The 135216-nt window shown below is 50.9% G+C and overlaps 11 protein-coding genes, 1 long non-coding RNA gene and 4 other non-coding genes across 37 annotated transcripts in view; 5 read left to right on the forward strand and 11 right to left on the reverse strand.

The window, feature by feature from the left end:
• The first annotated feature begins 359 nt into the window (after window positions 1-359).
• Window positions 360-21260, forward strand: SEZ6L2 (seizure related 6 homolog like 2). 4 transcript variants are annotated; one of them, XM_005224854.5, is made up of 18 exons: window positions 360-988; window positions 1907-2038; window positions 2711-3010; window positions 3353-3492; window positions 3751-3952; window positions 9999-10184; window positions 11175-11343; window positions 11971-12134; window positions 14012-14212; window positions 14671-14809; window positions 15668-15864; window positions 15984-16178; window positions 18190-18381; window positions 18465-18656; window positions 19121-19159; window positions 19342-19459; window positions 19561-19682; window positions 20699-20787. In XM_005224854.5, the coding sequence occupies exons 1-17, from the start codon at window positions 910-912 to the stop codon at window positions 19673-19675; spliced, it is 2760 nt and encodes a 919-aa protein (XP_005224911.1). In that variant the 5' UTR covers window positions 360-909; the 3' UTR covers window positions 19676-19682; window positions 20699-20787. The 4 variants fall into 4 exon arrangements, with proteins under 4 accessions (XP_005224911.1, XP_005224910.1, XP_005224913.1 ...); XM_005224853.5 differs by having other exon boundaries at window positions 362-988; window positions 19586-19682; window positions 20699-21260; XM_005224856.5 differs by lacking the exon at window positions 1907-2038 and having other exon boundaries at window positions 362-988; window positions 19586-19682; window positions 20699-21260.
• A 1485-nt stretch (window positions 21261-22745) lies between these two features.
• On the reverse strand, window positions 22746-26780 carry LOC112444288 (putative protein T-ENOL). 8 transcript variants are annotated; one of them, XM_059881588.1, is made up of 7 exons: window positions 26385-26780; window positions 26241-26290; window positions 25696-25789; window positions 25357-25501; window positions 25051-25084; window positions 24793-24850; window positions 22746-23040 (listed from the first exon to the last, which is right to left on the reverse strand). In XM_059881588.1, exons 3-7 carry the CDS (start codon window positions 25783-25785, stop codon window positions 23005-23007), a joined length of 363 nt encoding a protein of 120 aa, XP_059737571.1. In that variant the 5' UTR covers window positions 25786-25789; window positions 26241-26290; window positions 26385-26780; the 3' UTR covers window positions 22746-23004. The 8 variants fall into 8 exon arrangements, 4 of the variants coding, with proteins under 4 accessions (XP_059737571.1, XP_024840945.1, XP_024840944.1 ...); XR_003032570.2 differs by lacking the exon at window positions 26241-26290 and having other exon boundaries at window positions 24957-25084; XR_003032569.2 differs by lacking the exon at window positions 26385-26780 and having other exon boundaries at window positions 24957-25084; window positions 26241-26374.
• Window positions 26781-26870: 90 nt separating this feature from the next.
• CDIPT (CDP-diacylglycerol--inositol 3-phosphatidyltransferase) lies at window positions 26871-30297 on the forward strand. The gene is given in 6 exon segments (NM_001034482.1): window positions 26871-27263; window positions 27359-27493; window positions 28205-28358; window positions 28794-28875; window positions 29405-29486; window positions 29605-30297. Coding segments are annotated over 6 exon segments (642 nt in total). The 5' UTR covers window positions 26871-27220; the 3' UTR covers window positions 29751-30297.
• A 12023-nt stretch (window positions 30298-42320) lies between these two features.
• Window positions 42321-61901, reverse strand: MVP (major vault protein). Its single transcript, NM_001035317.2, is given in 15 exon segments — window positions 42321-42587; window positions 43315-43503; window positions 44141-44267; window positions 44456-44572; window positions 45348-45734; window positions 46679-46876; window positions 46963-47207; window positions 48248-48529; window positions 50221-50457; window positions 50704-50798; window positions 52078-52209; window positions 52322-52445; window positions 53502-53697; window positions 53906-54038; window positions 61869-61901. Coding segments are annotated over 14 exon segments (2673 nt in total). The 5' UTR covers window positions 54031-54038; window positions 61869-61901; the 3' UTR covers window positions 42321-42368.
• On the reverse strand, window positions 61673-61738 carry MIR2325C (microRNA mir-2325c). Its single transcript, NR_031240.1, has one exon. It is a non-coding gene; the product is annotated as a microRNA mir-2325c (primary transcript).
• Window positions 61902-62501: 600 nt separating the features above from the next.
• On the reverse strand, window positions 62502-70030 carry PAGR1 (PAXIP1 associated glutamate rich protein 1). 3 transcript variants are annotated; one of them, NM_001075632.1, is made up of 6 exons: window positions 69954-70030; window positions 68306-69270; window positions 67793-67914; window positions 65270-65771; window positions 64979-65061; window positions 62506-62906 (listed from the first exon to the last, which is right to left on the reverse strand). In NM_001075632.1, the coding sequence occupies exons 4-6, from the start codon at window positions 65749-65751 to the stop codon at window positions 62710-62712; spliced, it is 762 nt and encodes a 253-aa protein (NP_001069100.1). In that variant the 5' UTR covers window positions 65752-65771; window positions 67793-67914; window positions 68306-69270; window positions 69954-70030; the 3' UTR covers window positions 62506-62709. The 3 variants fall into 3 exon arrangements, with proteins under 3 accessions (XP_005224957.1, XP_015315856.1, NP_001069100.1); XM_005224900.5 differs by lacking the exons at window positions 67793-67914; window positions 68306-69270; window positions 69954-70030 and adding an exon at window positions 66127-66170 and having other exon boundaries at window positions 62502-62906; XM_015460370.2 differs by lacking the exons at window positions 67793-67914; window positions 68306-69270; window positions 69954-70030 and having other exon boundaries at window positions 62502-62906; window positions 65270-66170.
• On the reverse strand, window positions 65685-70047 carry PRRT2 (proline rich transmembrane protein 2). Of its 4 annotated transcripts, XM_059881582.1 has the most exons (4): window positions 69954-70047; window positions 68306-69270; window positions 67793-67925; window positions 66412-67618 (listed from the first exon to the last, which is right to left on the reverse strand). In XM_059881582.1, exons 2-4 carry the CDS (start codon window positions 69200-69202, stop codon window positions 67608-67610), a joined length of 1041 nt encoding a protein of 346 aa, XP_059737565.1. In that variant the 5' UTR covers window positions 69203-69270; window positions 69954-70047; the 3' UTR covers window positions 66412-67607. The 4 variants fall into 4 exon arrangements, with proteins under 4 accessions (XP_059737564.1, XP_059737565.1, XP_024841084.1 ...); XM_059881581.1 differs by lacking the exons at window positions 66412-67618; window positions 69954-70047 and adding an exon at window positions 65685-65771 and having other exon boundaries at window positions 68306-69633; XM_024985316.2 differs by lacking the exon at window positions 69954-70047 and having other exon boundaries at window positions 66412-66947; window positions 68306-69633.
• A 170-nt stretch (window positions 70048-70217) lies between these two features.
• LOC132343859 (uncharacterized) lies at window positions 70218-73720 on the forward strand. Its single transcript, XR_009492859.1, has 3 exons — window positions 70218-70551; window positions 72190-72800; window positions 73282-73720. It is a non-coding gene; the product is annotated as an uncharacterized lncRNA (long non-coding RNA).
• On the reverse strand, window positions 71196-76725 carry MAZ (MYC associated zinc finger protein). 5 transcript variants are annotated; one of them, XM_024985313.2, is made up of 6 exons: window positions 76188-76725; window positions 75479-75565; window positions 74539-75395; window positions 74071-74134; window positions 73623-73794; window positions 71196-72306 (listed from the first exon to the last, which is right to left on the reverse strand). In XM_024985313.2, the coding sequence occupies exons 1-6, from the start codon at window positions 76221-76223 to the stop codon at window positions 72134-72136; spliced, it is 1389 nt and encodes a 462-aa protein (XP_024841081.1). In that variant the 5' UTR covers window positions 76224-76725; the 3' UTR covers window positions 71196-72133. The 5 variants fall into 5 exon arrangements, with proteins under 5 accessions (XP_024841081.1, XP_024841079.1, XP_024841080.1 ...); XM_024985312.2 differs by lacking the exon at window positions 71196-72306 and adding an exon at window positions 72618-72820; XM_024985311.2 differs by lacking the exon at window positions 76188-76725 and having other exon boundaries at window positions 75479-76056.
• Window positions 73217-73291, reverse strand: MIR2385 (microRNA mir-2385). The gene has a single exon (NR_031248.1). It is a non-coding gene; the product is annotated as a microRNA mir-2385 (primary transcript).
• A 267-nt stretch (window positions 76726-76992) lies between the features above and the next one.
• KIF22 (kinesin family member 22) lies at window positions 76993-91816 on the reverse strand. Of its 2 annotated transcripts, none has more exons than XM_059881207.1 (14): window positions 90989-91816; window positions 85355-85550; window positions 83923-84050; window positions 83678-83832; window positions 83076-83285; window positions 82755-82985; window positions 82465-82618; window positions 82204-82339; window positions 80085-80253; window positions 78774-78942; window positions 78327-78394; window positions 77366-77575; window positions 77219-77278; window positions 76993-77131 (listed from the first exon to the last, which is right to left on the reverse strand). In XM_059881207.1, exons 4-14 carry the CDS (start codon window positions 83816-83818, stop codon window positions 77084-77086), a joined length of 1596 nt encoding a protein of 531 aa, XP_059737190.1. In that variant the 5' UTR covers window positions 83819-83832; window positions 83923-84050; window positions 85355-85550; window positions 90989-91816; the 3' UTR covers window positions 76993-77083.
• A 6561-nt stretch (window positions 91817-98377) lies between these two features.
• On the reverse strand, window positions 98378-100693 carry ZG16 (zymogen granule protein 16). The gene is made up of 3 exons (XM_024985332.2): window positions 100188-100693; window positions 99873-100005; window positions 98378-99178 (listed from the first exon to the last, which is right to left on the reverse strand). Exons 1-3 carry the CDS (start codon window positions 100300-100302, stop codon window positions 98863-98865), a joined length of 564 nt encoding a protein of 187 aa, XP_024841100.1. The 5' UTR covers window positions 100303-100693; the 3' UTR covers window positions 98378-98862.
• Window positions 100694-108122: 7429 nt separating this feature from the next.
• LOC112444372 (U6 spliceosomal RNA) lies at window positions 108123-108229 on the reverse strand. The gene has a single exon (XR_003032702.1). It is a non-coding gene; the product is annotated as a U6 spliceosomal RNA (small nuclear RNA).
• Window positions 108230-109373: 1144 nt separating this feature from the next.
• TRNAG-UCC (transfer RNA glycine (anticodon UCC)) lies at window positions 109374-109446 on the forward strand. The gene has a single exon. It is a non-coding gene; the product is annotated as a tRNA-Gly (tRNA).
• A 7285-nt stretch (window positions 109447-116731) lies between these two features.
• On the forward strand, window positions 116732-119423 carry C25H16orf54 (chromosome 25 C16orf54 homolog). Of its 2 annotated transcripts, none has more exons than NM_001105033.1 (2): window positions 116732-116839; window positions 117505-119423. In NM_001105033.1, exon 2 carries the CDS (start codon window positions 117505-117507, stop codon window positions 118159-118161), a length of 657 nt encoding a protein of 218 aa, NP_001098503.1. In that variant the 5' UTR covers window positions 116732-116839; the 3' UTR covers window positions 118162-119423. The 2 variants fall into 2 exon arrangements, with proteins under 2 accessions (NP_001098503.1, XP_024840392.1); XM_024984624.2 differs by having other exon boundaries at window positions 116784-116892.
• A 10583-nt stretch (window positions 119424-130006) lies between these two features.
• QPRT (quinolinate phosphoribosyltransferase) overlaps window positions 130007-135216 on the reverse strand; it is a 14705-nt gene continuing 9495 nt past the window's right edge. The window contains 3 exon segments of the mRNA NM_001035446.2: window positions 130007-130493; window positions 130566-130697; window positions 131428-131963. Coding sequence (NP_001030523.1) covers window positions 130275-130493; window positions 130566-130697; window positions 131428-131963 — 887 coding nt within the window. The 3' untranslated portion in view covers window positions 130007-130274.

A 135216-nucleotide genomic window follows, 5' to 3' on the forward strand; every position in this document is an offset into this window, starting at 1 on the left:
CTCACAAACGTAGGAACCTATCATTCTCCTGGAGGAAGGGAAAGCCCATTCCACATGAGCTCCTCTGAAAGGGTCTGGAAGTAAGCCGGGGGCATACTGGGAGGCTGAGCAAGCGCGAATCCAGCTACGCTGCCCCCCTGGGCACACCAGGAAGAGAAGATTCAGCTTTCAAATATGCTGGAATGGTTGGGGGAGGGGTATAATTACTGCTGGGACCAGAGTTTCCTTCGCTTCCCCTAGGGGCCGCGGGAGTGAGGATTACGACCCTGGCTCGTGTGGTCCCTCCTTCCTCCATCTGCACTTCCTCCTCCTCCCTCCCCCCACCGCCCCCAAATAAATCCCAGGCCCCTCCCTTCGCCCGTCCCCAGGATCTGACGTGGGCTCGACACCTTTCTCAGCTTCTCTCTCCCGCAGCTCCAGTGCCCGAGCCTCAGCTCTCCAGGTTCTGCAACCCCCTCTCCACCCCTCCCCACCAAGCCCCACTAGAGCACAGTAGGGACCCTCCCTATTTTCGACCCCACCCTAGGTCCCCGGGACCTGTTTTGCCTCGACCCTCTCCCCCAGCTTAGAATCCAGCCAACCCGGGGGACCCAGGCGCCTGAGCCAGAGGGTAACCCAGGCGACCCGGCTCCTTCGCCCTTCTCGGCCCCACCCCCTGCAGCCGGAGCCGCGCCCCCTCTCCCACACACTCGGCAGCAGAGGACAGAAGAGATTGGGCAAAGAAGGGTGGGCTCCAGGCGACCCCCTACCTAGTTCTACCTCTCCGTCCCAAAGGGCAGAAAATTTGTCTCCCTTACTAACTGCTAGTAAGGGGTAAAAATTAACAAGAAAGATAAAAGGAGACGGAGGAAAGGTGACAGCTAGATTATTTAGGAGAGTCGCAGAGGAGAGAAATTGGTGTGAGTCGCCATGGGGACTCCCAGGGCCCAGCATCCGCCGCCTCCCCAGCTGCTGTTCCTATTTCTGCTGAGCTGTCCCTGGATTCAGGGTAAGGACATGGGTGCATGGCGGTGGGCCCCCGGGAAGGTCCCCCTGAGGGGGTTCTATATCTTTCTTTCCCAGAACATCCTGCGTCTTCTGAGCTCCTGGGGGAGGGGAGGGGCACAGCTGACGGACGTAGTAGGGGGGCAAGCCAGGGCTTTCTGGCTTGCACCTGGATACCCTAACCCCATATATTGAGTTGGGAAACGAATGAGGGGAGCTTTTAGCAGCGTCTCAGGGGTTAAATCCAGGGAGAAGGGCTGGGGAAGTTGCGGGTGGGGGGCTATCTGCGGAGGCGGCAGAAGCAGGCAGGGTACCTGGGTGGGAGATGGAGGTGATGGGAGAGATGCCAGGCACTGCACACACAAATATTCTTGGACGTATGGACAAAGACAGATGAACAGAGGCAGTGCTCAGAGACCAGATATTTACTCCCCCACTCTGACCCTCTAGCCAGACTCCAGTGAAGGGGGCAGAGACTGCAGAGAATGAGGGGGGGGGGGGGAAGGTGGGTAGCGCCGAGAGAGAGAACCACACTGCAGACAGAAACCCAGAGAGAAAGCTAAGCACTGCAGAAGCAAGGGCTGGGAGGTGCTGCCAGACCCTCCGCAGAGCCCCGGGGTTGCGGGGAGCACCTCTAAGGGGAAAATGAAGGTAGCAACCCGCCGCTTCTCTGCCCTGCTGGCGCTGTCCAAGGTGCTTACTGAGGGCCCACACGGCCTAGGGGAAAAGGGAGAAAGAAAGGGCTAGGGGGTGTGATGGGCAGCGGGGAGCCCCTCCTCCATTCTTGGCTCTCAGCCCAGTCTGGGACCCTTCGAGCTCCTGCTGGCCCAGCTGACTGGGGAGGAAGAGCTCTGGAAAAGATCTTTCTGGAGAAGGAAGGCGTGTGGGGCAGTGGAAGAGCTCAGATGATTTCATCTCCTAGGTCTGCCCCTGAAGGAGGAGGAGGCATTGCCGGAGCCTGGAAGTGAGACTCCCACAGTAGCCTCTGAAGCCTTGGCAGAGCTGCTCCATGGGGCCCTGCTGAGGAAGGGCCCAGAGATGGGCTACCTGCCGGGTGAGGCCCCCAGAGTGGCAGAAGCTGAGAGGCAGAGGGAGGGACATTAACTCAGGGAGATGGGCAACCAGGCCAGTAAAATACAGAGAGAGACAGAGAGATGGTTCGAGAGAATCAAAACTGGACGTATACAGAGAGCCAGAATGATCAAGAAACAGAGCCAGACGGAAAAGCAGACGATCAAAGAGAAAGACAGATGGAAACTCAGACCAGAATCAGAGATAGAGTGGGACAAAAAAAAAAAAAAAAACAAAACACAGAAAGAGAGAGAAAAGCAAGGATTAGTAGATTTAGAATCATAAAATCAGAGAGGGGTAAGAATATTAAACAGAGATCAAGAGTTCTAGAGAGAGCAAAAGAAAAAGACAGACGAACAAGAAAGGGGTAACCAGGAGAGGGAGCCAGATCTGAATGGAGAGACAGAGATGCTCGATGAGACTGTCAGAGTGGAAGGGCCTGGACACAGAGAAGAAAAAGGGTGGAGGGCAGGATGTGGAAGGCTTGAGAGGCGGTGGGAAGCTGGGGTGGGGAAGGGAGAGGTGGGGGATCTGTGCCTTGTGGGGGAAGTCTTTTGGTCTCAATGGGAACTCTCAGTTTCCCTGAGCCCTACTCCCCAACCAAAGCCCACCAATTTGCTCCTCCTGTTCCCTGACTTCCCTTGCCCTATCCCAGGATCTGATCCAGACCCCACACTAGCAACCCCTCCAGTCGGCCAGACTATTGCAGCACCCTTTCTGCCTCGGGCCACTGAGCCGGGCACAGGGCCTCTGACAACCGCCGTAACCCCTAAAGGGGGTAGGGGGGCAGGCCCCACCGCGCCAGAGCTGCTGACCCCGCCCCCAGGAACCACAGCCCCGCCCCTTCCCGGTCCCGCCTCCCCAGGCCCACCCCTGGGGCCCGAGGGAGGAGAAGAGGAGACAACGACCACCATTATCACCACGACAACTGTCACCACAACAGTGACCAGCCCAGGTGAGACGATTGATGGGGGATGTGGGAGAGGAGCAGGGCGTGGATAGGGGAGAGGCTGCTGCATATGTGTGGAAGAAGGGATCCAGATAGGAGAGGGTCTTCTGCTTAAGAGTAATCATAAAGGCTAGCATTGATCTATGCTTACTATGTACCAGCGCCGTTCTAGGTTTTTATCTATTATGAGAGTTGGGGAAGGGAGTTCTGGGCACCCGTGGAAGAGTAAGCATTGGATTAAGTTATGAAGGGTGCTGGGGAGATGATGGATGGGGACCCCCGGAGTTGCTTGGCTGGGAGGGCACGAATGCAGAGAATCTCTCAGTCCCGGCGCTTCTGTCTCTTTAGTTCTGTGTAATAACAACATCTCCGAAGGCGAAGGGCACGTTGAATCCCCAGATTTAGGGAGCTCAACCAGCCGCACCTTGGGGCTCCTGGACTGCACGTACAGTATCCATGTCTACCCTGGCTACGGCATTGAGATCCAGGTAACTGCATTAGGCATCCTATTGTGAAACCTCCTAACCCTTTCCTCTGTGCCCAGGGGTGTGCGCAGGTTTGGCCTAAGAACCAGAGAACTTGTTTTCTCCGATGAGCCTGGTTTCTGAGGCTCTCACAAACTCTCCTAGAGTTCTACAACTTGGCCAGTGTCACTGTGATGTTACATACAGTGAAAAGGGTGGGGGGCTTAGGGGGTTACCACCTTGGCTGACTTGCCCTGGCGGGTCTGGATCTGGCTTCTTTAGGTGCAGATGCTGAACCTGTCTCGGGAGGAGGAACTTCTGGTGCTGGCTGGTGGGGGGTCTCCAGGTCTGGCCCCCCGACTCCTGGCTAACTCCTCCATGCTGGGTGAAGGACAGGTCCTTCGGAGTCCCACCAACCGGCTGCTCCTGCACTTTCAGAGCCCACGGGTCCCCAGGGGTGCTGGCTTCAGGATCCACTATCAGGGTGAGGAGTTTGGGGTCCTGGTGGAAAGGCAGGGGCCACACTGGGCTCAGGGGATATCTCAAAGGCCTGCTAAGCTCACAGTGATGTCAAAGCCTTTTCCTCTTGCCTAGGATGGTGAGGGGCAGAATCCTCAGAGGAGACCTTCTTATTGTTTAGTTGCTAAATCATGTCTGACTCTTTTGTGATTCCATAGACTATAGCCTGGCAGGCTCTTCTGTCCATGGGACTTTCCAGGCAAGAATACTGAAGTGGGTTGCCATTTCCTCCTCCAGAGGATCTTCCCAAAGCTGAGATCAAACCCCCATCTCCTGCCTTGACAGGAGCTTTCTTTACCAGGAGCCACCAGGGAAGCCCCAGAGGAGACCTATACACACTTATCTCACACAGAGATCTGTGTCTGGGTGTGCACCCACCCAAGGGACAGTTCATCCATTCCCTCAATAAATCTTTATCCAGAGCCCACTTCATACCAGCCCTGGGTTATCCTTGAGGAGAAGACTAAACAAGCCAAATGTAAAGGTAACTCAGAATCTAGGTAGGGAGATGGGCAAATAATCAAGATGATTATAATCCAGTGAGATAACGACTCCAATCCCTATGATGGAAGGACAATGGGCAAAATGTCAAAGGGACCTAAATTTCCTCTGTAAGGAATATAGGAACACCTCCTTGGAGGAGGTGATGTCTAAGTTGACACCTGAAATGAGTTAACTAGGGAAAGGGTGGGAGGGACAGAAAGAGAAAGGCAGATGCCTAGATGGATCAAAAAACATATCCCAAGACCCAAAGGGGAGAAAAAAAAATTGTGACACCCACCCAGAGGAGTTGAGGTCACTCAGCATGGAATATAGAATTGTCCTGTGTGACCTGGGGTGAGTTACTTAACCTTTCTGGACTGCATTATCTTAACTGAAAAATGAGGATGATGTTACTTACCTCATCACATTATTAGGAAGGTCAGATGAATCCATACAAGTGCTTAAAACTGTCTGGTGCCTAGCGAGGGCTCAAAAATGTTGATCGTTGCTATTACAGGAAAAGCCCAGAAAGTGGTAGGGAGACTAGACTGGGAGGTAGGTCAGATTTGGATCACAAAGGGCCTTACTAGCTTCAGTGAGGAGTTCTCAGACTACATTATCCTTACAGGGGAGGAGGAGCCACTTCAAAATGTTTTAAGCAAGATAGTGACAGCCTCAGATTTGTGACCTAAAAAGATCCTGCTGACTTCCGGGGGAGCAGGCAAGAAAGAGGGGACGTGTTTGCGCATGCTTGCATTCTCCAGCACCCGCCCACAGACAGCCTACACACACGTGTTCATCCATATTTGCCTGTGTGTATGGAAACCTTCCCACGATGCAAGTGCATGTTCTAGCATACATGCGTGCATGAGGCCAGGGGCCCAGCCCATGATCCTTTTCTGGACATTGCTGCCATCTCCAAAGTCCCTTCCTCGGCTCAGAAACAGAGAGGGAATTGTGTCCCTTCATGTCATTTCATGGCTTTGCTGCCCCCTTGTGAGCTCTGCAGACCCTGGATCCCTTGTGACTTTATCCAGGACACAGGCAACCATTATCCCTTCCTCACACCCTCTCCTGCAATCTTTCTTCTGGACCTGCCCATGGGGTCAGGTGTGCAAGGTGGAGTCAGCAAACCTACCTGTAGAGAGACCAGTGAGTAGGGGTACATGTAGTTGGTGGTTAGGGCCTGGTTGTTGGGGAGCAAGGGCAGGCCTTGAGGGCCCAGGGCTGAGGGCTAAGCCTCAGATATTGTAAAATGGCTCCCCACTGGCTCCTTTAAGCAGCCACATCCCTAGTGCATTGAAAATAGGACTCGTTAGGCTAAATGGAACATCTGGGGAAGCAGTGCTACTGTGTAAATGGGCCTTCATGACCTGCCTCAGTCTTCCTTGTTCTGCAGCTTCTCCTGGCCCCTTTGGGACTGAGGCCCTGTTTAAGCCCTTGCCAGTCTCCACTAACTGGGCCTTCTGATCCACAGGGTCCCCATTAGCTTCTCTGGATGGTCAAAGGCTCCATCACCCCTCACCCCAGGGCCAACAAACGTTTCCATTTACGAAACCCTTTCACCAACTCTCCTTGCCTCCCCTTCTCACAGCAGCCCTGGGGGTGGCCATTGTCAACTCTGTCTCTGAGAGGAAGACAAAGCCTCAAAGCTTACAAGGATGGTTTGGCCACTAGCAAATGCATTGCAGAGTCAGAAGTCAGATCCCCAAGTCCCTGACCCCCAGTCGTTTACTAATTGAGGCTGAGGGGCAAGTGATTAACATTTTCTGAGGACTTTCTAGTTCCAGGTGCTTGGTGAGTTTTTCTTTAAGGCCAATCCTCAATGATAGGAATTGTTATTGTCATCTACAGATGAAAGGCCCAAGAGGCAAAGTCACGTGTTCGAGGCCATACAACAAATAAGTTGTGCAGCTGGAATTGGAGCTTAGGTCTGCCCATCTCTAAATTCACTGCTCTTTGCACTGCTCCACATTGACTCTTGGTGGCATCAATTGATCAGCAAGGCTAGGTTTTTAGGAGACAAAATAAAAACTGTTTGGTTCAGTCTCACAGTGGCAATAGGCAGGCATTAATGTGATGATAAACTTATGCATGTGGATTCTGTATGGACCAAAAAAAAAAAAAACACCTAACTTTATTGAAAAGGGGAGTGGGGGGTCAGGAAAACTTCCTGGAGGAGGTGGTACTTCAGTTATTCCTTGAAAGATGAGGAAAAGTAAGACGAGAGCCTTGCAGGTAGAGGAAATTATGTGAAAAATACATGGAATTGGGACCATAAGGAGTCACAAAACTATACCTTGGGCTAGACCCAGTTGTGGAAGGGGCTTTCAAGCCCCTTCAATCTAAAGTATTCAGGCTTGAGTCTGTCAGTCATAGGCAGCCATCACAGAAGCTAAAGTTTATTGAAATTACAGTGTTTGGGGTTTTTTTTTGTTTTTTTTTTCTTTTTGCGGGAGGTGGGGGATGTGTCTTGTTTTGGCCACTGTGTGACTTGCAGGATCCCCTACCAAGTATTGAACCCTGGCCCAGCAGTGAAATTGCCAAGCCCTAAGGCTGCAGTCCATGGGGTCGCAAAGAGTCAGACATGACTGAGTGACTTCATTTTCACTTTCATGCATTGGAGAAGGAAATGGCAACCCACTCCAGTGTTCTTGTCTGGAGAATCCCAGGGACAGGGGAACCTGGTGGGCTGCCGTCTATGGGGTCGCACAGAGTCGGACACGACTGAAGCGACTTAGCAGCAGCAGCAAGGATGCTGAAAGCTTGGCTTCTCTATACACCAGTCCTGAATCGAATCTCAGAGACAGAGTTTGGGGTGATGTAGAAAAGAAGAGCTTTGTTACTTTGCCAGGCAAAGGGGCCCAGAGCTTGCTAATGACGTCAAAATAATGTGTCCCAACTTAGAGAAAATGAGAAGTCTTATAGTAATTGTTCAAAGGGGGACTGATCAGCTCGTGGATATTCTCCTGATGGGTTGGTGGTGAGATCAGTAGAAGTCAGCATCATCAACCTTCATGTCCAACTGGTCTGGGGTCTATAAACTTGTGGGCAGCACGCCATCGTTAATTTTTGTTAGCTTCTCCCACCTGGCAGGGGTTTCAGCATCTACAAAATAGCTCAAAGATATTGTTGTGTGTATCCATTGATGGGGAAATAGGACTGTGTCCTCGGGGTGCACTATTATTTCTCTTTTTAAAACCAAATATTTATGTGGCTGCTCTGGGTTTAATTGATAGTTCTAGCACTGGGGATCTTTGTTGCCACATATGGGATCTAGTTCCCTGACTAGGGATTGAAGCCCAGCCCCCTGCATTGGAAGATCAGAGTCTTGGCCACTGGACCACCAGGGAAGTCCCACTATTGTTTCTCTTGACTCTCCCTGGTCTCAGCATCCCCTCCCTTCCCTAATTAATAGCTGCTAGAAGCTGCCCATTAGAACTGAGGGAAAGTCATAGAGGCTGAATGAAGGCTGTTTCCCATAACCAAAGAAATGGGGGACACAGAAAGGCTTTGTGCTTAGAAGCCCCACAGGGCCCTGCTCAGTGTCACTAACCACTGGACCACCAGGAAATGCCCAGATCCTGTGCTCTACAAGAAGAAGGCAATGGCACCCCACTCCAGTACTCTTGCCCGGAAAATCCCATGGATGGAGGAGCCTGGTAGGCTGCAGTCCATGGGGTCGCTATGAGTCGGACGTGACTGAGCGACTTCACTTTCACTTTTCACTTTCACACAATGCAGAAGGAAATGGCAACCCACTCCAGTGTTCTTGCCTGGAGAATCCCAGGGATGGCAGAGCCTGGTGGGCTGCCGTCTCTGGGGTCGCACAGAGTCAGACACGACTGAAACGACTTAGCAGTAGCAGCAGCATGATCTACAAGGTCGTATTTGTGTCGATCTTAGTAGACCATGAACTCCTGAAGGCAAGGCTTTAGTCTGTTTCACCTCTGGCCCTCGGACCCAGCCAAGGAAATGCTTGTTGAATTTTGAAACACGGAGAGACTAGAGTCTCTAACAGAATCGCTCAGGACTGGAGAGTCAGAAAAAGCAAATGCCTAGACAAGCTGGACCCTCTGCTAACCACAGCCTGCCCCTCCTACAAGATCCAGCTTTGAGGTATTTCCTCCAGGAAGCACCCCTGTCAGCTTTTAAAAATTACTACATTTTATTTTATTTTATTTATTTGGCTGTGTCAGGTGTTAATTGCTGCAGCACACGTGATTTTCACTGACTCATCCAGGATATTCTGTTGCAGTACACAGTCTCTCTAGTTGCAGTGGCGTGTAGGATCTTAGTTCCCTGACCAGGGATGGAACCAGCGTCCCCTGCGTTGCAAGATGGATTCTTAGCCACTGGACCACCAGGGAAGTCCCCAGGAAGGCCTTCTTGATGAGCTCTGCTTAACCAGACATACAGAGCTCTGTCAGGATCAAGTTCAGAGTCCATCATTGACTACCAATGCACTTTCTATTTATTTGTTTTATCTCATATGACTGCAAGAATTTCAGGAGGCTTTCAAAAAAAGACCACAAGCAATAAAATTAAATAGAATAAGTAAGAAAAAAATTGGCATCAGGTAATGCTTATTAAATTTGGGGAAAAAAAAGAATGTGGATGGAAATTCCCTGGTTGTCCAGTGGTTAGGACTCTGTGCTGTGTCTGCTGAGGGCTTGGGTTCAATCCCTAGTTGGGGAACTAAGATCCCAGAGGCTGAGAAGCATGACTGGAAAAAAAGAATGTGGATGGACAAGCCACTGTTACTGGGAGCAAGTCTCACTCCATCTGATTCTGAGCTTCCCAGCAGCCAGTGCAAAAAGAGAGAGATTCCAGAGCTCTCACGACAGGAAAGAAGACAAACCAGTTGCTTAGGGAAAGCAGAGCTTTCCCTAGCACTTTACTTTCTGTGGAAGACTTACTCAGAGGGTACTGAGTATTAGAGTCTTTAATGGCAAAATACTTTCTAAAGGAGCTCATTGTGACTCCTTTGGATGAGAGCTGAGGATATAATACCACAGTGCACCTCAGTGGAAGGAAGTCTGTGGGTGTGGAGGGGAGAAAATGATATGAGCCACTTAATAACTCGGAGCCTCAATTTCTACATCTAGAAAGTGGGTCACAGCCTTCCTCCTCAAAAGTGCTGCGTGAACTCATTTTGGAAGCTGAGTGGGCTCTGCAAATACCATGTGTTATTATTAGAGCTGGATGGGGTTCAGAGTGGTCAATTGATTTGCCTGAGGTCACACAGCCAATGAGTGCTAGCTAGGGTCCAGAATTTCTTTGAGTCTCAGGTTATCATCTCATCTGTAAAATGGAGGCCCAAAGGGGGTAGATTACAAAGATTAGGGGACATCAGGGGTGTGGAAATTACCTCCTCGAGAGAAAATGTGTCCACGTAAGGACTCCAGTATGAAGCCAGTGTGTGCCTCTGGGGGTGGGGCGGTGGAAAGAGGGGAGGAAGTGCTGGGGGGTCAGTGAGAGAGGGTGGCATGGGAAAGTGAGGTCTTCTCCTTCTCTGCCTGATCCAGCCTACCTCTTGAGCTGCGGCTTCCCTCCCCAGCCAGCACATGGGGACGTGAGTGTGACAGACCTTCACCCTGGAGGCACTGCCACTTTTCACTGTGATTCGGGCTACCAGCTGCAGGGAGAGGAGACCCTCGTCTGCCTCAATGGCACCCGGCCAGCCTGGAGCAGTGAGCCCCCCAGCTGCATGGGTGAGTCTCCTGCTCCTCTCCATCCCAGGAGCCCCGCTGGAGGGGCCTGTCTTTGGGGATCTCTATCTTTGGGGAGCACCCATCTTGAAGGGTTTTTTTTATCCTGAAGAGTTCCTATCCTAGGGTCTCCCTCTGGAGCTCTTCACCCTAAGGGTCTCCATCCTTGGTGTCTCCATTCTTGGAAGGTCTCCATCTGGAGAAATCCCATCTGGAGGGTTTCCAGATCTTAGTTCCCTGACTAGGGATTGAACCCATGCCCCTAGCAGTGGAAGCATGGAGTCCTAACCACTGGACTGCCAGGGAATTCCTGGAGGGCCCCCACGTGGGGAGTCATCATTCTAGAGGTCCCTGTTTTGGATAATGCTCATCCTAGAGGAAATCACTTTTGGGGTCTGTATCTGGAGGGTCTCTGTACTGGAGAGCCTTCATCCTGGGAGCCTATCCTGAGTATTCGCCATCCGAGAGCTTCAGTTTGGGGGCACGTGCATATGCGTGTGTACTAAGTTGCTTCAGTCATGTCCAACTCTCTGCTTCCCTATGGACTGTAGCCTGCCTGGCTCCTCTGTCCATGGGATTCTCCAGGCAAGGATACTGGAGTGGGTTGCCGTGCCCCTCCTCCTTGGTGGGGACGATCCCCACCAAGGGATTGAACCTGCATCTCTTACGTCTCCTGCATTGGCAGGCAGGTGTTTTTTTTTTTTTTTTTTTCCTTTTTTACCACTAGTGCCACCTGGGGGGAATCCCTCATAACTCCCCACCCCAGGGTGTCCACATCTGGGGAATGTCCATCCTGGGGGCGGGGTGTCCAGCCTGGGGTCTTTGTATTCCAGAGCTGGTTCCTTACCTGGGTAGTGGCATGGAAAAGTCCTGGGGTGAGCCTGTAGGGCAGAGGTCATCCCAAGGCCAGGGCCCAGGCAGAGCTGTGGGCGCAACAGCTCTGAGGATGGGACAAGGACAAGTCGCCTTAACCTGCTGCCCCTCTGCCCACAGCATCCTGTGGGGGCACCATCCACAATGCTACTCTTGGCCGCATCGTGTCCCCTGAGCCCGGGGGAGCTGCAGGGCCCAACCTTACCTGCCGCTGGGTCATTGAAGCAGCCGAGGGACGCCGGCTGCACCTGCACTTCGAGAGAGTCTCGCTGGATGAGGACAATGACCGGTGAGGGTCTGAGCCTTGGGTCAGAGGTTCCCCCTTCAAGGAAATAGGAAGGCTACTGCAGGGAGGCAGCAGACTAGGGGCATCCCAGTCGGGATCTATGTTAAATGGAGATCAGTCCTTCCCCTTTCTTAGGCAGTGTAGCTGTGAAAACTGAGACGATCACTTAACCTCTCTGTGCCTCATTTTCTTCATCTGTAGAATGGAGATAATAGTAGCTCCCTCTTAATGTTTCTGTGAGGACAAATGAATTAAAAATAAGTGAAATTCTTGGAGTGACCAGCACACTGTAAGCACTCTAAATGTGTTTACCATCATCATCATTATCCTCAGTCTTTATCTAATAAACTGGTACCCCAGGTCTGTCACTAGCTGCTCTGTGATGCTGGACAGGTTACTTACCCTTTCTGTGCCTCAATTTTCTCATCTATAAAATGAGGGATAATAATAGTATCTGACTTGAGGGTTCTTGTGAGAATTCAATGAGATAAAATGTGTACAGGCTTAGAAGAGTCCATGGCATATAGTTAATATTTGAAAGCAATAGCTATGAAATTAAGTTAGAGCAGGCAAGAGGTGAAGCAGCTTCCTAGGGGAAGCCAAGCTCCTGACCACCTCTGTTCATCCCAGGCTGATGGTACGCTCAGGGGGCAGTCCCCTCTCACCAGTGATCTATGACTCGGACATGGATGATGTCCCAGAGCGGGGTCTCATCAGTGATGCCCAGTCTCTCTATGTGGAGCTGCTTTCAGAGACACCTGCCAATCCCCTGCTGCTAAGCCTCCGATTTGAAGGTAACAGCCTTCCCCCTGGGGCCCCAACTCCCCCACTTTCCCTTCTTCCTGATGCCGGGGCATGGTCACAAGCACATATTCCATCTCTGCTCATCTCCATGTTTGGATTCCTCTAAACTGACTTGCCTCCCGATCCCCAAGTGACAAAGATTCTGTCTAATTTCCTGAGGTGGCCTTTCTACTTAAGCTTCAGGTATGGCTGGATCCAGGTACAGCTGGTCTCAGGTACACAGCCAAGAGGCCAGTTGCTTTCATCTCTCCTTTCTTCCCTCTTGGCTGGCTTCATTCTTAGGCAGACTCTCAGCCTGTGTACCTAGCAGTTCCAGATTTACATACCACCAGCTTTAGTAACTCCATTAAAAAGAGAGGAAGCATACCACTTTTCTAAGAGCTTCAGCAAAGATGCCAGGAAAGGCTTTCAATGTCCTGGCTTAGGTCAGATGTCTATGCCTGAGCCAGTCACTGTCAGGTGGTATAATGTTTGGCAGATCCACGTCACACGTCCATTCCTAGTTGGCCCCAGCTGAACCTCATGGACTGGAAGTGGGGAGGGCATGAGACCCAAAATGAAAATAGGAGTGCTCTTAACAGAGGAAGGAAGACTGGATGCCAGATAGGTAGAAGCAAGGAAGTCAGTGATCATAGGAGGAGTCATTTGAACTAGGACTTACAGGATAGAGAGAACTTTAAAAGACAAAGATTGGAAATGAGCATCAGATAAAAGAACAGTGTGAGCAACAGTAGAGAGGTAGAGAAAAGCCTGATATGTCTGGGATACAGAGAGTTTCCCTGTGTCTCAAGTCGAGGATTTATGCAAACAGTAGCAGGAAAGAGACAAAGAAAGTGAAATGTACAGCGATGAAAGGGGCTGGTTTCTGATATGTATCAAGGGAGAAAGGGAATTTGCACTGTGCCCTGATGGGTGCATAGGATTTGGACATCACACCTTACCAGGTTAAGTAACAGTGAAATAGAACAGTGGATCTGATAAATAAATTGCATATTAGATTCTGAGACTGCAAAGAGAATTTCTAGGTCTGAGGCCTGCCTCCATAATTGTGGGTCACTATTGCTCCATGGGCTTCAGACTCTTTCTGTATCTTTCTGAATCTTACCTGAGTCTTTGCAGCTAAGATATGATCAGATGGGTAAAAACTAAAATGCTCTACAAATGTTCATTTCCACTGCCTTAGCCCAAAGTTAAATAAGTAGCTTTTTGTATTTGCCTCACTTTTGGATTCCAGCCACAGTATGGATTATCAGGGATGATCAGAAGTCAACTGTTATTTTTGAGGAGTGAGCACACCTACATGAGCCAAGTCTCCAAAGGCACCCTTTCCCCCTCAGTCCATTGCAGCTTCCAGAGCCAAGCGTTTCTGGCTGGGAATCAAAGAGTCTGGGCTTAAGAACGTCTGGTTCTGCCACTGCCCCACCCTGTGACATGGGGCAAATGGCTTTTTGTCTACGGACCTGGTGTCCTCATCTATAGAATAGTGGCTGGGACTTAACTGGTCTCAGCCTCTGTCTAGAGGCCAAGGAGCTAACATAAATGTGCCAGTGAGGAATGTTAAGGTTTGGGGGAAACTGGAGAATGAAAGCTAAACCCAAGGGCATTCAATTTTAAATAACCCACTGCGGGGCCAAACCACACTGGAATTCAGCCCAGTTCCCCAGTCTGAGATCCCTAGAGGCCTGTCTTATTGTGTGTGTGTATTTAAAAAGTATTTATTTATTGGCTACATGGCATGTGGGATCTTAGTTCCCTGACCAGGGATTGAACTTGCAGCCCTTGCATTGGAAGCACAGAGTTTTAACCACCAGACTGCCAGGGAAGTCCCTGTCCTAATGTTTACTTCCTGTGACTGACTCCTCTCTAGCCTTTGAGGAAGATCGCTGCTTTGCCCCCTTCCTGGCACATGGCAACGTCACCACCACGGACCCTGAGTACCGCCCAGGGGCACTGGCCACCTTCTCGTGCCTCCCAGGATATGCCCTGGAGCCCCCTGGTCCCCCCAATGTCATCGAATGTGTGGATCCTACAGAACCCCACTGGAATGACACGGAGCCAGCCTGCAAGGGTGAGCCCTCCACCGCCCTAGACTTCCTTCGGTCCACAGGCTACCTCCTGATCTGGGGAACCTAGGAAGGCCATCAGAAAAGAGAACCTAGTAAACTCAGGCCTTGGATCAATCCCTGTCCTTTTCAGAGGCTCAGCTCAGTTTTCTTAGCTAAGTAGTTGGTGGGCTTGTTACAGAATTTAGGGATCATAACACAAATATCTTCAAGAACTAGGGCTGGAGTTGGGCTAAGTCAAAGATTGGGTGGTGATGCATCGGCTGGTGAGTGGGCGGGGTGAGTTAAGAGTGAGGCTGGGGATTGGACACAACAGGACTAAGCATAGCAAGAATCAGGTGGATAATAGATAATAGAAGTCCGGGAGGAGGTATGGTGCGCAGAGTTGGGAGTGGTGAGAATGGTGGTGAAATGTAGACTGCATGCCCACCTGATCCTGAATCTGACACCGTTTCTCCCCTAGCCATGTGTGGAGGGGAGCTGTCAGAGCCAGCTGGTGTGGTCCTCTCTCCGGATTGGCCCCAGAGCTATAGCCCTGGCCAAGACTGTGTGTGGGGTCTGCATGTCCAGGAAGAAAAACGCATCTTGCTCCAAGTTGAGATGTACGTTTGGGTACCACAGAGGGTGCGATGGGTGTGGGCTCAGCCATGTGATATGACAATGCACTGCCCTGCTTTCTCAGGGCATGTGAAAGCTGTCTTGAGCTTTTTCACATGATTCGGTGGATATATGTTCAGATTAAAAGGGTGTATAAGGATTCAGGATGGGGGTGTGGGACATCAAGTGGACCTAGGGACAAATCATGTATTGGGTGGAAAACCTTGGAGAAGCAAATGGGGTAATGCAGCCTTCCTCAGGGGCTATTGTGAAAAGGGGGCTCTGGCCTGGAGTCTCACTGTTTGACTGTTTCCAAGGCCACCTGTGGAGTGATTTCCGGGGACCCAGGCCCAAGTGTTGCATCAGCAGCAGCACACAAGATGAGTATAGGTGTGGGGGAAATCCAGTGAGCTCATTTGATGTGAGGTGGTCATGTGCCTGGACAAAACTAGAGTGGGCATAGCTCAAAAAGCAGGTACTCAGGCGGGGCCTAGAATTGGGCGGGGTGGTAATGAGCATGGCCTGTGGTTGGTCAGAGCTGGAGTTGAGCATGGCCTGTGGTTGGTCAGAGCTGGAGTTGAGCCTGACCAATCACAGGCTTTTGGAGTTAAGCATCACCCGGTGATAGAGAAGGGACTGGGGAGTAGAAGGCGTTAGCAGTGAGCAGGGTTGGGTACTGGGAAGCAGAAATCGGGAGAAACCAATGGAACCTGGAGCGGCTAGCATGGAGAAGCCCATAATTGATCCAAACCTGAGGCATGGGATAGGCAACTGGAGAGTAGGTAAGGTTAGTAATGAACCGAGTTAGGATTGAGCAGAACTGGACGGGAGGAGCTGATCATAACCCATGCCCCACTCTGCAGCTTGAATGTGCGCGAAGGGGATATGCTGACGCTGTTCGATGGGGACGGTCCAAGTGCACGAGTCCTGGCCCAGCTGCGAGGGCCTCAACCGCGCCGCCGCCTCCTCTCCTCTGGGTCCGACCTCACGCTGCAGTTCCAGGCACCGCCCGGACCCCCCAACCCGGGCCTGGGCCAGGGTTTCGTGTTGCACTTCAAAGGTACGAAGGCCTAGGGTCCCGAGATGGGCAGGGGTCCCGCAAGTCAGAGAGGCCTCCAAAGCTGGAAGGGCGCCCTGGGTCTCAGGACAGCCTCCAAACTCGCTGTCTGTCCCCTGCAGAAGTCCCGAGGAACGACACGTGCCCCGAGCTGCCGCCTCCGGAGTGGGGCTGGAGGACGGCCTCCCACGGGGACCTGATCCGGGGCACGGTGCTTACTTATCAGTGCGAGCCTGGTTATGAGCTGCTCGGCTCCGACATTCTCACCTGCCAATGGGACCTGTCCTGGAGCGCAGCGCCGCCCGCCTGCCAAAAGAGTGAGCCCGGACCCCGCCCCTGCCACTCATGGCCCCGCCCCTGCCCACCTGTTTCACTGCTCTGCTTGGGCCCCGCCCATCCCCTCTGCGCCCCGCTTCGTCCCATCTTGTCCCCGCCCCTGTTTTGTCTGGGCTCCACCCCTTCGCTCTAGGTCTTGCCCAGATCTTCTTTAGGCCCTGACCATATGTCCCCTGGGTATACCACTCCTCTGCTCCTCGGTGTCCCGAAACTGTCCTCTTTGCTCCCCAGTCTCAACTTCCCACGGCTACATCCCTTCGTCTCGCGCTGTCCTGGGTCACGACCCTGGTCCTCTGGGACCCGCCTCATCTTTTCGTGGCCGCGCCCCCACAGTCTCTTAACCCCGCCTCTGCTCCGTCTGAGTTCCACCCCTTACCTGGCCCTTCTCCAATCTCTCAGTCCCCAACGCTTGACATTACGGGGAGCCACTTTGCTGGGGCCTAAGCTCGTCAGAGAACTTGGTTAATTTTAATGCAGTCAATAAAGTGCCATGCTGGGTTGGGGCTGGGGTTGTACAGAGAGGTTGGGAACCGTACCTACAGAGACAGAGCTCACAGCTCACAGTCTCGGAGAGGGACAGATACTTAACTCAAGATATTACAGTGCTAAGTGCTGGGTAACTTCAGGCAAGGTACTTAACATCTCTGAGTTTTTTCATCCGTGAAGTAGGAATAGGGTGTTGTGAAAAGCAAATGAAAAGTTTTTCACATTAGTACCTGGTGATAGTAAACAGTAAGTACTAGCTGCTGTAAGTATGAAGAAGGGCTGTGGGAAAAGGGAGGGTGCATTACCCCACAGATAGGGCTGAAGATTTCACAGAGGAGGCGGCATTTAAAGGAGCTGGGAGTGTTTATCTTTTAGAATTGAAAAGAGGGGTGGCATCTTGTCACTTTCACCAAATTTTGGGAAGCCTGTCATGAGGATATGGGGCTGTAGGTCTTTCATCTGGAACGCAGGAGGAACAGTGGGACCAATGAGGATAAGTTTCAGGAAGCCAGATTTCGACTGGACACCAGGAAAACTTTGTAGTTGACACAGGTCCCCTTTCCTTGAAGGATTCACAGGATGTCTAACCCAGAAACCAGATAGGATGGAGTAGGGACAGGAAGAGATGAGAGCAGGGCCCAGAGGGGATAGGGTCTGACCCAGCTGCCCAAGTCTAAGGAGAGGACCCGCCCCAGGCCTCACACTGAGCCTTCAGCAGAGCTGAGACCCAGGTCTCTGAAACTCAGCTCAATGCTCCATGGCTGTGACCCTGAACAGTTCCAGCTCTGCCACTTTCTGATTGAGTGACCATAGGCCAGTCATTTGACTGCCTTGAACTCTGAGCCCCAAGGGAGATGACAGTGACCTTGATCCCTCATCAGGGTATATGATATTGTGTTTGTAAAACATTTAGCAGGGTGCCTTGCACAGGTCTATATATAGGAAACGGCTTTGCCTGGGACTCTTTCGTAGCATGTCTGTGAACAGATACCCACAGGGGCCAGGCAGGCAACATAAGTGAGCAGACTGGGCTAAGAATGAGGGAAGCAGGAGGGCTGGACCCCTCTTCTGCTGATGATTTGCCAGGCAGGGCTGACACAGCGGGCATTTAGCTGGTTTGCTCTGGCTAAGTGGTTCACTATTTCAAATTTCACCCTGGGATGGGGGCCCAGGTTGCCCCACACAGTCGGTCTTCTGGAAGAAAAGTGTCAGCTCCGCTCAGTCATGTCTGACTGTTTGCGATCCCATGGACAGTAACCCACCAGGCTCCTCTGTCCATGGAATTCTCCAGGCAACAATACTGGGAAATCTGATATGTAAAATGCATTGAATTTTTAAAGTTTTCCCAATTCCTGCTCTCTTCATTCTGAGGAAGGAGAGGGAGGTGGTGGAGGGTGGGGGTCTGCCCCAAGGAGATGGCCTATGGCTCAGGGCTTTCCCAGCTCTCAGCTTCTAGGAGATCTTTTAAGGCCCCGGCTCCCCATGACTTTGCTCTCTTGTCAACAGTCATGACTTGTGCCGACCCAGGTGAGATCACCAATGGGCACCGTACCACCTCCGATGCTGGCTTCCCGGTTGGCTCCCATGTCCAGTACCGCTGTCTGCCCGGGTACAGCCTGGAGGGGGCGGCCGTGCTCACCTGCTACAGCCGGGACACGGGCACGCCCAAGTGGAGCGACCGGGTCCCCAAGTGCGCCTGTGAGTCTGGGGACACCCTGGGACAGGTGGCTGGGTGGCCTGCTCACAGTGCAGCTGGTCCATGGCTGACCTCTTCCCCGCAGTGAAGTACGAGCCGTGCCTGAACCCTGGGGTGCCAGAGAATGGCTACCAGACACTATACAAGCATCACTACCAGGCTGGCGAGTCTCTGCGCTTCTTCTGCTATGAGGGCTTTGAGCTCATCGGCGAGGTCACCATCACCTGTGTGCCCGGCCACCCCTCCCAGTGGACCAGCCAGCCTCCACTCTGCAAAGGTGCCTGGGCATGCAGGGCAGGAAGGGGCATAGCAGTGTCTGGGATGTGACAGAGCAGGGAAAGTTAGGTAGCACATTCGAGACTGCTGAGTTTTCCTGTTCACCTCCCATGGGCTGTCATCCTCAGAGGTAGATCCACAAGCCCTGGGGAAGTTCAAGGTCATGGACTCATCCTAAGGGAAGTAGGACAGGGGGCTTTGGTTTGGCAGTCCCTTGCCCTCTGGACTGGTCTCAGTTTCCTTATTTTTGACAAATTCTACAGCCCTGGTGGGTTTAGACTCCCCAGGGGTCTGGAGAAGGACGACCAAGGCCCTGCCCCCTCCGAGGGAAGGATCAAGCTAAGGTTGAGCAGAGGGCAGAGAAACCAGGCTGTCCGACCCAGCCCCACCGGGCTCCCGGCCCTCTCTGCAGCCTCCTTCCCTCCCTGGCTCAGACCCCGTCCCCTCCCCCTCCTCTCCCTGCAGTGGCCTTTGAGGAGCTCCTGGACAACCGAAAACTGGAAGGTCAGTGAGGGCACAGTGGAGACCCAGGCCTGGCCGAGCTGGGAGGGCAAGGCAGAGGCCGGGGGCAGGAGGCCAGATCCCTGGCGGGGTGAGGGCCCAGGGGTTCAGGGCCCAGGGCAGGAGGCTGGGAGAGCCCAGGGTGGGCCCAGCGCCAGCTCACTGGCCTCTCCTCCTCTCTCCAGTGACCCAGACCACTGACCCGTCACGGCAGCTGGAGGGTGGAAACCTCGCCTTGGCCATTCTGCTGCCCCTGGGCTTGGTCATCATCCTTGGGAGTGGTGTTTACATATACTACACCAAGTAAGTACCTGACTCGGGGAGCTGCTGGCCAGGGCAGACGTCTTGCCTGCCTGGCACAGAAGCCCGGGTGAGGGGGGGTTGGGGGCTCACTTCTCGATAAGCCCCTCTATCTCCTTCCTTTCCCAGGCTACAGGGAAAATCCCTCTTCGGCTTCTCGGGCTCCCATTCCTACAGCCCCATCACGGTGGAGTCAGACTTCAGCAATCCACTGTATGAAGCTGGGGTGAGCCTTTCCCGTACCCTAGAGTGCCCCACCCCTCTGCTCCCCTGGGACCCTATACGCTTCTCTCAAGGTCTCTGTAATATCAGTCTTGGGAACTGCAAACTCAGCTGCCTACAAAGGCCACATCAGTGAACAAAGCAAGTCAGTGGGTCAATAGGGAGTGGTGGGGACTGTGGCTAATTGGAAAACGTGTACTCCATCCACTTTGTGGTGGAATTGTTGTTCAGTTGCCAAGTCATGTCTGACTCGGTGACCCCACAGACTGCAGCTCACCAGGCTTCCCTGTCCTTCACCATCTCCTGGAGTTTGCCCAAGTTCATGTCCATTGAATCAGTGATGGCACCCAACCATCTCATCCTCTGGCAGAAACCTAGGCTCAATTGCCAGATCTTCCAATTGTCCGAGAAGATCCAGAAATTTCAATTTTTATGTGATTTTAAGATACTGTAGAGTGAACCAAACATATCCATTGGCCAGATTCAGCCCAATTCATATCCCATGGCTGCCAAACTCCCAGTGATCAATGTTATTTGAAAAATACAGTCTTGGATGTCCTTGGAAGCCCAGTAGTAAAAACTCTATCATTTGATAGACAATGTATTTTGCTATTTAAAGGCAAAGTTTTCTTATACAAGGGGTATTTAAATCAGTTAATTTATTTGGTATTCGACAAAAGATAAGCCATTTGCTCCTGTGCTGAAAGAAAACAGGCTGTGTTGAACTACATCTGAGACCACACCATTCTATATTTAACGGGCAATTTAAGGGAACTTCAAGGGTAAATTTAGTACCAAGGGACTGGGAATTTGGCTCCAGCGTGAACTGGAACTCCACACTTTTAATGCAGGGGCCATGGTTCAATCCCTGGTCGGGAACTAAGATCCTGCACTCTGTGGCCAAAAAACAACAAACAAACAAACAAACGCAGAGTCTTTCCCCTTCCTTGTGGATACCTATTTTGCTGTCTCATCCACCTCCATCCCACTCCAGCAGCTGATACATCTCTCTGTTTCCAGGATACACGCGAGTATGAAGTATCCATCTGAACACCAAGACAAAGGCTGCAGGACGCCCTTCCTCTCCTCATTCTGGGCAGGAAGGAGCACAGGACCCGGTCTCTGGCTTCCTTCCTCCCTGCTGTGTAAATAGTCTCCTGGTCCCACAAGGGGGCTTTGATGGCCCTGGGGACCCTACAGTAAATAAACCAGCATCCTGTGCCCAAAGCCTCCTCTTCTCAGTTGCCAAACAAGGGGCCTGCCCCACCGACTCTATCTGCTTTTGGACCCTGGGAGGGGAACTCAGTCCCAGCTGCAACTCCTGGGGCGCCTCCAGCCCAGGGCACCCCACAGGGACTATACCCAAGAGCTCTGCTGTTCCCTTGGCCAGGAAGGCTCTGTCCTTCCCAGTTGCTCTGGCCCTGGCCTAACCTCTAACCCTAGAGGGTCAGAAGAAGAGGGATGAAGCGGAGAGCTGGGACAAGACCCCTACCCCTTTCCTGCCATGCCCCCTTCCGAACATGGTGTCCCCGTCTTTGCTTCTGGATTTTTGGTTTTGAGCAATAAACAGAAAATCACCATTTGTAACTGGGCTGGTGGGGTGTGGGAAGGTGGGTCACAGAGCACTGGAGATGGCGAAAGTGGTCTCTCTGGAGAGAGGGCTGGGGAGAGAGGAACAATTTGGGGAAAAGATGGCAGTTTACTTTTGCAAACAGGGCAGTGTTGAAGAGGCTGGCCTGGGATCAAAAAGCCTGGCTTTAGGCTCAGCCTCTGGAGGACCAGCTGGGTCCCCTCCTGGCCTCAGCTCTCTCTCTACTGGGCTTGGCATTTCCAGGCTCTTCAGGGTGGGCCATAGCTGGCAGTAGGTGCCGCTCATCTCTCACTGTTTGCGTCCATGCATGCTTGCTAAGTTGTTTCAGTTGCGTCCGATTCTTTGTGACCCTATGGACGGTAGTCCCCCAGGCTCCTCTGTCCATGGGATTCTCCAGGTAAGAATACTGGAGTGGGTTGCCATGCCCTCCTCCAGAAGATCTTCCCTACCCAGGGACTGAACCTGTCTCCTGCATGGGCAGGTGGGTTCTTTACCACTAGCACCACCGGGGAAGCCCACCTCTTAGTGTCTAACAGGTGGAAAACAGCGCTCAATTTGTTTCACGACCAGTTGCCCTAAAAGTTGGCCCCTTCTTGAAAATTCTTGTAATAAACCCAAGTGCACCGTTCTTTTTCCCCCCAATCTTCTTGGCATTTCAAGCATATCTGCTATTACATGTATACCAAGTATTAGATTTGCAGCCTTTCCTAAACAATGAGCTTGTTTTGTATCCTATGGGTGTCCTTTTCTTTACTCTTGGGCATTATAGGGAATTTATAACCAGTTTGTCTTAAAGTCTCTCTCCAAATCAACTGAATTTTCCTTAATTAAAATTTTATAACTAAATATAATGAAATATTTTTAGAACACTCAAAAGAGGACTGAATTTTAGGAGAACAAGAAGCAAACTGACCTTGATAAATGCTTAAGTTTGGGACATTGATTCTGGGCCAGGCATTGTGATGAGCTCTATGCATACAATTATGTTTTTAACTCTCACAAGGTCCTTGTGAGGCAGGGACAATTATTTCCATTTTTCAGATAAGGAAACAGGGGCTTGGACATGTGAACTGACAGGAAATTCCTCAGGAGGCTCCAAAAAGTGGCCAGACTGAGATTTAAATGCAAATTTCACAAAGCCTCCAGCACTGCCTTCCACCATGATGTGTTCCAGAGCCAGGAGGCTCCAAAGCGCAGAGACCTCAACAGTGACGCTGGTGGCAGGGACGGAGTCTCTCAGATGTCACAGGCCTAGACCTTACGATGCAGGAGTCTGGCTGGGAGGATGGATCTGAACCTTTGAACTCATCTCTGCCAACAGGCTGATGGATAATAGGTGGATAACTGCCTGAATTAAAGCCATTCCCATAATATGGAATATGCCATTCCAATAATATGCCCACACATCTGGCAAAAGGGGGCAGGGGTGCTCCTTTCACATCACCCCAGAGAAATCACACAAGAGCACTGCCCAGGTTGAGAGGAGGGGAGGATCTCTGTCTCTTTATTAAAGCTTTTCATTGCTGGTGGTGTCCTTGCCAGTTGAGGGTGGCAAGGTGTGTGATGGTTTCGGAACACTTTGGAGGCTTCAGGGGTGATGTTGCTCACAACCAGGAACGCCCCCAGAACCGATCTGTTGAATGAGCATGAGCGGTGAAAGAGGAGCTTTGACATGTTGCAGAGAGACAGAGTCGGGGGAGGGCACGAGAGGCCAAGAGCAGCACCAAAATTGGGATCATCCTCCAGACGTCAAGTTGGTAGGGAGAGGTCCCTAGAAAAGAATACGAGTCTTGATTTTAGATCCAAGGCTCATGTCTCTTTATTCTTCCATCCTTCACCTATCCATCCAATCCCTACCCTCAATCATTTATCCACTCACCATTTCCCACCTACCCATTTATCATCCACCCACCATTCTCTTTCCATCCATCCATCCATCCATCCATCCATCGATCCACCCATTCCATCCATCTATCCACCCACAAATCTATCCATCATTCCCCATTCATAATAGACATTCAATAAACATTTGCTTAGTTCCTTCTCTGCCTTCTTCATTAACCCCTCTCTTCTCTGCCAACCTCTTGAAGAGATTCTTCAGGGCTCCATCCTCAGTGCCCTTGTCTTTATCACTCTGCACAAACCCTTCCACCCCCATTGCAGGGCAACTGCACACTCTTTAACTGCCAACCCTCTCCTACATCAGATCTCTAGCACCAGCCCAGACCTCACGAGTGAGCTTTGAAGCTGCATTTCCAACTGTATACAGGGTATTTGCACCTGGAGTTCCCAGGGGCCCCTCAAACACAATCTGTCCAAAGGTGGCGTCATGCCTGTGATGCCCCAGGAAGATGAGAAGGCTGGCGAGACGGGAAAGGGGAGCAGTCAGGGACAATGAGGTCAGACAGACAATAGGGTTGGGGAGGAGAGAGATCACATAGGACTTTGTAAGCCATTGAAGGCCTTTGGCTTTGACTCTGAAATGGAGACCTACTGTAGACTTTTGGGCAGAAGCATGGCATCATCAGACTTAGGTTTCCCAAGTCAGAAAACTAGGAGCCCTCTGATTCCTTCTTTTTTCCCCTACCATTTCTAATCAATTACCAAACTCATTCTTCCTGGTCTTTATTACTCATATCTACCCTTTCTCTCATCTCTATTATTACTGTGAATATTCAGGACCTACTCATCTCTAGTTTGGTCTCCAATTCCTAACTGGCCTTCCAGCCTCTCATCTTTCCCTTTTCAGTTCACTCTCTCCACTGACCACCAGTGTGATGGATCTAAAATCCCAACTTCCCCTGCTCAAAACTCTTCAATGACTCCTCACCTGCAGGAAAACATCTCTGGGTCTTAATAAAACACACATAAAGTCCCTTGATGAGTCGCTGGGTGCCAGGCCTGCACAGTCCAGCAGTAAAACTGCTTCTGGCCCTACTGCCTCCCCTGCCCTAAAGGACCCACACAGAGGGACTTCCCTGGTGGTCCAGTGGCTAAGACTCTGTGCTCCCAATTCAGGGGGCCCTGACCAGGTTCAATACCTGGTCAGCAAACTAGATCTCACATGCCTCAACTAAGACCTGGTGCAGCCAAAAAATAAATTAATTTCAACAAAAAAGAATACACACTTATACCCATGGTCGTCCTCCTGAGACTCACCTCCTTGTTCATACAAGTCCTACCACTTGGAATACCCTGACCACCTCATTTTTCCCTAGAAATTTCTTTCTTTCAGTGTCACCTCCTCCAGGAAGCTCCATGATTCCTTTCCTTCCTGTCCCAACTGCGGCTGCGAGTAAGTGCTCTTCTCGCTGTTTCCATTTCTGTCGTGGGCACTTAACCATATTTGTTGTAATTAACCATTTACTTGACTGGCCCCACACTAAACTGTGACCTTTTCAAGGGCAGAGACTGTGTCATTCATTTGTGTCCCAAGTTCCTAAAACAGGGACTGGTATATCATGTGAACTCTAACCGTAAGGTTATTCGGAATGGCCTTGTCATCCCTGGACCCAGCGCATACCTTCTCATGAGGGGATGGCAGGAGATGTACCTTCGTGCGGGTACGGTTTCTGTCGGAGCTAGAGATGGCGGAAGGGAAAGGAGAGAGGTGAGAACTCAAGCCAAGGATTGGAGCAATCCTTGGAGCAGAACAGAACAGGACTATGTGGTGTAAAATCCCCCTACCCTGCTGGGATGTTGTCAAACCCTGGCTCTCTCCTCTACAGGCTCTTCATCTTTCTCCCAAGACAAAGGGCATCTCCTGTGAAGCCTCACTCACCGGGTATCAGTGCCTCGGGTCTTGGTGAAGAACACTGGAAATAGAGGCCCCAGTCAGAAAAAGTACTATCCCCATAGCCAGAAAGAGATGAGGAAGGGGCTAAGGAGATTCCTGGTCAGGGGTGGGGGATGGGGACTGGGTTAGTGGGTGGGGAGGCGCTGTGTGGTCCCAGGGCTGCTGTGAGCCGGGGGGAGCTGGGGACAGACTCCTGGAGAGGTCAGTTGCGGGTGGGTTGCGGGGCTCAGGGACTGGAACTGGGGCTATGAGTGGGTCTCTGGACACAGGGGTCCTCAGGTGGGGAGTCACCGTGTTTGGATATCTGAGTCCCTCGGTCTTGTGTCTGTTTTTCCTTGATGGGCACAGGATTCATGTGGTAGGCAGCAACAAACAAGGCCTCGTCAGTGAGTTCCGTGCTGATCTGTGTCAGGAATTCCTCAGAGCGAGAAACCTTCTGGAAAACGGAAAGTTGGGGGGTTCAGCCTTAGAGTTCCCACATGGAAGTGCAGGGTTTGGAGGTTTCCAGGCTGGAGGCTCTGGGCTCAGGGTTGAGGCCGGAGTCTGAAGGCTGGCAGTCTCAGTGTCCTCAGCCTGAGCACACTCCACCTCACTTCACCCCCACCCCAAGAACCCCTCCCCAGGGCTCACCAGATCGCAGCCCAGTGAGGTTGCAGGGGTTGTGGGTTGGGATGGCCGGCTGCCCTTTTTCTCCTCATTCCTGGCAAGAGTGGATGACATTCCCCTGGGGACAGTGGGAGCCCGAGTTAGGCTGCAAAACCAGCTCACTTCTCCCAACCCCAACCCACCACCATTCCCCGGGGCCTTGGAGAACTGTGTCAGTTCTCTCTCTGAAGAAAAAAGAAAAAAGGGGAGGGGGGAGAGAAATAGTTGCTTTAAATCTTCCTAGGGGAGGGAGGAGGTAGGAGGCCCACAACACCCACCTCTCCTACCCCTTACTTCGCCCAGCAGGGGCCCTCTCTTTCCTTCTTCCCACCCAAGGCCCTTCCCAAGACAAGGCAGCCCACTTGCCGCCCCCAACCTGGCAGACGTGTCGAAATCTTGGGCTACTCAGCAGGAGAGGAGACGGAGAGGTCTAACGAGCCCTTTTACGGGCCGTGGGGACGGGGGATTTGGGAGTTGGGGAGGAAGGCTGGAAAGAGGGGAACCCGGGAAGGCGCCGTTGCTATAAAAACCTTGGCGTCTGAGGACGTTCCGCAGCCCCGTTGCCAGGAAATTAAGGATTCTAGAACCAAATGGGGGAGGGCATTTTCCCAGCTGCTCGCATTCGCTTCCCCGGCTTCTCCACCCTCTCTGGGTCCCTCCTTGCGGGCACTGACCCCAGCGTCAGTGGCTTGAGAAACTTGGGAAGATCACGGACGGTGGACCTTGGCACCTAATCCTCCAACCACTAGGGGCAGGAGAGAAACAACCCCTCCCCAGGCCGCCTTCCAGCCTCTTTGGACGTCATCTCTTCGCTTGGAGCCTGCGACAGCAAATGAGAGCCGAGAGAGGGGGCGGGGAAGGGAAAATGTGGGCTGTACCAAATAACTTTGCCTTTTGGGGGTGCAAAGACTCTGGATGGCGGGATCTTTTTGCCATTAAGTCCAGGAGTAATATCCTCCGCAGAAAAGAAAGCAGAGACATTTACCTAGACCTCTTTCTCTTTTGATCTGTCCTTTTAAGCCCCTTCCTTTGCTCAGCGTCGATGATTCTTTGCCCCCTCTCCTCCCTCTGTACTTTGGTACGAATCGATGGAAAGGGGCGGAGGGAAGAAAAGGAAAAGGAAGCGGGCAGATCTTAAAGGGGACGCATCCATTTCTTAAGTCTCGTTCCTTTCTCTAATTTTGCAAGGACAAACGCAGAAAAGTAGGTTCCGGAAGCCGAGCGCAGCTGGAGCAGCAGGGGCCGCAGCTGTAGGCGGGAGCTCCCGCGAGGCAGGCGGAGGCCAGCGTCTGCCCATAGGAAGGGCGGGGTGTGCGCGCCCCCTGCTCCCGGCGCACAGCTGGGTCGGCCCATGCTCCGGCCGGCAGCGAGCTTGAACATCTGGGACCCGGCAGGGACCTGCACGCAGTGGGCGTGGCTGATGCGCCGGGCTGGAGAGTGAATCTGCACCGGGGCTGGGACAGAGTTGGCACCTCCAGTTAAGGCCCAGAGCGGCCAGGGGACCTCCGCGATGGCAAGCGAAAATATCTTCCTGTTTGTGCCTAACCTCATCGGTGAGTGCTACCCGCGGCTCCGGGCGGAACGGGAGGGCCAGGGGCCTTGGGCAGGCTCCCAGATCTGCCCTGTCTCACCCTGTCTCAATTCCAAGGTTATGCTCGGATTGTCTTCGCCATCATTTCTTTCTACTTCATGCCCTGCTGCCCCCTCACGGCCTCCTCCTTTTACCTGCTCAGCGGACTTCTGGACGCTTTCGATGGACATGCTGCTCGAGTCCTTAATCAAGGTGACAGACATCTCTAACAGCCTGTCCCACAACCCTCTGCCTCCTTTTTCTTGCTTCCTCAGGACCTCGGGGTGGGCGGGTACTCGGGAATCCGAGGGCTGTTATTCCCATCTCTGTAGAAGACAATCTAGAATGACCTGGGTTTGAAGCAGAAGGGATTGAAGCTCCCTGTTGAGAACGAGCGCGACTGGGCATGGCAGTGGCAGTGCTAGAGGCTTTTCTGAATAAAAAGCCTTTCAACAGGTTATTGGGCATCTGCTGTGTGCCAGACACAAGCAATCAGCATTCCAGAAGGCATGTTTAGAGGGAGGATGGAGAAGGAAGGGAGATAGTTTCTGGAGGGTTGACCTCATTTTTTATAATCTGTTCTTCAGACCGGAAGAACAGACTTCCCTAAGACTTCCTAAGACTTCAAATCTTCTTGTCTTGAGACCTGGACCTTTGGTTATGGATTGATGAGTTGTAGAGCTAGCTAGCTTTCTCACGCCCTTTTACAATGTTGTCTCCACTCTACTAGGCTTCCCCCTTTTATGGTATGGTGACCTTTGCCCTTTGACCTTTACACTCCAGCCAGAGCAGTCTGCTTTCCTCTCCCCTAAGTGGATGGTGGGCATTTTCACTCTTAGACTCTGCATCAGAGTGATACACCAAATACGGCCCCTGTCACAGCTCCATTGTCCCCTGACAGCCCCTTTCCACCATTTTTCTCAGGGACCCGGTTTGGGGCCATGCTGGACATGCTGACAGACCGGTGCTCCACGATGTGTCTGCTGGTCAACCTGGCCCTGCTGTACCCTCGCGCCACCCTTCTCTTCCAGCTCAGCATGAGCCTGGATGTGGCCAGCCACTGGCTGCACCTCCACAGGTCTGCAGTTCTGGGGATATGGACCGGTGGAAGAAGAGGCTACATGGGGAGGGATGAGACCTTCTCAGGGGGTATCTTCAGGCTTCTGGGGAGGTCTCCTTTTTAGCTGTGCTTTGTTAAGGGAGTCCGGCGAATCTTCTCTGACTCAGCATCCTATTTTACAGTTAGCTCAGTAATCTTTAAAACTCTTTTGAGGATTCCAAAGAGATAACATCCCTTCGGAAAGGGGATGGGGCTTTTGAATCCTGATTTTGCTTCCTCCAGCTACCCAGCTAGACTGTGACTTCTGGCCCAATGGTCCTCAGCTGTGCCCCAGTCCCCACTCTGTTCAGCAGAGGCAATCCCAGTACTTATGTAATGGGGGTTGCATTGAGGATTTGGTGGGCATTCCTGGTGATGCACGCTCATGGATTCCCCCTCTACTTTCTCCCTAAGTTCTGTGGTCCGAGGCAGTGAAAGTCACAAGATGATCGACCTGTCTGGAAACCCCGTGCTTCGCATCTACTACACCTCCAGAGTGAGCCTTTGCTGCCCCTTCCTATTTGCTTAGGGCAAGTCCTGGCCCCAGCACTGGGCCCAGGGCAGGATTGGTAGGGAGGGTGTGTGTGAATTGCTCAGGCAGCAGGTGTGCGCAGGAGGGAGGAACTGAGTGGCTTGAGGGGTGAGGGAAGGAGGAAGAAGCCAGAGAGGTCTGCAGAACCAGCTCTCTAAAGGCCTTAGGCCATAATCAGGAGTGTGGTCTTCCTCCTGGGTGGGCTGGACGGTGTTAGTACCTCCAGGTAGGACAAGGAGGGTGAGAATTGCAGCATTGCCAGGTAAGAATATCTTCCTCTTTTTGCGTGTCCTTATGGTGAGTGCTGCCCATGGCTCCAGGCTGAAGGGGAGGGTGAGGAGCCTTGGGTAGACTGATCTGCCCTGTTCCCGACATCTTCTCCACACCACCCTGCACCCCTCTCTCCCAGTTCCTGGTCCCCTGGCCCTTAGTTGGAGGATGGGAGCCACTGCCCTGCCATCTTGCTCAAGCAGCCTTTTTGCCGTTTGTTTAGCCTGCTCTGTTCACCCTGTGTGCTGGAAATGAGCTCTTCTACTGCCTCCTCTACCTGTTTAATTTCTCCGAGGGACCTTTAGGTAGGAGATGAGGGACTGGGCAGGAGGATGGGAGGGGGTCTGGCCTGCCCGGGGAGACAAGACCCCTGCCTCACCTGCATCCTGTTTTCTCTGGCTCACCCTTGATCCCCTCTCACAGTTGGCTCGGTGGGTCTTTTCCGAATGGGCCTCTGGATCACCGCCCCTATCGCCCTGCTCAAGTCTCTCATCAGCGTCATCCACCTGATCACAGCTGCCCGCAACATGGCTGCCCTGGACGCGGCAGATCGGGCCAAGAGGAAGTGACCGTGGAACCTCCAGCCCCTGGTTGCCCACCTGCCCTGGGAGTCTCACAGTGCCACGTGGCTCCCCAGTCTCTCCCTAGGGGGAGGGCCCAGGCTCACATCTTTCCAATTGTGTCATCCAAACTGCTGGGAAGGAGGGGTGGGCATCCTCTTTGGTGATATGATGTTCTCCGTAATCCTGGGGACCAGTTCTCCCACCCCCGTAATTGCCAAGGACCTGGACTTCAGGAAGGATGCTCAGGAGGCCCCACCCACAGGGGCAGTGCTTTGGGGGCCCCAAGAGAGCTGGCTGAAGACTGGGCATTGTCACACCTGCTGGATCAGCCCTGGGATCTGGCCTGGCCTGAGATCTTAGGGATTTGAGTAAGGGAGGTGGGATAGGGGCCAGGGTTCCCAAGAGGCAGGGATTCAGACCTCTGCCCTTGGCTGGAGGAAGCCTGTGGGTACCGTGGCTGGGCGAGAAGGGGCTGTCAAGATCCCCATTGCAATCTCCTCTGTCCTGGCTCTGAAGGCCTTGATAATAAAGGAGGGGATGTCACTGTTCTGGAGTTGGTTGCCTTGGAGATACTCTTGGAGCAGGGCCTGGGTTGAGGGGAGAGGTTGGGGGAAAAATGATGATCCATCTGGATACTAGCTTACTGGCTGGCTCCTTCCTGTCACTCCTCGGTGACCTCAGCCCCTCCCTGCCACCCAAGCTCATTCTGTGTCCTCTGCCTACTTTATTTTCTTTACAACACCTGTCACTGGCTGTCTACAGTTACTTGTGTACCTGATATTTTCTACTTACTAAAAATTAAACTCCGCAAGGGCACAGACTTTTCTTATTCTTTCTCTGTCCCTACAAAGAAGATTATTCTTGACCTGGCATATCATAGCCACTTAGTAAAGACCCATGAATAGATGGGTTGGTTTCTGAGAGTGTGGTTCTTTGAGCACGTATGGGGTATTTCTGGAAAATTCAGCTTCTTGGACCCTGCACCAGACCTCCAGAGTTGGGAATTAAGGCATAGGCCAAGAAGTCTGGGATTGTAATAAACCCCAGCTGATTGATTCTTTTCCCCAATTACATTGAGAATCACTGACCCTTCTTAAACATTTTGTGGGTACCTACGAAAGAGTCAGACACAACTGAGCGACTGAACTGAACTGAACTGAACCAATAGGAGATATTGTTCTGGGCATCTGTCCCTAACAGCTTACCCCTGTCATCTGAACAGAAAGCTGCCTGGCATCAGCTTTGACAAGAAAGACTATATTGAGCCAGATACCGTATGCCAGATCCTGTACTGGGGATTCTTTGCAGATATAACTTATTTTACCCTTATGAGAGCTTAACCAAGAGGGGCTCATGTCTGTTATTGTTGCTTAGTCGTGTCCGGCTCTGTGACCCCATGGACTGCAGTACACCAGGCTTCCCTGTCCATTAGCAACTCCCGGAGATTGCTCAAACTCATGTCCATTGAGTTGCTGATGCCATCCAACCATTCTCATCCTTTGTTGCCCCCTTCTCCTGCCTTCGATCTTTCCTAGCATCAGGGTCTTTTCCAATGAATCAGCTCTTCACATCAGGTGGCCAAAGGATTGGAGCTTCAGCATCCGTCCTTCCAGTTGAATATTCAGGGTTGGTTTCCTTTAGGATTGACTGGTTGGATCTCCTTGCTCTTCAAGGGATTCTCAAAAGTCTTCTCCAGCACCACAGTTCAAAAGCATCAATTCTCTGGCATCCAGCCTTTGTGATCCAACACTCACATCCATACGTGACTGCTGGAAAAACGATACCTTTGACTGTATGGACCTTTGTCAGCAAAGAGGCCCTCATGTCTGAGGGCTGACATTTATCAGATGTGTACTGAGCCTCAACTCCTGCTCTAGGTTCAGGGGATTCAGTGAGAAGGAGGCCACTGGCTAGCCAGGGAAGAGATGATGCCATTAGGAGGGTGCTTATTGAAGGGTGGGGGTAGAATGTGCTGTAGCGCTTTGGGTGTCTTAAGAAGAAAGCTGGTAGTAGTAATTGGGGAGGGAAGGGTTAATGCAGAGGTAGATTGATTCTCAACTGACTGAGTGGGAAGGTGGCCTGAGAGCACCCTGGGCAGTTGCCAAAGGGAAATGGAAGCAGGTCGATGTGGCTGGAACTCTGAACGCTGGGGGCTGGGAGCTGGAGAGCTGGTAAAAGGTAGGGCAGAAGCCAGCAGCAGCCTGATGAACCCAAGAGAACTTTTGGACTTCACCCTGAGGGCCATGTGGAGGTGCTGTAGGAGTCTTTTAAAATAATAGGTACATTATTCATAGGCAAAAATAGTAAGTTGCACACATTACCAAAGGATGACGAAGTCTTCCTGCCACTTGAAGCTCCCAGTTTTCCCCTGAGGCAACCACTGGTATTCACTGCTTATGTATCTAAATGAATTCTTCACATGTACCCATATTCTGTATTTTAAAATTCAGTTTGTATATTTGCTGGTCTGCTAATGAAACCCAGCGGGACCTTGTGGGGCTCCTGGGTAAAAATCCTCTCTGTGTGCCCCATTTCTTGTTCATAGGAATAGGCTTCCTTCAGCCTCCTTGACCTTCCCTGAATTCCAAAGGGCAGGTTCAAACAGTTGCTAATCAGAGAAAAGGAGGGGTTGGAGAAATAAGGGAGGAGCAGTTAAACAGGGCAGCCTCTATACAGTAAGAAGGACAAGTCTTGGAGCTGACTGTGACTCAGATCATGAGCTCCTTACTGCAAAATTCAGGCTTAAATTGAAGAAGGTACGGAAAACCACTAGGCCATTCAGGTATGACCTAAATCAAATCTCATGATTATACAGTGGGGGTGGCAAATAGATCCAAGGGATTAGATCTGGTAGACAAGAGTACCTAAAGAACTATGGGCAGGGTACATAACACTGTACAGGAAGTGGTGGTCAAAACCATCCCCAAGAAAAAGAAATGTTAGAAGGCAAAATAGTTGTCTGAGGAGGCCTGACAAATAGCTGAGAAAAGAAGGGAAGCTAAAGGCAAAGGAGAAAGGGAAAGATATACCTAACTGAATGCAGAGTTCCAGAGAATAGCAAGGAGAAATGAGAAAGCCTTCTTAAGTGAACAATGCAAAGAAACAGAGGAAAACAATAGAATGGGAAAGACTAGAGATCTCTTCAAGAAAATTAGAAAAATAAAGAAAATTAGAGATACCAAGGGAACATTTCATGCAAAGATGGGCACAATAAAGGACAGAAAAGGCAAGGACCTAACAGAAGCAGAAGAGATTAAGAAGAGGTGGCAAGAATACACAAAAGAACTATACAAGAAAGGTCTTAATGACCTGGATAATCACAATGGTGTGATCACTCATCTAAAGCCAGACATTCTAGAGTGCGAAGTCAAGTGGGCCTTAGGAAGCATTACTACGAACAAAGCTAGTGGAGGTGATGAAATTCCAGTTAAGCTACCTCAAATCTTAAAAGATGATTCTGTCAAAGTGCTGCACTCAGTATGCCAGCAAATTTGGAAAACTCAGCAGTGGCCACTGGACTGGAAAATTTCAGTTTTCATATCAATCCTAAAGAAGGGCAATGCCAAAAAATGTTCAAACTATGGCACAATTGCACTCATCTCACACTCTAGCAAATGAATGCTCAAAATTCTCTAAGCTAGGCTTCAACAGTACATGAATTGAGAAATTCCAGATGTACAAGCTGGATTTAGAAAAGGCAGAGGAACCAGAGATCAAATTACCAATATCCATTGGATCATAGAAAAAACAAGGGAATTCCAGAAAAACATCTGCTTCATTGACTACGCTAAAGTCTTTGTGTAGATCACAACAAACTGTGGAAAATTCTTAAAGAGATGGGAATACCAGACGACCTTACCTGCCTCCTGAGACACCTGTATGCTGGAGAAGAAGCAACAGTTAGAACCAGACATGGAACAATGGACTGGTTCTAAATTGAGAAAGGATTACGTCAATGCTGTATATTGTCAGCCTCCTTATTTAATTTATATGCAGAGTACATCATGTGAAATGCTGGGCTGGATGAATCAAGAGGGAATCAGGATTGCCGGGAGAAATATCAGCAACCTCAGACATGCAGATGATACCACTGTAATGGCAGAAAGCAAAGAGGACCTAAAGAGCCTTTTGAGGGTGAAAGAAGAGAGTAAAAAAGCTGGCTTAAAACTCAGCATTCAAAAAATCAAGATCATGACATCCAGTCCTATCAGGGCAAATAGATTGGGAAAAAGTGGAAACAGTGACAGATTTCATTTTCTTGGGCTCCAAAATCAATCCAAAACTAAAAGATGCTTGCTCCTTGGAAGAAAAGCTATGACAAACCTAGACAGAGTATTAAAAGCAGAGACATCACTTTGCCAACAAAGGTCCATATAGTCAAAGCTGTGGTTTTTCCAGTAGTCATGTACAGATGTTAGAGTTGGACTGTAAAGAAGGCTGAGAGCCAAAGAATTGATACTTTCAAACTTTGGTGCTGGAGAAGACTCTTAAGAGTCCCTTGGACAGCAAGGATATCCAACTAGTCAATCCTAAAGGGAATCAACCCTGAATATTCACTGGAAGGACTGATGCTGAAGCTGAAGCTCCAGTACTTTGGCCACCTGATGTGAAGAGCTGATTTATTGGAAAAGATCCTGAAGCTGGGAAAGATTGAGGGCAGGAGGAAAAGGGAGTGACAAAGGATGAGATGGTTGGATTGCATCATTGACTCAATGGACATGCGTTTGCGCAAACTCCAGGAGATAGTGAAGGATAGGGAAGCCTGGTGTGCTGCAGTCCATGGGGTTGCAGAGTCGGTCATGACTAAGCAACTGAACAACAAGTACAGCTTTTGCAACTGAACAACAAGTACAGCTTTGGGGCTGGGTCCTGGTTCCTCCTCAAGGAATATACAATAACAATATCTTTGAGGTCTTCTGTAGAACCAAGGCCCCCACTCAGGTGGAGGATGGTGACTTCTGGCTGGAGCACAGCCCTGTACCTCACTACCAACCAATCAGAAGGAAGTCACACACCTTGCAATCGTCACCCCACATTCTAACTGTTAAAACCTCCCCTCAAACTGTTGGGGAGTTTTAAGCAGGAGCCACCAAACGTTCTCCTCCCATGGCCTTTTCATAACCTTTTCGTGCTCCAAACTACAACGTTTCAGTTTATTTGACCTCACTATGCTTCGGGTACACACATGTGTGTTCTGTAAAACTAACACAAGCTGTTCCACAAGCTTTTTGCGTGCATTACCATTTCACCTCACATCTGCGCTCTTCTGTGTACTAAATACAATAAGCCCATTTTCCAGAGAGGAAATCTAGGACCTAGATGGCTTGGTTCCAGAGCTGGCGCCATTAACCTTTACCACACTGCAGTCCATGTCAGCAGTCTTCTTTTTTTTTTTTCAGGAGTCTTCTCAACGGTGGCATGGAATTCCATGGTTTATTTGTTTAAGCAGTTCCTGCCACCTCAAACAGTGTTTGACTCACCTGAGCCCTCTAATTGGGGTCACCTGTAGGATGAACATTGAAGGGCTTTAAGCAGGTTGATGGCAGGGACCGACTTGTACTTGAGGAAGAGAGTGGTTCACGAGCTGAGCAGCCCCTCCAACTGCAGGCATTCCCCTGTCAGCCTGCTCCCAGGCAGGTGGGAGGCTGAGCAGTGGTCCTTCATCCTTCATGAGTCAGCTTGATGCCGAAAGCTCAGCTTCTCTGTACACCTGTCCAGAATTGAATCTCAGAGACAGGGTTTGGGGTGAAGTAGAAAAGGAGAGCATTATTGCTTTGCCAGGCAAAGGGGGCCAGAGCAGGCTGATGCCCTCAAAACCGTGTGTCTCCCCTTGGGGAAGAAAGAAGTGTTATAGTAATTGTTCAAAGGGGGCGTGATCAGCTCCTGGACATTCTTGGGATGGGTTGGTGGTGAGGTTAGCAGGAGTCAGCATCATCACCCTTCAGGTGCAACTGGTCTGGGGTCTACACACTTGTGGGCCGCATACCATTGTTAATTGCTCTTTACTTCTTCCTCCTGGAGGGGGTTTCAGTATCTGCAAAATAGCTTAAAGATATTGTTTGTATCTGTCGATGGGGCAACAGGAGCCTACCCCAAGGCTGCTCTCTCTTTTTTAATGCAATTTTATGTATCTGTTTTTGGCTGTGCTGGGTCTTTGTTGCTGCACTGGCATTTCTCCAGTTGCAGCGAGCAGGGGCTACTCTCTAGCTGCGTGCGTGGGCTTCTCATTGCCTTGGCTCCTCCTGTGGGCCATGGGCTCTAGAGCACAGGCTCAGTAGTTGTGGCGCACGGGATTAGTTGCTCCGAGGCATGTGGCATCCTCCCGGATCAGGGATCAAACCTGTGTCTTCTGCATTGGCAGGCAGATTCTTTACCACTGAGCCACCAGGGAAGTCCCCCAAGTCTGCTCTTGACTTTTTCTTTCTGATCTCACATCCTCTCTTGAACCTGCCCGTTGGAACTCAGGAAGGTTATGGAGGCTGTTTCCCATAGTCAAAGAAATGGGGGCTATGAAAAGGCTTTGTGTCCAGGAGCCCCACAGAGCCCTGCATGGCATTAAGATCTCCCTTCTGACCAGATGAGTCTTCCAAGCACTCACTCCAGCCCCACAGCTCTGACTGGTTCCTTGGCTCTTTGGCCCTAACCATTTATACAGACATCAGATATGTCTATTCATGTAAACTAAGCAAGTGTACTACGGTGTTAGTACTCAGTATGTCTGACTCTTTGCCACGCCATGGACTGTAGTCCACCGGACTCCTCTGTCCATGGAATTCTCCAGGCAAGAATACTGGAGTGGGTTGCCATTTCCTCCTCCAGGGGATCTTCCCAATCCAGGTACCAAACCCAGAAATCTTGCATTGCAGGCAGATTCTTTTCCATCTGAGCCACCAGGAAATTCAGCCAAGTGGGAACTAAAAAAGAAAGGTGGGCACAAGTGTGGGTATCTTTCTCTCCAGTAGAATGTGTCCATGAGGAACCAGCACAGAAGATTCTGAATGCCCTCCCCTGTTGGGGCTGGGAGCAGCGTGGGAGGCGGGGAGCCTGCTGCCTTTGGTCCCATATCCAGTGACTGGACAGGGCCCAGGAGGAACCTTCAGGATGGTTCTGTGTCCTGGAGGATGAGGGTGGGGAACGTCAAGGCTGAAGTTGACCAGTGGAGTCACATCATATGTTGTTATGGTCAATGTCTGTGTGTCTGAAGACTTTATGACTGATGTGATGGTGTTTGAAGGTGGGGCCTTCAGGAAGAGATAAGGTTATGAGCCCTCACATGCTGGCTCTGAAGCAAGAAGAGGTGTTTTTGTTTTTTACCAGGTCGGTGCTGGTGCCTTGATCTTGGACTTCCAACCTCTGGAACTCGGAGACAGAAATTTCTATTGTTTCTAAGCCACCTAGTCTGTGATATTTTGTTATAGCAATATGAATGGGCTAAGAAGTATGTGCAGTAGTAACTTTCCAGAATTCAACTCTGTGTTCTCAGATTAAATAAATAATCACCATGTAGGACATGCCATGTGTTCTGCAGAGATGGGCACAATAAATACAGTTCCCTCAGGTGGTCCTGAGTCTGCTGTCACCCCTAATACTGTGATTTAGTGAGTGAGTGAGTGAGTGAGTGAGTGAAGTCGCTCAGTCGTGTCCGACTCTTTGCGACCCCTTGGACTGTAGCCTACCAGGCTTCTCCGTCCATGGAATTCTCCAGGCAAGAGTATTGGTGTGGGGTGCCACTGCCTTCTCCAGGGGATCTTCCTGACCCAGGGATTGAACCCGTGTCTCCTGCCCTGGCAGGTGGATTCTTTAACACTGAACTATACCAGGTTAAATCCTAATTCCAGAGATTAGGGACTCAGGTGCCTACCGATTTTCAACACAGATCTTCCAAGCGGACCTTGCTTGCTTGCATCTCACGTAGGCAGAGGTGCAGTGGGAGGACTGCTCAAGGCTGGTTTATTGGATGGCAGGGAACTGGCACCAGCTACATCCACTCCCATCAATTGGCTGCCAGTCAGTCATGTGGCCACTTCTACATGCAGAGGAGGTTGGGAAAGAGATTAGTTGTGGGCCTAGGAGGAAGAGAAAATAGATTTGGTACACAAAGTCTTTTGCTGTTTAAAGACCATTTTTTCTTCTACAAGGGATACATCAGTCAATTTATTTGGTATTTAACCAAAGAAAAGCTATTTGCTCCAGAGCTAGAGGAAAACAGGCTGTGTTGATCTACATCTGAGATCACACCATTCTGTATTTAACGGGCAATTTAAGGGACCTTCAAGGGTAAATTTAGTACCAAAGGACTGAGAATTTGGCTCCAGCGTGAACTGGAACTCCACTATATTTCCAGCAAGGCCTGCTTTCCTATCATAGAGATGTATCTTGTCTTCCCACTATATAATCAGTGCTTGGGAGACAGTGAAAACCCATCTTCACGTGTACAGTTTAAAGAGCAACTTCGATTACCTTATTGGATTTCACGACCTTATGAGGTGTATGTAGTCAGGAGAGGCTAGATTATACTGTGGTAAAAAGCTCCCCCACAAACCGCAGTGAGTTCACACAGGAAACGGTGCTCACTTCTGTTGTATGTCTGCTGTGGGTTGGGTGTGGCTCTGCTTCCCACCATTTTTCTCTGGGACCCAGGTCGATTTTTGAATATTGCTGGTTAACACGGAAAAGGAAAAAGTGTGGTGATGTCATTCCCTCCTGCATTTCACTGGCCAGAAGAAGTCATAGGCCGAGCCCAGTGGCCATTGGAGATCTGTGTGGTAGAGGCATCAAGTCATCAACTGGAAATGAGCTTAGAGCTCAGGGGTGAGGTCAGTGGTGGAGAAATGGATTTTTGAATCTAAAGCCAGGAGACTGGCCAAGAATGTAGCCTTGTAAAGGAACAAGGTTCTGGGAATTCCCTGGTAGTCTGGTGGTCAGGACTCCAAGCTTTTGCTGCAGAGGACACTGGCCAGGGAACTAAGGAAGATCCAGTAAATCACATTGAGTGGCCAAAAAAAAAAAAAGAGCGAGAAAGAGAACAAGGCTCAGGGTGACTCACGACTTAGCAGCTGAGCAGAGAAAGTGGGATTGGCCAAGTAAACTGAGGCACAACCAGGGAGGTGGAAGGAAAAGCGGAGCAGGCTAGGCGATGGGAGCCTGTGGTAGGAGGCGGGCGGCCACTGAGCTGAAGGATGGGAGGGGCTGAAGGAGAGGACCTAACTTCTGGGTTTAGCAAAGGTATTGTGATGCTGAATAGAGCTGTTTCCATTAAGCAAGGGGTGGAGACAGAAGTTAATTGGTGTGGTTTGAGGAGATAATGAGAGATAAGGAGTGGAAACTGAGAACTTTGGCTAGGAAGGAGGAGATAGGGGAGCTGGAGGGAACCAAGGGCAGAGAGAGTTGGTTCTCCATGGGAAGGAGCAAAGCACATTTCTAGAAACAGATGGTGCAGGAGATAAAGGCGGTGGGATGGGGGAGTGGACTCCCAGGAGGACTTGGGGGGAAGGGGGCAAGCCGGGCTCAGTGGGAAGAGGAGGAAGGACACGGTCCAGATGGGGTCGTTTGTTAGATTTGATGCTGGAAAGGGCCTTCCTGCCCAATGAGTTTCTATTTTCTCAAAGAGGTGAGAGAAAGTGGGCCGGGGTGTGGGAGGTGGAGAGGAGAAGGGGTGTGAAGAGCTGCTCTGAAGGGGCCCTCACACAAGCGAGCGAAAGGAGCAGAGTCAGGCCGTAAGGTCTCTCGAGATTCGTTGCCATGAGTTTCAAATGAGATCAGTCTGTAGGTGGGTGTTCCTCCTCCAGGAACAAGCAGCTGGTCAGGGCGGGTAGAGGGGGCGGTATCTGGTTTAAGTCAGGATGGAGCTTTTTCCACTGAGTATTATGGGAGAAGAGGAGAGGCGAGGAAGGAGGGTTTTTTGTTTTTTGTTTTTGTTTGTTTTTTTCATTGAAGTATAACTGAATTACAATGTTAAGTTTCTGCTGTACAGCAAAGTGATTCAGTTACACATTTATATACGTTCTTAAAAATTCTTTTCCATTATGATTTATCATGGGATAGTGAATGCAGTTCTCTGTGCTATACAGTAGGAGCTTATTTGTCCATCTTACATTTAATAGCTTACATCTGCTAATCTCAGCCTCCCATACTGTCCCTCCCCCAACCCCTCCCCCTTGGTAACTACAAGAACATTCTATGTCCATGAGTCTCTTTCTGATTCATAGATGGGTTCATCTGCGTCATATTTTAGATTCCACATATGCGATATTGTATGGTATTTTGTCTTTCTCTGACTTCACTTAGTATGACAATCTCTAGCTCCATCCATGGTGTTGCAAATGGCATTATTTCATTCTTTTTTTACGACTCAGTAGTATTCCGTTGTGTAATATATACCACATCTTCTTCACCCATTTATCTGTCAGTGGACATTTAGGTTGCTTCCAGGTCTTGGATATTGTGAATAATGCTGCTATAGACATAGGGGGGTATGTATCTTTTCAAATTAAGAGTTTTGTCCAGATACATGCCCAGGCATGGGATTCCTGGGTCATATGTTAATTCTGTTTTTTAATTTCCTGAGGAACTTCCACACTGTTTTCCATCTGTCTGCACCAACTTACATTCTCACCAGCAGTGTAGGAAGGTTCCCTTTTCTGAAGGAAGTTTTGAGTGAGAATGAGTGAATTACAGAATAGACAACAAAATCTAGGCTGGGCAAGATTGAAATGAAAAGGGTGAGGGGTTCACCATTGAGAAAGTGGTTGAGATCAAGGTCACTGAACCCTGGAGTAGAGGAATGGTTGGCGGAAGGTGAGGAGGAGTTGATTTCAGAGGTGGTGTGGTTATTAGTAATGACAATGTCAAGGGATGGCCATGGGAGCCATGGCCAAGACAGGAAGGAACTTACTCTTCTTGGGTAACCTTATCTGCTGTTACTTCTCCCCAGAGGCCCTTGGCTATAAACAGTGTTAACACAGCATGTACCAGGTACTGGATGAAGAGCTTTGAGTTAGTTGCCTCTCCTCAGGGAAGATGCGGAGAAGGCAATGGCAACCCACTCTAGTACCCTTGCCTGGAAAATCCCATGGACGGAGGAGCCTGGTAGGCTGCAGTCCATGGGGTCGAGAAGAGTCGGACACGACTGAGCGACTTCACTTTCATGCATTGGAGAAGGAAATGGCAACCCACTCCAGTGTTCTTGCCTGGAGAATCCCAGGGACAGGGGAGCCTGGTGGGCTGCCATCTATGGGGTCGCACAGAGTTGGACATGACTGAAGTGACTTAGCAGCAGCAGCAGCAGCAGGGAAGATGTAGGGGGTTTGTAGGAAGGAGGGGTGGATGAGCTGACTCGCTTGCCTGTTCTACCAAGACCGAGACAGCACCACCAAGTGCTATGGGCTAAACAGACAGCCCCACCCCCAACCAGCGGAGACCTGAGTGGGGCCATTGGTTACCAATGCAACTCAAGGCAGGAGACAAGAGCACATGGGACAGGGCCCAGTGAGGGGAGAGGAATAAGACTCTAAAAAAAAAAAAAGCATCATAAAGAATCTCCCTGCAATGCAGGGGACTCCAGTTTGATCCCTGGGTTGAGAAGATTCCCTGGAGAAGCGAATGGCAACCCACTCCAGTATTCTTGCCTGGAGAATTCCACGGACGGAGGAGTCTGGTGGGCTACAGTTCATGGGGTCTCAAAGAGTCAATCGTGTCTGAGTGACTAACTGCTCAGTAGAGGAAATGCTGGCTCATTTCACAAATGAGGAAAAGATCAGGGAGGTTGGGTTCTCTTGGAGCACAGCTAGACACCCAAGCTTCTCTACCTAGGCATCTTTTTGCTTCCTCAGCAGAGACCAGGCAGGCCTGGCACCTACAGATCTACCTGTGCAGGAGGGCTGGTATACCTTGCAGCCTGTACCTGTGTGCCCAGATTAATTGTATCTGGATCCTTCCCCCAAATAAGGGCTCATTAACGGTCGTTGGGGAGGGTGAGAAGGGGGCACCCCTTCCTTGATGCTCCAAAGAACCCAAATCAGAAGCCCAGGGAGGTGGCTCCAGTTCCTAAGGCCCACTGCACCATCTTCCTCTCAGATCTGACGCCCCCATCTGACAAGGGATGGGTGCACAGCGCCATGCGCAGGTGCATAGTTTGACCAGCAGGTGGCGCCGGATAAAGCCTCCCAAGTGCAGGAGGTGGGGAAGCTGGGATGGATACACCCACAGACGGAGGGTTAAGACTCCAGAACGCCCTGGCCAAACTGGGCTCCTGGAGGAAATGGTAGTGAGAAGAGATGGCGCAGAAGCCACCCAGCCACCCCAAGAGGTACAGGCTTCATCCTCTCGCCTGTGGCATCATCTCCCCCCACGGGCACCTAGGTGAGCTGACTGTTGAAGGGATAGTCTGGCTGCTGAGAGGGACTTTAGGTCCACCTTCCCATCAGCCTGACTTTGGGTTAGTCTTCTCCCTGTCTTAAGTTTCCTCTCCATTTCAAGATGAGGGTGGCCTGTAGTAACCATCAAGATTTCAGAGGATCTCTTCCCCACCACCATTAAGCTCCCTTGTGATAACAGACTGAAGGTAACAGAAGAGGGTTTTAAATGCCCAGAAGTGTCGGTTTTATTTGTCAGTGCAGTACAGAGCTAAGGCACAACCTGGTTGTTTCCAAGAGTTAGGGGGGCAGCAGTGGAGATGGGAAGCAAGCCCTCTTGGACGCTGGGTCCCCCGGTGGGCTTCTTGGCTGGGGGCTGGGCCTCAGCCCCGAGCCCCAGCAAACCCAAGGCTGTGTTGAAGAGGTTGATGGGCGTGGAACCATCGGTGATGAGGGTGGATTTTAGGCCCAGGCTCTGCAGCAATTTTACCTAGAAGGAGCAAGAGGCGGGTGAAAATGCAGTCAGAACCTAGTCCCTTCTCTCGTCCCTTCGGCCGCCTGTCTGGGAGGGGGGCTACCCTGTTCTCGGCCCTCACACGGCAGCTGCTGCCCAAGCCATCCTCAGGACTATTCAGTGACAAGTGAAGACCATTAAGAGGAGCCTGAAGGTTTCATCCTCTCCCAGGCCTCAAGAACCTTGAAGCTCTGGCTGCTGCCTCCGGGAGCTCTGCACTCCCCGCCCTTCACCTGCCAGGTGGCAGCCATCCAGACCTTTCTGTTCCTTAAACACACCTTGGAGCCTCTACTGGAAGCCCTCATCGACTGTGCAGAACTTGAGTATCCCCTCTTCAGAGGGGCGCCCCCTTACCCAGCTAACCTGCAGCCTCTCCTCCCCCTTCTCCGTATTGCCCTGTTTGACTTCTTTTGAAGCAACTTGTCATGGATTGACATCCCATCAGTTTACCGCCCTCCCAGGAGCTCACTGAATCCAGTGCAGTGCCTGATATGACCCCATGCTGGAATGACATGGATCAGAACACGGGATACATGGAGAGTCCAAGCCACCACCTCCTCTTGTCTCTCTGTCCCCGACATCTCTCTAGAAGTATTTGCCTCCCTGGCTCTGTCTTCCTGGTTCCAACATGGTCCCAGGACACACATCCACACGCACAGACATCCACACACGCCCACACCTGAACTCTCTCCCCCACTCTCACCTGCATCTCCGGCCCTGCCACAGCCATGTCTCTGATGGTGCTGGGCCCCAGGGCCTCTGTCATCTGCTTGAACTTCTTCACCTCCACCTCAGCCAGCTGCTGGGCCTTGCTCACTTCCAGCTCCAGCTGGGCCCGGGCATAGAGCAGCTCCAGCTCTCGTACTTTCTTTACTCGCTCAAGTTCGGCTTCCTGGAAAGGGAAAACCCAGCATTCTTTTGATTGGGTGGCCCCTAGATGTATCTAGCAAGTCACCTAGCCAGATATCCTGAGAGACCTCGGATGGAAAGGATGGAATAGGAAACTTATCAGTTAGGGGTGAACCCTGGCTATGCCAATTTTAACTAGTGACCCCTGTGTATGTTCAGTCGCAAAGTGGTGTCTGACTCTTTGTGATGCCATGGACTGCAGCATGCCAGGCTTCCCTGTCCTTCACTATCTCCCGGAGCTTGCTCCAATTCATGTCCACTCAGCCTCTGCTGCCCTCTTCTTTTGACCCCTGGGAACTCCTTAATCCAAGACTCAGTTCCCTCTGTAAAATGGAGAGAATTCCTACCCATAATGGAATTTCAAGATCTTGCCTGTAAAAACAACATACCTAGCACAAAGCTGGCCAGTATGGGAATGCCTGTCTGTAGGATGGGTAATTATTATCCTTACCTTCAAAGCAGGTATTAGGTGAATGGAAACAGGGCAAAGGACTCCACAAACCCCAACACACTTGAATGGGGCTTTCTGTTAGGGTGCTTGGTGTCCCTCGTGGCTTCAGAGACCGGGCCTCTTCCAGACCCCAAGGCCACACCCTTTCACAGGCATCTCCCCCACGCACCGTCTCAATGGCCAAAGCCTCTGCCTTGAGCTTGGCCTGGAGCACAGCGCCTTCTCCCTCGATGCGCGCTGCCTCAGCTCGGGACTCGGCCTCCGCCTTGGCGGTCCCGGTGCTCTCCACCGCGGTGCTGAGGGTGGCGCAGAGAAGTCAGGGAGGCCCCTGAGGAAGCCCAGCCCCGCCCTCCTCTACCCTTGACTTGTGCTATTGCAGCATGAGTGAACACACACGCACACATACACACACACACACACACTCCCCCCATCAGCTGCTCTTCCAAGACCCTCTGCCATCTTTTCTGCCAGTTCTCCACCCCACCTCAGAGCCTCCAGCTCCAGGAGTTCTCTGCGAGCTTTCTCAGCTTCCGATTGGTCTAAGATCTTCTGCCTCTCAAGCCTGCCGCGGGCTTCTTGTTCTAGTCTCTGAGCCTCGTGCCTGGGTGGGAGACGGGACAGGTAAGACGCTGGGAGTGGGGCCAGAATAGGAACTCCAAGGGCCGGGAGCACTGGCCGAGGAGAGGCCCTCGACATGCAAATGAAAACGCAGCATGGATATTACGTAAACCAGGGGTGGTTCTAGGTGCAGTGCACATGGCCATGACCCTGCATTCACACGACTCACCTTCCAGTGGGGGAAAAAACAAGTGAACCAAGATTTCAGACAGTGACAAGCTCTTTGAGAAATGGTTGCTACAATAACATGACTGGGCAAAGAGGGCGCTGCTTCAGCTGGGGTAGAGAGGTAGAAAAGGGCTCTCCAAGGAGGTGAACTCTGGAGGCCAGAGGAGGAACCTGCCCTCAAGTGCAGAAGAACAACTCCGGGCAGAGGGAGCAGCCAGTGCAGAAGGCCTTCAATGCACAGCCGAGTTCCCACCTTGAGGAGCAGAAAGGAGCTATGGGCCTGGAGCACATGAGCCCTGGGAGAAGGCAGGAAGGCGAGGTGGGGGAAGCAGGGCTGGACCCCAGAGTGCCTGGAAGGCTGCGGAAATGAATCTGGGTTCCAGCGCCAGCAAGGTGAGAAGCCACAGAAGCAGAGGTAGCATCTATTCCACTTTCAGTGGCCCAGGCTCTCTGCTGGTAAGGGGACAGCAGGCTGACCACCGGGGGTGCTGTGTCACTGGGGTCCTGGCAGTGGGCAAGAGGCGGGGACCTGTGAGAGGCGGGGCCCACAGTGGGCATCGTGGTCAGCCAGGCCCCTAGGCCTCACTCACTTGGCAGCTGCCTCCTGGGAGTTGGTGGTGATCTCAATGGCCAGCTGGACGCTGCGCTGCAGGGCGTCCCGGGTCCTTTGGTCCACGGGCTCCACCGACTGCACATCCACACTGCTGACCACCAGCCCGTTCTGGGGAAAGACGGCCCGGTCCCGGGGCTGGGGCAGGGCCATGGTGTCAGGCCCCTTGGTTTCCTGGGTCTCAAAGCCAAAGACAGCAGTGCGAATGATGCGGGCCGAGTTCTTATGGAAGTCATCAAAGGTGACGGAGGCCACGGCCCCCCGCACCCGAGATGCGATGGCCTTGCAGGCGTCACCCACGAAGTCGGGCACTGAGAAAAGCTTGGCCGTCTCTTGGGGGTCCTTCCGGTCACTCAGCTCGAAGTGCCTGTGAGCAAAGACAACTTTCTCGTCTTCAAAAATGGACATTGACACCCACCTTCTGTGGTTTAGGCAGGGTCTCATGACAGAGAATGCTAATTAGCATCTGCTATGTATCAGGTCAAGTCCTAAGAAACTTACACATTCCCATTTCATTCACTCAAACCACCCTATTTGGTGAGAATTTTTATTTTTTAGACAAGGAAACTGAGGTCCAGAGAGGTTAAGTGACAGACTCTAAGTCATACAGCAGGTCCTCCCAAGCCAGAAAGTTGAACCCAGGTGGTATGGTTCCCGGGACCAGGCCCCCTCGGTTTGTCAGGTTGCAGTGGCTCCAAAGATGCCAGTGTCCAGCTAGCTGCTCTTGTCATGTCCCAGGCACTCAGCCAAGAGGTGAGGAGGGTGTGCTTGGGAGTTGTCAAGCACTGCTTCTGGGTCCGACTTTTCTCTCCCCTCTCATCACTGCCATTTGAGCTTTAACTACAGATGGGTCACTGTTCTAGTTCTCATAGCATCCTGTCCACAGGCCCATGAGACTGATGGTGACGCTGTTATTTTACAGCCTGGGAATGTGTGGAAAGCACCCAGTGCTTGCCCGGCCCGTGGCTAGCAAGTGGTATACCTGCTGGCCTCAGAGCACTTGCTCTCGACCACCTGATCATCCCAGCACACACATAGACACACACACACAGTCTTTTTAAAACCTTGTTTGGCTGAATTCCCAATGGGAGTTTAGCTGGTGAGTGTCTTCCACACACGTCCCTCCAAATCCTGCTCCAGGAGAGCCCACATCTTCCCTGTCATTCCCCTCCGGAATCAGACTGCATTTGCATGAACCCCTGGGTTTGCCCCTTGACCACAGCATGGAGCTGGGTGCTCCGCCCTGATTGTGGGCTCAGCACTTGAGGAGGCATCTCTCCTCCTCACGGTGCCCCCCCTGGGGCCCCTTACCAGTTGTAGGCAAGCTGCAGCTGGAGCCTGGCATGGTCTGCTGTCTCGATGGTGATGACGTCGGTGAAGAAGTCGGGCCCCAGCAGCAGGCAGAGCGTGCGGCGGGCGTGGGGACGCTTGGGCCGCCCGGCCGAGAGGGACAACACTGTAAACTGCTCTTCGGGACCCAGCAACACGAGCTCTGGCCCGAAGACCACGCTGCAGAGAGAGCCGGGGGTCAGAGGCCTGGAGAGACCCTCCCGCCACAGCCCCCTGATGGCACAGCCACCCAGGCCACTGCTCACCGGGCTTTCTTCTCCCGGTAGTCATACACCTGCACTGCAGCATTGTGCGGCACGCGGTAGCTGACCACGCGGGTCTTATTCCGGGGAGTGGAGAGCTTAGGGGTCTTGGATGTCTCCTTCTCACCCCTGTCGGCCAGAGGATCCTGCCCCTTGTTCAGCAGCTCCTCCACCCCTGGAGGCAGCTCCTTCTCCCACAGGACTTCGTCCTGGGTCAGCATGTAGGTGCTCCCAATCACAGCTCGCACCTGGAAGATAAGGAGGGATGTCACCAGCGAGGGGAAAATGGAAAGAGACCCACCTGGCAGCCCTAAAGCGGAAGTGATCCAGGAGGCAGGGCAGCATCCTGGTTAAAGGTGGCCTCCAGAAGGAGGCTGCGTTCAAGTTCACACTCTGTGAGCTTGGTCATCTTGGGCAGCTATCTGCCCCCACTGCCCCCACCACCCTGTGTCTCTCAGCTCCTTATCTGCAAAATGGAGGATAGGGGTGAGGAATGAATGATATCTTGCATGTCTAGTGCCAAGAATTTGGTATATGGTTATGTTCCAATATTGTTCTTGAATTTTCCTTCATAGGGCAGCTTGGAGGGCACCCCAGGGACAGATGCAACCCTAGGAAATAGTTCACACACTAACATTTCCTGGGATTCTGAACTCTACTTGTAGGTTAGAGTCCTAAAAGAGGCTGGAGATGTGGTCCTCAGTCAAACCAAGATCAAGGTTTAGGTGACAAAGAGGGATTCCACCAGGAAAAGGGTATGTGAAAAGGGTATGATCCTATGCATCCCAGTCAGACCTTTATGCCGGAGGCCAGATCTAGATGCCTTGGGGGTTGAGTCCCCATCTTCAAATCTGGTTCATCTTCTTGCTCAGGAATGCTAACATTTAAAATTAACTAAGACAGGGGCTTCCCTGGCGACTCAGTGGTAACGAATCCACCTGCCATGCAGGAGATGTGGGTTCGAGCCCTGGGTTGGGACGATCCCCTGCTCCAGTATTCTTGCCTGGGAAATCCCATGGCCAGAGGAGCCATGGTGGGCGACAGTCCATGGAGTCGCAAGAGTCGGACATGACTGAACGACTCAACCACCATTTAAGGCAAAGGGAAGGCAAGAACTCCAGAAAACGCCCTGGTCTTTTGCAGCCAGCTGGCTCAGATGCTGCCAGCAACGCTGTGGAGCTCTTCTGTCACCTCCACTGCCCACTGCCCCATCTGCATCATCCCCTCGCCCAGACCAGCCGCCACCACACCCACCTGGCAGTGACAGTGCCCACCCCTCCACAGTTACCCTTCCGGTCTTGACATCCTGCACGTAGATGCCCTCGTTCTCATCCAGTGGGATGGCCTGACGCTCTTCCACCACCTCCACCTTGGCGGGCGGCACATACTCCAGGGGTCCACGGATGAGCCAGTGGTCACCAGCCTGGTGGGAGACCTTCTCCTTGCCCTCCCCCTCCTCCAGGGGCTGCAGGGCCCTCAGCAGCAGCCCCTGCTGCTCCGACAGCACGTATACATTCTGGATGCCTCGTTCCAGCTTCTCCCCGGGCTGGAGGAAGAAAGACTGCTCTCCCTGGTAGGGAGAAGTGGAGTCAGGAGCCGTCGCCTCCCAGGACTGTGGAGCCCTCTGATGGTACCTCCCTCAGCCCTGGGTGATCGTGGACTTCTGTTGAGGACAGAAGCCCCTGCACCCCCCCACCAAAGTCCCTTCCCCACCTCATCATACAGCAAATCATTTATTTAGACTGAGACCCTTCACAAATCCCTGTAGATGTGATCAAACCTGCCCTGGAAAGATTCTGTGAAGTGTCAAGGTCTGGGTTCTCACAAGCTCAATAGTTAAGAATTAACCTATTATTGCTTTATTTCTCCCACATTTTATTCCCTTAGGGTGGTGTAGTACAGAGTTTCCCATCTCTGACCTTTGGACCAAATCTGGCCTGCTGACTATTTTTTAATATAACATAATACAATATAACCCACCTATTATAAAACATGTGCCCATGTGCTAAGTCGCTTCAGTCATGGCTGACTCTGCAACTGTATGGACTGTAGCCTGCCAGGCTCCTCTGTCCATGGAATTCTCTAGGCAAGAATATTGGAGTGGGCTGCCATGCCCTTTTCCACGGGATCTTCCCGGCCCAGGGACTGAAACCATTTCTCCTACATCTCCTGCACTGGCAGGTGGCTTCTTTACCACTAGCGCCACCTGGGAAGCCCATATTACAAAATACACCTATTTAAAGTATACAATTCAGTTGCTTTGGAATATCCCGAGTTGCCCAACAACACTACTCCCTAATCCCAGATCATCATCATCCTGAAAAGAAACCCCATATCCAGTAGTAGTTACCGCCCATCCCCGCCCCAACAACTGTATGTGGATTTACCTACTCTGGACATTTCATGTAAATGGAGTCATACAATCAGTGGTCTTTTTATGCCTGGCTTCTATTGCCTAGCATAATGCTTTCAAGTTTCTCCATGTTGTAAGACATATTAGAACCTCATTTTTGATTTTTACCTTTTTGAATTCTCTCAAGAACATGAGTGTCCGCCACCCCAGAAAGACTATCTTATCCTTTTGATTGACATGCCATTGAATGGATATGCCATATTTTTCAGTTATTCATCAACTGATGGATATTTGTTTCTATTCTTTCTGCCTCCTGTTTTTGCAAATAAAATGTTACAGGAACACAGCAGTACTGGTTCACTTATAAGATGTCTACACCACACAATATTGTAAAGCAATTATCCTCTGATTTAAAAAAAAAAAAAAAAAAGGCAATCTACACTGCTCTCATGGCACAACAGCAGAACTAAGCACAACAGAGACCATACACCTCACAAAGCCCCACATATCTATGACTGTCGTAGGAGAGGCCTGCCCAGCTCTGGTAGTCCCACATATAGTTCACAGAAGGGATGAGGTAGAGGATGGGGAGAAGGGCAAACCAAGAGATTTGTCTGATGCAGGATGACAAAGCTTCCAGAAGAGAGAGATGTGAAATATGAGAGTTTCTGGGTCTGTATTCACGGAGGTCAGGGAGGCGCTCCCAGGAGAGACTGTGGGTAACCTGAGGTCAGGGATTGCCAGAAAGATCAGTGACACTGTATTCTCAAGAGAGAGAGACAAGTGTGCACAGACGGAGCCGAAACCAGCTTGATGTTTCTAGAACACGTACCTGGGGTGGGAGGAGGGAAGGGACAAGGGTACGGGGCCTCAGGCCATTCCCCTCTGGGTGAGGGGCAGGCACTTACCTTGAACACAAGCTTTTGCCCCAGCTGGTTCTTGCCGTCTGGTCCGACCGGGTCGAGAATCACACAGTAGTTGTGGGGGCCCAAGGTGGTGACGGACACAACCCCCATCACCTCCTCATAGACATCTGGCACGTGGGCCTCCGTGTCCTGCACGGTCACCAGCCACTCCTCCCCAGTGCGGCGGGTCACCCCTCTCACGTCTCGGAAGTTCTGCCGAGCTCGAAGGTGCAGGGCTGTCTGGAGAGCAAGATGTCAAGGGGCAGGGGGGTTTCAGTAAACCCACCTCCAACTAACTTCCTTGGGGGATCTGGGAACCCCACTGGTCACTAAATGCTCCAGGTCTGAGTCCCAGTGTCTACCAACCCAGGAGGGTTTCTTAAACCCTTTCCAGTGACCCAGGACACTCCTCAGGTGATCTTATTTTCTGCCACAGTTCTCTGCCCCTCCGAGAATCTCCCACCCAGGGCCCCCCAGAGCACAGACCTTTTCCGTAAGGATCACAGCATCCACCACATCCAGAACCTCCTCAAACACTGCTGGGAGATAGGCACCCACGGAGCGGACCAGCCATTCTTCTCCTGGGCCGGGGAGGAGAGGCAAAGGTCAAAAGTCACCCAGCCTGCTCCCCAACTGCCCCTTCCCGCAGCCTAGATAAAGGGTACCTGCAGGGCTTCACACACCACTTTGAGATCATTGCCCCCAGGCTCAAGAGCCTGACAGAAGTCCTTCTTTTCCTTTTTTGAGGCCAGAGGAAAAGCAACCCCTACCTCAGAGAGATTAAAAAAAAAAAAAAAAAAGGTCTTCCAAGCATCCAAGTTGTTGCTATGCCAGTACCCTGTAGGCCTTCTCTAAGCTCCAGAGACTAGCTTTTTTCTTCTTCCCCTAAAATGGGCAGAAGGGCTTCCCTGGTGGCTCAGAGAGTAAAGAATCCACCTGCAATGCAGGAGACCCAGGTTCCATCCCTGGGTCGGGAAGGTCCCCTGGAGAAGGGAATGGCTACCCACTCCTGTGTTCTCACCTGGAGAATTCCATGGACAGAGGAGCCTGGTGGGCTACAGTCCAAGGGGTCACAAAGAGTTGGGCATGACTGGGCGACTGACACAAAGTGGGCAGAACTGCGGCATTACAGCTTAGAGGTCGTTCAGCCTACTAGAGAAGCAAGAGTGCTGGGCACAAGTTCCAGCCTGGCTCTTTCTGGCCATAAACCCAGGCTTCAGTTTTGTCATTTGGAAAATGGGAGCTGTGGTGCCTCAGGGTTACAGGAAGACCTAAGGGAACTGCGGTCAGTAAAACTTTTGAACCACACCTGGCTCCTTAAGCCTAGCCTTTGTTAAGACCTTGTTTTGTTTAATACAACAGGTCTGTCAAACAATTGCTAGTTGCATATAAACATAGGAAGTACCAATGGTTCAAGAGGTAAAGAATCTGCCTGCAGTGCAGGAGACCTGGGTTCAATCCCTGGGTCGGGAAGATCCCCTAGAGGAGGAAATGGCAACCCACTCCAGGATTCTTGCCTGGAACAATCCCATGGACTGAGGCGCCTGTCGGGCTACAGTCCCTGGGGTCGCAAAGAGTCAGGACTGAGCATACACAGGCACAGCAACAATATAAACACCTGCTTTGTTGGTCTAGAGACAGACCCAGCTCACGACAGAGTCAGAGGAAGGGAAAGCCATGTCAACAGGATCCGGGTCTGGTTAGTGGGGGAAGCAGCATGAGGCAGCCCCCAACAGCTGACAAGAGATACCAGGGAAGCACTTCCTCCAGGCTACAGGTGGCCAGCCCCCAACCTCCCCCACTTACCCCCCCAGTCAAGGCTCAGCCCGCCCTACCCCTGTGAACACTTCAAGACTCCACCTGTCACCCGCTCCTTGCCATCCCTGTCTAAGCATTCCTTGCGAGCCCTCAGCCTCAGGGCCTGGTTCTGCTTGATGACTGTGGCCTGAATGATCTCGATGACTTCCACCTCCTTCTGGGGGATATATGTGCCTGGGAAGGGAAGATGGGGGAGGTAGGGTTTGAAGGTCAGAAGATATCAAGGCCCTAATGAGAAGGCAGGAAGCCTCTGACCCCAAACCCGGCCGGATAGAAAAACACTCACCAGGCCCTTCAAATAGCCACTCATCCCCTGCTACCACCTTCTGTCCGTTCTTATCCTCAAAATCCAGTAGCGCCTTAAGATGGAGGGCGGTGTTGGGTAGAACCACCTGCAGTGGGGTGATGTCCTAACAGGGGAAGCAGGGGGGAGTCATGGGGTATTCAGAGCTGTGACCCCTTGAGGCCAACTGAGATCCTCAAGGTCAGAGTCCACAGCATCAATCTCTCCACATCCCCAAAGATGACCCCAAGTGGAATGTACAAGATAGGGGTGGTCCCAGAGCCATCTGGCCTGAAGAGCTGAGACGGGGTTGACAGAGCTAAGAGTTAAGATGGAGTTGATGCCACGGCTGAGGACCAAGGAAGTACTTTCCTCTGCAGAAGTGCTCAGATCCTGTTTAGAACTAGAAATCCAGGTGGGAGATTGGGTAGAGGGCTTGCTGGGCATTGTGGGAGAAACATCAGGGAAGCTGAGTAGGTGAATATCTCACAGCCCAGTGTGCACTGGGGCGCTCAGGAAAGAGGAGGTGGGAAGGTCTACACCGCTCTGACGGGCATATCTGAAGTGTGAGGCTTTGTTTTCAAGGTTGCCTCATGGTCACCAGACCCAGTGCAGAAGAGAAGCAGCAGCATTGTTTGGTAGAGGGGACTCCTGAGGGAAGTGAAGGTCAAGAAATGTCGCAGAAATGAAGGTGTCCTCACTCTCAGACCCAGGGCCGGAGGGCAACACGGACGAGGGCCCAGCTGGTACTTCAGGCCTGCAATGCCTTCCCGTGGAGCGACCACAGGCACCTGGGCCTCAGCTGGTCCACCACAGCTGATCTGGCCCACTGGCGGCCGAGACTGTCTGAGGGAATGAAATGCTTACTCTCGGCACAAGTCACTGAGTGCCAGACTGGCCAGGAGCTTCGGGCAGGCTCTGGAGCCTGGAAGGTTAGGTGGCGAGATAGGCCGACAGCTTTCAAAGGTCTGACATGGGCATGTGAAGAGGAAGAGGGTATTTGGGGAAGGTGAGGGAGGGGGCATCCAGTCAATTCTGTCCCAGTGAGAACCAGCAAATGTCCCCTACCATCCCCACCCCCTCCCACCACCCCAATTTGTTTTCCCTCCAGAAAGCAGTGCTGAGCCCTAGGTCAAGGTGGCAGGACACAAGAGAGTGGGTATAGGGAAGGTGAGCCGGGTACCTTCTCTAGCACCTCCCCTGGGAACAGGGGGAAGGGATCCTGGGCCAGCCGGATCTCCAGGTCCGCGTGGCGGAGCCGCACTTGTCCTGTGACATCAAACAGCACAGTGCCCTGGGCATCCCGGGCCACCGGGTTGGCCACCATGCAGTAGTGCCGTGGGGGGACCGTCAGCATGCGCACGGGAGCGAACAGGATCCTGTTGGAGGGCGAGAAGCAGTGTGAGGACTCAGACCCCTGTCCCTAGTCCCGAAGGAGGCAGCGAAAGGGAGAGACAGCTTCCTGTGACCCGAACCAATGCCAGTCTTGCTCAGGAACGGGAAGGAGGAGATGGGTCATCATGCCAGCCAGACTCCCAGGCCCTCCTTGGCCCCAGATGTCCCCACGGCCCAGTGCTGGCCACCCACCTCTCATTGTCCTGCCGGATGTAAGTCTTTGGCCCGACCTCCACGCGGGACACATTGCTGTTCTGGTCTAGCACGTGGATGTAGTGGTATGGCGGGATGCGGATGATGGACTCTTCCATCGACATGGTGACTCCTGAGCCCAGGGCAGCAGAGTGACACAGAGGTGGGCAGAAGACAAAAGGTGAGTTCGGGGGGCTTGGGATGAGGCTGACGTAAAGACTGCCTGGGGTGATAGGGGAAAGGGTCCTTGTTCCTTCAGCTCAGGCTATTCCATCCTTTACCAACCCCCACTCACTTCTTTCTTTCTTCCCACCCAGGGCAGCCCATCCAGACCTCATCTCTATTGAGAGATGCTTGATGTAGTTAACCACAGAAGCCCACAGTTTTCTGCCAACTCTTTTCCCTCATTCCCACCAACTTTACCTCCCTCAAGCTTCCTACACAGCGCAGCTTGTGGGATCTTAATTCCCCCACCAGAGATAGAACCTGGGTTCACGACAGTGAAAGCACCAAGTCCTAACCACTGGACCACCAGGGAACTCCCCTGGAGGCGGCTTCAGATCAGAACTTTCCCGATGTTCAACCCCCAATGTGGAGGAGGCAGAAATGCACCGAGCTGGGAAAGGTGGTCAGCCTCTGGCGGAGCTGTGGGGGTTCCCCGCCCCAGTACGGTGCAGAGGGCAGAGGCTCTGAGGAGCTCCCTGGATCCTCCAGGGGGCAGGCTCCTTTATTTCAGGGGATCCTGAGGGCCCCAGCTGTATGCAAACATTAGCCCACATCCTGAGAATATTTGCATGGTAGGCAATCCTGATGAACTGTTCAGATATAGGCCACCCCTCGAGGAAGGGATCCCTGATGGAACTGATGCCGGATTAGCAACACCAAAGTGTCTAGTCCTTTCCCACTTCTCTCTGGTCTGCTGCCACCCATGACTCCCTGCCATCACGGGTAGGGGTGGGTGGGAAGGAGAAAGGGAGTAAATGAATACTCCATCCACCCCCACCCTACCTGCTTCTGAATCCTGGGTGGTTACATCCAGTGCTCAGCCTGTTCAGGAATGTCACACCGCCTACCTAAACCCCAGTCCTGCCTCCCTCCAGCATGCCTTGAACTTTGGCCATGTCCCCTGGAATCACACAAAAGGAATCAAATTTACTAGGGAATTCAAAGCCTTGCCCTCTGAGACTTTGGTCCAACTTAAAATATTTTTGGCCACACTGTGCAGCATGCAAGATCTTAGTTCCCTGACCAAGGATCAAACTTGCGCCCCTTGCACTGGAAGGGAGGAGTCTTAACTACTGGACCACCAGGGAAGTCCCAGTCCAAAAGTGTTGAAGCCACCACCAAAAAAGGAGTGGAACCCATCTACTCCACCATTCATCTAGCTTTCAACCTGGGTGAGAAAGAAATGGGAAGTGAGAAAGAGGAAGGGAAAGTGGCTTGACACAGGAAACAGAGGCAGGAGCCACAAAATTATGGGATGAAGGTGAGGCCCAAGGGTTTTACTTGATCCACACAATCTGAAAAATTTCTTCTGTTTAGAAAATTGTAAGTTTTTATAAATTCCCGATTCCTGCTTCTCTTGACGAATGAGCCAGGCCCTACATTCCCACGTGACAAACTGCTGAGCGCCAAGTAGCTGCTGAGCTCTTTAGATGGGTCACAAGCTTTCCTGCTTAACCACAACCCCCACCACTCCCCGTTGTCTTACACCTGTGCCAGTGCACCCACATCACCTGTGTGGTTCCTGTTTAAAACCTCCCAGGACTTGCCTGGTGATCCAGTGGTAAAGAATTCGCCTGCCAATTCGGAGCACATGGATTCAATCCCTGGTCAGGGAAGATCCCACATGCTGTGGAGCAACTGAGCCACAGCTGAGCCGGTGCGCAGCAGTTACTGAAGCCTGTGTGCCTAGAGCCTGTGCTCCACAACAATGAGTAGCCCCCGCTCACCACAACTAGAGGAAGCCCAGGTGCAGCAGTGAAGACCCAGCGCAGCCAAAAAAATTCCAACTCAGCATCATCTGACAGAACTTTCTATAATAATGGAAATAATCAGTGTGGTCTTTGGACTGACTGCATGTGGCTACCAAACTCTTGAAATGTGGCAGTGTGACTGAGAAACTCAAGTTTTTTTTAAGAAGTGGATTTATTTAGAGAGAAACACTCCACAGACAGAATATGGGTCATCTCAGAAGGTGAGAGTGTCCTAAAGTTTTAATTAATCACATGTGGCTAGTTGATCCCCATATTAGACCGACAGTGTAGTTCTAAGTGACTGAGTCCTAGGTAGGGAGGATGAGTCGTTCAAGGCCACACAAGTCGTTGGCACCATTAGATTCTCATCCTGATGGAATACCTGGTCCTGTGTCTCTCCAGTGGCACGCAGTGCAGTGCTAGGGGCACGGATTCAGCCAGACTGCTAGGGGTCACTTACAATTCTGATCTGCCACTCTCTTGCCTGGTGAAGTGAAAGTCGCTCAGTCGTGTCCTACTCTTTGTGACCCCATGGTCTATACAGTCCATGGGATTCTCCAGGCTGCAATACTGGAGTGGGGAGTAGTTCTCTTCAGGGTATCTTCCCAACCCAGGGATCAAACCCAGGTCCCCTGCATTGCAGGCAGATTCTTTACCAGCTGAGCCACCAGGGAAGCCCAATGTTCTAATGTCTTACCTCATTTTCAAAGGTTACAGTTTTCATCTGTTTTCTTGGTACACTTTCTGTATCCTGAGGGCTATGATTCTCTGCTCCTTTTTCTTGCAACTTTGTATGGGATTTGATCTTGATACTTTTCTGTTGCCCTTTTGTCAGGTTGATTACCCTTAACTTTCCTAACATCAGAGCTCCCTCTTCTGTTGATTTCAGGTAGTGTGTGAAAAACCCAGTGTGGGCTTTCTGCTCTCCCCATTCTTACCCTGGCCTTTGCTTTCCTTCTTCTCTACTGCCCATCCTGCTCAGCTGTGCTTCCATTCCCTGGGAGAGGGCCCCACAAAAGCATCCCCCCTCCCCTGGCTAGGACTGCCTGGATCTTGGTTCTAAGTCTCACTATGAATGGGTGATCTTAGACAAGTCCCTTGCCCTCCCTATTCCCGTGTCCTGGACTTTGAACTCGGGATGGATAGGGCATCAGCCCAAGTCTATGAGAATGGAGTTTATTATGAAGCACTTGGAATAGAGCCTGGCTCTGAGAAGCACTGTGTGTGGCTTGCAGCTGAGGCCCAGCCTCCCTATCCAGTTGGAGGATGTGACCTAGAACTATGGTGGCCCCTTATCCCACCCAGCATATCCGCTTTAAACATGTTTACTGATCAGGAAGGTGACAGGTTTGTGCGTCACCCAAGCTGTGGGCCTAGAATAGCCAAGGGGCATCTGACAGCCTAGGGAAGCCTCTTCCTGGTTCTCTGCACAGTGGAAGCCTGGCCAGAAAGCCAGATGGGGGAGAAGGGAGGGCTAGGGCTGCAAGCGGAGGGGAGCGCAGGGCTCTGGGAGGCCCCACAAGACTTGAATTCTAGAAGGCCACACAAGGCTGGGAAGCAGGCTCTGGGAACAGCCTCCAAAGGCTCCTTTGGACGATCCCTCACGCCCTGCAGCTGAAGCCTCTCCGCCATCTGTCACCCCAGTTGGGCCCAGTTGGGGGGCCGAGAGCCTCGCCCAGCTCAGTGACTCAGCTGAGAATCATCCTTGAAGCTAATCAGGCTGGGTTCCTGTCTTGTTTCAAGGCCAAGCCCTTGTTAACTACTCTTGTTTCAGTACCGGGACTCTGTCTCACCTCCCTGGTCAACCACCTCCTCAGCCCCAAAGCTGTGCCTTCCACCTAAGATCACCTGCTAAGTTCACCCAAGTACAGGCTTTGAGGACTTCCCTGGCAGTCCAGTGCTTAAGCCTCTGTGCTCCCAGTGCAGGGAGCACGGGTGGATCCCTGGTTGGGGAACTAAGATCCTGCATGCTGCACAGTGCCACCAATGCACACACTAAAAAACTCCACCCCCTACAAAACAGACTTTGCCTTTTCCATCTTGCCATCCCCGAAGTAGACGTGAGCCTCAGAGGGTCTCTCAGGGATCCAGGGAAACCACCTGACTAGGGCAGCATGTTTGTGTATCAAATACAGGCTTTTGTGGTTTGCCAGATGACGTGTACAGTTAGAGCATTTTACTTTCAATATACCAGGGCCCTCAGAAGACAATTTTATGTTGAACTTTAGAAAGTCCTGCCCAAGCCCCGAGTTTGGTCCCAGCTCCCTAAATTCACTGAAACTTCCTTTCAGTGTCTGCTTCCGATATCTGTGCCCTAGGCTGTTCTCTGGGTACATGTCCAGACTGGCCTGATCACACTGACCCTCATGTCTCATGAGGCTCCTGCCAGAACCAGTCACTTTCACCCAAAGTCTCAGAGACCAGTCTCCCCCAGCTGCATCCCACAGACAAAGGAGGGAGGGGCAAGTGTTGCACTAGCAGAACACGAAACAGCCTGTGAGAAGAAACTGGCTTTATCCTCCAGTTAAGAGGTAATTTCTTGACCCCTTTTGGCTCAAGAGTAAACATGCTATAGCAAAATTAAATAAATGAGTCATCACAGGTCCAATTTTCAGGGTCAGTTGTGAATGGCCATGAATCTTAAATAGCAGATGCCTGGTCGACCAGCCACATGAGGTATGGGGCTGCAGCGAACAGGAGCAACAGCATCACCTGGAAGCTTGTTAATAACGTGGCATCTCGGGTTCTCCTGACCTGTTGCTGAATCAGTCAGCTCTTGAACTAGATCCCCAATGATTTGGGCATAAAGTATGGAGCAGCTCTGCTCTGTAATAGCCTCTCAACCCTGCCTGACTGTACATTAGAATCACCTGGATATTAAAACCACCCATCTCTGGAGATCAATTTAACTGGTCAGGGGTGGGGTCCAAATATTGCTATATATAAAAGCTCTTCCATTGACTGTAATATACAGAAAGGACTGAGGTCTGTCTCTGCTAATAGGATCTTGGGCCACTTGCTAGCCTCTGAGCCTTACTCTCCTAGACTGAAGTGGGAATAAAACTGACTGCTTCCTGGGGTTAAAGACTGGGTTATGTCTAATGGACGAAGGGTGGCTAGGAGGAGGAAGATAAATCCAGATGGCAAACTGTTCCTCAAATACAGAAAGCTTCATGTATTTTCCCAGCCCCTCACCCCCAGGTCCAAGTAGCCCCCCAGCCAGCGCTCAAGTCCCCTGGTCCCAAGCCATGGGCAGGCCTGAGGTTGGAGGAAAGGGTGCAGACAGCCTTGGTACCCACTGCCCCCACCTCTATCAAGTTTTGTTTGTAGTGGATTTGTTGTTTAGTTGCTATGTCGTGCCCAACTCTTGCCTGCAAGATGCCTCTGTCCATGAGATTTTCCTGGCAAGAATATGGAGCGGGTAGCCATTTCCTTCTCCAAGGCATCTTCCAGACCCAGGTATCAAACCTGCATCTCCTGCTTTGAAGGTAGATTCTTTACCACGGAGCCACCACGGAAGCCCTCTATTAAGCGTAGGTTTAGGAAAAAACACAGAAAACTCAAGCAAAAACAGAACTCATCTTTGCAGCTTCCCTTCACTGATTTTAAACATTCTAGTCTTTGTTTAGATAATTCAAGAATCGCATTACTCAGGGACTGCAGAGAGGTTGTTTTTACCAAACAGCTTCCCTATTTAGGGAGATTATTTCCTGTTTTAGGGGACTAGAGTGGAAATTCTTGAGGATTTCTCTCACATAAGCCACTTCTTTAGTAGCAGCAAAGTTTTTAGGAAATTTTTCTTCCGAGGAAAATCTTCTGAGCTCCGGCCCTGCTGGGCCACTTTTGGGGAGCAGCAGCTTGTTCTGGGGACAGAACAGCTCTGCCAGCTCAGGCTGATGCTGATCCTGTTTCTATCCTGCCTCCCAGATGTGGGCTTCCCTGGTGGCTCAGGGGTAAGGAATCCGCCTGCAATGCTGGAGACCTGGGTTCCATCCCTGGGTCGGGATGATCCCCTGGAGAAGGAAATGGCAATCCACTCCAGTATTCCTGCCTGGGAAATCCTGTGGACAGAGGAGCCTGGTGGGCTAGTGTCCATCGAATTGCAGAGTCAGATACAACTCAGCAACTAAAGAACAACTCCCAGATGTTAACAATTAATGCCAGTCATTGACAGCAAAGATCAGCTAGATTGGAAGTGAGCCAGGAACCAGGCTTCAGAACCCCTGGTCCAGATCAACATTTGCTAAAATCGCCCAATCATAGGACTCAGCTGGTCATCTTGATGCCTAGGCCTCACCCCATACCCACGGACTAAGGATTCCAGGAAATCCCATGGACAGAGAAGCCTGGCTACAGTCCAAGGGGTCGAAGAGTTGGACACAACTGAGTGACCAACTCTTTCACAAGGTTTCCAGGAGCGAGGTTCTGGAATTTCTATCTGTGGGAAGTGCCTCTCACTTCCCCCTGTAACAGCTCCTACTCATTAATAACTTAATTTGGGCCTGGTATTGTGGTAAATGCTTTTAATTAACTCATTTAATCCTCCTAAGAACCTAGAAGTTAAAGAATTTGCTCAGAATCATACAGTGATCAAGAGATGGTGGCTCAGACGGTAAAGCATCTGTCTGCAATGCAGGAGACCTGTGTTCGATCCCTGGGTCAGGAAGATTCCCCTAGAGAAGGAAATGGCAACTCACTCCAGTGCTCTTGCCTGGAAAATTCTACAGATGGAGAAGCCTGGTAGGCTACAGTCCACGGGATCATAACGAGTCAGACATGATTGAGCAACTTCACACACACAAAAAAAAGAAGTTAAAGAATTTGCTCAGAATCATACAGTGATCAAGGGATGGAGCCAGAATTCCACCCCAGGTACTGTGTCTGCAGAGCCGCCAAACCAGGAAGTAGTGTGGGTTCTCAAGCAGAAATGTCAGTAGATTCTAGAGTCAGGACTTCAGGACCCAGGTGGGGCTGGGTACTCTTTAGGAGATAGTGCCAGTGCGGTTCAAAGGTATTCTCTGCAACCTAGGAAGGCAGCACCCAACAAGGAGGCCCGAGTAGCCATTCAAGGCGGCTGCCCTACGTGCTCATGGCTTTAGAGAGCTGATCTGCCCAGAAAGCCTCGCCCCCAGGGCAGGTTGGGTGTCCTGTGTGCCAAGGGTGGCGACAGGCAGAAGCTTCTGGGAGTCAGTTGGCACCCTAGTGACTGCCAGCCCTTCTCCTCATAAAATCTGGGGGGCCCACCCGGATATGGAGCAGAGAAAAGAGGGCACAACCTACTTCTACTACTACTCCCCCCCCCAACCCTCTGTGCTTCTAAGATCCCCAGAATTACAGGCCAGTGGGTCCAAAATAGAGCTTCCTCTTTTCAGTTTGGTCACCCCGTCCCCGACCCCGTCAAAAACAAAAACCAAACAGAGCCTTGCTCAGCAAACTCTGTGTCTTCTGGAAATCAAGACTTCCTTAAGATTACTCTGCCAATGATTTCTCAAATGATCCGTAAGGCCCACAGCTGGCACAGCCCTGAGCAGGGCAGAGGGGAAAACCTCGACGTCTGCAGAGCTGGGGAATGTCAACGGAGGAAAAAAGATTACATTCTAAGAGCTCAAGGGGACAGGCAAGATAAATCTGGCAGGGACCAATCTCACTCGAGGAGGGAGTCTAAATGGATCCCTTAGGTTTCCTCTGCCCCTACTGCCGATGGGGGAGCTGGAGGTCAGAAAGGCCTGAGATTTCGGGTCTGGGGGTATCGGCAAGGTGACAAGTTCATCTACCTTTACATCAGAAGCCAGAAAAAGAAAAAAAACAACCAAGGAAAGCAAACCCTCCCAAGGCTAAGCCGCCATCCATCTTCCCCTAGTTCTGGTTCAGGGACCACTTGCCCCAGCTGAAGCCCCAAGAAGGCACAACAGAGCTGGAGGGGGACTTGAGGGCCACAAGGTCCCACTCACTGGTTTGGGGATTTGGGGCCTTTATGAAGTACTTACATCCAGAAGTGTGGCTTGGCTGCAACAGACTCCTCAGTTCGGGGAAACTCCAGCACCCAGCCCAGGGGATCACTTCCCGACAGGGCAGGCTCAGGGGTGGGGCTCGGGATTTAAAGGGCCCTCGCAGCTGGTTCTCATTTCTTTTTTTTTCTCCACCTCTAGGCGGCTTCTGACTTCCCAGGTGATTCAGTGGTAAAGAAACTTGCCTACCAAGTCAGGAGATGTGGGTTTGATCCCTGCCTGGGTCAGGAAGATCCCCTGGAGAAGGAAATGGCACCCACTCCAGTATTCTTGCCTGGGAAATCTCATGGACAAAGGAGGCTGTCCATGGGGCTGCAGTCCGTGGGGTCGCAAAAGAGTCAGACACGACTGAACAACTAGTGAAGAACAAGGTGGCTCCTACTACAGCTGAAGGCACTGGGCTCATTCAGCGGCAGGGAATGCCCGCCCCACAGCCAGCTGGCAGCTGGGACGCACACTGGGAAGGGTCCAAGGCCCGAGGCAGGGGGCAGGTGCTGACTGAGTTCACTTCTACCCCATCTGCCTTCAATTGCCCAATCGGGGTGAGTACAGTCCTGCTTCTCCACAAGGGTTTTGGCTTCAGCTGCAGCCTCTCCTCTAAGAGAAGGTAACTTGCTTTAAAAAATTTTTTTTATTTTAGATTCAGAAAATTCGGCTCAGGTCTCCCAACAGATGTTCAAGAGAAAACATACACACACACACACATCAGTCCTCCTTCTGGCAAGGTGTTGTGGTGGGAGTCTGGGAGCATCTCTCCTCTTGCCCAAGGCCCTGGGTGAGGGAAGGTGGGCCAAGGCTCCAGAAGGCAGACTCAGCACCCTCAGTACTTCCGCTGCCGGGGGAAGAGACTGCCCGAGGACCGGAGTGGGGGGCTGGCGGGGCTGGCGTCCTCCGAGTCCAGGCTGAAGAGGTCCCTGCCGGTACGAAGGATCTGCTCCTCTAGCTTCTTGTGTCGCTTCATGTCTGAAAGGACCTTGTCCAGGCGGGCCTCCCGTTTCTGGCTCCGGGCTGAGCTTCCTGAAGAAGGGGAAGATGAGAAAAGTGGAAGGGAGTGAGGCGGTACGTGCCAGACCTGCCTGGGTCTTATTAATCACTTGGGGAGCTTATTAAACAGAGATTTCCAGGTCTGTTGTGAAGGCACTTTTTTTTTTTTTGGATATTGTCACATTTTAATTTTTTGGTTTCATTTTGGCACATTCAACTCACACTCAAAGTTTTAGAAATAGAAGCACATTATCTTTCTATATGCAGGGTAGAAAACTATTTGTAAACCATGTAAATTTTTCAATTCATTCAGACATAATTGCCATAGACGTCATGAAGGTTCTGAGATTTAGGGTTGGGGTCTCAGATGGGGTGGGTAGTGAAGCTCTGAATTATAAGAAGAGGCCAGAAATATGAAGATCAAGAAGGAGTGTCCCAGGCAAGGGACAGGCAAGTGCAAAAGCCCCAGGGAAGGAACACGGAGGTCTGTTTAATGAGAAATGTAGAGCTAGCAGAGACAGGAAAGACAAGGCCAAAGAAACGACTTACAGGCCATGACAAGGGGTCTGGATCTCTTAGTGTACGTGGAAGCCTTGGGTGGGGGGAGAGAGGGGCTTGGACTCTCAATTGACATGCTCGTCCACCCACCCCAGCCCCCGTAATCTGGAGGACTGAAAACAAGAGAAGTGACACAGCTTACATTTTGAAACATAAACCAACTCTAGCGCTGAGACTGGTGGCAGGAAGACCAGTTAAGAGCTACCACAACTCTCCAGGTGACAGAGATGGTGGTGGCTTGAATGAGGATATCGTGTTAAAGGTGGACAGCCGAACATGGACATGTGGAAGCAGAGCTAACAAGACTTGCTGCTGGCTTGAATGTTGAGGTGAGAGAAACCGAAATCAGGAATGGCTCCAGGACTTCCCTGATGGTCCAAGGGTTGTGAGTCTGCCTGACAACGCAGGGGACATGAGGTCGATCCCTGATCCAGGAGGATCCCACATGCCCTGGAACAGCTAAGCCCGTGTGCCACAACTACAGAGCCCTTGCTCTACAGTCCAGGAGCTGCAACTACTGAAGCCCGCGTGCCCTAGGGCCCATGCTCCGCAACAAGAGAAGCCACTGCGATGAGACACCCAAGTGTCAAAAAGCGGTACCTGCTTGCTGCTACTAGAGAAAGCCTGTGCACAGCAACAAAGACCACCATAGCCCAAACTTTTTTAGAAGATGGCTCCAAGGGGACTTTCTTGGTGGCTCAGATGGTAAAGAATCTGTCTGCAATGTGGGAGACCTGGGTTCGATCCCTGGGTTGAGACTATCCCCTGGAGAAAAGCATGGCAACCCACTCCAGTATTCTTGCCTAGAGAATCCCCGTGGACAGAGGAGCCTGGCAGGTTGCAGTCCATGGGATTGCAAAGAGTCTGAGCAACTAAGCACAGCACAACAGCAAGGGGACTTCCCTGGTGGTCCAGTGGTTAAGACTGTGCTTCCACTGCAAGGGCACAGGTTCAATCTCTGGTCAGGGAACTAGGAGCCCACGTGCCGAGCAGCACAGCCCAAAACAAAACAAAACAAGAATGGTAAACTCTAGGAAGGCACACAGGATGGGAAACTGGGTAAGATTAGGACATGTACCCAGCAGTGTGGGTATGCGGATCTAGGTAATAATAGAAATGACTTGGACTTCTACGATGACTGAGATCAAAGTAATGAGAAGCATGATGAAATTATCTGTGATAATCTTTTAAGGGAAGATAGAAGGAAATGGCACCCCACTCCAGTACTCTTGCCTGGAAAATCCCATGGACAGAGGCAAGAGTACTGGAGTGGGGTCGGCTACAGTCCATGGGGTCACAAAGAGTCGGACACGACTGAGCGACAACACGACTGAGCGACAACACGACTGAGCGACAACACAACAGGGGACCACGGAAGCTGGAAGGCCGGCACCACTGGGAGCATCTCTCTGCTGAAGCTACCAAGGCACCAAGTCAAGGCCTCTTTTAGGGAGTCACTTTATGAGTAAGTGGGAGCAGAGGCTCTTCACCCCACCCCTCCATCTCCCCCTACCCCCCGCTGCCCAGTACTCCCCTCTCGTCTGTACCTGGGGTGCGCCTCCGGTCAATTAGGGAGTCCTTTGGTGTCGTTGGCTCATCATCAAAGTCAAATTCTGTAGGCATATGTGGTCTGGGGCAGGGGGACAGACAGTGAAGGGTGAGGGTGGTTCCCCTCCCACCCCCAAACAACCACACTTGTCCCCAACCCCCTGGCTCTTCCTCTCCCCGTCTCTTCCCTCCCTTCACTTCCCATGATCCTGGGTCCCACCTTCCCTCCCTATTTCCTCCCGGCATCAGGGGAGGAGCCCCAAGGACAAGGTGCCAGGGTGTGCCCTCACTTTTCCTCTTCTTCCTCTTTGGCCTCTGGCTCCTCATCGGATCTCTCCTCTTCACTCTGGGCCTCAGGCGTGGGTGGCCGGCGGGGCAGGATCTCAGCCTGAAGCTCCAGGGTACCGTGGGCAGCCAGCAGTTCATAAAGCCGTTGGATTTCAGAGGGGGGTGGCATCCAGGACTGCCCATCTGCGGGCAGCTCCACCTCTTCATCGCTGCAGGGCACGCACCAGTCCTCGGATTCTCCCTTGGCACGCTCCTCCCCCTCAGGGCTGGGGGCTTCTCCCTGCACCTCCTCGGCCCCGGACCCCTCATGCTCAGCCTCCTCCCGGCCTCCTTCTCCCTCTTCCTCGGCTTGATCGGCCGAAGCAGAGGGGCCTCCGGTATCCTCCACAGCCAGAGCTTGGAGACCGGAGGTCACTTCCCCTTCTTCAGACAGAGGCGCCGCCGTGGTGGCTGCAATGTCTCCATGGCCCCGGACAAGGGACATATGCCACTAGGGAAGGGGCCCTGCGATGACAGGAGATGGCAGGAGTACTAAGCTAGGGATCCCCCACCCACGCCTCCGCGGGTAGGGCTTCCCGTGGCTTCGGGGAACGTCTGTCTAACCAATCAGGCCCCAACAGCAGTCCCTGCGAACAGACCCGCCGGTTCCCAGAAGGGGGCGCTCAAGTTCCCCCAGGGACCCCGCCCCCACGGATCGAGATCTGGTATTCCGACGTTCCCAGGGACCCACAGAAACTACTTTCCAGGCCGGAAAGGGGCGGGCCCGTTCTTTTCGCCTTCACGCCACCCCTCTCTACACCTGGATCCGGCACCCTCTCCGCACACCTCGAAGTTTCGCCACCTCAGCTACCGTACGCACCTGGAGCTAAGACCCGCCTCCCGGGCTGCGCAGGGTCACAGTACGCAGGCGCACCGAGATGGCGCGGGAGGCTCCGCTTTAGTCTAAGCTACTTTGAAGAGGAAAGCGAGGGAAGGCTTGCACATGCGCAGGTAGGCGCTCCGGAATGATAGGCTTCGGCCCACAGTAAAGATGGCCACCGGTGCAGCGCATGCGCAAACCACGCACTAGGGTCTGCGGAAGAGGAGGCAGTACCTCCGGCCCCCGCAGCGCACGCATGTAAGGATAACTGAGGCTAGAGACGAGTCTCATGCAGTCTCCGTTTATTGGTGTCTCAGACCCATGCAGCATCGGCATACAAAAAGGGAGAATCAGATTGATGTATCCTTTTTTTTTTGTTTGTTTTTAGACTTTTAGGTTTTTTTCCCTACACTTTTTTTAGGGGAAAAAAAAAAAAAAACCCGCCAACTCCGAACCGTGTTGTGGCTCGGTCCCCGCCTCCCCAGCGGACTGTCGCGTGCAACAAACCTCTCTCGTCCTCTTAGAAAATAATAATACACCTCTCCGCCCTTCCCTTGCTCCCTGCAGCTGGGAGCTTTGGTCCTGTTTTGGGGATTCTTTTTCTTACAAAGTACGTGAATGACCCCAGCTCCGACGAGTTCGCTGACTGGGTTAAAAAGCCCAGATGGGGCAGGTCAACTCAGGCTGACCAGGGAGGGTCAACAGCCGTGCCCCTCCGTTCTCCCAGGTGCGTGTTCGGAACACGCCACCCCTGCATGTCTCCAAACGAGGCCTGGCTTGCCAGCTCTGCGACCCCGAGGCACCCTGGGGGTCGTCCGGACCTGGGTGGTCCCAACAGAGAACAGTCGGAGCCCGGGCGAGAGAGCCCTCTCCTGACACCACTCCCCTCCCCCAGCCCGATCTAAGTGCTGGAGTTTTTGTAGAATAAACGGTGGAGGAGGGTGGAGGAGAGGATGCAGGAGGGAGATGAGGAGGCAGGAAGAGGAAGGGGGCGGAGGGTGTGGGGAGGGAAGTGGCGGTGAATAAGGTGGGGAGGAAGAAAGGGATGGGGGGAGGAAGCTGAGACAATGAATGTTGGGAAAGGGAGACCAGGATCGAGGTGCAGGAAATTTGGGGAGGTTGTAGTGCAGGAAGGTTGGGGAGAGATGCAGGGAGGCTGAGAGCACAGAGAGATGGGGAGATGTTTAGGGAGGATTCCAAAAGTGCAGGAAGTGCAAGGATAGGGAAGCCGAGAGGCTGGAGGGGGTGCAGGCAGAAGTGCAGGGAGGTTGGAAACAGTGCAGGGAGAAGGGAGGCCTACTGTTGGCAGAGGAGCCTGGCAGGATGCAGGAGCAGGAAAGAAGCTGTAAACAAGGCCGCTCAGGCTCCCTTGGTCCCTATGGGTGCGGGCCTGGGCCATGGATTGGGCTCCCCCCAGGGGAGGATGGGCCCAAGGCAGCTCCCAACAGGAGAAAAAGTCTTGGAATGCAGGGCAGAGCCCCTCACTTATACACTGTGGGAGAGGAGAGGGAGGGACAGACAGAGACGGTGGGGCAGGGGGGTGGGGGGAGACAAGGAGAGACAAAGAAGTAGGGAGGACAGACAGGAGAGAGCAGGGGCAGGGGTTAGTAAAGCCGCCCTTGCCAACCCTTCCATTCCTCCCAGCCTGTCCCAGACCCCCACTCACCGCCTAAGTTGATGACGCAGGAGGCGATAATGATGAGGATCCCCCCTACCAGTGCCACGATGCTTAAGAGCTTGGCCACACGACCCAGACGCTGGGCCCCATCCACGTCCCCCTGTTGCAAGCTGTTTCGGGACTGGGGTTAGAGTGAGGTGGGGGGGCACCAGCCCAGGTCAGGAAATGCCAACCAGGCAGAGATCGGGTGTAAGAGTCATCCAGAGGAGACAGGCCAGCCGGTGGACAGTGGTTAAGGGAGGAAGGGGGTTGAGAGGCAGCAGGAGAAGGCACAGGTCAGTAAGACTGTGTGAAATGTCTCAACTTCCCTCCCACCTGATGGGGTAGGGCTCAGAAGGTGAAGTCCCAGGGAGAGGTGAGCAAAGGCCCAGTAATTGGGAAGTGAGATCCATGCAGAGAGGGGAGGGGAGGTGGGGTTACTCCTGGGGCTGTGTCCCAGCACAGGGCAGGAAACTGGGAACCACTGCAGGCCCGGGCCAGGCAGGGTTCCCTGGGGCTCACCATGACGGCATAAGCGAAGGCCACGATGTTGACAGGCCACATGGGGCAGAAGCAGGACAGGATGGCGAGGATGATGTAGTCCCGAGGTTTCTGGGTGCCTTCACCCCCCTCTACCCCAGATCCTGCGAGCTGGGAGCTAGGGTGGCGGCTCAGGCTTCCTCGGGGAGATCCCGAATGCCCACTGTGAGCCTTTCCTAGTCGATCCTCCTCCACCAGCTGCTGCAGCACACGGGGTGGGGCCCCATTGGCTGGGGGGGTCTTTGTGGAGGGTGGTGAGTGAGGCTGGGGGGCTAGACCCTCTTCCCCATCGCCATCACCAGCCTGCAGGGGAACCACTGCCCCATTCTCCTGCTTTTCTCCCATGCTCTCGCTCAGGATCTCAGAGGTGGGCTCCTCCTGGGCAGGGGGCTCTGGCTGAAGGGCTGGTGTGGAAGTGGACTGGGAAGCTGGCTGGGGCTCTGGCTGGGGTTCTGGCTGGGGGGCAGGCTCTGAGGCTGGCTCAAGCGGGGCTGCGGATTCCAGGTTGGATTCCGGGTCTGCAGTGGCCTCTTTCCTCACTTCGGGTTTGGATGCTAGCTCTTGGCATGTTTCTTCAGTGCTGGAGTTGGCCTTTGCTTCCCCTCCTGGGCTTGAGCTGAGGTTTCTGGCCTGAGCTGCTTCAGGGACCCCGGTTGGGGTCTCTGTGGTTTCTGGAGCCAGCCCAACCTTGGGTTCTGAGTCCCCAGGGGCCCCCATGACGTCTGGGGCTGGCTGCAGGGTCTCTGGCTCATCTGAGACCCCAGCTGGGACCTGGGGAGAGCCAGTTCGGCCTTCAGAATGGCCAGGCCCTTCTCCCTGGGTCTGGGGACCCTCCTCTACCCCCTTAATCTCAGAGACCTCAGAGCTGCTAGCTGCCATCTTGAGACAGGAGAGGGGAGAGGGCCTCTGAGGGAAGGATGGAACGGCACTGAAGACAGCAGCAAATCCTGCAAGAGGAGGAGACAGGCTTGGTGTGAGGAGGGAAGAGGTAGCTTTCAGCGCTGCAGCCCAAGAGAGCGATGCTCCTGTCTCAGGGCCAGCCTTGGGCTGCCTCTGGGGAAAAGGAAGAAAAGTTGGGGTTTCCTTTGCTTTGGGGTGGGACATCTTTGGGGAGGAGTGCTCTGCTCAGGCTTCTGGTTGGAGAGCCCTGGGAATATGAACCCTTTTGTAAACAAGGTTTCTCCACGGTCTCTTCCTGGGTCCACCCAACAAGATCCAAACTCATCCTAGCAGATACCACAGCACCCCAAAATCAACAAGCTGTTCAGACTCGGACGTTCCGATAGGCAGACTGGGCAGAGGACCCCGAAACTCACATTCCACTCTCTCTGCAGCCTCCCTTCCTGCCTGGGCGCCCAGCCGGTGCGGTTTTCGTGCTGCGCTTTTGGGGCGTAGACGCCCGCGCCCCTCCCTCGGGGACCTGGGCATCTCCACTGAGCCCCTTCCCAGCCCCTCTCCCAGGGATTCCCTCGCCCCCGGGGGACCGGCGCCGTCTCCTCCCATTGGCGTGGCGCGCCCAGCACCACCCGTCAGTCCATCAGGCGCCCGCATTCCGGTACAGCCTTCCCGGCGTCCGCTGTCTGTCCGTCCACTCCTACCCGCAGCTTCAGTCAGTCCATTCCCGTCTCACCTCGACGCCGGCCTCCAGACTGCTCCGGCTACTGCCGCCGCCGCCGCCACCGCCGCGGTTGCAGCCGCCGCAGCCCGGGAGGGAGCAAGTCAGCGAGGGAGGAAGGGAGGCGGCGGGTCTCCCCTCCCCTCGGCTCATCCCCTCCTCTCAGGTCCCCTCCCCTACGCTTCGCTGCCGCGCACCGCCCCCGCCCCTTGCACGGCTCCCGCCCCTCCCGGCCAGCCGGAGGGAGCCACGCGTGCCAGGCCCCGCGTTACCTGGGCAACCAGCCGGGGGACCACTCGCGCGGCTCCCTAGCCCTTCCCCCGCGCGCCTCCTCGGGGTGCCCCCTTCCCAGGCCCCGGGCCCCTCCCGCCAACGGTCACCGGGGGTCCTGGCAGAGGCAGGGGGTCAGGGGAAGCGGAGAGGGGCCTCCGAGGAGACTGGACCAGTGAGACAGGCAGGACCAGGTGGAGGCACCCCTGCCAGCAGGAAGGGAAGGGAGATGAGGCCAAACTTGGGAGAGGCTGCAGAGGATGATCAGGGTGGAGTTTCCAGAAGGGAGCCTGCAGAACGACAAGTCCCTCTACCGCCAAGGAAGCAGCAGCAGCAGAAATGGGTAATGGAAGGCTCAAGAAAAGGGTCCCTGGAAGGGTCAGAGCAGTGACTGGGAAGGGAATTCCAAGGGGCAGGATGGAGGGTGCAAGAGCAGTCTGGAACAACAGGAGGCTGGGTAAGAGCAGGGTGGACCACACCAAGAATGAAGAGGATGAGTGGGGAGAAGTGCAGTTTTTATTCTCCACGTCTTTGTTACCAGTCCTAGGGCTGAGTTGCCCAGTCTTTCCACAGCTACATCATCCATCACCTCTCAGGGCCTTAAGAGTGCAGGTATTGGGCTGGGGTGTGAGCAGCAGGCAGTGGGTCTGGACCGAAGGGGAAAAGCAGCATTTATGTCCAGCAACTGTTTGGGTTTCTGACCCAGGCCTCTTCAAACCTCCAGGGGCTATTCTGGGCCTGGGTGGATTGAGTATTCCCCAGAGACTCCGGAGTCCTGGAACTTGCTCCCCCGCAGCCTAGGAGCCTCAGCCCCACCCTGAATCTGGACTGCCTCCGCTGGTGCTGCCTCTGGGGAAGGAGCCGGAGCCCCAGAGCTGCACAGGGCTGAGCAAGGCTGCAACTGACTGACCAACTGCAGGCCTAAGAACTCCCTTGGGGGTGGGAACAGGGGGTTTGGTGAGAGCAATTCATTCATTGAGTCTGAGACAGGTTTTTATTTAAAATTTATTGTAATGGGGTCCGCGCAAAAGGAGGGGGTGAAGGGTGGGGAACATGCAGGGGACACCGGAACACGATGACATGGCCAGGGCCACAGCTTCTGTCGTGGGGGAGAGGGATGAAAAGAAAAGGCCAGGGCTGGAGCTGGGGTGGAAGAGGGAAGGGGGAGACACTGTGGCTGCATTCCCCCCACCCCCAGGAAGCACCTCTAGTCCCTGGATACCTCCATTTACCCTGGCCCCTAGGATTCCATCTCTTGTCCTGCCTCTGGCCCTAGTGGCTCCTTCTTTTGCTCCCCTTGACTTGTTTTCCCCTGACAGATTCTTAAGCAGGATGATGTTCAGGGCCTGACCCCAAACAACCCCACCTGATGAAGGTACAACCTTTGCTTTCTGCCCCTTCTCAGATCTCACCTTTCCCCATCTCTGGGACAGAATCTTTGATTTCCCTCCTTCCTCTCCTCCCTCCCCCTGGAAAAAAAAAAAAAAAAAGCACCAACTCCCCAGGGAGGGGCAGCAGACAATAGGGGCAGGGGCACCGGAAGGAGGAGAGCAAGGACCATCGAGGGAGAAGGCTCACAATCCCTGGAAGGGCAGGGCAGGGGGTCACAGAGAGGAGAGGGGGTGAGGGCAGTGGCCACTCCTGTCCTCTGCTCCCCCCTGCCCACTGTCCAGGGGACTTCAACACAACCAAGGGAACAGGTGTGTGTGGGGTCAGGTCTCATAGGGAGGAGAGAGGAGCAGGAGAAACAAATCGTTAAAACCTAGCGAATTCCCCTAAGAAAACATTTCTTCCTCCTTTCCTTCTGGAGGCTCCTTGGTTGGTGGGGGAAGTAGTGAGGAGTTGGTGGGAAAAGAGAGGGGAAGAGGAGATGGTACCGAGGGACTTTCCTCCATTCTCCCCTCTCCCCCCCACCAACTTGGAGCTCACCAGGGCTGGGAGGGAAGTGGCTGAGAGCTCACAGGCACCCCCTCGGCCCCAGAGAGGGAGCCCACGCCTGTGGGTGGGGCTGCCACTGCTGCTGCTGCCGCTGCCGCTGCCGCTGCCGCCGCCGCCATTGGACAGACCTCACCTGCCATTGGACAGACCTCACCTGTACCTGCAGGATGAGAACCACCAGGAGATCACAGCGCGATCTGAATGGCAAGAGCCTTGCCCCTTGCCCCAGGTGCCCTCCCCTGGGACACAGCCGTTGCTCACTCCCTGTTAAGATTTCGGCCTGCATCCTTACCTCATTCTGCTGAAAGGCCCTCCCTGGTCCCAGAAGTCTCCCTAACTTGGGGATAGCTGGGCATCCCTGGCCTTCCTAATATCCCCTATTGGGTCCTGTGAGCCCCCTCGTCCCACGCACCCCATCCCACCCCCCCCAGCCATGCCCCACGCCTTGCCTGGTGGGTGCGGGGGTCCCCCTCAGCAGGTGGGCTGTGGCTGGGGGGCATCTCCCGGGACAGGGGGGGCGGCCCCCCCCAGATGGGTCTGCATGTGGCCGGCCAGCTGGGCAGGGGTCTTGCAGTGCACGCTGCACAGCTTGCACAGGATGCGGTCAGCCCGCGGGGCCTGGAGCCCATGGTCCTTCACCGCGTGGATGCGCAGGTATGCTGCCGTGGTGAAGCCTATTAGGGGGGTGGATGGGGATGGGGGGTGGGGGTCAGCCAGGTGGAGACCCCAGAGACGGGGTTGTTCTCCTAGGCTGGGGACGCCCTCCTCAGATGGCCCTGTCCTCCTCCCACCACATCCTTGGTAGCCTGGGGCCAACTACTCTGCTGGGGCTGGGGGCGGGGAACAGCCCCCCGAGTATGGGAACTGGGTGAATGGTGTTGGCTTCTGGGCCTTGGTGTCCCCAGAGTCCATTCTCTGTGGCTGGGGGATCTCTCCCGGGGTGACAGGACACTGATTCCTAGCCACTTGAAGAGTTGACCCTCAGCAGAGACGGCTGTGTCCCCTCCCTCCAGTGCCCCATACAGTCTCAGCCCAGTTACTCAGTGGAGTGAATTTGTTTAAAAGCAGCTCCCTCTGCTACTGAGACAGGGCGAGTACTTTGTAAATCTCTGCCAACGTACTCCACTTGCCCCAGGAGCTGAAGACAAGAACTTGTGGCTGCACAGCTGAAACCTTGCCTGCCAACCCGTGGGAACTGGCTCTCTTGACCACTCCTTCCTCAAAGCAGTCGTGCCCCCTCCCATCTCCCCACACACACCCAGGAGTTGACTCTTTCTGGTAGATCATCTCCTCCAGCAATGACATCTTAGAACTTAGTGATGTTCAGTCGTCCCAACGTTCCTTCATGTGCTTTCTAAAGGGCTCTAGATGCCACGAGCTCTTGGCTACAGCACCTTTAACCCACATCTGTGGAAGGGCCTCTGGTTTTGTCCCCACCCTCTGTCCCTGGCCCTCCCGGCATCTCTCAGCATGTACCTTTGTTGCAGAGCTCACAGACATGGTGAGGGCCCTGGCTGTGCACCTTCATGTGGTCCGAAATATAAGCCGAGCTCAACATCTTGCCACACACATGACATGGCACCTTCTCCTCGTGTCGTACTGTGTGGGCCCGCAGACGATCCTTCGTAGCAAAAGCTGCCTCACATTTCTGGGGAGGGGGGAGGGGCGTGGGGGGTGTCAGGAGAGTTAAAGCTTCGGGGAGTGGGGCGAGGGGGGCAAGAGGTTAAAGGAATCAGAGCCTTGGGGGTCTTTGATCTGTAGGAAATGGGAGTGAGATGATGAGGCCTTGAAGAAGGGATGAGAAAATGGAGTGAAAAAGCAAAAAAGAAGAGAGAGAAAAAGGGGCTCTGAGAGGCTGAACTCAGACAACTACAATGAGGATCAAAATCATGAAAATCAGGACAGGAGGAGGCGGGCTTCCTACCTCACATTTGAAGGGCCGTTCTGTTGAGTGCACTTGTCTGACGTGACTGTTGAGGTGATCCGGCCTGGGGACACGTTGGGTTTGGGGTTAGGGCCCTGGGGTGTGGATGGGTCCCCGAGTCTGCCTAACTCGGCCCATCAAGCATTTGCAAGGGTCCCTGCATTTTCTCCCAAGCCCAGGGATTCAGAGTCCAGGTCAGGCAGGAAATCCCTCCTCTCGCTCTAGGCGGCCTCGGCCTCCTCCCACTCGAAGCACTCCTACAACCGAAGGACCCACCTCCTTTTGCTAAGGACCACCCCCTGCTCCCTGGTAACCGGGAGAGGCTTGCCTCCCTCCTCCCTGGGAGTGGCTCCCCGGCCCCATCCTCAGAAAGCTCCCTCCCTCCCCGCCAGCCGAGGCCAGGCCACCTCCACCGCCGGCCTTCCCGCCCTCCCCACCCGCCCAGGGGGCGGCCGAGGCCGTGCACACCGGGAGAAGCTCTTGCCACAGTGGGAGCAGTTGTAGGGCTTGTGCACAGCGCCGTCATGTGAGCGCACGTGGTAGCTCATGCGGTCCTTGCGCTTGAAGCGCTGCTGGCACACCGGGCACTGGTAGGGCTTCTCGTCCGAGTGCGACAGCTTGTGTCGGTTCAGGTGGTACACATCGCGGAAGGCCTTGCCGCACATCTCGCAGGCGTGGTTCTTCCGGATGCGCTTTCCCGAGGCGGTCGTGGTCACCACGCCACCGGCGGCCACTGCGGCCGCTCCGCCGCCGGCGCCCGCCTCTCCCCCTCCCCCGCCGGCTCCGCTCAGTTGGGGCACGCTCAAGAGGCTTAGGGGCACCATGGTGGGCATCTTCATAGCACCCGAGGGGACCCGGCCGGCTTTGGCTCCGGTGTGGATGGCCTCGTGCCTTCGGAGGTTGTAGCCGTTCTTGAACTCCTTGGCGCACAGGGCGCAGATGTAGGGCCCCTTGCTCTTTGTCTTCTTCTCCAAGGCAGATGCGACCGGGGCCACGGCGACCGTCGAGGTTGGGGCAACGACGGCGGTGGCCGCGGCTGCGGCGATGGTGGCGGCAGAGACAGGGGGCGCGGCCTCGGCGGCGGGCGCCGACACCGGCGGGGGCGGCGGAGGAGGCGCCGGGGGCTGCTTCAGAGCCGCTGTGTCCACAGTGGAGGCGGCGGCTGGGGCCGGGGGCGCAGCAGCAACGGCGGCGGCGGCAGCGGCAGCGGCGGCGGCAGCCGCGGCCGCGGCGGACTCCTGGGCGGCGGCGAGGACCGGGAGCAAGTCCACCTGGAGGGGCTCGGCCGCCGGGGCCTGGGGCGTGGGTGGGGGCGCCGGCGCGGCCTGCGAAGACAAGGCGCCGTGTGGGCCGCGGCCGCGGGTCGGCGCCCTCCCGGCCCGGCCCGCCACGGCCGGCCCCTACTCACCTGGAATGGACTCTGGGCGCAGCCCTGGGAGGCAAAGAAGCGGGACTGGAGCTCAGCCCCGACCTGCAGGGGGTTCTGGGCGTGACCCTGAGGTGGCGGGAAGGAGTTCATGAGGCCGCCCACCCCCCGGGAGTCCAGGCCCAGCACGGGGAAGGGGGGGGCCAGCAGCGTGCAAGGGAACACGGGGAACATGGCCTCGGCCACGGCGGGGCCCCCGGGGCTCAGCGGGGGCCGGGGGCGCGGGCCGCACGGGGCCCGGGCTCGGGGCGCCGCCCCCGGCCGGCCGGGCTGGGCCGCGCCGAACGCATGGCCCGCGGGCCGCCCCGCCGCCCGCGCACCCCGGCCGGCGGGAGGGAGGGAAGGAGGGCGCCTGGCGGGCCGCGGAGCGCGGCGGCGACGGCGGCGGCGACGCCCCCTGGGTGGGGGCGGGAGGCCCCGCGGGGCCGGGGGCCGGGGGCGGGGGCCCGGGCGGCGGCGGCGGCGGCGGCGGTTGGAGCCTGGCGGGGCGGGGTGGGGGGAGCGAGGGAGCAGCCTCGGCCCCCGCCGCGCGCGCGCCCAGCCGGCGCCTCGGGGAGGGCGGGGGAGGGCGCGAGGGAGGGAGGGGGACAGCTGCGCGCGCACCGGGCGCGCGGAGGGGGGGTGGGACGGGAGGGAGGGCGGGCGGGAGGGGGTGTGGGAAGGGGGGTGGGGCGGGGGAGGGGGTTGTTACCTGGAAGATGAAGCTGCTCCAGTTGCCGGGATCCATGGCGGAGGGAGGGAGGGAGGTGGCTCGCGCTCACCCTGGGGCGGGAGGAGGAGGAGGCGGCCGTGGGGGAGGGGGAACCCGGGGAGGAGGCGCGCGGGGCGGGCGGGAGGGGGGAAGGAGGAGGAGGGTGGGGGGAGCGGAGCACACTGCGCGCGGGGAGGGAGGGCGGGCGGGGGGCGCGAGGACACACAAGAGGCTGGAGCGGGCGCGAGCGCGAGCGCGCGCTAGGCCCGCGGGAGGGGGGAGGTACAAGAGGGACTCTGGCGGGAGGAGGGACAGGGGAGCCACCCAGCAGCCGGAGTCGCCCCAAGCGCGAGACCCCTGAGACGGCCGCTGATTGGCTGACGATGGCGCAGGTGGTGGGCGCGCGGGAGACGGGGCGGCTTCTCTCTCCCCCCCCTCAAAGATTCCACCCCCCGCTTCCCTCCGCCAGCGGCCGTTATTCCGCGCGCACGCGCACAAACTCGCTGCCGCTGTCGAGCGGGAGAATAGGGGAGCGCGCGCCGGGTTACGGATGGGGCGGGGCTAAGCTCTAAGCGCGCGCCCGGTTAACGGTCGTCGTCCGAGGACTTTCGCGGGAGCTTTTTGTTTCTTCTCGGCCACCGTCCCGTCCCCCTCCCACTCCAGCGGTTTATTTACAATCCTGCGCTGCTTCGTGTTTTCCCAAAGATGGCGCCCAAAGAAGTTTACCGGCTGAGCTTGTGGCCCATCCCAAGGGCAATTATACCCCGGCCCCGCCCCCGTAGTCCCAAGAATCAGGCTGAAGCAATGGAGTGAAAACTGTATTTACAAGACAAGCAGTTACACAAGGACTTAAAAAAAAAAAACAACGGGGGGATGCAAAGGAGGGGAGCCGGCAGTCAGGAGGGGCCACAGCCTTGGCCCGCGGCAAGACCCAGGATGTTTGCCTGCAACACAGAAAGGAAGGGGAGAGCAGGTTTAGAGCCGGCAGGGCACAAGCCAGGGGAACAAGGGGGCCCGAGCCGCGAGCTCACCTTCAGGAACGACTCCATCTGTTTCCCTGATATACCCTCCACGCGTTCCAGGTCCTCAACCTGGCAGGACAACAGCGATGGGGAAGGGTCTAGGCCAGGTTTCCCCCACCCAACTCCATTCCAGGACTGTCCTCCCTGGGCCATTACCTGGCTGAAGGGGCCATGGAGCTCCCTCCAGCCCACGATGAGCTGAGCCTTCTTTTGGCCAATGCGCTGCAGGCTGCGAAGATCACGGGCTGAGCCTTCGTTCAGCAGATCTAATATTTTTTGGCGACCATGGGCCAGTAGCTCTGGGCTGATCTGCAGCTCCCAGCCGTCCTCAGCCTTCTCTGGCTGTGATGCATCCAGGGACTCCAGCTATTGAGGCAGGAGGTGAGTGACAGAAACAGCAGAGTTTGCTGTTCGGCCCGTGGCAGTGAACCGCTCTGGACTCCTCTGCCAAGGATAGAAGTCTTAACAGCAGCTACCCGCCCGCCCTCCCCGGCCTCTATTTCCCTCCTGTCCAGTGTCTGTCCGACACCCCTCCCTCTTGTCACTCTGGCGTGATTCCCAATTTATCTGATCTGTGAAAGAGTAGAATAGAGTTGTGATGATCAAATGAGATAATGAATGTAAAACACACAGTAAGCTCTTAAATCTGGTCCGTCATTTCTGAAAAGGAAAGAGTAAGTTCTTTCATCTTCAGGAAGCCACATAAGACAAAGTACTCAACAAATGACTCTCAACTGATGTCATCTCAGTTTAAAAACTGAGGTGAGTCTTTCAGTGTTATTTCTTGACTGTTTAGTTGTCTGCCTAAGTGGGCTCTGTAGTTTGTAGAGGGCAGGACCCAGGCTACACACTGTGCCAAGCAGCTGATAGAGTGCAAGCCATGGGAAGAAAAAAAAATAACAGGTGATGGATAGCCATCCTGCTAGGTACATTCATATTACCACATTTCATCCTAAATGCGCTGTAAGGCATTCTGAGGGTGAGCAACATGGAGGGGTTGTAAATAGCTGATAAGTGTTTGGAGAGGCCACGTAACTCTGTGGCCAGTCCTCTTCCCACTAGAGGTCTCTGCCTCTCCTGGGCTCTAGGTGTAGCCTAAGCCTGCAGCTGCTCTCACCTTTCTCTTCCGGCCTTTCTTCTTCAGGATATGGATCTTCGCATTTGGGGATGCTGCCTGCTCCTGAACTGAAAGTAAGAATCATGAGCTGGAGTCAGAGCAGAGGCCACTTTTCAGCCCCCCGGTAGCCATTTGGTCTTCCATTACTGATTCCTCAGTTCCCCTCCACCCCAAATTAACCTTCTCTTTTGTTTCCATTGGATCTTTCTCATACTTGTACATGAAGGTAATCTCAGTTGGTCTTTCATGATAATCAGTCATGCACTGGTCAGTCTACCCCACTGTACTCAATGAGAGCAGTACACCCAGCTCTTATTTCATATCCACTTTCCCCCTTTCCATCATGGTGGGAGGACATGAGTGACATAAGGACAGCTGCTCCAAATACCACCTTCCTTCCAAGGTCTCGGTTATCTGGGCCCTTCTGGCCCCTACAGCCAAACTTACTCAGTTGTAGAGGCATTACCACTGCCTTTTTGAGGGGCTTAGCCACTGTGACTGTACGGCGAGCAAGGGGTCGGAGCATTGTGGTAGAGTAGTTCTCTTTCTCCTTGGGATCAGCAGCCTCCTGGGCCAGCACTTTGGCTTCTAGTTCTTTTTGCTTCATCTTAAGCCTCTGTTAGAAAGGATCAGGGAGAGAGATGATCCAGAACCAACTTTAAGGCAGTGGGTTAGCAAAGTGAGTGTGCAGGGCTCCAAGGCCTTAGAAGAGCAGAGTGAGCACCAACAAGATAAAGTACCAGGACAATTGGAGCCCAGGGTATTAAGGGCTTTCTAATGATCAGGGAAATAGATGGGGAAACAGTGCAAACAGTGTCAGACTATTTTTGGGGGCTCCCAAATCATTGCAGATGGTGATTGCAGCCATGAAATTAAAAGACACTTACTCCTTGGAAGGAAAGTTATGATCAACCTAGACAGCATATTAAAAAGCAGAGATATTACTTGGCGAACAAGGGTGCGTCTATTCAAGGCTATGGTTTTTCCAGTGGTCATGTATGGATGTGAGAGTTGGACTGTGAAGAAAGCTGAGCGCGGAAGAACTTGATGCTTTTGAACTGTGGTACTGGAGAAGACTCTTGAGAGTCCCTTGGACTGCAAGGAGATCCATCCAGTCCATCCTAAAGGAGACCAGTCCTGGGTGTTCATTGGAAGGACTGATGCTGAGGCTGAAATTCCAATATAGCCACCTCATGCGAAGAGCTGACTCATTGGAAAAGACCCTGATGCTGGGAGGGATTGGGGGCAGGAGGAGAAGGGAACGACAAAGGATGAGATGGCTGGATGGCATCACCGACTTGATGCAGAAGAGTTTGGGTGAACTCCAGGAGTTGGTGATGGACAGGGAGGCCTGGCGTGCTGCGATTCATGGAGTTGCAAAGAGCTGGACACGACTGAGCGACTGAACTGAATGATCAGGGCTGCCCAGAGGTGGAAGGAGCTTCTTTGTGAAATACTGAAGGGAAAGGCTATTCAAGCGGAGAGTCCTGACTTAATTTGATCCGGGTTTTAGCAAATGGCAATGTCCTACACTTGTACCTGGAATTTTTTTCTCTTGCCCCCTCACATAGGATCTCAATTATTTTTCAAAGTTCAGCCATATTAAGGACATTCAAGCAGAAGCTAGAGAACTGAGGGATTCCAGTGTTGGGTGAAAACTGGATGCTGGTCCAGCCTTTCCGGTCCTTCCCTATCTGAAGATCCTCTGACTGCTTCTCAAGGTCAGCAGGAATCCCAGCCCCAACCTTCAACACTTACCTCAATTTCCAAATCCTTCTCTTCCACCGTCTTCATGAGCACCATCCGCTCTCGCTTTGGGGTGCTCAGCAGAGGGGTCCCCTGGCTCCCCTGGGAGCCCAGCAGACGGTCCAAGCTTAGAAGGCGCTCAAGCATTGCCGGATCCATGCTGCTTAGCTTCTGTAGAGGGCTGAGCACACAAAGAGGTTACTCCCCACTTACCTCTTCTCTCATCATCCTCTCCAGCAGCAGGATTCCCCTCATCCTGCCTTAACTTGGTGTTTCTATGGTTCCAGAACCCTACTATTAACTTGCTGGCAACCCTGTACAAGTTATCCAGACACCCTGGGTGCAGTGTCTTCTTCAGGTGAATGGGGATCAATCACTACTTGTTCAGGTAAACCTCTCAAGGAGGCCAGGAGATCAAATGAGAAGAAGCATTTCATGACCACTGAATGGCAGGTATTCATGGGATCTAAGACATCCCCCTGCCCTGAGGCACTCACTGTCGAACAGTAAGAGAGCATAAGGTGACTGCAAGGGCCATCAGTGTGCCTGTTCATTTGGAGGAGCAGTTGGTGCAAGATTCACAGAGGAAGTCATCTTAAGCAGGGCTCTGAAAACCCCTGAAGACCTCAAATGCCAAGCCTTTCTCCTGTGGGCAGTAGGAAAAGCCTATTCAAATGGAGACCTGACTTAATCTGAACATGGTAACATTTGTTTCTTCTGTCTGGAATTTCCCCCTCAATGACAATTGAGATCAATGACAATCTGATCTCAATTGTCATTCAAAGTCAGTTTGATGCTACCTTTCTGGTGATGCCAGCTTGGCTGTGTATCTTCTTTCCTACACTATGAACTAGCTTCTCAAGGATAGAAACTGCCCTGTTCTTTAGATACAAGGGCCTCGGAGAGCAGGATTAGAAAGTACAGGTGAATACAGAAGTCATTTCTTCTTTCCTGGCTGTAGCAGAACAAAATGATCCTCCTTATCGTGCTCTGTACTGTCGACCTTTCGTCATATACAACGTTCCTGTCTTGCTTCCTCTACTGAAATGTGAGCCCGCTGAGGTCAGGGTGTGTTTAGGTCTGATGTGTCCCTATCTGGCAGAGACCTTGCTTGTTCACGTGTTTTACAGATGCGCATGTGTGTATGTTTCTCTTGAGTCTGTACACATAGGAGAGGGGACTGCTGACAACAGTTTAAGAAGGACAAGATCGAGAGATGGGGTTCCGAGTGAACACAAGTACCCAAGCGCTTTTTGCCATCCTTTCTAAAATAGTGAGTTGGTCAAAAAGTTCCGGTTTTTCTGTAAGATGCTATGAAAAAACCTGAATGAATCTTTTGGCCAACCTGATACAACTGTCCCCTGGGGCAGAATGTGCACTAATCCTTGGCCTCCTCAGGTCACCTCTGTTCAGTTGTCTTAGGACTTAAGAGAGTTGAGAAGCTTTATTGGAGCTAGGGGTAGAAAAAGGACAAAGATCAAGATGCAAGTGGTTCATTGGAAGGCTAGGTGGCCAGACGCAGAAAGCCAAGACCACTGAACAGGGGTGACTTGAACATGAGTGCATACTGGGCCATGAGGTGGGGCTATCAGAACAGGAAAGGAGGTCACACACCTCCCTGGTTTAGAGAGGCCTTGTTTGGATTGAGGGTAGAAGCAGGGCAAAGTTAGGACAGCAGCTGACCCCATGGAAAGTTACAGAAAGGCTGGACCCTGGACACACAGACTGAGTCTCAATGAGACATCTTTCTTTTTATCTCCTTTGCTCTGCTTTATTCTTGGGACCTGAAAGACCTGATCCTCATTACTTCTTGAATCAGAAGCGAAAGTGCTCATCCTTGAAACATTGGTGCCAAAATGTGAGATTTTGCTGACTGCCTAAATGAGTTGGAAAATAGAAAAGGGGGATGGGGGTGGCGGCTAGGAGCTCAAGGAGCCTCCTTATGACCCCTGATAGCAGCATCAAGGCTGGAGATTGCAATGAATTCAGTAGAGTAGGATTTTGGCTGAATCCAGTGGAAGAACAAGTTCACAACTCAAGGATCCAACAGACTAAATCCACAGCCACTCTGCACCCAACCCGGACGCAACAGGAAAGGGAATATGCCCAAGACCCCTCCCTCTCTGCTCACCTGAGTTTCTGGGAGGCAGAGGCTGGAGCTATTGGGAGTTCGGGACTCTCAGTTTCCTCTTCCTCAGGGCCTCGGGCTCTCTTTGCCTCTGATGGGCCTAGCAGTTCTTTCTGAGACAATTTAACAGGTGCCAAGACTAGGGGAAGATGGCAGGGTGGGGAAAGAGGGGGTGTCAATTTCTGTGCTGATCCTTGGTGGATTCAGCAAACTCCCCAGGTATCCAGCCTTGGCCTGTCCACTCCAGTCCACCCCAGTCCTCACCAGGAAGCTGCAGGCTCTCATTGGTAAAAGGCCGGTTGATCACCTCCTTGGACCTGGCTGCAAAGTTGAGTGCAGAGACTGTGTCCAGATAGAAGCGTCTCTCAGGGGCAATGTTGGCAATGAGGATGCTGTGAGCTGAGCCACCCAGAGAGTCCTGAGAGACGGCGACAGGGCAGGGTGGGTAGGTCAGTAGCCTCACCTTCCCCCTCCCTGACCACTGCTCCCCGATACCCCGGCAGGCCTGAGAACCCCCTTCTCCAGCCCCTTTTACCCGAGATGGGAGGCCTGACCTGCAACAAGCGAGTGAGCTTGCTGTCCCGGTAGGGCACCCGAGGGAGGCCCTGGTTCAAGGCATCCACCACCTTGCCTAATACAAACAGGGAGGTGTTGATGGCTCCACTCTCCTTCAGCCTCAGGCCCTTGTTGCCTGTGCGCCGGTTGTCCTCTGAGCCAGCCAAGTCAATCAAGTAGAGTTTCCCTTCCCGCTGGCGAAATGGGGCCAGGCGTTCTCGCTGATCCACCTGGGGGCAAGAGCAAGGGCCCCCATTTAGTTCAAATTCCGGGGGCTCTGCAGGTCCTCACCCCTGTCGGGGGTGGAGGAGGAGTCTCACCTTAACCAGGAGCACAGCATGACTGCGGGAAGAGCGCTGGTTGAGCCGGGTGGCTCCCACAGTCCGATTTCGACTGGCTGGCAGGAAGTGCCGCTCAAAATCAGCAAAGCTAGTGATGGGCTTCTGCGTGAGGCCCGGAATCAGGATATTTCCTCGGCAGTCTTCTCGGATCACCAGGTCTCCCGATGAAGGTTCCAAGAGGTCTAATACCTATGTGAGCAGTGAGGGGTAGGGCCAATTCTCCACTTACAGGCTGCCTACTTCCTGCCTGTGGTTCTCATTTTCTTTGCTGGATTCTCAGAGTTGTGCCATCTGCTACCCCAACCTCTGTCTTTCCAGGTGTCCTTGCTAGATCAAAGCTTCATGTTCCAGAACCGGGTCTGATTTTTACCTTTTGTTTCTTCCCTCACCAGTCAGAAAGGGCCCTTGAGGACTTCCCGGTGGTCCAGTGGCTAAGACTCCACACTCCCAGTGCAGGGGGCCTGGGTTCGATCCCTGGTCAGGGAACTAGATCCCACATGGCAACTAAAGATCCCACATGTGCCGCACCTAAGACCCTGAGCAGCCAAATGAATATTTAAAAATGGGGCCAGGGGGCTCACCTTTTCCTGGTAGATCTCTAAGTAGGACATAGTGACAGAGAGGGCCCACGGCCGGCCCTCAGCACCCTCCTCCCTCGTGAGCTGCAGGAGGTCCATGAGAGCTCGAGGAATCACCCCAGGCTGTTCTGGGCTGCCCAGCATCGTATGCGTCTTCCCTGGGGAAAGAGTGGAGAGAGCTGTGAGATTTTCTTCCCCATTCCCGAGTCCCTTCTGGCCCAGGGCTGCTCTGTATCTGGCCTCCTCACCTGCCCCTGTGGGCCCATAGGCGAGCACACTGGCATTCTGCCCTTCCAGCAAGTGCCTCAGGATGGGCTGCACCGATCCTGCATAGATGTCCTGCTGAGAGCTCCTCTCCCCGTAGAAAGCATCAAACCTGAGGGCAGGAAGAAAGGCGGGACTCAGTGGTGGGTTCCATTCTCACCCAGGTCTAGAGGATAAAACTGGTCTCACATTTAAGGGTCTCTATTCTTCTTGCACAAAGATCTAAGAAAGTGCCCACTGAACACCCATTCTGTCCCAGTCTCTGTATTGCTGTAGAAACACAGAGAGAAATAATTTGGTATTCCTGCTCTTAGGAGTTCTGCAGTCTGGTGGCAGAGATACCCACACTTTGCTGCGACTCAGGAAACAAAGATGAGAATGCACTAGAAGGAGTAACATTCTGCCTGGGGAAGGAGGATTTTTGCCAGAGAGAGAAGAGAAAGATACTCTAAGTGTCAAAAATAGCACACAAGACGTGGTATAAAAGGGCCAGGCTTCCCAATCCTTTTTCACATCAAAGAATTTATAGCAAGTGGCATCTGTACACCACCATGGAGTAAAGACTAGATGAGACTTGACACACCTGAGGCTTAGTCACTGTCCTCTGATGGAGAAGCTTTGGTTGAGGCAGGGATTAGCACAGATATAAGTGGAGGGTAGCATGTGCTGGGGGAAATGAGGCTGGAAAGAAACTGAAGCCGAGTTGTCAAGGGCCTAGAACAAGGTTGGCAAACTTTTTCCATAAGAAGCCAGATAGTAGATATTTGGGGCTCTGTGGACTACATGGTTCCTTTCACAACTGCTCACCCGTCACTGTAGTCAGGCAGAAAGCAGCCGCAGATAGTATGTAAATAAATGAGCATGACTATATTCCAGTAAAGCCTTATTTACACAAAGTCTGCTGACAGATTTCACCTGCAGATCTTAGTTTCCCATCCTCTAGCCTAGAATGACAGGCCGAGGAGCCTGAACTTTAAATCTCCCAAGGAATTTTAAAATAGCTGTGAGCTCTATCCCCCAAACGTGGGTGGTCTTATCTGACACCACCCAGCCGCAGCCTGGGTTGGCCAGCTGGTCTATGTTTCCCCAATCCTTCCCACCCCTCCCCAGAGGGCCGAGCTGGACTCCCTAGCTCGCCTTCGCTGCTCCTTCCCCACTTTGGGCCTGCTTCCCTCCAAGACTGTGAACAGCAACGTGTGTCTGACTCAGCCTCTAGCCCTCCCTACACTCTCCTAGAGAGGCCCTATCACAGTGGGCACCCGTGAATATTACCTGCAACGAAGGTGTGGCAAACAAAGCTGCACGAAGGAAGGAAGAAGGATCCTCAGGAGGAGGTCTGAGAAATCGCTTCTGGGTAAGTGATAGTGTGAGCAGGCCTAGGAGAGAGATCGGGAGGGAGTGTGGCCTGAACCTTACTGGTATTTGAGAGTCTCCTGGTGGTTCCTCCAGTTGGCAATCTCCAGAGAACAGCTGTCCAGGCCCCGCACACAGGGGGTGTCGTTTTCTCCAGCTGTCCCATCCACAAAGGGCCGCAGTCTCACAGCTACCCTCACTCGAGCTGGAGGTGGGCGCCGGCCAGCGCCCACCTTGCTTAGCCGACAGCGACCGGCTCCTAGAAGATCATTTTTAGGTGTGAAGTATGGTGGCAGCTTTGGTGAGAGATAAAAGTAGGAGTGGGCTTCCCAAGTGGCACTAGTCGTAAAGAACCCACCTGCCAATGTGGGAGATGTAAGAGACACAGCTTCGAACCCTAGGTTGGGAAGATCCCCTGGAGAAGGGCATGGCAACCCACTCCAATATTCTTGCCTGGGAAATCCGATGGACAGAGGAGCCTGGCGGGCTACAGTCCATAAGGTTGCAAAGAGTGTGACACAACTGAGCACACACGAATACACAAGGGTAGGAATCTTGGAGGTGGAGGTAATTGAGCTGACCCCTGAAGAATGAGTAGGGTCACTGCCAAGCATGTGCAAAACGTATGGAGGGGTGAAAGCACGGCCCCCGTGCAGAACCGCTAAGGCAGGACTGTGTGTGTCCTGTAGGTGAGTCAAGCACAGAAAGGCAGGATGGAAGAGAAAGATGAATCAAATACACGGTCTCAGGCAGGGTGCAGTGGGGGGCTGAAGGAGAGAGATTATCTATGGCTGGAACCATAAACCAGATCGTGTACCTTAGCAAACATTCACATTTATGAAGCACTGGCTAAGTGCTGCTGCTGCTGCTGCTAAGTCCCTTCAGTCGTGTCCGACTAAGTGCTAGCACACTTTAACTTCCATGGTGTCCCTGAAAGCTAGCTTCTGTCAGTCCTATTTACCTGTGAAGATGCTCACAGAGGTGCAGCCGTTCTCCAAGCACCTCGGTGTCTTAGGCCTGGAGCCCTGTGGCTATAACTGTATCTTGAACCATAACCTACATTGTGTCTTCTTTGCTATTCAGAGGAATAAACAGGGCCTAAAGGCTGAGTAAAACCCCAACATCTTAGTAGACTAAGAGACTCCCCCCGCCCACCCAGAACCTTGACAACAGAGGCAGGGAAGGAAGCCTGAAGACTGTGTCCCAGAGATCCCCCTGGGAGGGTCAGGGGACCACGGCTCATTTCAGGGGATGCTCTTTGAACCCTGGCCGTGCTGGGTGTGTCTGCGAGGTTGGCCTCTGTTCCTATCTTCAGTAAGTAGGTATAAGTGGGTGTAAATTGTGATGTGTATACAAATAACCTAAAGGATCTAAAGATTCTGCATTTCTAGCAACTTCTAGGTAATGCTTATGCTGCAGTGGGACATTGAATTGTCAAGGTGTGGCAGACCAGGACCTCACGGGATTTTTCTAGGATTAAGGAAGTGGACATTTGCCCCATCTAAAAACCAGTCACTGAACTCCCTGACCTTTCCGTGCCTCTATTCTTGCCTGGAGTTTCTTATATATATAAGTTTGTACATACATACATATGTCCCCCTGCACAAACTGTTAAGTATGGTTTTCTCTCTGTGGAGGGTCATGTGGGTTTATTTTCTATGTTACCCAGTTCTGTAATGCTGTAACATTTGTAGTAAAAAATAACAGGACTTCCCTGGTGATCCAGTGGTTAAGTGCTTCCATTACAGAAGCTGTGAGTTCAATCCCGGGTCAGGGAACTAAGATCCTGCATGCCAAGCAGTGTGGTCAAAAAATTAAAAAAAAACAAAAAAAAAACACGACACTGTGGACAACTTTGGAAAGGATAAAGTTAAGAGGCAGCCTCCAGTCCCACAGCTTGCAAAGGCACTAACATGCAGTGCTTCTCTGTGTTAAGTTTTCTGTTTAGTTTGCTTCTCATAATTAAATCTAAGTCATCTGGGAGTGGCGGGGGGGGGGGGTAGTTATTTTTATCATCAAAAAAACACAAGATACAACTGGAAAAAAAAAAAAAGGGCTTTTCTTTCTGTGAGCTGAAAAAATCTATGAGGTAGGTATTTCTGTATTTCAGATACTATACTATAGCTGATAGCTAACAACAGAATTCAAATCTAGATTCCACCTCCAAAAATCTGCTTTTAATGAGGATGTCGTATTGCCTCCCTGTCACATACCAATTGGGAAAGTTCTTGGTAGCTCTGACTCTCCATTTTTGCTGGCGGTGGCAGCTGGTTGCTGGGACCCACGGACCTCATATTAAGGTAGCAGGCTGGTATCTGTGGCCAACATAGAAGCAGCAGGACAGGCTACCCCAGGAAGAATCTTTTATGTAAGTAAGGTATACCCACAACAGACGGCCTGTTCCAAACACTAGGCCTCCGTTCCTTCATCTGACAAATGAAGCTAGCAACCCCATTTCTCACTTTAAAGTTTACGAAGCACTTGGGCATCGAGTTTTCATTTGACCCTCATGGCAGTCCTGAAAGTCAGAAGGAAGTAGAAACATGCAGATGAGAAAACTAAGACTGCAAAGAGGTCAATGACTTCTCAAAACTCTGTGCAGGAACTTCCCCTGGCCTGTCTTTCCCAGGTTTTTTTCAGTGACAGCAGGGATAGTAGATACAGAAGCACTCAAAGAAGCTCAGTGAGCAGTACAAGGGGAAGGGGAAGTCTGTGGTGATGCAGAAAGAGTATAGACTCTGGCTAGACAGAGCTGGATTTCAATTCCAGCTCTAACACTTATCAGCTTGTGACCTTGGGCAAGTGACTTAACACCCATGAGCCCCAGTTTTCTTGTCTATAAAATAGGGCGAGGAGGGCCTTGGAAGAATCTTAATGAGGATTAAAAGAAGTAACATGTAAAATGTCAACACAGTAACTAGTACATAGTAAGTAGGTTGGTAACAATTCTAGTTAAGATGGCCTAGGTTCAAATCCTAGCTCTGCCACTTAACAACTAACTAAATAACCTGGGGAAATGATTTTCCATCCCTATGCCTCAATTTCCACAACCTGTCAAAATGGGGATAAATAAAAATACTTGTTGGGTTCTTATGGCAGTAAATAAGGTCATTCACATAAAAGTGCTTAGAACAGCAATAGCATTGGTGTGTGTGTATATGCTCAGTTATATTCTTTATGACCCCACGGACTGTATGTAGCCTGCTAGGCTCCTCTGTCCATGGAATTTTCCAGGCAAGAATACTGAGTGGGTTGCCATTTCTTAGTCCAGCGGATCCTCCCGACCCAGGGATCAAACCCGTGTCTCTTGTGTCTCCTGCCAACTGGCAGGCGGATTCTTTACCTCTGCGCCACCTGGGAAGCACAACAGCACTGGTACTTGATAAAAACCCAGTAAGCATCTTGTTATATATTCATCCATTTTCCAAATGAGGAAATGGCAGCATAGAGAGGTTAGCTAGCTTGCCCATAGTCAATAGCTAGCTAGTGACAGAGCTTCAGATGAAGGTCTAACTCTAAAGTGCATTATGTGATTCCTGGGCCTTCTTAGACCCTACATCCCCATGGGCCTCAGAGTCAGAGACAAGTTCCTCTACTAGCTGTGTGACCTTGGGAAGGCTTCTTTCTTAACCTCTTCAAACCGCAGTTTCTTTTTTTAAAAATAACAGTATCTACCTCATAAGATTGTGAGGAGCCAGAGAAATAACGTACATACAATGTTTTAACACAGTGCCAGCATAAGCACTCAGCAGATGTCAGCTATTGTAATTAACACATTTCTCTTGCTACTCCCTTCAAGGCAGCAACTCACTCCTGCCCTCATCATTCACAGGGTCACCAGTGACCTCTTTACTGCTAGAGCCCACAGCCGGGTTCAGTCCCCATCCTGTTTGACTTCCCTGCAGTATTCAACACCCCAGATCCACTTTCCTTTGGAAAATACACTTTTCCCTTAGTTTTCCTGCCACCCACCAGCTGTCTAGTCACTCCTTAGTTTCTTCCAGTCTTAGATGTTTTCCCTTAGCTCCTTCTATCCTCTTTCTAGATCAGGGTTGCTCAATTCCTGCACTATTGATATTGTGGGCTGGATAATTCTTTGGGGATGGGGCTCCCCTATGCATTGTAGGAAGTTTAGCACATACCCCACCACCATGACCACTGCAACAACCAATAACGTCTCCAGATATCACAAGTGTCCCCATGGAGAACACAATTGCCCCCAGTTGAGAACACCATTACTGACTGACTAATTTCACAGGCATGTCACCTGTGCTCCTGACTTCAATTACCATCTCAAGGCTAATGACGCCTAATTGACACCTCCACACCAGAGTGCTCTCTGCTGCCCTGACACCTCCTCTCACATGGTATTTCAAACTCCACTGTCTTAAACTGAATCCTTCCCCATCCCTCTGCAACCCCATCTTCCCTCTACGCTCTCTAACATAAATAAATGGAACCAACCCCAAAGATCGGAGAGGCTTTCTTAACTCCATCTTCTCTCTCATTTCTCACACCAGTTCTTCATTAACATATGTTAATTCTACGTTTTTAAAATAAGTCCTCTTCTTTCCTGCTGTGCAGTCTTTGCCAAGGTTGTCTTCATTTCAACAGCCTCCCAACTGGTCTCCTTGCCTCCAGTCTCATTCCCTTCCAATCATTCTCCCTCTACTTCCTCCCTAGCTTCTCCATCACACTCTCCTGTAGCTGTGCATTTGTCTGTCTTTTTCATCTAACTGTGAATTCAGTGAAAACAAGTCTTACTTGGCTTGCCTTTATATTCCCAACATCCAGCACAGAATAGGCTCTCGGGGGTATTTGCTGAACAAAGTAAGATCTGTCAAATGAATACCATAAACTGTGGCCACTGCCATTCTTCCTCCAAAGCTCAGAGTCCAGGGGAAGTTGGAAGGAGGCACACTCACACAACTGCCAATGGTAGAAGAGTCTATTTCACCATAAAAGCCACTTTGAAAAAAATAATATATTTTTTTAAAAAGTCAGTTTGAGGTTGGGCGAAGTTAGCACTTCTAATTATTTCTAATTTCCCCCTCCTCCCATGATTCCCAAGCTTCATTCAACTTAACTCTTCTTTTATTGATTAGGAAATTGAGCCAAAGAGAGCATCTTTGGCCTCTCTTTACAACATAAGAAATAGATCAATTGGTGGTCTTTTCCATCCAACAAAGCCTAGCAAACTTCTATCCAACCTTTGAAACCCCCCTCAAATATCACTTCCTTAATGAAGTCTTCCTAGAATACCCAAGAGTTTACTTCAGATTCTGTGTTCCCTATAGTAGTTTATACATACCTCTCATTGCTTTTCACTATGTTATAGATTTTTATGACTACTGATACAGACTAAAGCTCCTCTAAAGAAGGGACAATATTCACTGAAGCATTTTTGTGATATCTACAATGTACCAGACACAGTGGATCTTGGAAGGCTGAGGGGAGGTTGTGCTCAGATGGCAGGAATATCATGTGCTTGAGCAAAATGGTTAAGAGCAGAGACTCTAGAATCAGATTTGCTGAGTACGAATTCAGACTCCACTATTTACTGGTTGTGTTAACTTTGAGCAAGCTTTTTAACCTATCTATGGTTCTTTGGTTTCTTCATCTGTAAAACAGGAACAATAGTAAACTACCTCATACCAGCACGTAGAGATTAAATGATTATCACCATAACGTACTTACAACTGTGCCTCACTCCTATCAAGGGCTCAACATGTGCTTGACATCCTATTAAATAGCTTTGTTTCCAAACAGGGCCCGACAAACAGTAAGGTCTCAGATAAATTCTATGGTGCCCATTATAATCACTGACCAGAATTCAGTGTACACAAAGACAGAAGAGCAAGATTCTGAATGTCCTAGTAACCTTTCCAACAGTTCTGACTTGCAGGGCTACTAGAAAAAGAAACAGTCCCTACTTCCCTTTTCTGTGATAACAGCACATCTTATGCTGTCAACTCACACTCTGCTGCAGCCCGTCTGAACCTCTTACCTCTCTCAGGGATCTCCCTGAACCCAAACAACACGTCATACAGGAACTATTACCCCAACCAAACGTGTATCTAGATCCCTTTTGTCCCTATGGTTAGAGAATAAAGTTAGCTACTTTTCGCTCGCTTACTCCTGTAATCTTCTGAGATGGGTCACTGTCCCCATTTTATTAACAAAGAAAACTGACGTTCACAGGGAAAAGTGAGCTGGGGTCAAAACTGCGCCGGAACTAGGTCTCAACCCGGGTCTACAGACGGACAGCGAGAGCAGGAAGCAGAACTGCGACTCCCACCCACACTCCCAGCTTTCTCCTCCCCGCCCCCGCGCCATACCGCGGTCTCCGGAACAACTCACCGAGCCCACACTGGACTCCGACCCATCGCCCCGCAAGACTCCAGGCTACAGCAGCCGCCCTGCCCGAGTAGGGCTAACTTACCCGAGATCGCCGCCGCCATCTCGCGTCGCCTCCGCGCCGGGAGCCCCGCGTCCATCCCACTCCCCCACTGGGCCCGCCTCTCTATTCGAATTTCCCGCTGCCCCGCCCTCTCCATTGGTTTTCACCAATCACGGCTACTCGTCGCCGGAAGCTCCATGTATTTGCCTACCACTATCCCGCCCTCTAGAGCTGGCCTCCCGGTCTTTCAAGAAAGTTTCCCCTGGAGGAGAGCGCATGCGCGTACGTCGGCTACTTAGCCGTTGACGTCGGGCCGGCGCTCCCGTGCAAACTCCGCCGCCCTAGGCTTTCGCGACAGTGGCCGTCTGGACCACTAGTGAACGCTGCGGCGTCCTGGGCTCCGAATACCTTCTGGTTTCCAGGGGTAGGTTTGCGTTAAGTGTAGCCTTTTCGCTTCATTTTCCCCCTCAAATAGCTACGAATTGTGGTATGAATTGAGCAAAGGGTGATCGAAGGCATTTAATTGATTTATTGAAAAATTTCTCTGAACTGAATAAAGCTTTCGCTATTTTAGTGGCAGAATAAAAACACGTTACAGGAATAAAGATGTTGCACGGAAAGGGAATTATTCTAAACGACTGGCAGTGATCTCCAGCTTTACAGGTTCTTGCCTCAGAAGTTGTTTCTCGCCTTTGTGGGGCTGGAATCTTTTTGTTTATTTGGGCACTTTGCCGTCAGGGCCAGTCAGCGGTGTAGTCACTGATTTAGGTCAGGACCACGCTGGCTAGATTGTGGATAAATCACGTTGCACTCACTTCTTGCTGAGCCCAAAGCCACTCTGAGGTGTAGAGGCCAGGTGACCTATGTCCTTTTACGTCCTATGTCTGAGCCTAGGAGACCAACTCGGAGGTTCTTTATTTTGTAACTCAGCATGTCCCTGGTCTGTCTAGGCCTGGTTCGTCTCTTACTCAGTGACTTAAATCTTGGTCAGCTTCACCCTTGCTCCCATGTCCTGTGGATCTAGTCTGTTAAATAGTTCCCTAGCCCTTGTGGAAGCTTAACCATCTTTGAGTTCCTGGTAGGGCCCTGGTTTAGACATTATGTCCAACATATCAGAAAACAAATACAACACCAGTGATTCTCAATTTTTTTGGCCTTGGAATGCCTTTGAATTCTTAAAAATTAAGGCTCCAAAGATCTTCTGTTTATATGGGGGAGAAATACCAATAACCTCAGATATGCAGATGACACCACCCTTATGGCAGAAAGTGAAGAGGAACCAAAAAGCCTCTTGATGAAAGTGAAAGTGGAAGAGTGAAAAAGTTGGCTTAAAGCTCAACATTCAGGAAACGAAGATCATGGCATCTGGTCCCATCACTTCATGGGAAATAGATGGGGAAACAGTGGAAACAGTGTCAGACTTTATTTTGGGGGGCTCCAAAAGCACTGCAGATGGTGACTGCAGCCATGAAATTAAAAGACGCTTATTCCTTGGAAGGAAAGTTATGACCAACCTAGATAGCATATTGAAAAGCAGAGACATTACTTTGCCAACAAAGGTCCGTCTAGTCAAGGCTATGGTTTTTCCAGTGGTCATGTATAGATGTGAGAGTTGGCCTGTGAAGAAAGCTGAGTGCCAAAGAATTGATGCTTTTGAACTGTGGTGTTGGAGAAGACTCTTGAGAGTCCCTTGGACTGCAAGGAGATCCAACCAGTCCATTCTGAAGGAGATCAGCCCTGGGATTTCTTTGGAAGGAATGATGCTAAAGCTGAAACTCCAGTCCTTTGGCCACCTCATGCGAAGAGTTGACTCATTGGAAAAGACTCTGATGCTGGGAGGGATTGGGGGCAAGAGGAGAAGGGGACGACAGAGGATGAGATGGCTGGATGGCATCACTGACTCGATGGACATGAGTCTGAGTGAGCTCCGGGAGTTGGTGATGGACAGGGAGGCCTGGCATGCTGTGATTCATGGGGTCGCAAAGAGTCGGACATGACTGAGCTACTGAACTGAACTGAACCGATATATCCATATTTACTGGGTTAGAAATGAATTCAAATTTGAAACATGTATTAATACACTTTAAAAAACTACAGAAACAAATCCATAGAGACAGAAAGTTGATTAGCGATTGGCAGGGGATGGTAAGGAATTGATGAACTGGAACTGTTGCTAATAGATTGAAATTTCTTTCAGGGGTGATGGAAATGTTCTGAAATTAGACAGTGGTGATAGTTGCACAACACAGTGAATGTACTAAAAACCACCAAAATGTACACTTAGAAATGATAAATTTTATGTTATATGAATTATGTCTCCATTTAAAAATTGCCCAAAATTGCAATAATAAACTTTTTACATATAACATAGATAACATTTTAGTTTTTAAAATGACAATTTTCCAAAGCAAAAAAGAAGAGTGACATTGTTTTACCTTTTTACAAACCTAATGTCTGGTTTGAACTTCCCAGGTAATCCAGTGATAAAGAATCCACCTGCCACTGCAGAAGACTCAGGAGCCTCTAGTTCTATCTCTGGGTAGGAAAGATCCCCTGGAGTAGGAAATGGCAACCTTCTCCAGTATTGTTGGCTAGTAAATCCCATGGATTCTGGTCAGTTACAGTCCATGGGGTTGCAAACAGTTGGACACAACTGAGCTTGCACACACAATGTCTGCTTTAAGATGAAATAGCAGGATTCTTACATGTGTTTCTGTAGTCAGTCTGTTGTAATATCACACATTATATAACCTCTTGAAAACTCAGCAATATACTCAAGAAAGAATTTAAGTAAAAAGTTAAATGGTATCTCAGTTTTTTAATGAAAATAGTTTTGACCTTGCAGACCCCTAACTGTCTCAGGAATCTCAAGAACTATTAGATGATTGGCATTTTGGTCTTCCCTGCACTTTACAGAGGACTATTTGGGCTTCCCTAGTGGTGCAGACAGTAAAGAATCTGCCTGCAATGCAGGAGACTTGGGTTGATCTCTGGGTTGGGAAGATCCCAAAGATCCCCTGGAGAAGAGAATGACTACCCACTCCAGTATTCTTGCTTGGAGAATTTCATGGACAGAGGAACTTGAAGGGCTACAGTCCATGGGGGTCACAAAGAGTCAGACACGACTGAGCAATTAACACTTCCATTCAGGTTTTCACATCTGTTGTCAGTCCCCAGATATATGGTAAGATACCTGCCAGAAATAGTGAAAAGAGCATAGCTCAGGGAGTCAGGACTTCTAAAATAAAAAAATAGCTTAGGTACAGGGCTTTGTTGCCAGGCACCTGGGGTCAAGATATTTAACCTCTTTGTGCCTTAATTTCCTTATCTCTTGAAAGGGAATGATGGTTGGATCTACTTCCTAGGGATCTGCGTCTGCCTGGTGGCAATTCCAATTGTTAAACACCTGATATTCCAAGAGAAACAATTAAAAAAAAAAAAAAAAAAACCTTCCAAACTAGATCCTTAAGTAGCCAAGAAGAGCAAAGTTGGATATAAGAGCTGACACCAGGGTCTTTCCTGGTGGTCCGGTGGCTAAGGCTCTGTGCTCCCACTGCAGGGAGCCCAGGTTCAATCCCTGGTCGGGGAACTAGATCCTACATGCCACAGCTAAGAGTTCGAATGCTGCAAATAAAGATCCTGCCTGCCTCAACAAAGATCGAAGATCTTACGTACTACAACTAAGAGCTGACACAGCCAAATAAATAAAGAAAATAAACATTAAAAAAAACTCAATGAGTCCAAAAGCTATTTAGTTTTTCTTTTGTACTCCGCATCTCAGAGAATATCTTTCTTCCCAGATGTCCAAGCTACTGATGTGGTAGTTCTAAATTCTCTTTCACTCACCCTCTTGCATTTACTTATCAATTCTTCTGAGCCTATCTTCCCCCTCAAATCTCTCAAATTCTTCCCTTTCCTCTCTTTCTCATGTTATTGCCTTTGTACAGACATTATCATTTCTGATCTAGAACTAGTCTCTTAACTGTTTTATCTCATCCTGCTTTATCTTTCTTCCATTTCCCCAATTTACACCAGAAAAATGATGTACAGCTTATCAATCCAATGGGCAAAATTTGATTCGGTGCCATCCCATAGCCCATAAAGTTTAAATAGTTCAGTATTATGTTCATGGTTCCTGCCTTTCTGTGAGGCTTCTTCTTTTGCCCAATTGTGCTTTGCATTTTGCCTGTACTGAATCACTGAACCATTTTGCCTGTATCGAATCATGCCAATCATCCCACATGACACAGGGGTGCAGTCAAAAAGTGGGATGAATTTTATGTGATTTATATATCAATAAAAATATAGTTGTATAATATTCCATTCCATGGACTTGAGAGAAATATCTTCATATTTCTACATAATCTAGACTTAGTACTGTTCCTCCACAGACACACACACACACACACACACACACACACAGACTTCCCTGACCTCCCAGAGAAAATTAACCCTCCTTTTGGCTCTCTTAGCATATTATGAAAATCACCTTTGTTATGCCACCAAACCAACAGTTTTAACTAGAGGAAAAGAACCAGATCTTCAGTACTCTTTGTATTCCTACCCTTTAGCAGGGACTATTTGGTAAATGTGTGATTAGCTTAATTCAGCACTCTTAAAACTCAAGTTTTTAAGTAAGGGGACATTTTCCTTAATCTGCCAAAACCTAATAAGGACTAGATAAAAGCCAGGAATCCCCCCCCTTAATTCCCTTCTGCCATGGCTGCCCCATTGGTGCCAGTCCCCTAACTGGGTGAAAAAAAAAAAAAAAAGAGGCTTTCCTAAAGTTGACCAAATATCTGATCTGTCAAAAGGCTGTCAGATTCAGCCATAAGAAGGACTAAAGTATTGATATATGCTGTAACATGGGTGAAACTTGAAAATACTATGTTAAATGGCAGAAAGTAGACATAAAAGGCCATGTTGTTGTATAATTTGATCTGTGTGGAAGGTCTGGAATAAGCAAACCTATAGAGACAGAAAAGAGGGTTACTAGGGGCTGGGGGAGAGGAGAATGGAGAGTGACTGCTTCATGGGGACGGGGTTTATTTTTGAGGTGGTGAAACTATTCTGGGATTAGAGAGTGATGATGGTTCCACAATCTGTGAATACACTAAATACCTCTGAAAGGCATACTTTAAAAGGGGGAATTTTGGACTTCCCTGGTGGTGCCCTGGCTAAGAATCCACCTGCCAATGCAGGGGACATGGTTCGATCCCTGCTCAAGGAGGATTTCACATGCCATGGGGCAACTAAGCCCACATACCACAACTACTGAAGTCCATGCACTCTAGAGCCAGGGCTCTGTAACAAGAAAGGCTACCACAATGAGAAGTCCGTGAAGAACAAGGAAGACCCAACCAAAAAATAAATAAAATTTTTTTTAAAGGGTGAATTTTATGGGTCTTCCCTGGCCAGCCAGTGATTAAGACTTCGTGCTTCCAATGCAGGGGGTGTGGGTTCCAACCCAGGTTGGGGAACCATGCCAATCATCCCACATCACACAGGGGCTCAGTCAAAAAGTGGGGTGAATTTTATCTTATGTGATTTATATATCAATAAAAATATAGTTGCATAATATTCCATTCCATGGACTTGAGAGAAATAAAGGCATTTTTATAAGAAACAGACTAGTCATGAGTTTGTATCATGCTAATATTTCTTTATAAAATTACATATACATGACTGTTATTTTTGTCTAATTGGGAAAATGTGACCGAAATTCCCTGGGATGTGAATAAACCTATTGGGAGCAATGAGGAATCACCACCACGAGCACAAATATACAAACAAAAAACTGTCAAAAATTTGGGACCGAGAACTAGAATTTCCAAAGCAACTACATACCCTTAAATCCTTGCTGAATATGTCCAGTCCCCTAATGCTTCCCCTGAACTCTAAGCAGCCCGTTCAGTCCACAGAAACATGATGGAAAATCTCCACCCCAACCCCACCTCCTGGAATACCCTTTTGTTTTGAGGGTAAAATTGGCAGCGTGGGCTTCCCTGGTGGCTCAGTGGTGAAGAATCCGCCTGCCAATGCAGGAGATGCAGGTTCGATCCCTGGGTTGGGAAGATCCTCTAGAGAAGGAAATGGCAACCCACTCCAGTATTCTTGTCTGGGAAATCCCATGAACAGAGAAGCCTGGCAAACTACAGTCCATGGGGTCATAAAGAGTTGGATACAACTGAGTGACTAGACAGCAACAACAGTTGGCAGAGTAGAAGCTGTTGAGGTGGTGACTTCCGGAGGAAAGAACTGAGGTCTGAGAGAGCTGAGCATGGACCCCAGGACTTTCGTGTAAAGGTGGGAACTAGGATGGGGTAAATAGCCAGAGTCCTTGGCAGGCACTCGGGCTAAACTTTGGGAGTTGGGTGGGTTCTGGGAAAAAACGAAGGATGATGAACCAGGCACCCACAAACAGTGGGTGGGTTGAGGTCAGGAGAGTGAGGTGACAGCCTGTCGGTGGAGAGGCACTGTCTCAAGAAGACAAAGGAGGAAAGGGTTGGAGAGTGAAACATCTGGAGTTTTGGCGATAAGCCACGAGTTTGGCCTTACCTTCAGCCTCCAGTTTGGGTAAACACTTGAAAAAAAAGAATCAGTTCAGGCCAGAATCTTATCTCTTCTATATTTCTAAAAGTTATCTCAACTGAAAATACTTTTGTAAAATTTAGTTATTTGGGGCTGTGCTTTGTTGCTGCACTCTGACTTTCTCTAGTTGTGGCGAGCCCTGGCTACTCTCCTGTTGCGGTGCATGGGCTTGTGGGCTTAGTGGTTGTGGCGAATGGGTTTAATTGTTCCTCGACATGTGGGATCTTCCCAGACCAGGCATCGAACCAGTGTCTCTTGCACTGGCAGGCAGACTCTTAAGCACTGGACCACTAGGGAAGACCTCATCTCCTCTTGATAAATTATGAAGAAAAGCTCAGGATTCTTTCACCTCTCTCCCTCATCCTCCCACTCTTCCCCAGACTAACACACAACAAGTAGCCAGAAATGAGATTCGCACATTCCTATCCAGAGTCAAGAGGTGCATCCCACTAGCTGTAGTCATGCCCTTTTATTGTTTGTTGTTTTTTTTTTTTTAATTGAGACATGGTGGTTTTTTTAATTGGATGGTGGTTAGTGGTGAGTGGGTTCCCAGGTCCCCATTGTAGGGTTGCGGTGCAATTCAGCAGCTCTCATAATCAGAGGGGTAGAGGTCCCAGTGGAAGCCGATGGCATCAATAAGGGAGCCAGCTCGGCCACTGATGAATCGTAGCACAGTGTTGGGGTACAGGGGGACAGCGTTGAAACTCGTGCCTGTGTCTTTCCCGAAAGACAGGAAGCGGAACTTGTCCGTCACAAAGACCAGCTTTCTCAGGTAGGTCTTGTACTTTCCCGACACCTGGACAATGGATTCCCCAGGGTAGAGAAAGATCTCATCCAGGTCTCCCGAGGTGCCACCCACATAGTCGCTCCACACCGTGCCGTAGCGCACCTGGAGACTAGGGGTGGAGTGAGGAGGGAAGAAAGGGAGACACTGAGTAAGGTGATCAGAATACAGGAGCTGTTGGCCTACAGGCTGAGACCTTCAGACTAGTGACCGAGGTAACAGCCCTGAAGAGTGTGAGGGTTGGATGAGCCCTGGAAGGGCATACACAGAACTTCAGCTCCTCATCTTGCTGATGATCAGGCTCACAGAGGGAAAACAGCTTGCCTGGAATCACCCAGACAGTAAAAATCAGAGCTTGCCTTTGGAGTCTACATTCCCATTGGGCCCCCACCCCTTACTTGAAAGAAGAAAAGGTTTTGTTTTTTTTTTCCCAAACATCTGAAAGGCCCCCACGAGGGGAGAGACTTGTTCGTGCTGTGCCAGGCTCCAGTGTCAGAAGGACACATGTTTGGGGAGAGGCATCAAGCTAGAGAAGGAGGATGCCAGGTGGGATTTAAACCTTGGGTGGGGGTAAACTAGACAATGCCCAGGTCCCTCAGAGTTTAAGGTATATGATTTACTCAAGATCACACATGTGGGAGTCTTACAGGTTTCGGCAGCACAGGTCTCAAATCCAAGTCATCTAATAACTTTTCTATATCATGTTATCCCTGTGACTTACTGATGTGACCCAAAGTGACTGAGACCTTCCTAATTTAGTAAGATCCTAGAAGGTCGCCAAAGCACAGAATCTCGAAGACGCTTACCCTACGATGTAGTAATTGCTGACTCGAATGCGAATGGCGGTGATGGGGCCATCCAGCTGGTTTCCAGACTGGGAGAATCGTTCTCCTCCCCCACCTCCATATTCTCCACTGTAGGAGGAGGCCCTGGGCTGAACTGGAGGGAAAGGAGGAGTTGGGGGCAGAAATCCCCTGAGAGCTCAGTTTCTGCCCATCACCCCTCTTCCTCCCACAACTCGGTTCCAACCACCCCAAGTCAGCCTCTGAAAGCCTTGGCTGCTCGCAGTGCGGGCGCCTGTCTTCCCCTGATCTGTCCTGGACTCCGGGCTTCTCGCTTACTCTCTGTGGCAGAGGCTGAGGCACAAAGTAGGGCGAGAAGAGCAGCAGTCAACATCCTGGGGCTGGAGTGAGAAGAAAGGAAGTGAATAGTCGCCCTTATCCCCTCGAAGGCCATTTACCCAGGTGCCTCTGACCTCCAGCTGAGTCTTGGGGTTCTTGGTCCTTCAATGCAGACCTCATCCACTCAGTCTTGGGGTTTGAAAGAACTGCCCATAGTCTCTAGTCCTGTTCATCACAGATACTATCTTATGTGTCCTTAATCCCTCTCCCTCTCCCCTGTCTGGCTACAACCAACCCTCCTCTTCCCTCCCAGGCTAGATCAATCCTGACTTTCTATCTGGATTAAGCTGTGTCGACCCCTGTTCCCTCCTAGCACAAAGCAGGAAAGGAATTTTCTAAAGAAGTGAGGGACTTCCCTGGTGGTCCAGTGGTTAGGACTCCGCACTTCCACTGCAGGGAGAACAGGTTCCATCCCTGGTTGGGGAACTAAGACCTAGAAGCCACATAGCAAAGCCAAAAAAAAAAAAAAAAGTGGAGGACATCTCCAAATTATAGAGATGGTTGAGTTCATCAAACCAGGAGTCTGAGAAAAGCCTAAAGGAAGTCGGGCTGGGGTAGATTGGCCCAGCTTGTGGGGCATCTGGGGCATAGTATAAATTCCTATGTTGGTCCTTTTCTCAAATTGGAAAGAAAGGAGCATTTTAGAGCATTTATCTGTCACTTGGAGAGTGAACACGGTAATAGAAGAGACAGCCAGTATCACCATCCAAGCAGTTCTGGTGGAGATGGGATAGCCCAAGAAGTTTGAGAAGGAGCTGGAATCAGCTCAAGATATTAGATCCCAGGTGCCTGGTCTATTTGTCATACCTCTTTCTCTGCTAACACAAATCTGGCCATGGGTGTATCCCCGGTGTCTCCAGCCCTACAGTTGAGATCCAGACATCTTTACACCTAAGACTAGCTCCGATTCAGATGCCCCGGGTAGTTGACACCCAGGTCTCTCCTGCTGCTCAGTCTAGGAAGTCTCTTCTTCAGCTGAGCTTGAATTTCCCCCTAACTCAGATCCAGGAATCCCTGTCACCCCTTAGCCCACACCTCTGTCAGCCCTTACCTGGCAGTTTCAAGTGCAAAATAGCCCCCCTAGAAACTTCCAGATCTCTTATACCAAGTCCAAGCCCTCCCCCTGCTGTGTGAACCTCACCTGAGCAAACACGACCAGACTCCTAGGATCAGTTGTCAGGCAGGATCTGGAACTTATCCTATCCCAAGGGTTACAGGTGGCAGGGTGGGGCCAACTCTGGGCCAAGGCCTAGATCTCAGGAGAGGCAGAATAAACTTGAGAAAAGATCACCAACCGAGAGACCAGCAGCTGTGTGCGGGCAGCACTACTCATCACCTGGTGCTATCCGGGGTTCTCCCTCCCCTGTTTGATTTCTGCTGGTGCCCTTACCTGCAATCTGCCCTCTCTCAGGATAAACATTGCCCTCTCCAGGCATTTGAAATATAGACTCTCTTGGAAAGGGATCACACTCCCAACACCTTATACTATTTGCTGGGCAATTTTTTTCTCTCCTCTCATATTTTATATGAAAAAATTCAAAGTACAGAAAAGTTGAAAGAATATACAGTGAACATCCATATGCTCACCATGTAGATTCTGTCATGGTTAATTTTTTTATTAAACTGAGTCAGACGAAACAAAGATCTACTTCATTAAAAAATAATTTTATGTATTTATGTTTGGCTGTGCCGGGTCTTCGTTGCTGCACCGGCTTTTCTCTAGTTGTGAGGAGCAGGGGCTATTTTTCGTTGCAGTGCGCAGGCTTCTCACTGCAGTGGCTTCTGTTGTTGCAGAGCACAGGCTCTAGGGGGCGAGAGCTTCAGTAGTTGCTGCAGGAGGGCTCAGTAGTTGTGGCTCATAGGCTCTAGAACACAGATTCAGTAGTGATGACAACGCATGGGCGTACCTGCTCTGCGACACGCAAGATCTTCCCGGATCAGGGATCGAACCCATGTCTTCTGCACTGGCAAGTGGATTCTTTACCACTAAGCCACCAGGGAAACCCTCTCATGGTTAATATTTTGTTGTACTTTCTATTTCTTCCAACCATCCATCCTCAATCTGTCAGCCTCTTCACAAACTTTTTCTAAGAAGAGTGACTTGAGGCAACACCTGCAGATCCCCCTCCCCGGAACAGATAGTCAGTTTAGTGGGCAAATGGGAAGCTGAGGAAGAAAAGCAGACAGGACCTCCCCTGGGGGCCGTGCTGGGCCCTCAGGACTTCTGGCACCATAGCTGAATCTGCCTGGCACTATAGCCCACACAGGGCAAAGACTCCCTCCTGTGGGTCTGAAACTTCCCACGATTGGTGTCATCGATTTCTTCTGTCAGCCCTTCTCTTCTGGGACCCCTCCAGGACTCGCCCTCTCACCCACTGAGGTAACAGGTCAGAAGGACAGAGGCCAGGGAGGGACTGGAACCATTAGCCTCGGTTATTAATAACCAGGAGCCCAGCATTCAGAGGACAGGCTCACCATCTGGTGCTGAGGACCCATCCCAGGAAACAAAGGAGCCCCACCCTGGGGAGCCGGAAGTAGGGCGGGGCTCCTGGTGAGGAGATTCCGAGATCTAGGAGGGCAGTCAAGGATGAGCTGTGTGATCTCCCTTCTCCAACCTTCTGCGTGTCCAAAACAAGCACATCCTGGTGCCCACTTTTATCTCATTCCAGCCATTGTGTCCTCTTATGGCTTTTGTCTTTCTTTCAGTATTTATTGTTTATTTGGTTGTGCTAGGTCTTAGTTGTGGCATGTGGGATCTTTCCCTGACCAGGGATTGAACCCAGGTCCCCTGCATTGGGAGTGCCAGAGGCTTAGCCACTGGACTACCAGGGAAATCCCAGCTTCTGTCCCAGCAAGTGCAGCTTCCTTGCACTTGCCTTTCTCTCCCGATTCTCTCTCCTTCCTTTAATGTCTTGATCTTCGCCTGACATCTCCTATCCCAAGGTTTTCTCTTTATGTTCCCTCTCTCAGTGACTTTTTCCTTCTGTTCTTCTCTTCCTTCCTTGTCTCTTTGTCTCTCCCCAACTCTCTCTCTAACTCTGCCCTCACCCCTCATTATCACCCATTTCTTTCTTCTTTAATAGGGGCACATCACAGTCTGTGAAAAAAATACTGGAAATCAAAGATGGCAGCTCAGAGAGATCTGAGCGGAACACCTTGGGAAAACTCCTCCGGGACCCTCAGAATAATCTCTTACATTGGTCATAGGTTCATTTTCATGCACCCACCCCAACAATGCTGTGATCCAGGGTCTCCTCTCTGCCTGCAGACTGGGTTCTGGGTTCTGGGCAACAGTTCCTTAGCACCCTCTCCAGGATGACGGAGATGCCCTTCCTCCAGTGGGAGGGGTCTCAGGGTTCATCCTCTGTCCTCCTGGAGACAAGGAAGGCCCCTGTGTAGCTGATGCAGGTAACTCTAGAGCTTGCTCTGATGCTGCACCTCAGGAGCCAGAAGGAAGAGGCAGAGGCCATGGAACACCAGGTCCCCCTCTGCTTCTACCTCATTAGCTCCCCTTTGAACTCTTTCACATTTAACCCACGTGCCAGCTGGGGACCTACCTGTCCCAGTCTATGAGCAGTGAAAGGCACACCTGCCCTGGTCCTATAGACCAGGAAAGTCCAAAGCCTTCCCAAGCTTTCTGCTCTCCCAGGCAACTTACACTCTGTCACCGTCTCCTTCGCCCCCTTAGCAAAGCAACTCACTCAACACATGTTTATGGCGCATCTATAGGTTGGAGGCACCACCCCAGATGTTGAAGAGATAGCAAGGAGGAAGAGATTCAAATCCCACCCCTAAGAGCTTCCACTCCAGTGAGCGCGTGCATGAGTGCTAAGTTGATTCAGTCGTGTCTGACTCTTTGGGACCCTATGGATCGTAGACCACCAGGCTCCTCTGTCTGTGGGATTCTCCAAGCAAGAATACTGGAGTGGGTTGCCATGCCCTCCTCCAGGGGATCTTCCCAACCCAGGGATCCTTCCAGCGGGGGTGGGTGGGTGTTGTCAAATGAACAACGACATCACTGTAGGAGGTGTGCTATGAAGAAACCGTCAAATCAGAGTGAGAACATGAAGAGGGATAGGGAGGCTGCTTCTCCAACTTGGAGGGTTCTCTGGTCCGTAACATTTGTGAAGAGACCTGATTGAAGTCATGAAGAGAAATACAGCTATTTGTGTGAAGAGTGGACCAGGCAGAGGGAACAATGAATACCAGAGCCCTGAGCAGGAAGCACGTGGGATGGGGAGGGCAGGGTGGCTGGTGGTAAGTGAGGGAAGCAGATGGGAGGCAAGTTCTGGGCAGTAGCCAGTGGGCAGAGGATTCAGGGAGAGGGAGATGTGGTCAGAGGTTTGGAATCTTTCCGAGAGTGAGGGGAGCCACTGAAGGGTTTTGCCTTTCAAAAGCGTTCCTTGCAGGACTTCCCTGGTGTTCCAGTGGCTAAGACTCTGAACTCTCAATGCAGGGAGCCTGGGTTTGAACCCTGATCAGGGAACTAGTTCCTACAGGCTGCAACTGAGCGTTTGCATGTTGCAGCTAAAGATCTCTCACGTCTCATTGAAGATTGAAGATCTTACATGCTACAACTAAATAAACTAAATAAATTAACTTTTTTAATATTAAAAAATGTCTAGTGGGCAAAGGTGACTCTGCTAAGTTGCAAAAGGGGCTTCTACCCCCTACCCCACTGTTCTTCATGCCCCACACGTTGCCCCTCAGTGGCCTACAGTTGGCTCATGTTGCTCCAGCTACTTAACATGCTCTCCTCTTTCTACCCACCCAGTACCTTCTACCCTTAGGACAGTCTGCCGTATCACCACCACCACCACCACTGCAGCCACTCCGTGCGCCCTCCGCCACAGCTTCTCTCCTCAGCTCCCTTCTCCCAGGCTCTGAACTGAAATCAAGCTCCTTTCTCTGACCTCCAGCTGTGCTTCCTCCATCACTTGTTATCGTTCAGTAGCTCAGTCATGTCTGACTCTGCAACCTCATGGACTTCAGCACGCCAGGCTTCTCTGTCCTTCACCATCTCCCTGAGTTTCCTTAAACTCATGTCCACTGAGTCGGTGATACCATCGAAACAGCTCATCCTCTGTCGTCCCCTTCTCCTCCTGCCTTCAGTCTTTCCCAGCATCAGGGTATTTTCCAATGAGTTGGCTCTTCACATCAGGTAGTCAAAGTATTGGAGCTTCAACTTCAGCATCAGTCCTTCCAATGAATATTCAGGACTGATCCCCTTTAGGATGGACTGGTTGGATCTCCTTGCAGTCCAAGGGACTCTCAAGAGCCTTCTCCAGCACCACAATTCAAAAGCATCAATTCTTCGGCTCTCAGCTTTCTTCACAGTCCAACTCTGACATCCGTACATGGAAAAACCATAGCTTTGACTATACGGACTTTTGTCAACAAAGTGACCTCTCTACTTTTTAATACGCTAAGTTTGTCGTAGTTTTGCTTCCAAGGAGCAACTGTCTTTTAATTTCTTTTAATTTCCTCCATCACTAATATGGTTCTGATTCGCCTGCACTGTAATTTACCTGTTTTCGTGGACTCTTCTACTGAAACGGGAGCCCCTCCCACAGCAGGGACTATGAATCCACCTCTGAATCCTGGCTCCTGCATCTTACCTGGTCCAGACCAGGTGTCCTCCAGAAAGGACTGTCAAATGCCTTGGCTGCAGCGAGACTCCTAGGAAGTGTACCCCCCGCCCCGCCCCCGTTTCTTCACATAGCTAAGCCTTTTTTCTTGCAGGGAGGGCATGTGGGTGTCCTTCAGTTTCTCATTTACAATTCCTCTGGAAAAATTCTGTATTCAGAAGAATACTGGGTGTAAAGGCAGAATTCTGTGTTGAGGTCCTCCATTCAATACTTCTTAGTTGTGTACATTTAAAGAACTCACTTCATTCTGGAGAGCCTATATTTCTGCATTTACCAAATGAGAAAAAAATCTCCAGATCAACGCAAATCCTAAAGTACAGTGTTTCTCAAACTGTAGATCTTAAGACACTGGTGGGCCATGAAATCAATTTAACAGCTCAGGACCAGCATATTTTAAAAATGGAATAGAAAAGAAATGAAGAGAGCAGAGCATGTAACAAAGTTAAATACTGTGGGCTTTGGGGGAGCTTTTTTGGCCACTCGGCTCGGGGAATCTTATTTCCCCAACCAGGGATCAAACCTGCACCCCCTGCAGTAAAAGCGTGGAATCTTAACCGCTGGACCACCAGGGAAGTCCTTACATTGTTTTTTGAAATAGTGCAGTTAAACACTCTGCATGTGTAGTGGGTCACGATATAAAATGTTGCTTCCTGTTATGAAATGTAGTAAAAAAAAAACTTGAAAAAAAAATGATATCTACTTCTGTCAAAGGGTAAGGTTCCTGTAGAGTTCATTGATATAATAATGCATTTGGTTGAAAATTATCAGGCTAGAAGTCTAGACCCTCTAGGGCAGTAACTAAAGTGGCTCTAGATTCAGGTAGGTAAATGTACAATGTTAATAATTTTTAAAAATTGAGATACAATTGACATATAACATTATATTAGTTTCAGGTATACAGCATCATGATTCAATATGTGTATATATTACAAAATGAGTTAATCACTTTCGAAATCAGAAACCTATAATAATGTACCAAGAATTTGTGGACAGACTGCTGTATTATGAAGAGACATGCGTTTAAAGCCTGATTCCAGTTTTCACTCTTTTCATTACCTACTGAGCCTCGGTTTCTTCCTCTGTAAATTGCAGATAATGAGATCAACTTTTGGCAATAAACCTGGCACATGATCTGTACTGAGTAAATGTGTATTCTCTCCCTTGAGAATTTCACAAAACATGGCCTTCCTTTTTGATCTCTTCAAGATAAAGATGGTTTAGGAGGCCATATCTTTTTCATCTGCAGTTAGCTTTATCTTAAAGCTTGGCTCAACTTGAGTTTAGATCCTGGAGATCTTGTCGAATGCATCATAAGACTGCAAAATAATTTTGTGTAAGTTGGCTTGAACAACTCAAATTAAAGTCACTTGGGAACCTGGTTTTAATTTTCTTTTATTGAGATATAATTACACAGTAACTTTTTTTTTAACCTGTTTTTGCTTTCTCTTACTGAATTGCTTTATCCACTGCAACTTTTTATTTTTCCCTTTGTTTAGTTTTTTGTTTCCTTTAATCTGTTTTGCTCCTCTTCACAAAAATAATCACTCTCCAGAACGTATAACAATATAGTATTCAAAGGGATGAAATCCCTGTCCATCTGAGTTGTAAATCAGCCAGTGCTCATATATGCTGGATAAGTTGCTACCTACGTGGGAGTCATTCCACCACAATGCCCTCTTTCTTGCTTTGTGTCAGAAAGAATTCAGCTAAAAATAGGAGCATGTTTGGTTTCCTTGACACATCACATGAGGTTCAAAGAGTCATCTGCGCTCATGCGTGATGTGTTCTGCAAATGCATTAAGACAGAGATACTGTGAGGTGCTGGTGAAGAGTACAGTGTTGGCATTCAGCCACCACTGCTCAGATGGTGTGTGCCCGGGGCAAGTTACTCATTTATTTATTTTTAAACAGGAGAAAATCAAAGTTTAATAACACGTATATATGGGAGAGAGTCAGAAAAAACTGAGTAACTCACCAAAGTGGCTGTAGCCCTGCCAGCCTCATCTAAAGACAAAAGATGTTAAGGGTGGGGAGAGTCAGCTCTGGGAGGTGACCAGAAAAAAAAACACGGTAAACAAGGAGCCCAAGCCAGTCAATCTTAAAGGAAATCAACCCTGAATATTTGTTGGAAGGACTGATGCTGAAGCTCCAAGTAAACAAGGGTGATTGTGATGCAGGTTTAAACATTGTCTTCTCTGAAGATAAGAATTTGTAGAGAGTTGATAATAAAATTATGGAATGCTTTACGAATTTGCTTGGCATCCTTGCACAGGGGCCTTGCTAATCTTCTCTTTTTTCCTACAATTTTAGTACATGTGCTGCTGAAGTGAGCACCTGAGGCAAGTTATTTTACTTCTCTCTGCTTCTGTTTCCTCACCTAAAAAAAAGGGTGATAACCGTACTCACCTCTTAGGACTCACTCCAGAACACGGCCTGGTGCATGGTGAGTGCCAAGGAAATGTTTCTATATGAATCAAGAGTGCACTAGTAAAACAAATGTCTCGTGTTCTAAGGAGGGGCTCCATCCAGTGGAAATGAGAAAATCCTAAGATTCCTAATTACCCCTCACGTTTTAGTTACACACCTAAATCATATATTTCCAGCATTCTGTATATACGCCTTGATTTTGTTCTTTTCCTTCCCAGTTGAATACAGTGCAGACCAACTGCTCATTGCACATCCAGCTGAGAGTCATTGATTTTAGCATCCATGTGCTCACATGCTCAGTCGCTTCAATCATGTCTGACTCTGCGACCCTATGGACTGTAGCCCGCCAAGCTCCTCTGTCCATGAGACTTCCTAGGCGAGAATACTGGAGTGGGTTACCATGCCCTCCCCCAGGGGATCTTTCCAACCCAGGGATAGAACCTGAGTCTCCTGCGTCTCCTGAATTGCAGGCTGATTCTTTACCGCTGAGCCACTGGGGAAGCCCCATTAGCATCCACAGTACTTAGTATGTCTCAGCTTTGTCCCTATTATACCAAGGTCATGAGATCTTGCACGTTTTCTCTAGTATCATCACTTTTTCACGTCCACTCGTTTTATGTAAGTGAAGGCAAAATGGTCAACTAGCCACAACTAACCAGACACACAGGCTAAAGTAGCTTGAACTTCATGTGATCAAAAACATTTATTAGGTCACTTGGAAAATGGAACTGGAGTGTCCCACCTGGAGGGACTCACAGCCTTATGAGGGGATGTGGGGATAAAGGAATGTATAATTTTCAGAGTGCAGTGAATGAGAACAGTGGACGGGCATATGGGGATTCAGCCGAGGACAGAGAAGGAAAGGATCTCACCTGTGGCCAGGAAAGTGTGGTCACCGATGATGGGGTAGCAGAAAAGAGAGGAGCTGGCTGAGGTCCATCCAGCACAGCCACTTATCTTGGGCAAATTACTTAAAGTCTCTCTGGACCATCGTTAATAAAAGAAGGATAAGATCTGCTTCATTAAAAAAAATGATACAAATGATGGCACTTCCCTGGTGGTCCAGTGGTTAGGACTCTGCATTTCCACTGCAGAGGGCATGGCTTCAATTCCTGGTCAGGGAACTAAGATTCCAAAATTGGATGGCCAAAAGAAAAAAAAGATACAAATGAACTTATTTACAAAACAGAAACAGACTCAGATATAGAAAGCAAATTTAGGGTTGCCAAAGGGGAAAGGGTTATGAGAGATAGCTTAGGAATTTGAGATTAACAGATATACCCTATTATTATAAAATAGATCAACAACAAGCCTCTACTTATAGTACTTATCTTGCAATGACTATAATAGAAAAGAATCATTTCATCGTACATCTGAAACATAAATCAACTGTACTTCAATGTAAATAAATAATTTTTTAAAGAAAAAGACCCACTTCAAAGGGTTATTGTTATTATTTTGGCTGCACCAGGTCTTAGCTGCAGTGCTCGGGATCTAGTTCCCTGACCAGGGATGGAACCCACGGCCCCTGCTTTGGGAATGCGGAGTCTTAGCCACTGGACCACCAGGGAAGTCTCAAAAGTGTTATTTTAGAGGATTAAATGAGATAGGAAAATGTGCTCAGTAAATTGTGAGGCACATAGAAGACGGAATTAGTTATAGCCAGGAGCAGTGTCATAAGAGGAATAGATAGTTGAACAGGGTAGGATGGTCAGTGGGGGGGAACTGATCATCAAACAAAGTGAGAACCTTCATTACAAGAGGACAGTATCAGGGTAGATCAGGAGGCAGCCGATGATTATCCCCCAGGCAAGCCGTGAATGGAGCCAAGAGCAGACCATGATATTCATGATGACTAATCTATCCTTGCTGGGGTGGGGATAAGCGGCAAAGGGGGGCCAACTCCACTCTGGGAAGCTGAGAATCAACAACGAAGAGAGCTGGGGCTCCTGCCAAAATCCTCAGCTTCTTCATGGGAGAGAGGAAGAGATTATTGGCTGATGGGGGGTTGGTGGCATTGGGCAGGACCCTAGGGAAGCAGTGAAAGGTTTGGAAGAGGCACTGTCCAGAGGGGAGAGAGAGTTGCCCAGATCCGTCTTAAAGGGTGACTAGACGCACTGACTGATGGGTTGTTTGATTTTCTCCAGTAGGACAAAGGACAAGTGGTTGTATTAGTTCAAGGGGAAAGGCTGGTAAGGGCTGGAAGGAGAGGGGTTGAAGCAATTCACAATGATGTCAAGTTTATAGAGGAAGCAGAGTGAGGTCAGGGAGGGTGGGTAGTCAGTGATGGATTTCTGGATGTGGGCACCAGGAAATAGAAATGTCAATAAGCTGGACCAGTGGGTGGAGCGAGAGAAAGGGGAAGCTCAGAGCTTGGGGAATCTGATGGTCAGTGTAGAGCAATCCTTAATGGTAACAAGATTTAAGGTGGTCCCTAATGTGAAGAGGCAGATTCTTCATGATCTTGAAAGATAAGATGAGAAGAAAGTGCTGAATGCAACTCCTTATGTAAAGTATCTAGTATTATCACCGCAACAGCCCTTCAAGTTGAGGATTTGTGAAAAATGAAAATTCAGACACAAATGAAGAAGATTGCCAAGTCCCTCAGAATTATTTGCCAATAAAGGTTCGTCTAGTAAAGGCTATGGTTTTTCCTGTGGTCATGTATGGATGTGAGAATTGGACTGTGAAGAAGGCTGAGCGCCAAAGAATTGATGCTTTTGAACTGTGGTGTTGGAGAAGACTCTTGAGAGTCCCTTGGACTGCAAGGAGATCCAACCAGTCCATTCTGAAGGAGATCAGCCCTGGGATTTCTTTGGAAGGAATGATGCTAAAGCTGAAACTCCAATACTTTGGCCACCTCATGCGAAGAGTTGACTCATTGGAAAAGAATCTGATGCTGGGAGGGATTGGGGGCAGGAGGAGAAGGGGATGACAGAGGATGAGATGGCTGGATGGCATCACTGACTCAATGGATGTGAGTCTCAGTGAACTCCGGGAGTTGGTGATGGACAGGAAGGCCTGGAGTGCTGCGATTCATGGGGTCGCAAAGAGTCGGACACGACTGAGTGACTGATCTGATCTAATCAGAATTATTAAGATGGGTGGTGGTGGTTTAGTCTCTAAGTCGTGTCTGACTCTTACGATCCCATGGACTATCCTCTGTTCATGGGATTTTCAGGGCAAGAATACTGGAGTGGTTTGCCATTTCCTTCTCCAATTAAGATGGGAAGCTCGGGTAATTTCCTGGTGGTTCGGTGGTAAAGAACCCACTTGCCAATGAAGGCCGCTTGAAGCTGAAACCCAGAACTCTGATTGCAGTAACATTATTTAAGAAGGAGTCTTTGGGTTTCAGCCAGGATGGGTGACATAAGCTCAGCAGGACGAGAGCGCGGTTGTCCTCCTCAATGCCTGCTCATGATGCTCTTCTAGCCTGAGGCTGGTGGCCTCCACATATCGCCCAGGAGCCAGGTTCACTGAGGTCCTCCGCAACGTGGACGGGGAAGGTGTGGAGTTGACATTGCCGGAGGAACATGAGTTATGAAGAGGAGAAGTGGATGAACTCAGCAGTTGTAAATTTGGCCACCCACAGTTCCTCAAAAAGTTACCACAGGACTGAGAAATTGTACTCCTAGGTATATACAGAAGAGAAACTGAAAACATATGTCCACACAAAAACCTGGACCTGAATGTTTCTAGCAGCTCTACTTGTAATAGCCAGAGTGGAAACAACCCTCCCAGGAAAGGATGAACAAAGAGTGGTACGTTTCACGTTTCTTGAAAGTTCGCTTTATGCCACTTCGCTTTTATGAAAGACCTACGATAGTACCTGTTTTCACTAGCCTGAAGAAATCTGAAGAGGATTTTTGCTTTTACAGTAAAAGGCGAGAGTAATACTGTGTCTCTTTTGTAGCGAGTGGTTATAGAGGCAGCGCTTACCCCACGCCTGGAAGTGGCACAGTCAAGCTCCTTCCCGGAAACTACACTCAGCGTTCAGTCACCATAGTCTTCAATGCTTGTGTGTGAGCATCTGTGCTTTCTCTCTGTTTATTTTTTGCATCCATTAGTAAGATACATCCTAAGATAATGACTTCCTTATTTTATGCCATTTCAGTTTACGAAATGCTTCATAGGAATGCTCTACTTTCAGATAGAGGGAAAAAAAACCTAAATATTCTATGCTGGAATATTATTTATTCAGCTATAAAAAAGCAAGGAAGCATTGCTTCATGCAATAGGATGGACAAACCTTGAAAACAGTATGTGATATGAAAGAGGTAAGACACAAAAGGCCACAAATTGTATGACTGCATTTATATGAAATATTCACAACAGACAAATTCATACAGAGAGAAAGCAGATAGTGATTGCCAGAGACTGAGGGGAGGAGGCGATGGGGAGTGGGTAGAGGGTTTCCTCCTGGGGTGATGAAATGTTCTGAAATTAGATGGCTGTGATTGCACAATTTTGTGAATACCCTACACACCACTGAATTGTATGCTTGAAAAGGGTGAAATTTACCATATGTGAATTGTATAGCTCAATAGAAACAATGATAAATAAATAAGCTTTGACCACCCAGTGCTGCTTTATGGAGACAGTGCAGCTGTGAGCAGTGAAGTGATGTATCCAAGAGCCATTTGCTACCCCTTGGCATCAGGATGGGAGAGCTGGAGGAAGGATGAACTTGGATGGAGGAGTTTTCTAGAACCAGGATACAAGTGAGTCCTCCAGTTGGATCTCAGGTGACTAATGACCCATAGAGTTAGTATTCCTTTCTGATGAATGGGGCAGTGATGGCCAGGTATGTTGTAAAGGACATGAAGTTTGATGTTTTCTTAAGAGAGTCCACTTTCACCAGAATAAGGCTAAGTATGATCAGGCTCAGTACACATAGGAGTTGGGGAAAGTTGTGGGAGCCTCTTCAGCCCTCCCTTCTCCTGGAAACATCTGGTGGGCTGCAATGCATCAGAAGATGTAGGTTCAGGTATTGACCACTGAAAGCCGCAGACTGGAATATACCTCATTGACTTTCTTAGGGGCACCATGGCAGAAAAATAGGGCCCACAAAAGCCACCACATGGGCAGGAGCCCCACACATACTCAGCTCAACTGATTGCTCCTTCAAGATCCATCAGGTCCAGTTACCTCCAGATGGGGCTTCTGCTTAGGGCTGCAGAGAACTGTTTTTGTTTTTTGTTAAATACTTATTTAACAGGTCATAGCATGCAGAATCTTCTATCTTCATTGCGGCATGCAGGAGCTAGTTCCCTGACCAGGGATTGAGTTGGGGCTTCCTGCATTGGGAGCACAGAGTCTGAGCTACCGGACCACTAGGGAAGTCCCTTTTTGTTTGTTTGTTTTAATATCAGTGGCTGGAAACTTTATGTATTTATTTGCCCAATGGCACAGTTTATGAGGGATCTTAGTTTCCTGGCCAGGGATCAGACCTGTGCTACCTGTAGTGCAAGCACCAACTCCTAACCACTGGACTGCAGGGGAATCCCCCTTTTAACAGCTTTTAAGTCTACACTGCAGTAGCATCAAGGACAACCGTATTGCTGTGCAAACATCACCATCCTCAACCTGCAGAACTTTTTCATCTCCTCAAACTGAAATTCTAGACCCATTAAACACAAACTCTTCATTTCCCCCCCTCCCAGCCCCTGGCAACCACCAGGGCTCTTTCTGTCTATCGAAGTTTGACTACCCTAAGGGCCTCACGTGACTGGAGTCATATAGTGTTTGTCCCTTCGTGTCTGGCTTATTTCACTCGGCATGATGTTTTCAAGGTTCATCCATGACGTAGTATGTTTCAAAAGATCCTCCTTCTATTTTAGGCCTAAATAATGTTACATATAATATAAACAATATTTTTAATATAAACATTTTGTTTATCCATTCATCCATCAATAGACATGTGAATTCATTTGAGTTATTTCTTTTAGCTATTGTGAATAATGCTGCTATAAGCATTAGTGTGAAAATGTGTTTGTTTCTGCTTGTAATTCTTTTTTTAAAATTTACTATTATTTGTTAAAATATTTATTTATTTGGCTGTCCCAGGTCTTAGTTGTGGCATGTGAGATCTAGTTCCCTGACCAGGGATTGAACCTGGGCCCCCTGCATTGGGAACAAAGAATCTTAGCCACCAGGCCACCAGGGAAGCCCCCGCTTTCAATTCTTGTGCACATACGTAGATATAACATTGCTGGACATATGGTAATTCTATATTTAATTTCTTTTTTTTTTTATATATTTAATTTCTTGAGGAACCAGTTAAAAGAAAGTTAAGCCTTTCTGTAAGTGATGAAAAACAGTTAAGAATCAAAACAGCCAGTTTGATACCCTGAGAACAAACAAACAAACAAAAACATACCTGTTTTTTCTGGTTTTTAATAATGTTTACTCTTCGAGTGGGCTTCCCAGGTGGCTCAGTGGTAAACAATCCGCCTGCCAAGCAGGAGCTGCAGGTTCAGTCCCTGGGTCTGGGAAGATCCCCTGGAGGAGGAAATGGCACCTCACTCTAGTATTCTTGCCTGGAGAATTCCATGGACAGAGGAGCCTGGTGGGCTACAGTCCATGGAGTCACAAAGAGTCCAACACAACGATTAAACAACAAAGTGCTTTTTTTTAAAACACAGATTATTTACAAGAAAACAGATAAAACAATTTTCAGCTTTTATTTACTTGGAATATATTTTAAAAAGAAAACCTTTTTAATGCCATGAATACGTGTAACATAAAATTTACCATCTTAATCATTTGTACATATCCAATTCAGTGGCATTAAGTTCAGGTTTTATTTTAAGGTTTATAGTCTCATCCAATTCTAATCTCATTGGGTTTCACACAGGTCATAAGGCACAGAGCCTTGGGACTCTCTTTCCTCCTACTCTCATCCCTGCCACATTTTGTACTCCTTCTGGCCCTTCCCTCAAAACCACGAGGACAAAGAAGTCTGAGTCAGGCTGCCTTTGTGACCATCCTTTGTAATACACTAACATTTCAACAGATTTTTGGCAGCCCTTCACCTTAAATGGCTGTTATTTTGCAAAATGAAATATGTATTCCTAGGAAGTGTTGTGCTGTATACAGGTTGTATGCCAGAGAAGGGATTTATATCTATAATCCCCCCGTCCTCCGAAGGACATGAGGCGTAAGACTTAGGGCACAACATGTAACTTGTTTAGGGCTTATCTGTCCTCTATCATTGAGGGAGTTGAACTAGACGATCTGTGAAAGGCTCAAAGTCCAGGAACTGATGATGCTCTCCTTGACCCTCAGTGCTAAGAGAAAGGAGCCGAGATGGCAAATGTTCACTGTCTCGGTGGTTGTTGCTCAGTTGCTCAGTCGTGTTCGACTCTTTGTGACCCCATAGACTGCAGCACGCCAGGCTTCCATGTCCTTCACAATCTCCTGGAATTTGCTCAAACTCATGTCCATTAAATTGGAGATGCCACCCAACCATCTCATCCTCTGTCACCCACTTCTCCTCCTGCCCTCAATCTTTCCCAGCATCAGGGTCTTTCCAATGAGTCAGCTCTTCCCATCAGGTGGCCAAAATACTGGAGCTTCAGCCTCAGCATCGGTCCTTCAGTGAATATTCAGGGCTGATTTCCTTTAGGATTTAACTGGTTTAATCTCCTTGCAGTCCAAGGGACTCTCAAGAGTCCTCTCCAGCACCACAGTTCGAAAGTATCAATTCTTTGGTGCTCAGCCTTCTTTATGGTCTATGGTCTCACATCCCTACATGACTACTGGAAAAACAGTATACAGACATTTGAGTATACAGACATTTGTCAGCAAAATGACTTCTCTGCTTTTTAGTATGCTGTTGAGGTTTGTCATAGGAGCAAGCATCTTTTATTTTCATGGCTGCAGTCACCAGCCACAGTGATCTTGGAGACAGGCCTAAGCACATTTTTTAACCTGGATCTTTCCCAGAAGCCTGCCATTTTTGCTACCTGAGTCTCACCTCATAGCTATTTTCCAACTGAAACTGGGGCTACGTGGTCTGAAGAAAAGGAGATATATGTCCATGAAAAACATGGAGAAGGTAGGGCAAGCAGGAGGGGGGTGGGGGCAGATAGCAAGAGCGGGATTGGGGGAGGGCCCAGTGGGCAGGGCAGGGCAGGGCCACAGCAGCCACCTGGGAGCAAGTAGAGGGGGCCACCTTGGTGGTTGGGATGGGCTCTGTCTCTCTTTCTTGGCTTCCGAGTATGTGTTCTGAGGTCTGGGGGCAGGCTATGGGGTGACACCGAGTTCGGCAGAGCTACTGCCCATTCCGGCCCCACCCCTTGCCAGGAAACGCCTCCCCGCCGCAGTGACCACATCCCCCCAGCAGGTTGCCTGGGAAACGCTCCGCAGGGGCTGGGGGATCCAGGGCACAGTTGCCCAGCAACAGGTGGTGCCCTCCCTTCCGCCCTCATGTGAGGCAACTGTCCAGCACCCTCTGCTCACACAGGGAAGAGCGGCTCCGACGGAGAATCAGGAGCCCAGGACCCACCGCCTGAGGTGAGGAGCATAGGAGGCCCCTGAAGATGGGGGACCAGGGGGACCGCCAGGAGGTGAGCAGAGACAAACAAGGGAAACGGGGTCGGGCAAGACTGGGCAAAGCCAGAGAGGTGGGGACGGGGGTAGAGGTGGCACCTGAGACCTGGCACAACAGCAAACCCAGGGGAGCCTGCAAAGAGCAAGACCGGCTCCAAGGAGGGTTGTGAAGGCCAAGGAGCACCCAGGGTGCCGGAGCTGGGCCCACACACAGGGGCAGGGCTGGGATAGGTCTCACTTCCTCACGGCACTTCCTCTTCCAGGCAAGACCCAAGCGGGGCTGAGACGGGAGGAGAGGAGCCCTCAGGGCCCTTTGAGTTTGATCTGAGGCACCCTGAAGTCTGGGAGGAAAATACAGCTTCCAGGAAGGGCCTGGGGCTTCTGAGCGGGAGGGCCTAGCTGTAGACCCAGGTGGGCCCTGACCCTCTGGCCGTCTGGCTCCTTCCCACCCTTTCTGGGTCTCCGGGCTCCTCTGTCTGCGTGGGTCTGTTTCTCGCCCAGATGTCTGGGAGCCCGGCTCCCCTCTGTCTCTCTCCTCCCCGTGTTCACACACCTGCGGCCCCCCTCTGTCTCTCCTGGTGGTATCAACCTTGTCTCAGGCACTTCCTCTCCTGACTGCTTTTCCTCAGATGCCTCCAACCCCACAGCCGCCCTCAGTGCAGACGGAGGCCTCCTCATGGGCCCCGCTGCCCTGCGGACCCTGCATCCCCATCATGGTGGCCCTGGCCACTCTGGCCGCTGTCTTCCTCCTGGCCACAGCTGTGTTGGCCGAACGCCTGTTTCGCCGCTCCCTCCAGCTGGACCCCAGCATCCGCGCACCCACCCTCGTGTGGCGCCCCGGAGGAGAGCTATGGATCGAGCCCATAGGCACGCCCCGAGAGCGCTCTGAGGACTGGTATGGCTCAGAGGTCCCCCTGCTGACGGACCGTGCCCCAGACCCGCCCGCCCAGGGGGGCACCTTGGAGGCACGAGCGACAGCCCCACCCGCCCCCTCACCCCCACACTCCCCTCCCAGCAGCCTGGTCCCCCAGACCCCACCCAATGCCCGAACCCGGAGCACCTTCTGGGGGCCCCAGGTCTGGGAGGAGAGGCCCCAGGCCCCAGGCCTGGTGAGCTGGGCTGAGCCTGAACAGAGGCCAGAAGCCAATGCATATCCTGGGAGCCCCCAGGCTCGGAGGGTGCGGCCAGGAAGCCCTGATCTTGAGTGGGGCCTGCAGCCTCGGGTCACCCTGGAGCAGATATCAGCATTCTGGAGGCGTGAAGGCCGAAGCAGCGTGGGTTTATGAATCCCCAGGGCCTGCCTGGAGGACTGGCCTTCCAGAGACCCTGGGGAGAGGCCCAACCTCAGAGGGATCTTAAGATCCTGAGGCTCCCAAGACCTTGAGCTGACACCTGAGGTCCCCTTAGAGGAATGCCCATCCCAGGCCTTTTACTTGTGGATTTCGGTTCCCCTAGATCTGGGCCTGGAAGGCCTGGATGTGGACAGAGCCTGTGCTTCCGCAGGAACTCAGTGGTGTCTTTGCTTAGCTGCTGGGGGCTGTGGCGCAGAGAACTGGATTTGGAGCTGTCTCTGGTGACTCAGGCAGTAAAGAATCTGCCTGTGATGTGGGAGACCCAGGTTCGATCCCTGGGTCGGAAAGAACCCCTGCAGAAGGAAATGACAACCCACTCTAGCATTCTTGCCTGGGAAATCCCATGGACAGAGGAGCCTGGCGGGCTACAGTCCATGTGGTTGCCAAGGGTCTGATACAACTGAGTGGCTAACACTGCATCAGAAGCTGCCAAGATCACACTTTGGATTAAGAACTCAAGGTACCAGACAGGAAGGAAATAGCGTCAACACAGCGGCGTCCACCCTTCTTCTGCTGACCCTGGAGCGAAGGGTCCCATAGATGCTGAAGAACAGACTGTGGTGATGACAAGTGCCAGCCACTAGCAGGAGAGACAGGAATTCAGCTTCCCAGGCCCCCATCATCCCACCAGAGCAACACATACAGAGAGATCAACATCCAACAGAGCATCTTATTAGATACAAACTGTGGCTTTGGCCCCCAGCTGGTGACAGGAGGCCCTCTCTTGCCTGCAGTGGGATCTGCAGTCTGAAAAAGGCCAGCAGGCAGCAAGTCCTCTTGAGGCGTCTCATCTTAGCCCTCTGGATCTTATCCCTCCCAATCCAAGGAGAGCTGAGTTTGGTCCAATGCGGAAGGAACGCTCTCCTGGAACAAGGCAGCTCCTAAAACAGCGTCCCTGGCCATCTTCCCTCCCAGCTTGCTAGCCAGAGCTGCCCCAAGACGGGCTTACTTATAATGCTCCACCCCACAAAAATGGAGCCCCCATATCTGTATCAGCTGACCTCCCCTTTGGGCATGGGGCCAGGAGTTGGGGGTGGGGTGGGGGCAGGCTAAGGAATTTCCATTCCCTGGGATCTGACATCTCAAACCTCAGTCCTGAATGTTAGGATTTCTGCCATATCAGTCGACCACCTGTACTTTATATTTTTCTTTACACATGGCTTACTGTTTGCTTAATAAATTTATTTTACAAGGAATCTGTTGTGTATCATTTCTGTAAATGGAAAACCAAGTACCACTGGCCAGAAATAGAAGGTTAAACATGGAAATAAATACAATGTAAACAAAGATATCAAGTTCTAAGTAGACTTGATTTCCTGCTGGAGGCATTGACCTAGAGATTTGCCCTTTCTTTGTTAAAAGGATCAACAGTGTTGTTGAGTTGATAAATCCTGTCCGACTCTTTGCCACTCCATGGACTGTAGCCCGCCAGGCTCCTCTGCCCGTGGGATTTCCCAGGTAAGAGTACTGGAAAACTCTTGCCGTTTTCTTCTCCAGGGGTATCTTCCCAACCCACGGATCGACCCAGGGATCAATCCTGCTTTGGCAGGTGGGTTCTTTCCTGCTGAGCCACCAGGGAAGCCGTCAGCAGTGTTAGAAAAGTAGCAGACAGTCTAGGGCCATCCTGAGACCTGCCTCCAGACGACAGCCCTGCCCCAGGAGCAGCCATCCTGTGCGACTTAAGGCCAGGAGTCCCTCCCCCAAGTTCATCCACACCCAGGAAATGCTGGGGGGTAGAGGCCAACACTCTGCTCTTCCTGCCTGGAGGGCTGGGGAGCCTCCCTTCTCACTGCTTGGATGCCAGAAGTTGGAGGAGCAATCAGGGAATCAACACCCCCTCCTCCCCTCCCACCTAACACTCATCCTGTCTGTGTTCCTCCCAGCCTGGCCCAGGGGGTGGAGGAATCAGACTGGACCCCGCCCTCAGGGAGCTCTCAGTCTCTTGAGTAGCAGGCGTGGGGGTGGAGGGAGGTGAGATAAGACCGGAAGACACTAGTGATACAAGATCAGTCCCATCTCTGTCACTCACGATTGGCTAACAGTGTCACTTCTTGTCACCATCAGCTAACCAGACTGTGTTGTGGAGACTCCACCCACGAGGTGTGAATGGTCCCCCAGGGAACCGAAAGCTCAGAGCTTAGACGCCTGTGCACCAAGGGCTCAGCCGAGGGACAAGCCCCAGTGCTCCGATCTGCTCTATCACCTGCTCGCTTGGAGAAAAGTAATTTTTGTATTACTGGGCCTCACATTCTTTCTTGTGACACAGAGAGAGTTGTAAGTTAAACCAATGCTCTTTTGGAGCTCTCCTAGCTGTGACGTCTAAAGATACAATATAATGAAAAATGGACTCATACACTCACGTGTGGATGAATGGCATCTCCCTGAGGCAGAGTCCAACTTGCTGTCCCCAAAATCTCCTTTATGTCCCCAGACCCAGAGCAGGATCTAAAATATAGCAGAAGCCCAAAGAAAGGGAAATGGGAATGACTGTATAGATAGATGGATTAATAGATGCATTCATTTTACTCTTTCTCTTTTTCCTTTTTTTTTTTTGGCTGCGCTCCATGGCACATGGGATCCTTGTTCCCCGACTAGGGATAAAACTCACGTACCCTGCCTTGGAAACCTGAAGTCTTAACCACTGGACCACCAGGGAAGTCCTCCTTTCTCCTCTTTATTTTGAACCTCTCTTCATTTTTAACACTGTCTTGTTACTTTCTCATGTTGAGTCCTTCCTTTACACCTTTCAGCATTTAAAATGTACTTCTTCAGGACTTCCCTGGTGGTCCAGTGGTTAAGACTCTGTGCTTCTAGTGCAAGGGATGCAGGTTTGATTCCTAGTCAGGGAACTAAGATCCCACATGCTATGTGGCCAACAATTAAAAACAAATAAACAAAACCATAAAAATAAAGTGTACTTCCTGAGTGGTCCTTTACCTAACAACTCTGTAGTCTTGAGTCAAGTTCTAGAGTGTCTGCTCACTCTCATTCATAACAGCTGGCTTCCTCTTATGTTTTCTAAGTTGGGGCTATGAACTCAGCTTCAGCAGGGCCTTATCCGTGGAAATCCCATGTGACCAGCTCCAGGGTGCTTCTTTAGAGAGCTTCTCTGTTTGCTCCAGCCAAGGATGCTTCAGGGGAGTCACCAAGCCTGGGCCACATTATTTGTTCATTTTTATTTGGGCTTCCGAGACTATACAAATCGTATAAATTTGAACCCCAGATTTAAATGTAGGCATACCTTTGCTTATGAACTCTCGGGGAGCCTTTCCATTGCCACCAGTTCTCAGGGTGTGACCCACCAGTTTCTTTTGTGTTCCCTGGGCTGATAGAAGGGTGTTTTGCTTTTTTTTTTTCTAGTCTGCATTTTCACTGAGAGTGTCACCCTTTAAGGGACTGAGCTGAATATTAGGGTCTCAGTTTTCAGTGCCCCAGGTAAATCTTCTCCAAAATATAGGTGGAGGTAAACCCCAAACTCCTTCTTTTTGCCAATATCTGCAACTGTCCATGAGTTCCCCCAGCTCTGGTTTTCGATTTCCTCTTTGTGTGTGGCTCCGGGGGTTCCCCTTAGTTTCTTGAAACTCAGCTGTGCTTTGTAAAGGATGTTTGCTTGATTTTATGCAGCATTTCTAGATGTTTCATAGCAGGCATGTGCTTGTCAGATTAATACCATTCACAATATCACCAAAAACAGACGATTTCCTTTATAATCAAGGTCAAACCTTCATAGCTAAACTTATGGAAGGACCCATCTGTCCTAGCAGGCTACATTTGCTCCTCTCCCCATCACTCTGCAACCTGCTGCAGGCTTCTATACACTTCCAGCATTCTCCAGAAACTGCTTTCCCCAAAACCAAGACCTGCATATGTAATCAGTCTCCTGTGAGCATCTTAGATATTTTGATTCCCTAACTGTTTTTTTGGCCACACCACATGTCATGGGGGATCTAGTTGCCGGACCAGGGATTGAAGGCGAGTCCACTGCACTGGGAGCGAGGAGTCTTAGCCATTGGACCACCAGGGAAGTCCCTGGGTCAGATAACGTTTCATGTTCCTGTACACTGTGGAATATTTTGCAGCATCTCTAGTGAGGAGATGTCTGCAGGCATTGCCAAATGTCACCTGGGGTGGGGTGGGGAGGGGAACCAACCTCTCAGGTCTAAGTGACACATTTTAATCAGTTAACGCACCTGCACACAGAGCTTGCAGACTGTCAGGGAAAGGCCCACTGGGGAACTAGACCCGCTCAGCCGCCAGGTAGAACCATGCGTGCCTCCTCTTACTGATTTTCAGGGGCACCAAGAAAGGATTAAGATGAAGAGATAAAACAACCAACCCTGGAGGAAATGATAGGGATAGAATTGGATAGTTAAACAAGTAGTTGTAGAAGTCCCAGTAGGGACTATAGATAGAGGAGGAAACCTAGGCAAGTTTGGGAGGGCATTGTAAGTTAATGATAGCTCAAGAAAGCTACTGGGGGAAGGAAATGGCAACCCAGTCCAGTATTCTTGCCTGGAGAATCTCAGACAGAGGAGCCCAGTGGGCTGCCGTCTACGGGGTTGCCCAGAGTCGGACACACTGAAGCGACTTAGCAGCAGCAGCAAAAAAGCTATTGGAACATTATTCAATGACGCAAGCTTGCTTAATTATAAAACCATAAACAAACCCGCAAGATATGCCCCAGGCCACTAATTGGAAGAAATGTCACCATTCTTCTACTAACAAGATAATCCTAGTTTGACTTCATAGGGTCAGACACTTTCCTGCCTAATAAAAACAGGGACCTAATGACGTATGCCTTACATCGGTATCTCCGGCTACCTGAAGAAGGCGGTCTTCTCCCCTCCCCTTTTTTTTCATTATAAATTGTCTCCCACTCAATCCTAGGGGCAGAGCTTCCTCACTTGCCCACTTGCATCTCTTAAAACCGTTTTATATTAATAAATCTACTTCTTTGCTATCACTTTGCCTCTCGCTAAATTCCTTCTGCACTGAGACACAAAGAACCTGACCCTCAGTAAGTCCCAGACATCGGGTGAGTGATTCTAATTAAAAAATTGTGGATTTAAGTCCCAAACTGGGTTTTTGCTGGCTTCAAGTCCCAATCTGATGTAAATGGTTTCAGAAACAAATAAGATAATACACCATGAAACCAGCAGACGCTTCTAGGAAGACAGTGCGACACAATGTCTCTTGTAATTGAAAATTATAAATTATAATTTGGAAATTGCAAATTTGATTGCACAAATGAAAAAATTAATCAAAAGAATGTATGGATGGAAAAGGTTTTTAAACATCTCTCAGGATGTAGAGGAAAATAAATGGAAAACATGTAAGAAATGTTAAGAGATGAAGGATCAATTCATTTAATATTTACCTAGGGCCTTCCCTGGTGGTCCAGTGGCTAAGACTCTGTGCTCCCAATGCAGAGGGCCCGAGTTCAGTCCCTGGTTGGGGAGCTAGATCCCACACAGTACAACAAAAATGGGAGGTTCTGTGTGCCACAACTAAGATCTGGCTGGATCTTAGAAAAAGCAAAGGAATTCTAAAAATCATCTACTTTTGCTTCATTGACTATGTTAAAGCCTTTGACTGTGTCACAACAAACTGTGGAAAATTCTTAAAGAGATGGGAATACCAGATCACCTTACCTGCCTCCCGAGAAACCTGTATGCAGGACAAGAAGAAACAAAGCCAGACATGAAACAATGAACTGGTTCAAAATTGGGAAAGGAGTATGTCAAGCCTGTACATGGTCACCTTGTTTATTTAACTTATATGCAAAGTACATCATGCGAAATGCCGGGCTGGATGATTCACAAACTGGAATCAAGATTATCTGGAGAAATATCAATGACCTCAGATATGCAGATGACACCACTTTAATGGCAGAAAGCAAAGAGGAACTAAAGAGCCTCTTGATGAAGGTGAAAGAGGAGAGTGAAAATGCTGGCTTAAAACTCAACATTCAAAAAATGAAGATCATGGCATCCAGTCCCATCACTTCATGGCAAATAGATGGGGAAACAATGGAAACAATGACAATATTTTCTTGGGCTCCAAAATCACTACGGACAGTGACCGCAGCCACGAAATTAAAAGACGATTTCTCCTTGAAAGTAAAGCTGTGACAAACCTAGACAGCATTTTAAAAGCAGAGACATCACTTTTCTGACAAAGGTCTGTATAGTTCAAAGCTATGGTTTTTCCAATAGTCATGTAGGAATGTGAGACCATAGACCATAAAGAAGGCTGAGTGCCAAAGAACTGATGCTTTCGAACTGTGGTGCTGGAGAAGACTCTTGAGAGTCCCTTGATCTGCAAGGAGATCAAACCAGTCAAATCGTAAAGGAAATCAACTCTAAATACTCATTGGAAAGACTGATGCTGAGGCTGAAGCTCCAATACTTTGGCCACCTGATGCGAAGAGCCAACTCATTAGAAAAGACCCTTATGCTAGGAAAGACTGAGGGCAAGAGGAGAAGCGGGTGACAGAGGATGAAATGGTTAGATGGCATCACTCAATGGACATGAGTTTGAGCAAATTCAAGGAGGTAGTAAAGGCCAGGGAAGCCTGGTTTATTGCAGTTCATGGAATCGCAAAGAGTCGGACATGACTTAGTGACTGAATAAACAACAGAAGAATTATACAGATTCATCTGTATAATTACAGATTACAAAACTATCTGGCACTCAGCAAGGTGAAATTCACCACATCTCGAAAGCAGTAATAAGTGAAAAAGACAGGAGAAGATAAATGAACTGTCAGAAAGGATTATGGATTTTTTTGGTTCTATTTTAATTATTGTATCCAGAGCATCACAGAACTGTTGCCTCAGATAGGCCACAAACACAGTTCTTTTGCATCTTCTACCTTTCCCCCAATGGGCCTATCATCCTTTGGAATTAGATTGGAATTTAAAAATGCAAGACTTGGTCTCGCCCTTGAAATCTTCCATCCATTTGGATAATTACTATACCAATAATACAAAAATAACTTTAGTACAATCCTTTACCTAAAAAGCTGCCAAAGCTCAATGAATTCTCCTTCTGGGTCCTAATATTCCGAGAAAACAAAGCAAATCATGCAAAAAATAAAATAGATATTTGTGGTTCTTGGTGAGATTACAGTTCAGTTCAGTTCAGAGAATAAACAGAGCCCCCCACTAGAGTATAAACTCCATGAGACCAGGGCTTTTTCACCGTTTGCTCATTGTTGTATATCCAGCCTTTAAGGAATCAACATTGTTCTTTCCTTATTTATTTTTGGCTATGATGGGTCTTAGTTACTGCAAGGGCTTTCTCTAATTGCCGTGTGCAGGTTTCTCATTCCAGTGGTTTCTCTTGTTGCAGAGCATGGGTTCTAGAGCACAGGCTCAGTGGTTGTGGAGTACGGGCTTAATTGTCCCACAGCATGTGGAATCTTCCCGGACAAGGGATCAAACCCGTGTCCCCTGCATTGGCAGGTGGATTCTTAACCACTGGACCACCAGGGAAGTTTCAGCATTGTTCTTTATATACTGATGTATTCCAAAAGAATCTTCTCTTTGGTTAATAATCAGCCAAATATTAAGAAGCAAGTGACTTATGAGATAGATCTTTGTTAGTGCTAAAGTCTTTTGAAAATTTTAGCTCAAGAGCTGGAAGAAGAAATAGGTTACCCAGTGACCCACCAAACTAGAGGTACATTAAAGGATCTCTGCCTCTGATCATTCCCTGAGCGCGCTGTACTAGATCCAGGGATCCAAAAAGCACTACCTACCTGAAATAAAGCCCATGTTACCTGGAGTAAATCTACTGTGCACAGAGATCAATGGAGATATTATTCAGAGCCTCACGGTCAGATTCTCTTCAGATCTTTGTAGTTTGGTTTTACAAGCTGAGTTACTTAGGGCCTCAGAAAGCAGCTTTTAAAAGCAGTTACTGAATAACTGCCAAAATGTTCTATTCCTCAGGAAGTGATTGGAACGATGTACGGAGATGTTGAAACATTTATGGAGTTTTACCTACTGCATTGTCTTGAAGGGCTAGCAATAAATTAATATACGTGTCCACACCACATAATAGCACAGTGGGATTTTTTAAAGATCCGAAGTTGAATTGTTTTCAGATACAGTTTGGTTTGCTAATAATGTCTTGCTGTTTTTAAATGCTTTCAGCTTTCTCTGGCCTTGACTCACTAAAAAGCTCATGCCCAGTGAGTTCACTGGCTCTGCCAACCTAGTTTGATCTCTTGTTTTCCCTGACCCTGTACACTTAGTGTTCCAGTAGTTGGGTTGGGTGGAGGGGTGGGAAGGGAAATGGATGCATGGAAGGGGGGTGGGTGGATGGAAGGGGCCTGGGCAGGTGAGTAAATGTTAGCAGAATGGGGTGGGGGAGGTGTAGAGTATGGAAAGTTCGGTGAGTTGAATGAGTCTTGGTGGTCTCTGGAGTACGCAGGGTCTTGAAGTCACTGATACCTTAAGCAGTTGGAGGGGGAACTGATGAGGGGATTAAGCTGGAAAAGGGGGTGGAAGACACACCTGGTGCACACCCCTCCACACCCTTCCTTCTTGGGCAGATGCTACACATTATTCACAGTCTCTTAGCCTAGTATCTTTGAAATCTGAAAGGAAGATGGAATCAGAGCAGAATGGACGGTGCTGTGACGGTGCTGTGACTGCAGTGCCCTCTGGTGGCCATAAGGGGATTTGGCGGTATTCTTAGGTATTTTTTTCATTGTCTATTCTCCACTCCCCACTCCATTGTTTCTCTTCCCTACCCCGCCCCGCCCACACACAGAGCCCCCCACTAGAGTATAAACTCCATGAGACCAGGGCTTTTTCACCGTTTGCTCATTGTTGTATATCCAGCGTCTAGGACAGTGCCTGGCACATAGTAGGCTTTCAACAAATACTTGTTTTTGAATCTGCTCCTCTACTTTATTGACCCTGAGCAGTATTCTTAACTTCATAAAGCCTCAGTTTCCTGAGCAAATTGGAGATACTAACATCCCCACTACCATAAGCATGAACTGAGAACGAGACCTACACGTGCTGAGCAAGGGCCCCCAGTTAAATACATGTGCGTTCTCCTCTCCCCCTGCAGCTGGCAGTGATGATGCAGTATATGCTGCCTTGATTTGCACCTGATTTGATGGGCATGTTTGCTTTAATGGGCTTGGGCTTTATGCTGGATGAGGGGCAGCCTGTGGAAGTCATCTGAGCCTAGTTTCAGGCTGGTCAGGGAAGAAGGAAGATACCAGATAGATACCAGGTGAAATGTGAGACTTTGGCCATTCACCCCTGTCTCCTCACCCTCACGGCCACACCCAGTTCTTCCTCTGGCCCTGAACCCATCAGGCTCCATCTGCCCTCTGAGCCTTTGCAGATGCTGTTTCTCCTACCTGCCCTCCCTTCTTGCTAACCACCTGCCATGACCCACATTCAAGCCCTCTGAGTAGCGGTATCAGCCTTCCCTTGGCCTGGCTACAGCCACTCTGGCCCCCTCAAATAGATCTTCCTGCAAATATGCTTACCTCATTTTCCAGCTTCAATCTGATTGTTCTCGGGACAGAGTCCAAGTCCTCTGACCTACCATTTTGTGGTCTGGATGCTGCCCAGCTCCTAGTCATCTCGCCTCTCCTGATCCCAGCTTCAAATCTTAACCAAACAATCCAAGCCATTTCCCACTTCTGACCCTTTGCCTACACAATCTCCTCTGCCTGGAAATCCACCCTTGCAAGGAGAGCATGAATTGCTTTTGCCTTCCCAGGCTCCCTTTTCTTCTAGGCAGGTGGGGGAATCCCCTCCCAGTGCCTGCATTTAGGATCAGGCTGGGAGAACTGGTTCATTTTTTCGTTCAAGGGTCAGCTTGAGATTCAGCCTGGCAGCTTGCTTTTTTCTATTTTAATTGGGATGCTGTGGGTGCCGCCCACATTCTCCAGTTGGCCACAGTTCGCTCCCCTGCGTCTTCTTCCAGCCTCCCCCATTTGCCTCATGTGCTTGGATCCTAGAGGCATCTGAGTTTGAGGCTCCTAGTACACGTCTCCCTTCTGCCTCTACTAGACTCTGACTCCCTCTTGAGTCCGAGGCTTTTGCCTTTCAGTTCCCTGCTCATCTTGGGTCCCCATTTCTGTCCTGACACCCAGTTCCATGAGGGTTGTTATCTCCCTGCAGGTCGGAAGAGCTGGTCCTCGAAGATCTAAGATCCCTGGAGCAGGGAAGGCTGCCTAGCGGAGAGTGTCCTTGTTTCCCTGGAGGCAGGACAGGAGGGCCCTAGGGTGGAAGAGTGTATCGCAGCATAGGTGTAGCCCAGGCGGCATCTCTGGTCCGTGTCCTGTGAGAATAGTCCCTTCAGTTCAGGACATCAGCCAAGGCAGTGGCCACTTCTGCCCGGTATCTTTGCTAGTGAACCTCCACCGTGTGCTCAGAGCCTGGCCATGGCAGGCCCTCAGCACACATCTGATGCTTGAAAGATGAAGGTATTGGCCTGTCTGGAGCTTTCCCATCTGGGGTGAGCTTGATGTTTTCTTGATCTGCTTCTTTCCTATCGCTGGTCTCCAGGGTTGAAAAGGGGGCAGTGGGGTAGAATAGATCCCTCAAGACAGACTGGGACCCCCAGTCTCCCCCTGAAGAAGGAGCCTCCGTGGGTGAGACCTGTTTTTCCTCTCCTCCTGGCAAAGGGTGGAGAAGAGAGTAGATTCTGCGAGGGGAGAGGCGACTGCAGACTGAAGCCCTTCCAGAAGGAAGCACCCTGGGGACCACTTTCATCCTTGGGGCCCTTCATGCTCTCGTTCCTCCCAGAGCCACCCAGAAGGGTCAGAGAGAGGTTCGAGGTGAGGGTAGGAGTGGCCACACAAATGGGCAAGGCCTCAGGGGTGCGTTGCGCGCGTGTGTGCTTGGGGGGCTGTATTTAGACCCTCTGCTTAGACCTCTGAGTCCTGACCTAGTACAGAATGAAGTTTGATGTCTGAACCCGGGCCCCCACCCATCCCTTCCTTACTCCCTAACTGACCTTGGCTCTGGTCCTCTCAGAGGCTCAGCAGCTGCGTACCTCTCCCAACTAATGATATCCTAAAAGGCCTTCAGCACCCATGGGAGTTTCATCTGGAGAAGGATGGATGGTGGAGTCTGTTGGGGACCCCAAAAGTGAGGAATGAACAGGTTCTCACCTCCAACCAAAGAGATGCTAATAGTAGCCAGAGGTGCAATGTGAAATACTTAGTCAGCAGTACAACGTGGGCATCAACCACTGGACATCAGACTGGGTCCACATATCCTCAAATATAAGACACCACTGATTGTAAAACACACATCACGTTGCGTCACGTGCTCTGTCATGTCCGGCTCTGTGACCCCATGAACTGTAGCTCACCAAGCTCCTCTGTCCACGAGATTTTCCAGGTAAGAATACTGGAGTGGGTTGCCATTTCCTCCTCCAGGGGATCTTCCCAACCCAGCGATCAAACCCATGTCTCTTGCATCTCCTGCATCAGCAGGCAGATTTTTTTATGACTCCACCACCTGGGAAGCCCCAAAACACACACACTTAGTTAAAAAGAAAACTGTCAAACCAGTCCTTTCTTAGTGCTTACAATTTCCATTTTATGCTTGTTGGAAGAGTTGTTTTGGACTAATTTCCACATAGATCGTAATCATGTTGTACCTACAAGCCACATGCACAGACCACAAGGGCTCTGTGACAACCCATGTCTGTCTGACAGGGCCCATTAGACGCTGTTAGTTAAAGGCAACTCCCGTGTGTGGAGGAAAAAAAAGTGCATCTTAGAACAGATGAATGATGGCAATTTCTAACATTTACTGAGCATTTACTCTGTGCTAATTATGACCCCCAAGAAGTCCATGAGGTTGAGTAGACCCATTTTACAGATTAGGAAACTGAAGTGAGCGGAGAAGTCAGTCCTTCGCGGTCTCCCAGGCAGTGCGTGGCAGAGCCGGCCTCAGCACAGTCTAACGCCAAAGTGTCCTGTTGGCCGCCGGACTTAAAGAAACCTCGAGGGTCCCATGAAACCACCTTATTCCGCTGCCTGGGTAGCCTCCTCGGCTTTAGGACCGGCGGGCGTGGGGCACTGGAGTGGCCCCTTCAGCAAACAGCTTGAGGGAGAAATCGAGGGCCGGGGCCGCCTGCGTCAGCATCCCCAAAGAGATGACATCGATGTGGGGCCCACAGAACTGCGGGAGGTTGTCCAGCCTGACGCCCCCGCTGGCCTCCACACTCACACTGGGGAACTGGGCCTTCAGCGTGGCGGCCGTGGGGTGCAGCTCCTGCGGGACACGAACGGGGGAGAGGTGAGAGCCCCAACTCGGCCCCTCCCCAGAAAACCACCCCGGCCTCACCTCAGGCCTGAAGTTGTCCAGCAAGACGAGGTCCGCTCCTGCTTCGGCTGCCTCCACAGCCTCCTGCAGGCTGCTGCACTCCACCTCCACCTTCAGGGCGAAGTCAGCCGCCCGCCGCGCCGCCCGCACCGCCTGGCAGGCCAGAGGGGTGACAGTGAGACCGGGTGGCACCTGGCTCCCCAGGGCAAGTGAGCTGGGACTGCCACGCAAAAGGCTCCAGATAGATAATGAGCTTGGGGTTCATGGCAACCCACTCCCATATTCTTGCCTTGAGAATCCCACGGACAGGGAAGCCTGGTGGGCTACAGTCCATGGGGTGGCAAAGAGTCGAACATGACTGAGTGACTAACACTTGGGGTTCATGAGGAAACGGGGCATGGAAATGGCTTCTTGCACATTAGCACACACACATTAGGTGAAACCACATGAAATTACCATTTTTGTGAGGCAAAAAAGGCCAGATTCAGCACACTTTGGCATTTGGACCTGAGTTCAATCGACTCAGAATATTAAGACTCAAAGAGGTCTTCAAGCACAGTTTCACATAAAGGAAACAGGTCCAGGGAATTCGAGTGAACTGCCCAAGGTGGTAGAGTCATCAACACTGGCTTCCCAATAGTTCGTCCTTTGCCCTTGAGGATCATACCAACCAGCTGAAGAAGGCTGGAGAAGAAGCAAGTCCAACCCCTCCCTTCACAGATGGAACCTCTGAGGGGTCAAGGAGTCTCACATCCCCGTCCCCGCCAGGCCATCACTGTTTCACCAAGGAGTGGCTGGGGGTCCCTGGTAGCGGGGAAGAACTGGGAGGGGGGCTGGGGTTGGAGCAGGGCCAGGGTAGGGGCTCAGCTGGACAGATAGACACCTTTTCCACACCACCAGCTGCCATGACATGGTTGTCCTTCACCATCACCAGCCCGCCAAGGTCGTAGCGGTGGGCGGCAGCCCCGCCCACTAGGAGCCCGTATTTCTCCACCAGCCGGAAGCCTGGTGTAGTCTTCCTCGTGCCTGCCACATGTCCAGCCCAGCCGGTCCCCCTGGCGGTCTCTACCGCAGCGGCAGCCATGCTGGCAACTCCGCTACAGCGGGCCAGCGTGTTAAGGGCCACCCGCTCCCCCAGCAGCAGGCAGTGGGCAGGGCCCCGGACCTCGGCCACCTTGGCCACAGGCACCAGCTTTGATCCCTCAGGGAGAAACCAGGAGACCTGGCAGTTGACTTGGGCAAAGATGGCATCAAAGAAGGGCCTCCCTGCCAGCACCCCTGGGGACTTGGCCCACAGCACCGCCTGCGAGGGGGCTGTCCCCGAGACCAAGGCCACGTAGTTGAGGCCTGGGCAGTCCTCTTGGAGCCAGCTGTCTGCCAGGGCGGCCAGAGTGGCAGGAGGCAGCAGATGCGCCAGGCCTGGGAGGGAAAGAGAGAGAACGGCATTACATGTTGGCTGCCTTTCTGATAGTCGGGTGATGGTCAAAATATTTAACAGCTGGCTGGATTGGGCACTAGCCAGTCAGGGTGAAGATCTGGGGGTCCTGGGAGAGGGGCTGAGGCATTGGGTAGGCCTTGTAAGCTGAACAAGGTTGCCAGATTGACTGAATGACACCTAGTTAAATTTATGTATGTATTTATTTTTGGCTGCATGGGGTCTTCATTGCTGTGTGCAATCTTTCTCTATGCAACAAGGAGCTACTCTCGAGTTACAGTGTGCAGGCACCACTGTGGTGGTTTCTTTTGTTGCAGATCATGGACTCCAGGGTGCTAGGGCTCATGTGAGATCTTCCAGGACCAGGGATCGAACCTGTGTCCCCTGCATTGGCAGGCGGATTCTTAACCACTGAACCACCAGGAAGTCCCCTAGTTAAATTTAAATTTCTGACAAACATCAAAGTTTTTTTTTTAGTATAAATATATTCTAGGCAATATTTAGAACATGCTTACTCTTAAAAATTATCTGTCAGTTATCTGAGATTCAACTGAGTGCCCTGTATTGTATCTGGTAAACCCAGTGCTGGATCAACAGCTATTGTCAACTATAAGAGACATGCAGCCACCTAAAATGTCATTCTGCGGCTTTTCCATCTGCCTTGCATAGAAGGATGGGTTATTTATTAGCTGAAGCTCCCAGGAGAACATGAGCTGTATGTCTTTCCGACCCCTGTCTTCTCCATAGCACCAAGGATTTTAAAGCTGGAAGTTCAGCTTTTTATAGACGTGGGGACTGAGGACCAGAAAGGAAAGGCAAGCCAACTGAGGTCACAAAGCAAACTGACAGCAGGGTGAGGCCAGCCGGGCCTCAGGGTCACGGGCATCTGCGCTTCACCTTTGCCTTCCAAAATGTGCCTTGTCTCTAGAGATGGAATTGTGTAAGGAGGAAAGAACATGGGGAGATTGTGTTTGAGCCTTTGCTTTTCGAGACAGAGCTTCAGGAGTGTGGGCGAGCCCTTTAAGCGTTAAGGACAAAGTGCTCTCTGAGGTCCTTACTGCTGGGCCCCTGTGTCTGTTGAAATGAGAGGGGTGACCACAGAATGGTGCAACACTGCCATCTGTTGGTCAAGAGAAGAACTACAGCCTCGTGGAGGGCGTCGTAGATGGACTTCGCTTGAAGCGGGCAGAGGGGACAATTCGATAGCCTTTAAAGGGGGTTGTTTAGTTTTGTTTCCCCTACTTTCACTCCAAGTTGAAGATTTTGTTTTTTGGCCACGCCACATGTGGGGATCTTAGTCTGCCCCCACCCCCACCCCCACAGGGATTGAACCCATACGCCTGCACTGGGAGCATGGAATCTTAACCATTGGACCACCAGGAAGTCCTACTCCAAGTTGAAGTTTAAGGCCAGACGGTCTGGCTTGCTCTACTCTCAGAAGGTGCATGCCTGCTCAGTCGCTCAGTTGTGTCTGACTCTTTGTGACCCCAAGGATTGTAGCCTGCCAGATTCCTCTGTCCATGGAATTTTCCAGGCAAGAATACTGGAGTGGGTTGCCATCTCCTGCCTTGGCAGGTGGATTCTTTACCACCCAGCCATCCGGGAAGCCCAAGGCCCTTCTTTTTCAGCATTTCTTTCCCAAAACTAAGTACCTGCCCCTCCCCACCCCAGCCACAGATCTTGCTTGCGCCTGACCCTCCTACCCCACGTTCTTCTCTGCAACGACCCAAGTGGCTTCCCATTCCCTCCTCAGAACCAGCTGTGGCCTGGCCAGGTGCTGGGAACAAAGTCAATGAAAAAGACATAGTCCTGCCTCCACCATTCACGATCCAGCCAGGCAAAAGGCCAGTGAACAAAGAGCAGAGGTGGATGCAAAGGCCCACACTCCATTCAGACCCAGGTGCCGTGATGTTTACTTTATAAAGCGAATTTGAATTTTTGGACTGGTGAGTATCAGATAAACAAACTGTGATGCATGTATACAATGGAATTCGACTTGGCAATGAAAAAAGAGATGAACTACTGATACACCCACCACACACGTCTCAAATGCAGTATTCTAAGTAAAGAAGCCAGATTCAAAAAACGACACGCTGGGACTTCCCTGGTGGCCCAGTGGTTAAGAATTTGCCTTCCAATGCACGGGACCCTGAATGCTGTGACAAAAACCCAGCACAGCCAAAAAAAAAAAAAAAGTGACATGTTATTTGAGTCCATCTATGTAACCATGTTCTTGAAAAAGCAAAATGACGCAACAGAGAACAGAACAGGGGTTGCCTGACGGTGGGGGAGGGGCTGCCCACAAAGGGAGCAGCACCCAGTTTGGGGATGTGATTGAACTAGCCTGGATTTTGTCTGTGATGGTGGCTACAGTACTGATGCATTTGTCATGACTCACAGAAGTTGACACAGGAAAGGGTGAATTTTACTCTGGTTATACCTCGTTAAACCTGACTTTAAAAATCAAACCGTAAAAATGGAAATTTAAGTGGATCGCTCTCCTGCTTAAAGCCTCACTTTCATTGTATTCGTGCAAGCTCTCTTGACTTCTTTCCATTTTTCATTTATTCTTTGGACAAATCCTTGCTGAGTACTTGCTCCGTGCCAGGTACTAACTGCTGGGTAGCAGAATGGGCAGCTCTTTCTCTTAGCTTTCAGGCCTTCGCCTATGCTATTCTGAGGTTGTTACTGCCTCCTGAAGTCCCTTTCTTCACCCACGCCCCAGACTCCCCCTTCACTTCTCAGTCCTCTTCAGATCTTCCCTTAGACATCACTTCCTTGGCCGGGGGCTCTCATAGACCGCCTAAGCCGGGTCACGTGCTCACCCAGCTCCTTGTTCATCCATCAGTGTAATCTTCTGCTGGTGTTTTCTCCCTGGGGCCAAGAGGTCCACTGAATTTTCTGCTATAGCCCAAGTGCCTGGCACGCTGACCCAAACAAGTGTGCGGCTTGTATATTGACAATTTCATATTATTTTTAAATTTATTTATTTATTTTTGGCTGCACTGGGTTTTCATTGCTGCAAAGGCTTTTCTCTAGTTGTGCCTCAGAGGCTTCTCATTGCAGTGGCTTCCCTCGGTGTGGAGTATGAGCTCCAGGGCGGTGGGCTTCAATAGTTGTTGGCCCGAGGACTTAATTGCCCCCAAGGAATGCGGAATCTTCCCAGACCAGAGATCAAACTCGTCATGTCTCCTGCATTGGCAGGCAGATTCTTAACCACTGGACCGCCAGGTAAGT

Source organism: Bos taurus, chromosome 25 (genome assembly GCF_002263795.3).
Source record: "Bos taurus isolate L1 Dominette 01449 registration number 42190680 breed Hereford chromosome 25, ARS-UCD2.0, whole genome shotgun sequence".
NCBI lineage: Eukaryota > Metazoa > Chordata > Mammalia > Artiodactyla > Bovidae > Bos > Bos taurus.

What these genes read in the sequence shown, in the direction of transcription:
- PAGR1 (XM_005224900.5), bottom strand. Translation starts at nt 65,751, where the DNA reads ATGTCCCTTGTCCGGGGCCATGGAGACATTGCAGCCACCACGGCGGCG. An exon ending in AAAGAGGAAGAAGAGGAAAA is followed by an intron (nt 65,062 to 65,269) that starts GTGAGGGCACAC and finishes CCCCTGCCCCAG; the next exon opens with ACCACATATGCCTACAGAAT. An exon ending in TGACCGGAGGCGCACCCCAG is followed by an intron (nt 62,907 to 64,978) that starts GTACAGACGAGA and finishes CCCCTTCTTCAG; the next exon opens with GAAGCTCAGCCCGGAGCCAG.
- PRRT2 (XM_024985316.2), bottom strand. Translation starts at nt 69,427, where the DNA reads ATGTCCCACCCCAAAGCAAAGGAAACCCCAACTTTTCTTCCTTTTCCC. An exon ending in CCTTCGCTTATGCCGTCATG is followed by an intron (nt 67,926 to 68,305) that starts GTGAGCCCCAGG and finishes CTCTAACCCCAG; the next exon opens with TCCCGAAACAGCTTGCAACA. An exon ending in CTGCGTCATCAACTTAGGCG is followed by an intron (nt 66,948 to 67,792) that starts GTGAGTGGGGGT and finishes GGGACCACCCAG; the next exon opens with GTCCGGACGACCCCCAGGGT.
- MAZ (XM_024985310.2), bottom strand. Translation starts at nt 75,670, where the DNA reads ATGTTCCCCGTGTTCCCTTGCACGCTGCTGGCCCCCCCCTTCCCCGTG. An exon ending in GCGCCCAGAGTCCATTCCAG is followed by an intron (nt 75,396 to 75,478) that starts GTGAGTAGGGGC and finishes TTGTCTTCGCAG; the next exon opens with GCCGCGCCGGCGCCCCCACC. An exon ending in TGTGGCAAGAGCTTCTCCCG is followed by an intron (nt 74,135 to 74,538) that starts GTGTGCACGGCC and finishes ACGTGTCCCCAG; the next exon opens with GCCGGATCACCTCAACAGTC.
- C25H16orf54 (XM_024984624.2), top strand. Translation starts at nt 116,866, where the DNA reads ATGGGGGACCAGGGGGACCGCCAGGAG. An exon ending in ACCAGGGGGACCGCCAGGAG is followed by an intron (nt 116,893 to 117,504) that starts GTGAGCAGAGAC and finishes GCTTTTCCTCAG; the next exon opens with ATGCCTCCAACCCCACAGCC.
- LOC112444288 (XM_024985177.2), bottom strand. Translation starts at nt 25,785, where the DNA reads ATGTCATCCACTCTTGCCAGGAATGAGGAGAAAAAGGGCAGCCGGCCA. An exon ending in ACCCGAGGCACTGATACCCG is followed by an intron (nt 24,851 to 25,050) that starts GTGAGTGAGGCT and finishes CGCCATCTCTAG; the next exon opens with CTCCGACAGAAACCGTACCC. An exon ending in TGCCATCCCCTCATGAGAAG is followed by an intron (nt 23,041 to 24,792) that starts GTATGCGCTGGG and finishes ATTCTTTTCTAG; the next exon opens with GGACCTCTCCCTACCAACTT.
- KIF22 (XM_059881207.1), bottom strand. Translation starts at nt 83,818, where the DNA reads ATGCTGGGCAGCCCAGAACAGCCTGGGGTGATTCCTCGAGCTCTCATG. An exon ending in TCCATGGCCCCTTCAGCCAG is followed by an intron (nt 77,279 to 77,365) that starts GTAATGGCCCAG and finishes TTGTCCTGCCAG; the next exon opens with GTTGAGGACCTGGAACGCGT. An exon ending in AGATGGAGTCGTTCCTGAAG is followed by an intron (nt 77,132 to 77,218) that starts GTGAGCTCGCGG and finishes TCTGTGTTGCAG; the next exon opens with GCAAACATCCTGGGTCTTGC.
- ZG16 (XM_024985332.2), bottom strand. Translation starts at nt 100,302, where the DNA reads ATGGCCTTCGAGGGGATAAGGGCGACTATTCACTTCCTTTCTTCTCAC. An exon ending in CTCAGCCTCTGCCACAGAGA is followed by an intron (nt 100,006 to 100,187) that starts GTAAGCGAGAAG and finishes CTTTCCCTCCAG; the next exon opens with TTCAGCCCAGGGCCTCCTCC. An exon ending in AGCAATTACTACATCGTAGG is followed by an intron (nt 99,179 to 99,872) that starts GTAAGCGTCTTC and finishes CTCCACCCCTAG; the next exon opens with TCTCCAGGTGCGCTACGGCA.
- SEZ6L2 (XM_005224853.5), top strand. Translation starts at nt 910, where the DNA reads ATGGGGACTCCCAGGGCCCAGCATCCGCCGCCTCCCCAGCTGCTGTTC. An exon ending in CACAACAGTGACCAGCCCAG is followed by an intron (nt 3,011 to 3,352) that starts GTGAGACGATTG and finishes CTGTCTCTTTAG; the next exon opens with TTCTGTGTAATAACAACATC. An exon ending in GCTAAGCCTCCGATTTGAAG is followed by an intron (nt 12,135 to 14,011) that starts GTAACAGCCTTC and finishes ACTCCTCTCTAG; the next exon opens with CCTTTGAGGAAGATCGCTGC.